The sequence below is a fragment of the Protopterus annectens genome, chromosome 3.part0 (genome assembly GCF_019279795.1).
Source record: "Protopterus annectens isolate FY-2018-M chromosome 3.part0, PAN1.0, whole genome shotgun sequence".
In the NCBI taxonomy this organism is placed as follows: Eukaryota; Metazoa; Chordata; order Ceratodontiformes; family Protopteridae; genus Protopterus; species Protopterus annectens.
In genome coordinates this window covers 849,669,544-849,813,722 of record NC_056731.1, presented here as the reverse complement: position 1 = coordinate 849,813,722, position 144,179 = coordinate 849,669,544, and positions in this window count along the sequence as shown.

The window sequence follows — 144,179 nt, the reverse complement described above, 5'->3', positions numbered from 1 at the left end:
TCAGATGCATTGTGTTGGGCAACTAACCTGGTGTTGTGAATATCCTTGGTGAATATGGACACTCCTCCACCTTTAGTGTTTCGGTCTTGGTTTGGTGGCTGAAAAGTGTGGTAAGAGTTGTAGCCTGGTATTGCAGGGGTGCTCTCTGGACCTTTGAACCAGGTCTTAGTTACTGCACAGATATCGATGCTCTCCATTTTTATCTTTCAGTCCTAATTTTTTCATCTGAGGTATTCTACAGTCTATGTGCAGACAACCTGAAATTGGGTAAACTGATTATATGTGCTACAGATAAGGCATGTCTGCAAAATAACTTGACTAAATTGACCATTTGGGCACAGGAAAATAATATGCTGATAAATACATAAAAAATAGGCATATGAGATTTGGGAGATATAAATTGAAAGGTGAATATTTAATACAGCACACAGTGATTGAAACTGTGGACTCATTTAAGGACCTGGGTATATGGGTAGATTCAAATATGAGTTTTTCTAATCATATCAACCAATTGGTTAATGATAGTTTTAGAACTATAGGTTGTATAAAAATATTTTTAAAGTCTAGGAAATCAAAAAATGATGAATTCATTGTTAGTTAGTTACATTAGACCCAAACTTGCATATGGAATAACAATATGGAAACCCTATAAGAAAACAAGCATGAGTAAACTGGAAAGAGTACAGTGGAAATACACCAAGAGCATCCATAGATGTGAAAATTTAAATTATGAAAGACTAAAATATCTGAACTTGTACAGTGTCGCTTACAGATGTTTAAGAGGAGATCTTATTCAGGTATATATGGCATTTAGAGGCAACTACCTCTGAGAATGTTTGGGGTTATCAAAAAGTACTAGAGAATCATCAGGCAACTTAAGCAGAAGATTCTATAGGAATGAGAAGTGTACTAATTGGTTCTCTGACAGAGTAGCTGATGCATGGAACAGACTACTAAATTACATGAAAGCAAATACTAGTTTAAATATTTTTAAAAACAGCCTGGGCACTTATTATGGGAACAAGTGTTTTGGTATTTTGGCAAGCTAGAAGGGCATTAATGCCCATGGTTGTAGTATTTTTATGTCTGTATATCAACACAAACAACAAAAGGATGGAAAAAATAGAAGACACTTTAAACAGATATCCAAATGAGATGGTAAAGCTGCAAAAATCAGAGGCTGAAATTAAGAAAAAGCTGGTTGAATATGAGATTGATCAGGAAGAGACGTTTCACAAATAATAGAATTAGAGGACAGAGCACATAGTGAAAACCTGAAATTTTCAGCTATACCAGAGAAGCTGGAAGGAACAGACTGCATCAATTTTATAAAAGCACAAATAAGCAACTGGACTGGTATTCCACAGCAGGAGTTGTTAGTTGAAAGGGAACATTGTGTGTATGCTCCAAACCTGGTTATGAGAAAGCAACCTGACCTTTAATAGTAAAGATGCTATCCTCACAGCAGAAGGAGATGATTTTGACAAAACTGTGGTATAAAGACAGAATACAAAAAGTGGGAGACAGCAGAGTGTTTGTGGAAAATGATTACTCATTGAATACCAGGCAGAAGAGGAGTAAAATCATTCCACTATTCAGGGAATGTTGAGATGCAGGTGTGATATTCAAACTGCTGTACCCAGCTGTCTTCAAGGTATTTTCCCCTGAAGGGACAAAATCCTCTTTTGATTAAGTACATGCTAAGGAGGAAATACAAACGTTTGTCCAACAAAAACTGAGCTGTGAATCAGAAAAAGATTCTGCTTCTAGTTCTTCTGGTAATAAAGACCACAGATAGACTGTACCTGTGAAACCTTTTTCACTGTTTCAATGGGAAATGTTGGAGAGAAGGAAGGGACCACGAGAGTTTTCTACAAGACTCGAGAGTACATTGGAACTGAAGCAGAGACAGGATTTGGGAGATGGAGATGAACAGTAATAAAACCAGTAACTTAATGTCAGATTACATTGCAATAATTATATTTGTAAAATATGACAGAACAAGAAAATCTGGAAATACTGGACTTTTTTTGAATTTGTTGGACTTGTGTGACACTCTAAAGTATATGCCCGACTTCATGTCATTAATGTTCAGAAAAATACTTTGGGGAGGGGAACAGAGGGGAGAAAGTCAAGTAAAGAAAACTTTTTTTTAATAGTATTATTTTTGTGGTGTACGGTTTTCTTTGCATGCTTTAAAGTTTCCTCAGTTATTTTTAAGTGTAATGAAGATGTAAATAGGTGCTTCTGTTCCTTTTTTCCTTTCTTTCTCCCTTCTCTTTTTCTTCTTGTTCAGTTTTAAGAAATGTAGGCACTGCAATGTAAAAAACGCCTGGTTAAAAGAGCATGACAAAAGAAAAAATAGTATGCTTCTTCTCATTCTTGCATGGAGGAATAACTAGATTATGGACATTAGACTGATTTAGTAAAAATATTTTTAGAGAAAGCAAGTAAATGAAAAAGAATATTGATTATTATGAGGCTTTTTCTTAAAAATGAATGCATGCTTAGTAGCAATTCTGTATCTGGCCCTCATGTCTCCATAGAAACTATCTGATAGAGATTTATTGTCTGGTCTTCATGTCTCTATGGAGACAATCTGATAATGGAAAATTGGCTGTCTGGTTCTCATATCTCCTTGGAGACACCCTGATAAAGAGACATTTCTTACAGTCTGTGGAAGAATGATTGGCTGGGAGGAAAAAAGAAAAGAGAAACTGGCTATGAGATAATGTTTTCTGAATGCATTCAGGGGTTTTCCCAGCTGGGAGAGTTATAAAGATAAGATAAAACCAGTTAGCACTTAGAAGAAGCACAGGCTGCACCATGCATCTTAGCATGTATAACCTATCTTTTAGGTTAATTCAAGTCTATGAGTGCTGTTGTCAGTTTGGGACATTTCTTCCTATTAGGAGAGTAAAACTTCAATATTTGAAATTGCATATAGCTTTGTGTGTTAATATTAAATGAATAGGTTTTAGGGGGGTATTGTTCTTTTTTTTTAGGGCTTTCGATAAAACAAAAAGTTTTGTAAGATGTGACATAGGCTCAAATGGATATGACAAGAAACAACTATATAAAAGTCCAACCTGCCAAACATTGTATGCATGTAACACAAAAGCCAGAACTAAACATTTAACAAAAAGGTGTTATACAGAAAAGGTGGGAATAATAACTTTTTAATACAATGATGCTTTCTGTAATGCCTTTAAATGTCGGTGGTCTGACAGATCAATACAAAAAAGAAAGAATGATGCACACTATATTAAAAATGTAGAGTGCAAATAACTATGTTACAGGATACACACTGAAAGAAATGAACAGGATGGTTATTCAGTGGAATATCTGTGACAAAGGAAAAGATGTGTACTTATATTAATTGCAACAGGAGCTTCAATTAGGATAGAAGAGGATAAAAAAGATAATAATGACAGATTTGTAGTGCTAAGGGCTACTGGCAAGGAAGGAGGATTACACTGGCATGCATTTACATTCTACCTAAAATTGCTATAATGATGCTTAAGAAAATTCTGGGAGAAATAATCAGTTTTCAGCAAGGAATATTACTTCTAGGTGGAGAATGGAATTTGATTTGCACCAGTGAAGATGTGTCTGGGGGCCCAGAAGGGAAAGTATAACAAAAGAGGGTAGATTTTTGAAGAAATGTATAAAAATATTTGGCATGGAAGATGTGAATTCAGTACTAGGAATTCAGAGTGAATTTACATATTATTCCCCAATACATAAAAGCTAGGCTAGATAGAATTTAAATTTCACAGGAACATGTGCATTTAACAGAAGGTTTTGATATACACCCAATAACTATTTCAGATCATGTGGCAATAATAACTAAAATAAAAATACAGGGTAATGAAACAATAATGAGACACTGGTGCTTTCTTACCTATCTATTGAAAAGAGAGAATAGAAAGAAAGCCAGGAGCTCCAAGGGACTAGATCCAGTTCTTCAATCCACTTTTATTAAGATAATTTAAGAAACAAAAAACACAAAGTATGGTTTAACGCTTTTGTCAAGGAAATTACATCATCGGAATAATACACTAAAATACAGCTGAGCGATTTATAACCCTTATGAAACAGTTACACCTCTTCTATTAGCCGATCAAATATAGTGCAATTAAAATATGCATTTAAAAATATAATGCATATAAAAGCTTAACCCGTACTATCCATAAAACATTTAAAACAAGAAGAGAAGCTTATTTATTTAAACATAAAATAACAGCCCATAATAGTTTAAAGAATTGTTTATACTTTCTGCGATCTATTCTTTAATTCACTAACTATGGAGATCATTTCATTTAGTCCGGGAAAAACTGTTGCATTAAACCTTAACTGCCAAAACATTTCTCTGTTTAATAACTTATTTTTCCAATCACTACAGTAGGCTAAAATTTTTTATTTGCTCCACAATAAAAAAATTTAACCTGTCAAAACCCACACATACTGACGAATTCCTAGCTAATGCACTTTTGTTGTCATTTCCTTTGAATACTATAATTATGTTGATAAATGTGTTTGTTGAATGCATTATTAGTCTTACCAATGTAATAGGCCGGACATTTTGTGCAAACTGCAAAGTATATCACTCTTTCTGAGCAACAATTAAACCTAAATCCCCCAGCATAGTTTTTAATTTTATCAGACAGTCATAGTTGCACTCAATGCAGCTGCTTAAATTTAAGCACCAACATGGTTTTGCATTATTCATTGGACTCACAAGAAATTCAGAAGATAGTTATGAAAAATTGGTTTATTATTAACAATGATGAGGGGTTAAAGAGATTCAGAGAGGTGAAGCCCACATTTAATTTTAAAAGGAACAGTAACTTTAAGAACATCTTAGAAAATAAACCTCATTGTAATAGAGAGAACTTTCCTAAAAATGTAAGATGTGGAAGGTGCAACCAATGCAGCTACATTGAGTGCAACTATGACTGGCTGTTTGATAAAATTAAAAACAATGCTGGGGGGGGTAGGTTTGATTGTTGCTCAGAAAGAGTGCTATACTTTGCAGTTTGCACAAAATGTCCGGCCTATTACATTGATATATAAGGGATCAGAGGTGAAAATTAAAGTGGGTGGTGTCTTCTCTGATAATTTCTCCTTGAGCAGAGGAACCAGGCAGGGGTGTAATTTCCCCTTTATTTGCATTATATTTAGATCCACTGGCAAAGAAAATAAGGGACTCAGAAATTCAAAGATATAATTGTTATAGTAGCCAAGAAAAGCTGGCTCTGTTTGGAGATGATATTAGTTTATACCTGAGAAAACCAGAAAGAGACATTACAGTGTTGTGAAATATTTTGAGACAGTTTCATATCTTTTCAGGATACAAATTTAATGAAGCTAAAACAAAAGCAATAGTGGAAAATTATGTACCGACACATGAATTGGTTCAATGATATCCATATTTATGTGGACATGATAAAATGAAGAATTTAGGAGTATAGATTAAAAATGATTCTGGTGTGGCATCTAAGGATATGTAGAAAAAAACTAAACAAAAAATAAAATGAAAACTGAAGCTTTGTTATATGGATATGGATAGTAAGACAAAAGGAGTTAAACTGTTTTTAGTCGCATTAGTCTTATACACAGATCAGGTATATTTTTATCATATGAGAAGTTGGGGACAGCAATTAATAGAGAGCTAAAGGATTTTATCTGGGAGGGGAAGACAGCAAGAGTCAAGTAGAATAAGTTGATTCTTCCAGTAGAACAGGGAAGATTGGTATTACCCAATTTCAAGGGGTATTTCAGAGCTTCACATTTAAGGCTCCTATACATAGCACAAGCAGAAAGCTATAATTCAAAGTGAAAAGGGATGATGTTGATGAACAAGGGGGCACTCAAGAAACAAGGAGAGACTGGGATTTTGGATGCAGAATAACAATAATCATATAGAATATTATCTTTATAAAGTAGCAAAAGCATCCTAAGAACTAACCCAACCTGGGAATGGAGAAAGGAGATTCTGCTAATAGGGATTACTGCAATTAGAGATATAGACAATAGGCAAGAGGTGGCTGGAATTTATTAGAGAAAATTGGCAAAGGAACCAAGGTATTGGGAGCAAATAACTAGACAGGTAAAGATGATAGAATGGGAAGACGGCAATAATTTATTTGGACTGCAGGCCAGAGATTGCCTTTCCTTTCAAGGATTGATATCAGAGTATAGGCAAAGAGAAACAAACAGGGGGGTCCAAAATAAAGACAAGCACTGGCAGAATTTTTAGTAGAATCTAGAACAGAAGCTGCCATTAAAAAAGGAATAATTAGTAGTGCATATAAAATATTGCATGACAACTATAAGAATCATTCAGAGGAGGGTACAAAGGATTGGGAAGAGAGACTGGATAAGCAATTCACAAAAAAACAATTGGAGGATGTATGTATGTCTCCCACATATGCAACAAAATCTAGAAAATTTAGGATTTTTGCTTGGAAATATTTACATAGATATTTTTATACCCCAAGTATAATCCAGAGAATTTTCCTCAGGTAGACAGCAAATGCTGGAGGTCTGATGGGGAAGAAAGAGGTAAGTGGGAACATATTTTCTGGGAGTGCAGTGAATAAGTGGACTTTAAAGATTCCCTGCAGGATGTACTTTCAGAGATGCTGGGTGGGCAGATTGGTGTGATGAGGAGATGATTTTTCTGAGCTATGATACAGAATCAGAATTGTCTAGACACAGTAAAGCCTTGCTGTCTAATTATGGTGACTGCCAAAAAAGTAACTACTAGAAAATGGAAATCTAAATCTAAATCAACTATACTAGAAGTAGTGAATATACTAACAAAGATAAAAAAATGGAATTGAGATCTTTAGAAAAGGGTAAGAGCACACATAGGAAAAAATGAGAATTGTGGAAACAATACATGCAGGGGAGGAATGAGGTTTAAAAGAAGGCAGGATTTAAACGAGCAATGTAGTGCTTGAAAATGATTGGGTAGATTATAAGTGATGCAACTAGGAGTGTCAGTATGTTTGTGATGTAAAATGCTTGCAACTAGGATTGTGTCGGTATGGATTGTTTTCATTCATATAAATGTATGATTGCCTATGTCAGAAGTGATGGTTTAATAAAGAAGTTTCTTGTTTAAAAAAATAAAAAAGGGGGCAGGACTTGAATAATGTATGTAATGTTGCTTAGGTTATAGGATATATATAGCAATATATGTGAAGTATAATGTTTGTAAATGTAAACTTGTTAATACAGTTTGATTGCTTTTATGTAAATGTAAATTTGTCTATGTCACAAGTGATAATTCAATAAAGGTGCTTAAAAAAAGCTATCTATGTACTGTACTCTTCACTGGAACAGGTATCACACATGCATCTGGTGTAATATCTTGATGTGGTTTCCGCACCATCAAACAGTAATGTTTATGCCACAAAAAGAATACCTAGGTAATAAGATGTTAGACAGCTCACTGTGGCAAAGGTGGTACTTTTCAGTTACACATCATTGGAAAATGTGTAGTGAGCTACATGAAGGGTGCATTGTATTCAGTTATTGGTGTGATGAAGGCTGTGAACTGTGGAGGTATTGTGGCCTCTGATGTGGATGCCCTTCACATAGTAGTTGTGTCACATACAAGGGAGTAGTCATCACTTATGGCCATATGCTGATGTACATTCCACATACCATCTACCCCAGCACACAGGTCATGTGCTTATTGATCGCATTATAGGGTGCAATGTCTACATTATACTGAGGTCATGTGTTTGTTTTCCTGATCTAATAAATCCCACCATCTTTTTGTGTCATTGCAGATGTTGTCATGGTTATAGCAGCAATCTTCGGTGTTTTTGATACTTTTTGTATTATACTAATATCACAGTTGGAGTCAATGATTGTGCACAATCTGTAGTCCTTCAAACAGCTGTTTGGACACAGGATGTGTATGTCACCTGTGATGTCTGTTACTTAAACAATGGACAGGAAAGGACCTAGCAGACAGCCCTGATGTATGGACCCAATTACTGGACCGATAATATAGTTCACTTCATGTTTCAACATATTTCCATGCCATGTATGTGATACAGTGGTCTCCCCACTTGGTGATGTAGGTGTTTATGGCCACATCTGACAGTGATGATTGAATACCTCAGTGTGGATTTGTGTCAAATGTCTTGGATTTGTCAAGTTCAAATGGATGATAATGTTGTCATCATGCATGCCCTCAATGACCTCTTTGAGGCCATCTAACAGATGTAACTAACAGACATGATGTAGCATTAACAAGTCACATGGGTCTGTTGTACACAGCTGGGATATTACTAGTGTCCATTTAGTAAAAAGTACATGATGATATGTTGGTCTACCTCACAGATGAGGAGAGTAAGGATGTGTCTATACACACATGCATCAGGTGCTTCCCCCCTCCCCGTCAAATGACATGGATGCATGTTGATGTATATCCTTCTACAGGAATATAGTCTGTGTGGAGGGTGTGTTGATGTGTGTATTCATCCACATGGAAGGTGTGTTGAAGTGTGTATTTAACCGTGTCAGGAAGGTGTATGTGGTGAGTCACACACTAGATGATCTGTAATGTTGTTACAGCTCATTGATTCTGAAGGTAAGACAGTGCATTACTGGCTTTTTTGTTCTGGCCTAGGGTTTGGACATAATCCCCTATACAGGTATAATTGAGAAACATGTTACTAGATTGGGTAACCAGTTGGATCACTGACAGAACACATACTGTGAGAGTTGGTAAATCAATATGTACCAGTAGAGTTGTCACCATTAGCATACCCCAGGGATCTGTGCTTGGACCTTTACTATTTGGACTCTATTTCTTGATAGTTCAGGCTAAAGTATATGGCCTTTGACTTACCACTTTTACGGATTCTTGCATACTGGGTAAAATCATTGAGTCCACCTATAATGATAACATACTACAGGAAGGGCTAACACAGATAAATGATTGGTGACAAAGCTACATGGTCTACAAATAAATGCAAAAATGTGTCTTTATTTTGTCCTTCTGCAAAGTGGAATTCCCTGCTAATAATAGCATTGACAACAGTCCTGATATACTGAAACACAGTGATGCAAGCACTGGGAACACACATAGATGGCAATCTGAACTTTGACCACCAAGTGTCCACACTGTTATTGAAAGTCTATGTTGTGCACATCATAAGTCATGCTATTATATTCAGATCTGAGGATTATATTACAGCACTGTACTCAAACCCCATCAGAACACTAATAGATTATAATGCTTTGTTATGCACGGACCTTACCAGACACATGCAGCAGCTAGGGAGACCACATGTGTTTCTCACCAAGAAAACACAGGACCTAAAAAACATGTCATGATGTATGTGGATATACTGAAAGCCATGTCCCTGTAATCTGGATTGTATAGGATGAGGTGACTTCTGCCTGGCATCCAGGCCAGTCTCTGACCCTGCCCTGGTGGGAATAGTGCACATTCACAAATCAGATATAGCTGATGACATCAGCAGTATCTGGTGAGGAGAATATGGTAATAACAGTTTCTCACATGCTGGTGTAAAAGGCTGTCTGTAATGTCAAGCAAGAGCACAAACACCAGTTGACTGCAGTGAGAATAGAATCCCTACCTAAGTACAGAGACTACAGAACTCTGTATTTAAGGCAAGTTCCACAGCTCAAGTCTGACTTTTACAAGAATGCAAGTCAACTTATAGTGGATGACATCAGCAGAGCTTGTTACAGAGAAGTGTTGGGAGGCCTGCATAAAATGGATGTGTAAGCATGTGCAAGTATCACAACACTGCCAATCCATGGGAATGGAGTGGGTAACTGTAGGATACACACTTCTGCTCTTTGGGACACGGACACATACACACATACACACACACACACACACACACACACACACACACACACACACACACACACACACACACACACACACACACACACACACTTGACTGCAGTGAGAACAGAACCCCTACCTAAGTACACAGACTCAGTGCTTTACACAAGTGCCACATCATACGTCTGAATTTTACAAGACTGCAGGTCAACTTATAGTGGATGACATCAGCAGGGCATGTTGGAGAGAAGATGTTGGGAGGCCTGCATGAAATGGATGTGTAGGCATGTGCAAGTATCAAAACATTGTCAATCCATGGGATTGGAGCAGTAACTACAGGATACGCACTTCTGCTCTTCAGGCTAGACAGACAGACAGACAGACACACACACACACACACACACACACACACACACACACACACACACACACACACAGCTAACTGCAGTGAGAACAGAATCCCCACCAATCTAAGTATACAGACTACAGAACTCAGTACTTTATGCAAGCACCATGACAGAAGTCTGAGGTTTACAAGACTGCAGGTCAGCTTATGGTGGATGACATCAGCAGAGCATGTTGGAGAGAAGATGTTGGGAGGCCTGCATGAAATGGATATGCAGGCATGTGCAAGTATGAAAACACTGTCAATCCATGGGATTGGAGTGGTAACTGTAGGATACACACTTCTGCTCTTCAGGCTGCACACACACACACACACACACACACACACACACACACACACACACACACACACACACACACACACACACACACACAGTTGATTGCAGTGAGAACATAACCCCTACATATCTAAGTATACAGACTACAGGACTCAGTACTTTATGCAAAGCCATGACACAAGTCTGAGTTTTACAAGACTGTACGTCAACGTATGGTGGATGACATCAGCAGGGCATGTTGGAGAGAAGATGCTGGGAGGCCTGCATGAAAAGGATGTGTAGGCATGTGCAAGTATCAAAATACAGTCAATCCATTGGATTGCCAAGGTAACTGTAGGATACACACTTCTTCTCTTCTGGCTAGACAGACACACACACACACAGTTGAGTGCAGTGAAAACAGAAACCCTACCAATCTAAGTATACAGACTACAGAAGAGAGTACTTTACACAAGCACCGTGGCAGAAATCTGAGGTTTACAAAACTGCAAGTCAGCTTATAGTGGATGACATTAGCAGGGCATGTTGGAGAGAAGATGTTGGGAGGCCTGCGGGAAATGGATATGTATGCATGTGCAAGTATGAAAACACTGTCAATCCATGTGATTGGAGCGGAACTGCAGGATCCACACTTCTGCTCTTTGGGGACACACACTCACACTTGACTGCAGTGAAAACAGAACCCCTACCTATCTAAGGTATACAGACTACAAAACTCAGTATGTTATGCAAATGCCACGGCACAAGTCTGCATTTTACAAGACTGCAGGTCAACGTATTTTGGAAGGCCTACATGAAATGGATGTGTAGGCATGTGCAGGTATCCAAATACAGTCAATGCATGGGATTGCAGAGGTATGCTCCTCTGGGGTAGGTAACTAACTAACTAACTAACTAACTAACTAACGCACACAGACACACACACACACACACACACACACACACACACACACACACACACACACACACACACACACACACACACATGTCTTTAAAACTCACTCGACTGCATACAGAACATGCAGACTCTGCACAGAAGGATCTCCAGCCAAAAATTAAACTAGAGAACCTCTTGCTGTGAGGTGACAATGCTAACCACTGCACCACCATGCCTGACACTGAAACTAGAACATAAAAATTACAAAACAGAAATCACTAATATTGTAATATTGTACAAGGTTGAAAAATGGTTGGTAAATTGAATATAATGTTGGGTGAATACATGCATTGCGACATGAGCATAATTTTCGGACTAGGGACACAAAGTGATTGAAATGTAGATTGCTATCAACATGCATTCCCAAGTCTTGCAACACTGTGTCTGAGCTTAGAGGAGAGCTATGTATATCATAATTAGCAGGGTACGTCATTGCCAAAGAGGACAAAGAGGCATTTTTTTGCTTTAAGGTTCAGTCCGTGAGTTTGGCACCAATTATTTGTCTGTATCAGCCCCTTCTGAAATATGTTAACATAGTTGGGGGACTCTATATGACTGCACCCAGTTGACAGTCATCTGCAAAACTTGGTAAGCAACAAGCCATCTACCTTTGCCTGGACTCCGGAAAAATAGTTTCCAAACAGTTGTGGTCCCAGCACAGATCCTTGTGGTATTTCACTGGTAAGTGGTCTAGTGGTGGAGGTGCAGTCCCCAACTTTGACAGTGTGCATTCTGTTGGTCAGCCTGTTGGCTATCCATCTAGTAATGTATGGGTTAATCCCCAGATTGGAGAGTTTCTCTATGATACCTGAATAAGGGATAGTGTCAAAGGCCTTAGATAAATCAATGTAGCAGCATGTCCTGTTATCCCTCATCCAGGTCAAGTCCACTAGGTTTAATAAGCAATATCTACCCTTGACTAAACCAAAATGTGTCAGGTCAAGGTTGTTGAAGGTCACCTATGTCACTGTGAATAAAGTCCATGCTGAACCTTTCCCTAGCCTTACAGATAAGGCTTTTTAGGCTTATGGGTCAATAGTTATAGTTTTGCATGTCAACAGATTGATGTGCATTGCATGTCACACCTTTGATATTAATTTCTGTGGTGTAAGTGATATATGTGTGAAAAAAGTACTGAGATACTGGGATTGCAGTGCATGTGGGGAGGCAACATGTGGCTGTATTGTAAATATGTGACAAATTGTTAGATAGGGCCTTCAGTTTGTTATGTTTCCACATGTAATTTCATGTCATAGGAAATGGACAGTAAACAGCAGGAATACATAACAATATTTTCTTTTCCATAGTGAGGCAAGCATCTGGTTTGTGCAATAGTTGGCAAAGTATTTCACATGCAGGATATACTTTCCCTGTGTGCACAGAGCTAAGCAGTGGACAAACACAAGCTGCATTGCTAAAATCTGGTAGTTAGTACTGAGTCTATGAAACACACCTGCTGCTTAACTGACTCTGTGGCAGTAGGTATAAATGCATTGATACATTTCTTTTTCAGCCCAGATGATACCAGGTTCAAATCCAGGTATATGTGAGACTTTTAATTACTTTTAAATAATCAGTGCTAATGCAATGACATTAATTTCTTTATAGTACGTTTTGCTGTGTGTTGGCATAGCACAATGGAATTAAGCAAGATTGCATGGAGATAACTGCAGCATTGTACCACTGCTGAATGTTGCTTGGCATTGTTGTACTGTGCAAAACTCCATGCACACATAGAGGCCAAAAAAGTGAAGGGATCAATTGTTTTTTCTGCTACTTAAGAATGCTGTGTGTGATTCTTTTTTTAACCAGATTATAGTTGTTAAAATGGAGTAGATAGGAAAGTGGGTGAAATAGGGAGCAAGCAGGGGGAAGAACAAAGGGAAAGCAATACAGGAATGTGCAGGAGGAAGGTAGGAAAAAAACATAGCTAGCCATTTCTTCAACAGCAAAAACTGATCATATGTGCAGAATATTAGCTGAATTTGGACTGTCACCTCCAGAGAGAGGGCTGACAACAACAGAATCATATTGTATAGCTAAATGGGCTGACTCAAGTGTGTCAAGAAGACACGTGTGTGAAATGGAGAGTTATGTATGGGACAATTATTTTTTTGTGGGACAGGTGCCCAATATTTTTTTTTAAATTTAGTAAGAGAGAACTGCTGGGTAAGGGACTTAGGTATGTCTGAGTAAGGTAAGTTGGGTAGGTGAGGAAGCAAATGCAGACAAACAAGACAAATAAGACAAAAGACAGGTGAACACAAAACGTAGGGGGGACACTATGATTGGGGTGAGGGAGGGGACAACTTAAGCTCATGGACATCAAGCTTGGAGGCAGGGAGAATCAGCTCCTGACCAACTGACTATCATCATTGTCCCCTTACTCCACTGGCAGCTGGAGTACTTGATGTTTTCTCTTCCTACAGACCATGAGGGAGAGCAGCCTGTCCATCTGGTGCAGGCATACACCAGTAGTGTAATACACAATCCTGTGCACCATCCTTGGCATCTCTATGCAGGTGATGAAATCACCATCTCTATCACTGGTCCTGGAGGGGACTACTGCACCAGCTTCTGGTGCAGTACTACCTGAGGCCACAGGTAGTGCAGTGGCACCAGAGGCAGTGCTGTCAGGTGGGCTCCCAGATGTGCTGGGCAAAGGAGCTGGAGCCAGTGGAGCAGGGGTAGTCTGTTCGACTGGGGTTAGTATACAACTCTTTTATCTGAAGTATTACATTTAAATATATGTCCTAACAGATACACACTATACTATAAATTGCTGAAAGTAATCCTTTAAATATGCATATATGCATGTTTCAATTATACAGATTACAGTTAACAGCAGGGCATCTGTGCCACTGGTTTAGAATTTTTAATTTAATGTAAGTATTATGGAAGAAATAACAGTATTGTATAGTTAGGAACTGTGGTATTTGAACCCACAACCTCTGACTACAGATACTCTGATAAAGGCAAATTTAGCTGAGGCGCTAGAGAATAACATTTTTTGGATCTGTTTTATTAAGAACACTACTGAACTACATCATGACTGGCTCGGAGTTTGTGGTCTATTATATTACTGTGCATCGAGAAGTGGTTTATCTAACCTCTGACTACAGTCTAATATTGGACTCTTACAACTGGTTTGTGCTACAGACTAACACATGTATACTTGTTTTACAGTTGGGATATGCATGCTCAATTTGATACAACTGTATAAGACCAAAAAATCTATCTTTAACTTTAAAAGCTACAATAACACTTCTGCTCTGCTGCATACATACCACTTGCTTCCCTTAGTCTCTCCAGCTGACAACATGAGCCTGCCAATTGAACTTATGTTCAGTGGGAGCTGGGGAAAGAACAGAAAAGAACAGAATACCATAATGCAACTAATGGTTGACAGTATTCCTTTTTCACCTGCGTAGGTCATTGAAATTGTGTCTACATTGCTCTACAGTGTGTGGGATACCAGTGACACTGGATACAGTCTAGTCCAAACTATTCCATGCCTCAGACTTGTACTAGAAGCACGAATAGTCACCTTGCAGAAGCATTTGGCCGTGGTGCTTTACCAGGAGTCCAATAAATATCCTGGACTCCTGGACACGCCTCCTCTGCACCCTAAACTTGGCACCTTCCTCCCCAATGCCAGGCATGTCTCCCAGCTGACCTAGAGGAATGGAAACTTATGTTTTCCCACCAATTCCAGTTATTTGATTTACTAGTAGTGTGTAAACCCAAGCAAAGATGCCATCCGCATTTGCCCAATGCTAAATGAAGTGCAGCAGTACCAAGCAGGGAGGAATTAAATAACTGAAATTGGAAGGTTAATCTGATATTTGGCCTTAGTTTGAGTGGTGTCTACTGATGTAGCCTGGAGATATATATCGGAAATTGGAATGTAACTGTTAGGTGAGTAAAGTTTGCAGACATGCACTGGAGGCATACATGTAATGACCTAGGCACATCTTTTTTGTCTTCATATACTAAGTAAAATTGATTTTTACACTGTGGGATTCAAACCTTGGCATAAGGGACAAAACATGTTCTTCCATAGTGTTGATTGTTTATCTTTGTCACAGAAGAAGTGCAGCAGAGACATAATCAGGAATCATACATAAATACAGGTGACACTTTCAGCTGCTACACATGTATGTGTGTGACCTCACAAGGTTATTGGATATAGATCCAGTTGTGTATGTGCCTTAGGTAATTCTGAAGGCCTTGCAAGTCCAGATAGCAGAATTATACTTACAGAAATATAGCAGACAGTCTACTCTCAGTCATACATCTGAAAACACAATAATGGTGTTAAATATTGCATACATATAATTCATACCAGCTCCACTATCTAAAGTGTTATAAGTGAGAATGAATATAATGGGAAGTGGAACAACATTAAAAGTGTATGGAATATCCGGTATTAGAACCTAGGACCATATGTATGGCAGTCCTACACTTACACCTGTTGCCACAAGAATGTTGAAATAACACATATCTATTTTTCAGCTCATTGCTATAAACTGCACTGTCACAACAGTAAAATAAAGGTTGCACAGCCTGTACTACAACACAGGACCAGCTATACTCCAGCCCTACACTTACACCCACTGCCACAGGACTAGTTCCATGGCATTCCCTACTTTCCTAATCATTCTTAAGATCTTCATGTTAACTGTCATGCAACACTGCATAGCAGGTTTGCACGGTGGCTAACAAAATGAATTGAATATATCTGTTTGCAGTTACTGACTGTCTGAGTCCGGTCTGCATGTGTTCAATGGCAGCAGCTGCTGGGGAACCTTGCTAACTGCTTCATAATGCCGCTAAGAGCAGTTGCACAATGAAATACAGCAATTGCAACAACGTATTGTTTTTGACCTTTGCCCTTTTACAGATGCCCTATTTGCAAATGTCCTGTCTGGTTTCTGGGTGGGCAACTAATCTAGTCTGTGCACTGGTGAGTTTTGCACAAATGAGAGAAGCACAGTCAAACCTGACATTCATTTTCTCCATTTCCCTTGTTTGTGCTAAGCCGCGCATTTCGCAAACAATGGCTAACAAAAAACAAGAAAAAAGAAACGAAAAGAAGGGAAAAGTAGGTGAAATGAGTCAAAGCAATCTATGACATAGGCACTACAAAATGTTAGTACACGTGACATATTTTTACATAGGTCTGGATTTGAGCTCTCATTCCAATGAATCTTAAGAACACAGTAAGGGTGCTTTATCCCCTCTTTGCCACACAAAGAGCTTTGCAGCAAGCAATTGAAATCATTCTACATGCAACCAATCACAATATCATCTACAGTAATATGAAACCATCAAATGTTTTTGGATGTAGTCCACTGAGTGATCACATAACCAGTTATGAATATTGCTTGCAAATATGGAGTTTTGTCTTACCTCTCTGTGTTTGTTGGTCATTCTTCTCTTATCTGACCAGTAATCTGAGAAATGCAGTCTGTAAGCCATTCTATATAATTGTCCCTAAAATGTGTGAGGATATTAAATGGCAATAATATAATATGTAGTTGCCAATAAATGAAGGGGAGGTATGATGCTTAATGAGCAGAACCTGTGAAATTTGCGCTGCTTGATTACATTTCCAACCTTGACAAAATTGCCATCTAATACTTTGTAAGTCTAACCTGACATATGTGCTGGATGTAGGGCAGTCTGTATTGCTGTTGTGTTTTCCTTCTCCCTACCAGTAACCATTCACAGTTGCAATCCACTAAAAACAAATACTGAGGGAGTGCCTGCACTATATTTACATCTGCTACAAGGGGCCAAGTATTTGGGATTCAGCAATTCTAATGAGTTCACACCTCATTTGCATCTTCACCGTACTGACAGCCCTGAATCTACACCATAAAAAGGCAACCATATAGCTAGTGGAAACTGAAGGTGAGGAGATTTGTTTAGGTGAAAAAGAGGCTATTATTTTGGAATATATCTACACAGAGGATTACTGAACTTAAGAAGGTATGCTTGCATTTTGTCAGCTACATACTGCATATGTTGTTTTTGATTAGCAAATACTTTTACACTTTTATCAGTATGGATTACTTAGAATTATACTCATGGCATGGGCATGTCTGCCATGACATTTCACAGGTAAACATGATTGGCAATACCTTAACATGGAAAGTTCTGTGTTAAATCTGTAGAAGTTTTCAGGGGCAGTTCATTTGATAGCACTTTTAAAATTTCAGAGATGGTTTGTTAGCAAAATGTATCATTTGCCTGCACAAGCATGGACATGTTGCTATTGTTACTCTCCTTTTTTTGCATCCAGCATGTTGTTTGTATTTCAAATCTCTTGAAAGTTGTATGTTTCTGCACTGGGTAATACTGAAATTCTGCCTTTTCTGTCTTATCTGGGAACAGTTATTTTGTAGTTATGTGATACTTATGTATATTATTTTTCTGTTGTCTTTTCAGAAACCTAGGGCTATGTCACCCAGGTGCCTCAATCTTTGAAAACCACCCTTCACTGACCCTGAGAATCAGGGCATTGTTGAAGTTTTTTGGGCAATGTGGTGCCGTCCTGCTTGTGGGGGGACATGGAGATATGTCAGGCAAAATCCAGATTTGGCAGCAGATCATCACAAACATTAATGCAGTAGGCAGCCACAGCAGGACATATGACCAGGTGCACCATAGGGCCACTGACATGATCTCATCTGCACGGAAGACAGCAGCTGCACTGGGCCATGATCAGATAGGTATGGGGGCTCTGCTACAAAAACACCAATAACAGCAATTGAAGAGTTCCTGTTCACTGTCAGGGATCCAGACAGCTTCCAGAAAAATGCAGAACAGCATGTCATTGACATTGGTGCTACTGTTTCAGGGACAGCAAGCATGTCCCAGGTAGCCTTTTGTATCTCTATTGTTAAATACTGTTGTATAGTAAAACAATTTAAATCAGTATGTTAGTTCTGTTTCACAATAATTTTTTTGGGGGGGATTATTGAAGATTGCTACAGTTAACAACACATTCTGATTGATTACACACCGGCTTAGGTTGGAGTTGTCATCCAAGTTCTTGTTGAAAGCATAGTTAATGGATATATAAAGGGGAAAAAGTATGACCCCCTGTGTTACTGTTAATTGTGATGATGTTGTCCTTACCTTTTGTTTAGCTTCTTCCAGGACCATCTGGCATACAGAGGATACCATCATCTTCACATGGTAAGCCAAACATTTTTATGTTAGTACTAATGAGCAATTAAAAGAAATATTTTAGTGCATGATGTTGTTGTCAGGACTTTTGTGTGTATTGCTGTACTGTGTAATAGTGGCAGCACTGTTACTTTGTTAGCGTATATTGGCCTATAGTAGTGTAGATATTAATTGTTCTTGTGTTTGTTGCTTATTATTACAGGTGATCCTGACAGTGGAAGTGTGGGACTTCTACCACTTGATGTCAGAGTATCAGCAGACTCTGATGATAATGGTGGTCAAACAGAGGCACAGTTGGGTGCAGAAGTTGAATCTGGCACTGAGGTTGACATAGCGCCATCCCTTGAAATTCCATCAGACACAGCCAGTAGGCCTATGTCTACCTATTCCAGTGAGCCCATAGATATTGGACAGGTGGGGGGCAAGACAATCAATCAGGGAAGTATGGTTACTGTGGCTTCAGTGCCTGTGGACTCTGGCCATAGCCAAAGTTTGGGTGAGATGCCATGCAGGAGGGTTGTTAGGAGTGCTTGGAGGAGGCCTATTGTCCATCCTTCACCTGATCCAGATGTCTCTTTCTGTGCCACTCAATGCACGTTTAGGGTATCAGGGAGACACAAGCATGCTCCCATAGGTGTTCAGAGAAATGCTTAGGGTTGCAAATGTGGCACAGGGTGATATGTGTGACTGCTTCCACCATGTTGCTAATTCAAAGGATCGGATGAATGACATGTTATAAACAGTGGTGTCTGTGATGGAACATCTGCTGGGAGGGAATGGCATCCTCGTGGATGTAGATCTGCCACATCATCTGCTATCAGCCAACATGGGCATGCCTGATCATGCTCCCATAGTGGCAGTACTTCAACATCAATGGGTGAGCAACCCACACCCAGATGTGGCACGCCATGGGGTCATGGTCCTGGGCATACTCGTGAGGGAAGCTTATCCAGCAGACATTAGCCATGTTCAGGTAGCAGCAATGCATCTGACCATGGGCATGGATGTGCCAGTGCAACTCCTGGCAGAGACAGTTCTCATGCTCAGGGATGACAACAATGAACTGCCACCTGTACCATGCACATCTCACACCTGTCGGACATACTAAGACATAGCGCTAACACAGAGTTTGGCTGTTTTCATGCAGACACTCACACATCATTTTCACCTGGAGGACCCCTACAGACACACACACACAAGATATACATGGTTCAACTGTTCAGCTTAAAACTTCTTTTGTCTCACTGGCCATTTGTTGCTTTATCCAAATGTCTACTTGCTTCTCTTTCTTACTCACACACACTCACCGACCTTTTATGTCAGCCTAGGCTTCCTGCCCCCCACACAACACCCTCTACAAGTGATGATAACTGTGCCATATCCCTGTTTGCTATCTTTTAGATTTAGGGATACATAAGCTTTGTGTCTGATGCTCAGGGTACATAGCTGATTTGGTGTTCAGTAGATCTGCATTCGTGATGTTGAACTGGTAATTGTAGCTTTGACTTATACTGGTCTTAGAAAATTAAACAGTTGATAGCATCAACATTTTCCAGCTTTATTGTGAATGATCTTGTGAAGGGTTGTGAAGTCTGAAACTGCAATGTGAATCATTACTTTCTAACTTCTCTCTCTAATGATTTTCCAGTCCAAACGTATGGTCCTAAACTGAGGGCATGCAGTGATCATCACTACTTTTGAGAGATATGACTGTGTAAATCTTTGATGCCTGAGGCCTACTACTTAATAATGGACATATACAAGTCAAATAATTCTTTGCTGTCACATGTTAGATAATGTCTGCACAAATCTCCCACATTCTACTTGCTTACACTACTGAGTAACAAAATACAAGGATATGTCAGTCATTCATAGTATTGCACAATACACTCCAGATTCAACACATACCTTATAAATCCAGCAGCGGCAAGAGTTTTGGTTCAGGCCTGACTCTGATACAAGCAGTACACAGCCAATACATGGGGAGGTAAAGATTGTGAGAGTTGCCTGGCATTAATGCTACTATACATATGTGCTTAGGAGGAAGGTTTTAGGCCCTTAGGTGGTGAGTGAGTGTGCTATGTATTGCCTCTTAGCCAATGTGAGGGTATATTGAGCATACCTATGTCTGTCTATACCCACAGCAACTGCTGCTTCCCTGTCTGAATCCTGACCTTTGTGTGGCTGTGGTGACATTGCCATTGGTAGTGAGATGTGTCCTCCTTCTCCTTGTTGATCCTGCTGAAGCAGTTTTCTAGGGATGATGTTGTGTAGCATGGCACATACTGTGAATATTTCAGTATATGTCCCTGGATTGTACTGCAGGGCTCCCCCAGATGTATCTAGGCACCAGAACCATGACTTCAGCATCCCAAATACACTCTCTATGATACTTCTGGTTTGAACATGTGCCTCATTATGGTGTTTATCAGCAGGTGTGTGTGCATTTCTGATGGATGCCATCAGCCATGGTTCCAGTGCATAACCTGCATCCCCCAGTAAATGACCCTGTGGGATATTTCCCCTAGTGAACATCTAATATAGTTGGGAGGTGTGCCAGATATGTGAGTCATGGTAACTGCCAGGGTTGCCAGCACACACATTTAAGATGATTCCCTTGGCATTGCATACACCTTGGCAGTTAATAGAACAACAGCTCTTTCTATTAATGTAGAGCCTTCCCTGTTCACCAGGTGGTGCCTTAATTTCTACATGTATGCAATCTATGACAACCAGTACTTCAGGGTAGTCTGTACAGGGTAGAATTCATGCATATTTCTGGCCCTATCCTCAGGAGTACAGGGAGAATATATGTGGTTACTAGCATGTTGGAGCATAGCATTCAAGAACTGATGCAGGATCATGCATGCTGATGCCTGTGACACCCCCAGCATGTCCCCTATTGGTCTCTTAAAGATATCTGTAGCTAAGATTCTAATTGCTACACATACCTTTGTCTCCACTGGAATGGGTTCCCCTCAGTTTGCCCTGGCTCTGAGTTGAGGATGACAGAGGTTGTAGAGTTCCTGTTGTGTGTCTCTCCCCACCCTGCAGATCTGTACAATTTCCACATCATATAGACTGTGGTAAGGCGCAGGCGGGCGGCGCAGTGGTGCAGCGGTTAATGCTGTTGCCTCACAGCAAGAGGTTCTCCGGTTCGATTCTCGGCTGGGGTGCCTTCTGTGTGGAGTTTGCATGTTCTGCCTGCATTTGCGTGGGTTTCCTCCGGGTACTCCGGTTTCCTCCCACTTTCTAAAGACATGCTTCTGGAGCATTTCTCCCCGGGCCTCCGCTGAAAACAGGATCTGTGGAACCTAGTCGGACTTTCCCGGTCAACAAATGTTAAATAAATAAAAAATAAATAAATAAATAAGTTACCGGGGATCTGAAAACTCTTCTCCTTCTTGGCCTTGGTCTATTAGCAGGAGCAGCAGCATACACTTCGGCCTATTGCACATACACAAGAATTAAAGCAACAGCAGCCCCTAACATTGTTTCTGTGTAGACTCTTTTCCGTGGCTGTATTCTGATAGGTTTTGGAATTTGCAGGGAAAACCAGCACTGAGTCTACATGGTTGCTTTATAACTTGTTGAACAGCTTCTTCATCTTGGATTGGTTGATTAGCATACAATTCAGCTGCTTATGGTCTAATTTACATGCTACAGTGTTTATCTTGTTTGTGCAGCTGTACACACTGTGTAGAGTTGCTTACCGAATCCAAAATGGTGCGCTAATGTAAATAGACAGTGTAGGCCTTATTGAATCTGTCCAACTGTTTGTTTACTATTTATTCTCTACAAGGGTACAAGGTCATACAAAGACTATATAGACGCCAATAATTTTTAGATGCTAATATTATAGAGCCAAATAGTTGACCCAAAGACTGAATATGATGTGTTGCATGATTTTCTAGTAACAGACAGAACAATTCGTGGTACACAGTATGACAAAAATGGGAAAGAGACCTGACCTCATAAAAAGACTGATGTGCAAGGTAAGTAAAATTATTAGCATAAATAATTAGCTGCAAAAAGAGATGTGTATGCAAGATAAAATGTGAATAAAAAATCACAAATTAGATATTCAGGATATGCTGCAAAGGTGGATATGAAAAAGAAAGCTGTGTAAGAAAACAAACATGGAGTCCAGAGAAAACATTGCATATTGAAAATTCAACTTGTATATAATAGCTATTGCTGTAAACATAAGAGGAAGCATAGCCTTGCATTTGATCTGTGCTAATAAGGGATATTCTTTTAGGGTTTGTAAAACTAAAACAATTGTATCCAAAAGAAAATGCATGTTACTAAACATAAAAATGCAAATATGGAAGAGAACATGCCTGATACAGTAAAATCTGAAAATTATTGTCAGACATCTGAAGCACTGAAACAAGAATGCAAAAGCAAATCAGACTTTTGACATGAAGTTCATAGATTCATACTTTCACAGGTGTTTAGTAGGCTAATGATCACTGGTGCCTTGCTAAGCCTAGCCATGCATCCCAAATCGGACAAGTTCTGGTAGCCCTGCTAAGTGTAAGCAGGGGCTTGGGAGATGAAAGAATTACAGACTGCCTATAAACATTAGAGAAATGGGTGTAAAACCATGATGAAATTCCTGTTCCTCATCCAATTGTCTAAGTTACCCTTGAACTGGATTAGAGAGGAACTCTGCTTCATATGGATGGGGAGCCTATTCCAGAGAAGAGGTATTCTCTAGAATATGTCCCTTTCTCTCCAGTAGATCCTATTTATATCACAAACAATGTTTAAGCCTTTAAGATGGGTAATTCAGGTGCTGTCTGTTTTGTAGATATGTAGGAGGTCCATCAGATTGGCGTCTGACAATGCCTTGTATGCCAGGCATAAATGTCCCCTCAGCAGCCTGTAGGAGACAGACTGCAGGGATAGGGCTTTGGGGTGGTCTGCATAGGATAAGTTATTTATGCTCTGTATTTTTTTAATGAGGAACCTCTGCAGACATTCGAATTGTTGGATGTGCCTAGTAGGTACAGCCTAAAGGGGGCATTGCATTCAGTGACAAGCCCAATGAATGCCAAATACAGTGTAATAATAACCTCCTTCGACCTAGATGACATACATTTGTTTATAAGTTGTACAACATAGAATGATTTCTTCACTACAATAGATATATGATGGTCAAAGGCTAGATTACTGTCTGCATGGTTACCTTTCAAATGTACAGATTTTCACAGACTGTTCAGATTTTTGCCACATATTTTTGGTCCATTTTTTCATAAAATTGTGTTTTTTCTGGCAAAATTAGTGGCAAATCATTAAAGACTGAAGTTGAAAAATCAGACTTCATAACCTTCAGAAAATACTTGTTATTCTATCAACTTTCTAAGTTTGTAAGAGCAATATTTAAAAATTGTCACTATTTTGGTCCTTTGTCCCACCTTTATTTATGGCTTTGTCCAGATGTCTTGCTCTAAGAGGTTGAAAGGTATGCTGTATGTGTCCCTAAGTCCCTGACTACTAGGTCAACTCCTAGGGGTGTGTTGTCAATATGATAGTTACCAGGCATGACAGACTTCCTGAAGGATACTATTATGCATTTCTTGGCATTTAGTTTTAGTCATTGGCTACCTATTGATGTTGTGATTGGGTTCCTATCATGTAGTCAAACTTTTACAAGTTCGAACCTCATATGGTCGAGACTATAAGTTAGAATTTGTAAAAGTTCGAGCGTTTCAATGAAAATCTCCATAAGCGTAGGTTTCCATTTTGTTGCAATCTTGGAGTTAGTACATTTAAGTAGCGGGGGGGGTGTCAAGGGCACAGCCCCTCACGTGAGGGGTACAGAGGGGCTTGCCCACCTGATTAAAACAGTTTATTTTGTTTTCCATATATTTTTTTTAATCCATAGTCGAAGTTTTGTAACTTCAAACATAATGGTCCGAACATTACGTGTTCGAAGTTATAAGACTTTGACTATGTGATGTAGGCCCTTGTGATTCCAGCAGGTTGGCTTGTTTATTGAGTTAATTCTGTACTTATTCCTAGTGGGTATAGCTGCCCCTTTGCAGCTACTAACATGCTTCTATAGAGTTTCTGTGAACAATTCTGTGTAGGTAGCAGTATTCCCAGTGTTTGTGGAGAACTGAAATTTTGAAAGATTATCATTTACTACTAGGAAGTTAGCCTCAGAATAGTTTCTAAACATTCCAGGGATAGCTGGGAATCTGGGTTTTATTTTTACTTCAAAGGAGACCATTTTGTGGTCTGACCTTACCAGAGAGGACATTACAAAAGGGGTGTCCAGCACTCTCCCATATTAGTGAAGACCAAATCCGGTATATTTACACCCTGATCAGCATATTGACAATCTGGTAGAGGGAGTTTGTGTTTACAAAATCCAGGAATCTCTGTGTCTGCATATTTGATGTTATATGGGATTCCCAGTTAATAATGGGTAATTAAAGTCACCCATGAATATGGTATTGGGTTGGATGGTGAGTGTTTCCAGTAAGTTTAAATATGTGTTATGGGTTTACTGAGTCAAATAGGGGGACCTGTATTTTGCAAGGAAGAGTTATGGGATTTTACATATGGTCATTTGAACATGGAGAAACTCAAGTGCATTGTCCTGTTTGACCAGCCTTGAGGTATATTTATTTTGATGTAAATCAAGGCACCTCTGCCTTAATTGTCTGTGTAGTAGCTGGTCTAAATGTGTGGAAGGCATTATAGCCTTGCACTGCTGGGGTGCTCTCTGTGGCTTTAAACCATGCCACAGTGACTGCACAAACATCAGCATTCCCAAGTGTAAGGAAAGCTTGTAGTAAGTGGAGTTTCTTGTTTAGCCTCCTTGCATTGAGCAGTAACATGTTTAGATTTTCTTGGTTTTGATTTATTATGTCAGATGTTTTTCAGTTTGACATTGCCTAAAAAAGCCACCATGGGGAAGGACAATATTTTAACTAATATTCAAAAGCCAAGAGAGAACAGATGCTGATGAACCCTGGCAAAGCAGCATGTTCTGTTGGCCATGTCCTTCCATGCTGACAAATACTGTATCTCCTTAGAATGACACCAGAAACTTAGCCAATTATTAAAGTCAGTCATCTTCTGTTGGTATTGTGGCATTATCCTTGGTGAAGACAGAATGCTGCACAGTGCTAGGTTAATACCAGTCTGGGACACACATTCTGAGATCTCCATGATGTCTCTTTTCATATTGTCTAGAGAGGTATGCCTCAATTAATTTACACCCACATGGACTATGACTGAGTCATACTGGTACAAGTGGTCCAATGACCTGAGTGAATGCATAATATGGTGGATCCTGGTAAGTAACTGACCGTGACTTTGTCCTTACTCAGCCTGGTGAGAGGGACATTGGTGTGTCTTACAATGCAGTCTCCAATGACCAGAATGTTAGGTTGTGTGGTGGCTTGCCTTACGGGTTTAGAAGTACAGGCTTCATGAGATGTGACTGTATGTGTTGATGTGGGTGTTGTTTTGGAAAAGTGAATTTGGGTCTGCAGAGGGCATTTGTCATGTGTGCTTCATCTGGAAGCTCTTTGGGGTTTAGGAAGGTTACATTTAATGCACCAGTATATGTGGGTGTCTGTGTCTGCTTCCTAAAGTGTATGATGGATGCAATGTGAGACCTTTGCTTCCAGTGACATTGTGCAAACACAGTTCTCACATACATTATCAGTTTGTTTGCATTAGTGTGCCATATTCACCAAGCTGCTAACAGAGATAGTGGGAAAGTTCATATCCATGGCAACAGACCCTTTTTATTGTTCAGATGGTTGCAGTGAGAATATCAAGTAAAGTCAGGAATATCTGCATGCAGCACTAGAGGCAGTGCTTGTCATTGCACAAACGTGTTGCCTTGAGTGCAACTAGGTATTGGTGAAATTTCAAGGGTGCTTTTACAGGAAAAATGTCAGCTGGCTGTGCTTCATCTATACAGGGCATTCCCAAACACTTGAGGGGAAACTACTAATGAAGACCCTGACAATTTATGGATGAAGTATTTAGGGAGATATTCTGAAATTATGTTAGACAATAGCTAATCAAGCAGCACTTACTAAAAAGAAAGAATTAGCTTTGTCAAGAATGATGGGCGAATAGTGGGGATTCACCTAGTTAGCTTCTACCTGGCTACTGTTAGTGCTAGTCTCATCACAGCTTCACACTGCTGGGATACAATGCCCTTTTGCGTCTTCTTTCACCACAAGCAAAACAGTAGCACAAATCCCAAGATGATCAGCAATCTCATCCCAGATGATGCAGGGGTATGTAGGCTTGTTGTAGTCTTGTCCTGGTAGATACCTTCAACAGCAACCAGACCAGTCAGGAAGGCCTCACAGATACTCACTGTCCAATCAGGACAGACAGGAACAACGACTCTCTGCTCCTTATCTCACCAGGAGCAAAACAGAAGCCAAATTCAAAGTTGGCACCTATGAAGCACGTACCAGGCTTTATGGTTATCATCAGTCTCCAGGAAATAATGTTCCTTTAATCCTTCGCTCATCAAGAGCAAAACAGCAGCATTAATCACAAGATGTCTACTAAGAGGCAGCATGTGGACTCTTCAATGATTGGTGGTCTTGGACCAGATGTTACAAATTTTAAAGGCAAGAAGAAAATGCGTTAATATCCTAAGAGTTTCAATGTTTACTAAGCAGTTAGATATGAAAGAGGAGGTAACTCAAATTTTACCAGTCTAAGGAGAGCCACTCATTTTAAAAGAGCAAGATAGATTGGACAGGGTTGGACATTTAGCATTCTGGTTCGATGGAACATAGTGGGAGGGCTAATAAATTTAAACAGCTGAAGGGGGAGTGGCTTCACAAAATGATAATTTTGTGCTTACTGACAATAGCCAATGAAAGAAGAGAAGGAAGGAATTATGTGGTCAAACTGACATAAAGGGCAGGTGACAGTGTGTTTAAAAACATAACACCACCATGGCGAGATGGTAGGAACATTTTATTTCTGTGTGATTCACAAGCAATACCAGTTTAGTTTCTTTGCTAGATTAAATATGCAATAGAAAATATAATATAATTAAAGCACAGTGTAATGAATACAAAATAGAAGAAAGTAATAAAGCAATACAAATTACAAGAAAGCAAAATAAGGAAATGCAAACTTACCATCCACAGTCTGAGATTTTTCCAGAAAGCAGTGCTGGGAATTAATAGACATAATGTTGAATTTAAACTAGGCACAGGTATACAGTCCTTCAGTATACTTTTAAAGCACTGTGTTGTAGAAATGTTGAACAGATATCTATGTACACATTGGTAACATATTCTGGTTACCAAGTAGGTCAACAAATGCTGACAAGTGAGCACAGCAATCAAATTAGAAAATCCCTTTCAATCTGTAGCACTTAAAGAAGGTGTGGTTATTTGGCTTGTGATAACTGAGGAATTCCAAAACAAATTCAGAGTATAAAAACAAAGAATACATATATACAGACTCAATCACACAGAGAGGCTTATCAGAAGTTTTGCAGAACCACAGAAAATATGTTGTGTATGGCTGTGTTGATTTGTTACCAGGTTTAGGAACATAGCCAAGAGAACATATACAACACCAAACATACAGGCACAGAGATTCCTGGATTTTGGAAACAAACTCCCTGGACCAGACTGTCAATACACTGACTGAAGGTGCAAACATACTGGATCTGGTCCTCACTAATATGGGAGAGTGCTGCACACCCCTTAGTGTAATGTCCCCTCTGGTAAGGTCAGACCACAAAATGGTCTCCTTCAAAGTAAAAAATAAAACCTGGAACCCCAGCTAACACTGGAATATTCAGGAACTGCTCTAAGGCGAACTTCCTACTATTAAGTAATAACCTGGCAGAACGTCAAGCCCCATAATCCCTGAGAACACTGCATGGAAATGTTCATAAAATCCCTATACAAGCATGTTGATAGATGCATAGAAGTAGCTGTAGCCACCAGGAAGAAGTACAGAACTAACTAAAAAAACAAGCCACTCTGACAGAATCACACCATCAATAGACTGTATAATAGAAGGAAGACAATCATGGAAAAGTTAGGAGGTGTAGCACCCAACAGGATAAAAACTTTCTCATCAAACTAAACAAACAACTCAGAGGGCAAATAAAGTCTATCAAAGCCAAATTTGAGGCAAATTTAGCCTCCCAGGCCAAGGACAACCACAGCAAATACTTTAGCTATGTCCAGAACCTCAAGGCAATACCCAATTGTGTGCAGAGATCATTGTTAATGGAGCCACATATACTGAACCAGAAGATATAGCAAACCTAATGGCCAACAAATTCAGCTCCAGCTTTAACCCTCTCTCCCATCAGCCTAACTTCAGGAAATGCCATCAAATATAACTCCCCCTACTAACACTAGGGAACACATCCTTAATGCTCTTTCTAAGTCCAAGTAGACTATATCAATGGGCCCAGACAACATCCCAGGATGCCTTCTAAATAGCATGTAACATGACCTATAAGGGCCCTGGAATTACTATTTAACTGTAGCCTCCAAACAGGCTTCATACCTCATGAATGGAGAACAGCAACAGTAATCCCTCTGCACAAAGGTGGGCCATCTACAGACTCTGGAAACTACAGACCCATAGGGGTCCAGATGGAGAGAGAAAAAGTCAGGAAGCAAAGGGAGTAGTAGTGCTGAAATTGAATTCATCCTCAAGTCTTGGTGAGTACCTTCACGAGGTGGATCCTGTTTTTCACAAAATCTTACCAAGGCGATACTGATATATACAATGTATTTATATAGCATATATCATGGACAGAAGTAAATAAAAAATAAAAAAGATAGCTGGGTGCACAAGACCCAGGATAAAATGTGCCCAATCCTGGTAGGCGCACTGGTGTCAGGACTGGAAAAAATGGCAATGTAGAATCCACAAAATATGGAAATATTCCTACAATGGGACCAGGCCAGGCTCAGGGAGAGGATGGCCCCCCCTGTTGTAGAAGGAAGTATCAGTCCACAAAAAAATCGATAAAAATTGATTGTCCAAAGAAGAGCCAAAAAACGATAGAGTGGACTACTGAGGATAAGAAAGAAATGATGTGTTGTTATTTTTATGTAAAAAGCCCAGAATTTCCAGACACAAGATATACAAAATGATTAAGAGAGAAATTAGAGGAAAGAGAAATACTTCCACAGGTAAAACTGTCAGAAGCTTCAAATAAAAATTTGCGTTCATTAATACAACAGATTTTTGAAAAACAGTATATAGATCAAGAAATTTTGATCTGTTTGGAAAAAGAAGCATCTGAGGAAGTGAGAAAATATAAACAACAAAACCTAGAGATATTTGAAAAATATAAAAACAAGATATGGACATGGGAAAGAAAGAGAGATTTGATATGGTGCAATATTTATGCAAAGGAGAAAGCCAAGTTAACTAATATAGAGAAGGCAGTCGCAAAGATATTCGAAGAGAAATACAGGCAAAGGCATCCAGATATGGAAAATTTCACAATAAAAAGATTAATAGCACAAAGATGTAATGTAGAAAAGACGATTAATAAAGCAGAAGTTAAAGAAAGAGAAGTTGAAGTTATGGAATGCCTGCGAAGTGAAGGATTTAATATAGAAGGTCCCAAACAGATTACATCACAGCATGATGGAGGGAGTCCCTAGAATAAGAAAAAGCAAGAAGATCAGGAGACATGTGAAGAAGAAATATGGACAGGGGAAAGGAAAAGAGATTTAATATGGTGTAATATTTATGCAAATGTGAAAGCAAAACTAACTAATACAAAAAGAGCAGCACCAAATATATTTGAAGAAAAATATAGGCAAAGGAATCTGGATATGGAAAACTTTACAATACAAAACAATAAAAAGACTAAGAGGAAAAGTAGAAAAAGAAATTAGTGAAATAGAAATTGAGGTTATGGAACAGCTGCAAAGAGAAGGATTCAGTGTTGTAAATCAAATACAGAAAGCACCACAACAGGATAGAGCAATGGATATCCAAATTAAGGGGAAACCAGTGGAACAGGAAGCAATTGGCCAGGTGCCATATCAAGATATTTTGGAGCCTTCCACAGGAAACCAGTATAAATGTTCATTTGAAGCTAGACAGCAAGGAAAGGAACAGGAAACTGCGGAAACTCTGGTGCAGTCAATGTTGAGGAGTGATAGGCCAGTGAGTTCCCTATATGACAGAACAACAGATCACACAGGATGAAACTGAAGAGAATGTGCCACAGGAAGATGCTATATAACTTTCTATAGAATCCCCGCAGGAAATGGAAAACAAGGGATTTGCCCTCAGTATGGAAGAAAATGAGTTAAGAGAAAAGTTGCTTGATTTAATAGACAAAGACAGATATATCAAGATCAATGAAAGAAGTAGATGGCAGAAGTTTAATAAAACCCCAAAAGTCAGAAGCTTGATAAACAAATGAACACAGTAATTAGGACTGTCCATAGAGATCCATGTGATATAACAGAGCAAACAGAATATATTACTGTGCTGCTAAATTAATAACTGATAAAGTTCTACCACAGGAACACAGTGTAGTGAGGGAAAAGAGGGGGCAAAAGCGAATACCATCATGGAAATATCAAATAGAGAAAACTATAAAGCAGCTGAGATGAGAAGTGTCACTGCTAGAAGATTGTAAAAGAGGGAATAAATCAACAAAAATACTAAGAAAGATAGTTGTGATAAAAGCAATGCACATTATTAGAACAGACCAGGATCTATTGTGCACTATTGGAGATAACAAACTAGAAATTTCAAAACAGGTGGAAAGACTTAGAAGATACGAAGATAAATATAAGGGAGAAGCACAAAATAAGCAATTTATTGATGACCCAAAAAAGTTTTATAGAGAACTGGGAAATATGGTAAAAGGAATTGAAAGACCACCAAAAAAAAATAGGAAGTAGATACATTCTGGAGAAGTATCGATGAAGATCCTGTGGAACATAACAAAGATGCTAAATGGATAGAAGAAGTAAAAGAAAGAATAAGAAGTTTAAAGGTACATGATATGAAATTGGATGAAATAACAGCCAGAGAGATTGAAAAAAGTTGGGAAAAGCCTCTAACTGGAAAACCTCAGGCCCAGATGCAGTATCTAACTTTTGGCTTAAAGTATTAACTTCTTTGCACAATGATTTAGCCATGAGTAATAACTATTTATATGCGCACCCCAAACACACTCCACACTGGTTAATAACAGGAAAAACAATGCTCTTACTTAAGAGTGAACCTGCAAGCTACCTTAAAAATTATAGGCCAATAACTTGTCTTCCAATGATGTATAAACTATACACAGGAATTGACGCCAACAGAGTGTATAGTCATTTATAAGAAAACTCAATTATGGCAGTAGAACAAAAGGGAATTAAAAGAAAGTCATACGGAACAAAGGATCATTTGTTGTTAAACAAAGTTATAGTGGAGAACTGTAAGAAGGGGAAGAATCCAAGTATGGCATGGATTGACTACAAAAAAAGCATTTGATAGTATCCCACATTCATGAATAAAAGAGTGCTTAAAAATGTACAAGATACACCCTACACTGATTGACTACATTACAATAACCATGAAACAGTGGCAGACCACTTTGCAATTAAGCCATGATAAAGGACAGATTATTATCTCAGGGATAAAAATTCAAAGGTGGATGTCACAGTTGCTATTCTGCCTTGCCATTAATTCAGTAAGATGTTTACTTAACAGCTTAGGCCATGGCTACAATTTGGCTCCTAGAAAAACACAAAGTCTAATGACTTCTCATCTTCTCTTTGTTGGTGATTTAAAACTGTATAGCTCATCAGATGAGGAACTGAAAGTACAGCTGCGGGTTATCAAAACTTTTTCAGATGATATTGAAATGTCATTTGGTCTTGATAAATGTGCAAAAGCAACCTTTAAAAAGGAAAACTGCAGCACCAGGAAAACATCAGTTTGGGACAAGATTTTGTGATATAAAAGAACTTGAGCAAGAGGGAGTGTATAAATACTTGGGAACTGATGAAGGATCAGCAATAAAACATGAACAAATGTGAATATAACTCAGTAAGGAGTACTTTAGAAGACTTAAATTAATCCTAAAAACAGCATTGACATCTACTGACAAGATCCAAGCTATAAATCAAATTGCTCTTCCTCTCCTAACTTATAGTTTTGGAGTGATTGACTGGCCCCAAAAAATGTTGGATATATTGGATATTAAAATAAGAAAGATGCTTCATGCTTAGCAAATGATTTACAAAAATCAGTGTATACCAAGATTATATATTCCCTGTTCCGAAGAAGGGATGAGCCTCCTTGAAATTGATTACATGTATAGATCTGCAATCATGGGACTCCACACATATTTACTGACCTCACAAGATTCAAATGTAGTGAAAGTTTTGAAACATGAGACTAAATCTAAGATGACATATCTGCTTAATTTAGCAGAAGCATATCGACATCAAGCAGGAATGGAAATCAAACCAGAAGTGAATAAAAAACAGGCAGCAACTGAATGTGCCAAAAATCAAAAGAAAGAATATAAGGTGAATGACCAGATGAGAAGGCAAGAAATGTGAAAAAACATAAATATAGTTGCAAGTATAGAAAACTTCTGGAAGAGCCTGATGTTGATCAAGAACGAATGCAGGAATGGTTAAGGAGAGGCAAATTCAAACCAAGAAATGAAAGGTTAGTATTGACAGCCCAAGATAGTGGGCTAAATACACACTGGTTTACAAAGTCCATTGAACATGTGAGAGAAACAGACATATGTAGGTTTTGTAAAACCAAATTGGAAACAGTCACACACCTTATTGCTGGTTGCAACTCACTAATGGCAGAGGGACTGTATACTGAAAGGCATAATAATGTGGCGAGACTGTTACAATGGAGATTGTGCAAACATTATGGTACTGAAGTGGCTGAAAAATACTGGAAACATGAGCAACAAAGAATCATAGAAAATGATGAAGTTTATATCACATAGGATCACCCAATACCAACAGTTCAAAACATAGTTGCTAGTAAACCAGATATAATGGTCCAAGAAAAGAAGACAAAAGTAGCATTGATCATTGAAATCGCCACACCGAATGACTACAGTGTCTTGGGTACAGAGAGACACAAAGTCATAAAATACCTGGATCTGCAGGCAGAAAAAAGAGGTATGTGGAAGAATTTACAATCGTATTTAGATATGTTACCAATTCATGTGACACTGTATGAATTGCAGGAGGAGTCATTACTGGGCACATTGCGGGTGCTGCGAAGAGCACTTTTGGCTGACATCAAAGAGTGAAACAATACTCATTTCATGAACTTTAATCATACTTTGACTTAGGAATGGGGTCCATTCCCGTCATGGTATTAGAAACCCAAAAGACTTGGAGAAATTAAAAACTAAAGACCCATAAGTCTCACTAATCTCATATGCAAAGCCATGGAAAGAATTATTATAGAAATGATCAATAATAACACAGGAAACCTCCAGACAGTGGACCCAACCCAATTTGGTTTCTTCAAGGGCAGGTCATGCCTAATCAACCTGGTAGACTTCTTTGAGAAGGTCACAAAGCAATAGATGAGGGCAAAATGTCTCACACTACATACTCCACTTGGGTATTGTTAACAAACTTAACAGGTTATGTATAAACCTTTATGTCACCCAGAGGATAGCCAGCTGGTTCACAGACAGGACCCAGGAAGTTAGAACTAGGGAGTCCACCTCCCCAAAGAGGCCAGTCACAGGCAGAGTCCCACAGGGATTAGTCCTGGGACTGCTCCTTTTTGGAATCTACTTCTCTGAAATTAAGACCAATGTCAATGGCCTCTGGCTGACTAAATTTGCAGATGATTGCAAATTAGGAGCAGTCAAAGAATTCCCCCACCAACACATATGTTCTCCAGGAAAACACTGACACAGACAAATAGCTGGTGTCAGAGCCATGGACTAAAACTAAATGCTAAGAAATACATAATACTATCCTTTGGGAAGTCATCCATCCCTGGTAACTATCATATTGACAACACACTCCTAAGAAATGACCGAGTAGTCAGGGACTTGGGGACACACACAGACAGTAATCTTGCCTTAGACCATCATGTGTCTGCAGTAGTGAAAAAAATCATTCTATGTTGTGCAACATATAAACAAAGGTATGCCATCTAGGTCCAATGAAGTCATTGTTCCAATGTATTTGACATTCATTAGACCTATCACTGAGTAGAATGCCCCCCCCCTTTGGTAGGTACCTAACCAGGCACATCCAAGAATTGGAATGTCCATAGAGGTTCCTCACTAAAAGAATACAGAGTGTAAGTAACATATCCAATGCTGACTATCTCAAGGCCTTATCCCTGTATTCCGTCTCCTACAGGCTGTTGAGGGGAGCTCTATGCCTGGCATACAAGGCATTGTCAGACCCCATCCTGATAGACCTCCTGCATATCTGTGAAACAAACAGCACCATAATTACCTGTTTTAAAGACTTAAACCTTGCCTGTGATATAAATAGAGCATGCTAGATAGACAGGTATGTATCCCAGAGACTACCCCTTCTCTGGAGCAGGTGCCCCATGCATGTGAAGCAGCGTTCCTCCCTAACTCAGTTTAAAAGTAACTTGGACAATTGGTTGGAGAACAGGAAATATATCCCTGGTTTGGCATCTATGTCTCTAATGGACACAGGCAGCCTGAAAATGTTTCATCTCCCAGGACCCTGCTTGTAAATATTTAATCTCCCAAGCCCCTGCTTACAATTTGCAAGAGCAGCAGACCTGTCAGAGATGTGGGATGCATGGCTAGGCTTAAAAAGGCTCTTGTGGCTGTTAGCCTAGTAAACACATATAAACCTATGAACATGATGTGTGTGTGCAAGCGAGCATGTCTGTAAACCTGATGATATACTAGTGAAACATGCTCTGAGAAAAGTACCAGTAGCTCTCAGGATTACAGCATTATTTGCTGCTTACAGTTGAAGAAGAGTTCTCAAGAGTGCTAGATGCTAAGTTCATTTCAGTACTAGATGCAAACTAGACAAAACTATATGATCAAAGCTACAAACTGTGCACATTTAATAGGGAATTAGGAAGGCACAGATTCTTTACACTTGCCTTTGATATTTTATCAGCATCAGCGGTTATCTAAGGAGATGATATATATGTACCAGAAGGCTTGGAAACTGTTGTAAACACAACTAATGATTTATTAGTGGGTAGTCAAACACAAGAAGAGCAAGACAAGAAACTGATGAAGTAGCAGAATAAGTTAAGACTACACAATATCAGGCTAAATAAGGGTAAATGCAAAGTAAGTGTGATAAGTCTATAATACGTGGGCCTTACTCCAACATGAGTCTGAAACCTGATACAGAAACAGTCAAATAAATAATGCTAATAACAAAGACAGAAGACAAGCAAACATTACAGAAATTTCTGGAAGTTATACAGTACCTAGCAAAGTATGTACATAATATCTGAGACACCTATACCTCTAAGAAAAGTCTTAGAGCAAGATGTAGTCTAGAAATGGTGTTATAAATAGCAAAAGAGTTTTGAAGTGCTCAGACCACCAGTTATAGATGCACCAATCTTAAAATACAAGGATGTGAATGAAGCAGTTGTATTGCAAGCTGAACCCATTCAATATGGCACAGGAGCTGTGATCTTACAAGAAAACAGACTAGTTACGTATGAGTTAAGAACATTTATAGATGCCCAAAAGAAATATGCTCAGACACAAAAGGCACTATTAGTAATAGTGCATGCATTGAAAAAAAATCCATGAATATGTCTATGGTAAAGGTATTTGCATGGAATCCTACCACAAACCCTTACAAAGCATATTTGGAAGTCTTTGTACAGTTCAGTTTTGAGAATACAAAGGATGTTAAATTACCATAACTATAATTTGAAAGTTAAATACAGACTGGCTGAAGGACTACACATAACAGATACGTTGATTAGAGCACATTTACCAGAGACAAATTGTATACAGAACTGCAAGAAGGAGAACTAGAAAATGTTTAAATAATTCTAGGCCTACCACTGACTGAAGAAAGAGTAAGAGAATTTGAGAGATTTACCAATACTGACTTGAAAATGCAGACATTACAATGAAAGAATGAATTGAATGAAAATCCTAAGTAAGGAAAGAAATTCATTACTATTTTTATTTCAAGGAAGAAATAAGTTGTCTCAGGGCTTAATGATTAAAGATGACAAAATTATAGTGCCTGGCCATCTGAGAAAACAAACAATATACAAAATGCAACTGAGAATAGTCAAGGATAAAGAAAGTGCCCATTTCTTTTGATTGTGGGGAACAAAGACAGGAGGAGAGACCTTTCTTAAAGATGAAGAATTTCATGAAAAGAGCAACAGCAAAAGCTATAAAGATTGTCATCTCACTGTTTTGTAATGTAGGAATACTCCATTGCAGGGACCCATGCCAGCATTTTTATACAATATGGACCATGAAGCAGGACCGATATGGAGTAAAGCCAAAGCCCTTTGTGCCTAATAAAGTCACATTCATGGCCTTACTACATTGTGTAGCTACTGTGCTCCATACTCTCAGCATAAATGCAGATTTCCTCCATCAAGATCATATACATTCACAGACACAACTCCAAAGGAATGTGGGCTGGTCCCAGCTACATATGTTATTGGACTATGTTGCATCTCTGGCCATGCCAACCCACTGGCTATGCAGAAATGTTGCTCAACATATAAAGATGAGCAGCATGTCAATGCTACAGTAAAAAAAAAATATTTTACGTGATGGGAAATAAATACTAGAAAAAAGTGCTCCACAACCACACCTTTCTTCACCTCCACGCAGTGTTGTTAGCAAGCTCCCACCAAGAGGAGTATCAATAGCACTAGATCCCTCTTTACCATAATTTGGCGAAAAGACTGGACATGACCACCACAACGTATATAAAATCCAGATTTAATGAATAAAAATGAGCCCTTTCACTTGCTCCACTGGCATGCTTCTTCAGATTTAACATACACTCACTCCAAAAAACATTTAAATAGCAGCAGCTTAATTGAATAATTGATTACGTAATCAATTAATTAAATAGGTGGAGTTTTGTTAAATCTACCACCTTAACATTACTTTTAAACAAAACTGACTTCTCTAAAAAAGAGATAATATATAATTAAAATAGAATAGAATAGAAATATGCATATCCGTATATAAAATATCACCCAATCTACAAACAAACATCACAAAACATTGTTCCTATACAAAACATAAACTTTTAAAACATAATTTCTAAAACATTTATTCTGTAATAAATGCTTGGTCACTATAGGTGAACACTTATTCATATGCTAAAAACATATGTTCCTAATAAGTCAAATATTCTAACCATATCGAAACAACACAACTAACGTATCAAGCACAAATTTAAGACGCTGAAATATTATCTAAAAATGTGTGAGTGTAAAGCTACAAGCTTTTATCAAAGATATAAAAATATATATAGAATAACAAGCTAGCAACCTTTGACATCCAGCCTTCACTTAGAATATAACATAACTAAATAATCCCTATGTGCGTGCTTCAAGTATAGGCTTAATACTAATATACTGGTTAAGTCCTGGATCCACATGAGCTCTTAGCTTAAAGATCCAAGAGAGTTCTATGGATTCTAAATGGTTCATGTTATTACCACCCCTTCCACTCTGGGTTACTATCTGTAACACCCTGAACCTGAATGTGTGGTCAATATATGAACTAACATACCTAGCCAATGCATTTTGCGGATTCCTTTTCCTTATATCATATATGTGGTTATACATTCTATCCTTCAACCTCCTTGTCGTCATACCTACATAGAATCCTGCACATTTTGTGCATGTGGCTAGATAAACTAAGTTCTTACTATCACAAGAAGCATAAAACTTAGGGTTAAATTCATAATCAATGGTAGGGTGAATAAACCGCTGTTCAGCTACAATGAAACTGCACATTTTACATCTCGTGCATCGATACGTACCAGTGACAAGTGGAGTGCCACAGGGTTCAGTCCTGGGACCTCTCCTGTTTGGTATCTACTTCTCTGAAGTACAGGCTAATACAGAAGGCCTCTGGCTAATGAAGTTTGCAGATGACTGCAAACTAGGAGTCATAATCGAGTCCCCAAATGATGTGGACATTCTACAGTAGGGCCTCACTGAGACAGATGCTTGGTGTCAGAAGCATGGCCTCAAGCTCAATGCCAAAAAGTGTATTGCCATCTCCTTTGGTAAAAACTCTGTACCCATGAACTACCACATAAACAGCAGTCTACTTAATGCTGAATGTGTGATAAGAGACCCAGGTGGACAGTAGTCTCTCCTTTGATAATCACATTGTCACAGTTGTCAGGAAATCCTTCTATGTGGCACACCTCATCACAGAAAGGTTCTCATCCAGGAAAAAAGAGGTCATTATTCCCCTCTACTTGGCACTCATTAGACCCATTATAGAGTACAACGGCCTTTTTGGAATGTACCTCACAAGACATCTGCAGCAGCTGGAAAGGCCACAAAAGTACCTCACAAAGAGGATTACTGGCCTCAAACAGATGCCCTACACTGACTGTCTCAAAAAATTCCAGCTTTGCTCTGTAGCATATCACCTACTCCAAAGAGATCTCTGCCTAATATATAAAGGTATGTTAAACCCAGAGCTGTTGGACATGCCACACCTTAAGAAATCCCAATCCCTCCGAGCTACATGCTCTAAGGAACTAAACCTTGTCATCACAATAAACAGGACATGCTGGAGGGGTATATTCCTGTCCCAGAGACTTCCTATACTCTGGAACAAGCTGCCCATCTATCTCAAGCAAAGCTCCTTATTAGCACTCTTCAAGAAAAATCTTAATTAGTGGATGGGAAATAGGAAATACACCCCGGGGGTCACTTCTGTGGCTCTGCTTGACAGGGCCACAGGAAATTAACTTTCTTGGGTGGCATACGCCAGGGAACCTTGTTGGCTAGGCTTACTTAGGCCCTTGGGCCAATAGCCTAGTACCTACCTATGAACCTATGAAACCTTACCATGATAGGGGAGGCCCTTGTGCTGAGCATTTGCAGTGGATTGCAGGAGGAGTCTGAGGAAGATCTGGTGACTGATCTCCTCAGTGAGGCTCAGACTGACACCTCAGTGGAAGGGGTAACAATGTTCCAGCAGCTATATCCTACTGAGGTTCAAGAGGTTGGGGACATGGTCATTGGGAAACCAGGGTGCACCCACCTGGTGCAGCACCAGGTGGATACAGAACCCCAAAGGCCTATTAGGCAGGCCCCTTATAGGGTGCTTGAGAGTCAAACAGACTCTGAGTGAGGAGATACAGGAGATGTTGGAACTAGGGTTAGTTCAAGAGTCTAACAGTCCCTGGGCCTTCCCAGTGGTGCTAGTGCCAAAGAAGGATGGCAGCACCAGGTTCTGTGTGGACTACAGGAAATTAAATAGTCACACACCGAGTCAGATGCTTACCCCACGCCTAGGACAGATGAGGCCCTAGAGCAGCTGGGTGGGGTCTAGTATCTTACAATTATTGATATTATCAAGGGTTACTGGCAGGTGCCCTTGGCTCCCAGTGCTAGAGAGAAGTCAGCCTTTGTGATGCCTCTTGGCTTGTATGAGTTAACAAAGATGCCCCTTGGGATGAAAAATGCCTCAGCAACTTTCCAGAGGCTGGTAGATCATGTCCTAGCAGGAGCAGGAGTGTTTGCCCTTGCTTACCTAGATGATATTGCCATCTACAGCCATTCCTGGCAAGAGCACCTTCAACATGTCAGGAAAGTGCTGGGCAGACTACAGAGGGCAGGGTTGACCATTAAGCCCAGCAAATGTCAGGTGGGTATGGAAGAGGTCTCCTACCTGGGACATAGAGTGGGGAGTGGTAAGATCAGGCCAGAAACTGCCAAAGTAGAAGTCATTCAGGCATGGGCTGCACCTGTTACCAAGAAGCAGGTGAGGGCATTATTATGGACAGCAGAGTACTACAGAAAGTTCGTCCCCAGTTATAGCACCATAGCTGCTCCGCTCACAGACCTGACAAGGAAGAACAGAGCCAGCCAGCAAAATGCCAAGTTGCTAAGATGAAGCCTAGGGTTGCAAGCATATATGTCAGTGCAGCACCACAGTGGGATTAGCAATGCCAATGCAGATGGGTTCTCAAGACAGGGAATGGGGTAAGGTATACTCAGATAGACCTAACCCTCTCAAGTAACATTTCTCAAGGGTCACTTGAAAAACTAGCTTGAGTTCTCAGGGAGGGAGATGTGTGAAGATAGGTGAAGGCTGCCAGCCTAGCCAGGTAGAATTTTGTAGATAATTCTGTCATTTGTAAATATTAATGTAAGCCACAGGTTTGTTCTCTTAAATGTGAAAAGACTGCATTGGATATTGAACTGCAAAAATGTAACAACAGTGCACTCTGCTATAAGAAAGCTAAATCAAGCATTTTATGACTGTCTTTGATGTCAAAATTTGGAGCCAATATATCTAGAGGGAGGTATCCTGCTTATTGTTATAAGACCAGAGTTAACAGCTAGAATTTGCATGTATACATGTCCTTTATTGCTCTGGTTTCTGACCAGGTGTAAACAATGTAAATGTAGTTTCTGTTAGCCTGGGAACACCAGAGAAGTGTAAAGAATGATGTCATGTGAAGCAGCTTTGTGTTATCAATCAGAGAGCTCAGAGCATTTTGTCTTGAGAACTAATATCACCAGCACTGCTTTGCTCTATATGTAAGTTATTTAGAATTGTGTTTTCTCTTAGATATAACTAGGAAATATGAAGATTAGACTAGTTTGTTTTTCTGTGATGTCAGAACTTTTGCTACTGTATTATTTTAAGTATTTCTCTGTGATCTCTGAACTCTTGACTAGCACTGTGTAGTAAGACGTATTGTCTTGTGTTTTTATTATTTATTATTAAATATTTTTAAACCTTTCAACTGTGGCTGTTTTATGTAGAGTTAATTTAACCTCTAGAGTACATTGCATGTATATAGTGATACTGTACCAAGTCACTCTATTAAGCCTTGACTGTTCAGTCAAACTTACCATTTGGATAATAATATTGCACAGTCATAATTGGACACCCTTTCAGAATGGCCTTTGAGTAGCTGATATTAGTGGGTGATGGCAGCTGGTACTACTGTATAGTCTGGGTAAAAGGGGCACAGCTGGAGAACCTGTGCCAGCCTTCACCAGGAGTGTCTGTGTGGTTGTATATAACTCTTATCTCAAAGTGTGTGTGTGTGTGTCAGCTACTTGGGCAGGGACATGAAGCACTGGTTGGACAGAGAGGGTTCTGGAGGTTTGAGCTTGCCCACTAGGCTGAGGTCTGGACCCTATAACTGTGCCAGTGGGGAGTCTTATTGGGGACTTGGGGAAAAACCACCCCCAGAATGACTGTGATCTCTGTATGCTCTTAAGGGAAATTGTATTTTGCTGTGTGTGTATTTATTATCCTTTCCCAATATGAACGCCCCTCACTGGTGTTAGTGGTGAGGATTGAGGTTCCTTGATTGCTGGGCCAGGGCATGGGTGTCACAATAATAAAAAGGGAAGTACATTTTGTTAACCATCTATGGGACTCTTAGACGTAAATGTATGGCAAAAGGACTAATGTATTTAACATCAGGTAATGCTGTTATTAGCATTGCTTCTAATGGCAGCACCCACAATGGTTTTGATAGCATCAACACATCTTGCAAATTGTTCCAGTTCTATTTCCTGGCTGAAGGGTAGAACCAATGAAGCATCTCAGTATTCTGAGAGTCTTCTTCAAGCACAGCAAAGTGGTTAGAAACTTGGAAAGGAATGTTTAAATTTTTCTTTTCCACAGATCTATTCTTGGGGCTGGAGAAGTGAGTTGTTTGCCTGAAGTTTGATGGTTTAGGTCTTTTACCCTCCAGTGGTTGACATTATTTTGCATGGGTCAGGTGGTCTTGATTAAGTGTCTGGAATTTAATCTGACAGATGACATCCTTTAGAGATAGCCAAGCAACTAGCCACAGGCATTTCTGAAGTGGAATCATTTAGGGTCCATTTCTTTGTAAAATTAGTTATCACTGCTTCAACTTTTATTTTTTGGTGACTCGAAGGTACATCCATATAATGGAAAGTAAACATCAGACAACACTTGAGTTGGAAGTGGATGCTCAAGACTCTGAACTGCTCCATTATGGGAGTGAAACTCCTTAATTAATACAGCACAAGTTACTGTAATATACTGACAAAATGGCTACTGACATCAGCCTGATTGGGCTGTTTTCAGGCTTTTTGTAAGATGAGTTCCCTGAAGTATAGTGTATGAGTTTGACAGTAACATTTGTGGCAGATTATTTTTTTTTTTTTATCAAGGACTGATCTGGTGTGCCTGTTCAATACAAGCATAAAGCGAATTTATAAAGTAGCACGCTGCCTGTACATGAACTTCATGCAACAATCACCTTATTTCCCTTCAGGTGCTCTAATGTCTTGCAAATTGTTCCAGTTACTGTAATTCTCCACATCATCACGTCTTTTTCTAAATGTGTCATTTGTGGCTTGAAAGGCATGTGATATTCCAGATGTTGGAGATGCTGGGCTATGGCGTCTTCTTACACATAGACTGCAGTTCCACATTTGTTAACTTTGATTCATGTTTCTTAATGTTCACTTTGGTCTTTAATATGCCCTGTAGGATAGCCATGGAAAGAGAGCCCAAAACTTCTTTAATGTTTCAACTGGCATTCATACCAGTTGCCATAACATATGGCCACAGAGAATAAAGATGAGCCAGGAAACAAAAGTAAACCAGAAAACAAACAGTAACATGGAGCAACTGTATGAAAAAGGCAGTGTTGTAACTGAAGAAGCTAAAAATATTATCTAATGTTCAAAATAATTTGGGGCTGAGCAGAGCATCACAAAGAGTAATGAGTAAAACACTGTCCCCGTGAGTACCCCCTATAGGTGACTTCATTATTACTACACCAGGTATGTATTCTTTGTAGACTGTACTGGAAAAAATAGGTATATTTTAGTGAAGTAACTGCTATCTAATTTGCAGTCATCAACAGATTTGTTTTTGCTAATCCCACCTCCCACTTATATTATCTGTGAAGAATAATCTTAGAAGAAGTGACCCGATACTAAGCCCTGCGGGGTACCAGCAGTAAAGCTCACGGGGGTGGACATGCATCCTCTTAGCTTGACCTTTTGCTTCATGTTGGTTAAGCTGTGCTTTCCCACTGAACTATGTATGAATTGACATTTGATGCATGTACTTTTATTTTCAATTATTCTGTTAGTGGGAATAGTGCTGAATGCCTTAATAAGGTCAAGCTAAGTAGCTTGCACAATCAGTCCTTTATCAAATACTGTGATTACAGCTTCAAAGAATGCTATCAAGTTTAAAAGGAAAGAGATCGTCACGGCAAAAGGCATCTTCTATTTTCACTTCCACAAGCACTTTTACTCACTTGGCTACAAATTGGAGTTTTAGTTCACAAAGTTAATAAAAGCTTAAGTGTTAACTTACTTGATATATATGCTAAAAGCTGATGATAAAATGAAAAATCAAAGTATAAGACCCATCATTGCGTACAATGCCCCTTTCAGCGTGTAGCTGTAGCTCACAAAGCACATGCACCAGATGGAGAAACCACAGAAGTTCCTCACCAGGAAAATCCAGGTCCTCAAACATCTACCCTACACAGATAGGCTAAAGGCCCTGTCCCTCTACTCAGACTCATACGGACTCCTCAGAGGTGACCTCTGTCTGGCATACAAAGCAATCTCATACCCCACTTTGATAGGACTGCTGTATATCCGCAAGTCAAGCTTCACTTGAATAACCCACACGCTCGACCTCAACCTAGTCTGTGACATCAATAGGACTTGCTAGCAGGTCAGATTTGTCTCCCAGAGACTCCCCCTTTTGTGGAATAGACTTCTCCACATCAAGCAAAGTACCACATTAACCCTTTTAAGCGCAACCTGAATAACTAGATAGGGAACAGAAAATGCACTCCTGGGATTCCACCTGTATCCTTGCTGGACAGTGCCATTGGGTGATAACTTGTTGGAACATGGGCTAAATTCTTGGCTAGGCTTGTAATGGCCTCAGGGCCAATAGCTTAGTAAATTCCTATGATCCTAGATTTGCTAAAATGTAGCAAGCATCATTCAGACACTTGGTGTTTACAAATATGGAGGTAGGTGTACTTGAAGAAAGTTGGAATGTGTCTGAGTTTAACAAAGATTACTGGCAAATATAAGAACTTTGCAATTAAAATATTTAACAGTGATAATTTTGACCACATGGATGTCATCCTGATAAGGGAAGAATTAATTAGCCTGAAAATAATGCTAGCTAAGCTTAGTGTCAAGCTAACTGAACAACAGGACAGGGCACAAAAAATCTATGTGATTGGAGTCCTGCAAAAAGAAATGGATAGACTGTGTTTCGTTTATGGAAGACAAGTTGGTGACCTGAGCTATCCTGGAGGTAAATTGCACCAGAATCAAAAAAAGCAAATCTGGTCTGTTGGCCAGGGCCACAGTACCAACTTTGACTTATTTTAGTTTGATCTGAGTCTTGGTATATAAAAAACATGCATTTTTCTCAGGCATGTAAGCCAGACAACGTATGTAAAATAAGAGAGAAAAGAATCTGTTTTGAAAATTATTTTTCAGTGAAGAAACATAGAAAATGTGTCCATTTCTTAATGATCTGCTTTAGGCTTGTTTTATAAATCCTGTCTGTGTCAAGGAGACTTATGCATCTTGTTAGGTCCTGAGAAGCAATTCTTGTGAAGCTGGACACTGACTATGTGCTTCAAAAACACCCTGGAAAGTAACATAATGTAGTGATAATGTCCAGTTTGAAATGGAATCACATATCTTTTTTTATATCACTTAATTACAGATTTGGGATTTCCTATAAAACAAACAAAAAACTTTGTCATGATATTTAAAGGCTCCAATTAAAGAAATATTTCTAGAAGAAAATTTGAAGACACTGAAGAAGAAGAATCTTATATCTGAGAGGAAGACAAATTACTCTGGGTCATATAAAAGTCCTCTGCTTTATTAATAGAATCATAGGAAATGTTTCTTCTTTTTATGATCTTGAACCTTTGGAAGCATCTGTAAATATTTGCTTCACTCTTATTTTTATTATTTAACAACTGATGTTAGTCTGATGAAGGTACCAGCATAGGACAGTGTTGTCTCTCAATTTTTTTTGCACTATATTAAGTTATCCTGTCGCAAAGGCTTTGTAGTCAGAGGAAGGCTGCATGACAACAGAAGCTGAAATAAATAGAGTAATGGTGGCTCTAGGATAGATAATGCTGTTGGAGTACTGAATTCCTTCATAACTATAATCCTTGGATTCCGTACGATCACAGGTAATACCAATGCATCTCCAAATGAAGATGTTACTATGTTCTAATTTATTGACATCACTAGGTTTGGCAAGGAAAGGTTTCATTCTTCTGACAATTACTTCATATCCATTTTTTGAGACTTTGGAATAGTATCCAAGCTCCTCTGTAGTCATTCTGAAACTATTCTTTACCTGTTTCAACAACTACCTTTGTTAACTTTACTGTCCTCGTGATTTTATCTTATTTTTTTTGTCACTGATCTCTCAGAAGGAGATGAAATAATACAAAATATTGTTGCTCTAGTAATAAAAAAGGGTAACCATCTACTACGTTTACATCTCAACACTTTCTTTATCTTACTTTTGATTAAATAGCTTTGAAGAAACAGTAAATGGTTGAGAGACATGAACGGACATTTTTAACACCATGAATGGTAAGAAAAAACAAAGAAAGTTTAAAGTAATACCTGGTTGTATTGGTGCACCTTGTGGACCATGATGAAAGCTCCTGCAGGAGAAAGAAGAAAACATAAATGGGTAAACCCAAATACTACAGTTTACTGTTACAGTGACCAACCCTGCCTGAAAAAGATCAAAAGTGATCAAACTCAGATGAGAACTGTAATATATAATATGGCCCTCTTGACAGTCAAGTATGATAAACATAAAACAACAGTGCACTGTTACAACAGAAAAGGTGAAATGGTATAATCTGTCCAGATGTCTTTCAGTTTTTTTCATTACTGCCACCACTTATCACAGGTAATATAATAAAGATACAGGACAGCCAAATGGGTATATGTGAACACTTTACTGACATGTCAGAGAAATGCCTAAAGATGAGAGTCAAAGTGACATACTGCATTCACTACATTCATATATTATAAGTGTAATGTCACAGTGAATTTACTAACATTATTTCACTCAAACCACCTAAAAAAACATGAGTAGGAAACAATCCTTATATGAAAATTGCCTAACTAGGGTTGCCACCGCTCCTTTTTTTACGGACTATCCGGAAATCAAACTGATTCTCCGGTAGTCCGGAAAACACTGTACAAAAAGGAAACAGACTATCGGAGTTTGTAAATCGTCTCATTTACTATGCTTTATTTACAGGAAAGCATAGTAAATCAGCCGAAAGCAGGCAGCAGGAATAAAAAAAGAGGGCATTCTCCGTCAAGTGATGCCATTGTGATGTCACAAAATGGGTGTAATGTGGGCGGGAGAAGAGATGCGATAGGTGGGGTTATTGGTGATGTGAGGGGTGCGGCTTTACTCTGGTCTGAGACACAAAGGAAGGTGGCAACCCTATGCCTAGCATGTGCCTAGCAAAGAATGAATATGCCCAATGGAGTGAATACAGCAACTGGTCTGTATCTTTCAGCATTCTGTATCCTTAAATAATTGTTAATTTAGTTTGTTTCTGAATAACTGAAGTGTTTATTGCTGCCTCAGTTCTCTAAGTAGCCAATTCCAAACAAATGGGCCTACCCTAGAGAAAGGCCTTTCTCCTGTGCAGGTTTTAAAATGAGATCTGATAAGGGAAATGCAATCTTCTTGGCTGTCTCCAAGTGTGTAGTCTCCATAAATTGTAATTTTCTTTTCAAGGGGACAGTATCCTATTTTCATCAGCTTGTATATTTGACAGCTAAGTAGAAATGTGAACTCTGTCATTTACAAGCAGCAATTTACATCACTGTAGAAGTTGGCAGTGATGAGTTTGGGCTTCTACAAGAAAAAATATGCAAATTTTGTTTACAGTAGTTTGTATTTTACAAGTGCTTGAGTGAAAATGATAGGTCACAAGAAGGAATCCATATTTGATTTTAGGGATAAGCACATGTTTAGCTACAGCATTGCGAGCTGTAGGGGTAAGGAGGTGTGAAGTTCTATAATATAGTTTCATTTGGTGGAGTGTTCATAGGCAGGTACTAGGCTATCAGCCCTGGGGCCTATACAAGCCCAGCCAAAAAGGTACCCTGGCTTTTGCCACCCAAGAAAATTATTTTCCTGTGCCACTGTCAAGCAGAGCCACAGAGGTGATCCCCGGGGTGAATTTCCTATTTCCCATTCAATCATCAAGATTTTTCTTGAAGAGTGTTAATGAGGAGCTTTGTTTGATATAGATAGGTAGTTTATTCCAGAGTATGGGAAGTCTCTGGAACAGGAATCTAACCCTCTGGCATGTTCTGTTTATTGTGGTGACAATGTTTAGGTCCCTAGAGCGTGTAGGTCAGAGGGATTGGGATTTCTTTAAGTGGAGCATGTCCAACAGCTCTGAGTTTGACATAGCTTTGTATGTTAGGTAGAGATCACCTCTAAGTAGGCGACATGCGACGGAGTAAAGCTGGAGTTTTTTGAGATGGTCTGCATAGGGCATCTGTTTGAGACAGGTAATCCTCTTTGTGAGGTATTTCTGCGGCCTTTCCAGTTGTTGTAGATGTCTTGTGAGGTACATACCAAAAGGGGCGTTGTACTCTATAGTGGGTCTAATGAGTGATGAGTAGAGGGGAACAATGACCTCTTTTTTTCTGGATGAGAAACCTTTTGTGATGAGGTGTGCCACGTAGAAGGATTTCCTGACTACTGTGGCGATTTCATTATCAAAGGAGAGACTACTGTCCACCTGTGTCCCAAGGTCTCTTATCACACTTTTGGTGTTAAGAATACTACCGCCTATGTTGTAGTTCATGAGTACAGAGTTTTTACCAAAGGGGATGACAATGCACTTTTTGGCATTGAGCTTGAGGCCATGGCTTTGACACCAGGCATCTGTCTCAGTGAGGCCATTTTGTAGGATGTCCACATCGTTAGGAGTTTCGATTATGGCTCCTAGTTTGCAGTCATCTGCAAACTTTGTTAGTCAAAGACCGCCTGTGTTAGCCTGTCCTTCAGAGAAGTAGATACCAAACAGGAGAGGACCCAGGACTGAACCCTGTGGTACTCCACTTGTCACTGGTCTGAAGTTGGATTTGGAGTCTGCTACTTTCACAGTGTGGGTTCTGTCAGTGATCCAGTTGGCAACCCATCTTGTGACATAGGGATTTATACCTAGTTTAGTGAGTTTATCTATAATTCCAGAGTGGGGGATGATGTCAAAAGCCTTGGCAAGATCTAGACAGGCTGTGTGAACCACCTTACCCTTGTCTACAGCTTTGGTGACTGCTTCAAAGAAGTCTATCAGGTTTAGGAGACATGATCTGCCTTTTACAAACCCGAACTGGGTGGGGTCCAGAGTTTGGAGATTACCAATGTCTTTGTTTATAAGTTCCATGATGATACGTTCCATGGCCTTGCAGACCAGGCTCGTCAGGCTAATGGGGCAGTAGTTCCCGAGGTCCGTGGTGGCTCCCCCCTTGTGGAGTGAGATAACTGTTGCTGTGCGCCATTCAGCAGGCACAAAGCCTGAGGTGAGGCTATGATTGAACATGGTACTTAGGTGGGGTGCCAGTTCATTCTGTAGTTCATGTAGAGTGCAGCCTGGGATGTTGTCTGGTCCCATGGATGCTGTGTTCTTGGCTTTGGAGAGTGTGGTTTTTACTTGTGCAGCCATGATTACAGGAACTTTGCATTCTTCCGGTATAGAGATGGGCTATTTAGGGGGTGAGAGGGGGGTAAAGTTAGCACTGAACCTATCTGCCAGGGTGTTGGCAATATCAGTTGGGTCTGTATATTTAGTGCCATTGTGCTGTAACTCAGAGCAGATCTGAGTGTTGCCATTGAGATTCTTGACATTGCTATAGAATGCTTTGTGGTTGTCTTTAGAATCAGTGGCGATTTTGTTTTCATAACTAGTTTTGAAGGATTTTATCAGGGATCGCAGCTTCTTACTGAGGCTGACCAGGGAGCTCCTCCATTCATGGGATTTTACTCTCTTTTGCAACAGTTTATTCCTTCTGTTGTACAGTTTGTTTATGGCAGGGGACCACCAGATTGGCTTCCTTTTTTTGGAGGATAGCGTCTTGGTTCTGTTTGGGATAGCACGATCCATGCACTCATGTAAGTGCTTATAAAGTGCAATTGTGTAGGATTCAGTAGTCGTAACTGTATTGTCCATCTGCATGGGTGTCATGAAGTTCTCCACTTCTGTCTTAAGAAGCATGAAGTTGGCTTTGGAGAAATTTTTTACCATGGTTTCCTTAATGGGGGGGGGGGGCAGGATGTGGATATATAGGGTAATTAGCTTTTGGTCGGATCGGACCAATGAGGCGTTGACTTCAGGTGTGGAACACTGGTCACTCATATTGGTAATGACTAGTTCTAAGATATTGTTGTCCCTGGTGGGGGTGTGGATAAGTTGATCCAGGGCATTGGAGTTTATGAATTCCAGAAAGCGTTGAGCAAAGGAGTTGGTACTTGAGTAGTTTTCCCAGTTAATGGTGGGGTAGTTGAAGTCGCCCATTATTAGGGTGTTTGGTTGAACCCTAATATTTTCCAGTACATCAAGGAAAGAGGAGTGGGAATCCTGAGGCATGGTGGGTGATCTGTAGCAAGCTACAATTTGGATTGCAGTTTTGCCCAGAGTTAGTTGCACTTGGATAACCTCGGCTGCATTATGCTGAGCAACTAGCCTGGATATCCTTAATGAATATGGACACACCTCCACCTTTGGTGTTCCGGTCCAGGTTACATGGCTGAAAAGTGTGGTATAAGTTATAGCCTGGTAGTGCATGGGTAGTGCATGGGTGCTCTCTGGAGCCTTGAACCAGGTCTCAGTCACTGCACAGATATCGATGTTCTCCATTTTAAGGAGTGCCTCGAGTGAGTGCATTTTGAGATTTAGACTTCTAGTATTGAGTAGCATCACCTTCAGTTTTTGCTTGCCTGTTCCTGTTATGGTGGTGAATTTGTCATTTGAACCTTGCCTAAAAAGGCACTATAGGGGCGGCAAGAACCTTAGCCAGTATCCAGAATCCCAGGGGTGACAGGTGCAGGCCATCTCTGGCAAAGCATCGTGGTCTGTCGACCATGTCATCCTAGGCAGACAAATACTGGATCCCTTTAGAATGGCACCAGAAGCTTAGCCAATTGTTGAAGTCAATCATTTTGTCCTTGTACTGCGGCATCATTCTGGGTATGATGTCAATATGCTTGGTCAATGAAAGTGTACGGACCAAGGTGATCCTTAGGTGCTTCTCTTCTGTTACTAGTGGGAGTGGGTTGCATTAGCCGAGGTGTGTCTGTATATGTAACTTCTCTGTCTCTCAAGTGTTTCTATTGTAAAATAATGATTTCAGATCGACTCATTAGCATTACATTTTCTAACTTCTGCAGTGTGTGTAAATCATATTTACAATATTAAATGTGTGCAAAACTCATTTTCTTACATTACTGTATGGGTCTATAGCTCAGTTCACTATTCTACTTAATAAATGAATAAATAAAAGCAAAGTACAACAAGGAGTTATTACTAGTAATGACGTACTGAGAACATCACAGAGCACATGCATGTGAACTTTTTCTCAGACATTTGAAGTGCTGCTTATATTACACATAAAATAAACTTGAGGCCTCTCTTGTTTTAATTTATATTGCCTTAAAGTATACTCTTTTAAGTTTATTCATAATCTAAACTGGACACAAACTTCCGCTTGAAGTCACGTTAACCCTACGCTGAGTTTTCAGACAAGTACAATTATTTCTAGCTTAAAGGATGTGTACATTCTTGAAAAGGCAACTTGTACTTTAAAACTAGTTCTACCTGGATGTTATTCGTCTCTTGCTCAAAAGTCAATTACAGGGTAAAACTTATAAAGTTATTTTCTCATTAAAACCATAATCTACAAGTTAAAACTGGTTTATTGTGCTGCAGCTTTGGCTAATGTAAAATTTCACAAGGTTATCAAGTGCAAGTTAAGATTTCAAGGACATATAACATGGCATGCTAAAATGTTTCCAAAAGGTATGCCTCTACATTATGGTATTAAACTGGTTAACATGCCGGCCTACAGTGACAGAGGTGTTCTGTAAAATGGTGCTTTACTGTCATCTACTGTTCAGTTTTATAACACCACCATTTTCTGATTATATAATAACAGGCTTCTCAGGCATCTAGCAAAGACAAATATTCAGTTAATCAGTACTGTTTTAGTTAGCTCATTGTTGATTATGATACTCATTTTATAGTCTCTGTCCGCACTTTTAGGACTCAGCCAAAATATTCAGTTAATGACATGATCTTTCTTCACTGGGTATATGCTCTTCCGGTTTGGTGGCAGTTGGCAAAGAGGGTTAAGTGGCAGTTTTTTTCTGCTGCAGCTAATAAAGTTTTATATTTCTGATTTCCTTATTTCAAAAACACTTTATATTACTTTTTAACCTTTGTTGCCACCTCATTTCCAAACTGGAACATATTTTATTTGTGTATTTGTTTCTCACCAAAGCTTTCAGTGAGGTAGAAGGGGCTTGTACCTCAGCTAGTACACAGGAAGTTTCTATTATTAAGGCTGTGAGTTGTAGATCTCGTGGTATAGAGTTTGATTGCCAACATGTGATCCTGTTCAAGTCACTCAACCCGACATTGCTACCGGGTCACCCCATAAAAAAGACTGTGTGTTCAATGAGCCTACACAGCTAGTAAATTGTTGTTATTATTATTAATATTACTATTATTATTATGCTGGTTTATTGTTATAGTGTTAACCCAATAAATAAGGATAGCAACGGTATAAACAACTATTTTAAGTACCTACCATTCAAACAAGATAAAAAGGTCTAACTAAGCCTGTCAAAAAGTGCAAAAACTGATTTCAGAAAATATGAGGAAATATAACAAAAAATGGGACAAGAAAGATTACTTAAAGTAACAGAGAAAAGAAAGCAATGGCATAAACAGGGGACTGAGTGGTTAACAAGGTAACAAAAAAGGATAAAACATTTTAGTTATGCAAGGAAATGGTGAGGTGTAATACCACCTCAAACACAGGGGGCCACACAAAGGTAAAACTTGGTAACTATTAAGTATTTACTATAAACTTCCTTTGAGGGAACAAATATAGTTCTGGTAAAAAGTAACTAGAAAATCAGAGGGGCATACACCCTGTGCAGTAAGACCACGTCATTAACTTTAACTAAATGCTACAATTGTGCAGTAAGACCATGTCATTAACTCTAAGTACTATAACTGTGCAGTAAGACCATGTCATTAACTTTAAATGCTACAATTGTGCAGTAAGACCATGTCATTAACTTTAACTAAGTATTATAATTGTGCAGTAAAACCATTTCATTAATTTTAACTAAGTACTATAACTGTGCAGAAAGAGCAGGGTTGGGAAGGTGGCCTAATGGTTAAGGTGTTTGCCTTACAAACACAAGGTGCAGGGTTTAAGTCTCACAAGGGATAATTAGCTAGGCTTAAAATGGCTTACAAGGGCAGTTAGCTTAGTACTAATCTATGAACCCATGACCATGTCATTAACTTTAATGAAGTACTATAACTGTGCAGTAAGACCATGTCATTAACTTTAACTACTATAACTGTGCAGTAAGACCATGTCATTAACTTTAACTAAGTACTATAACTGTGCAGAAAGACCATGTCATTAACTTTAACTAAATGCTATAACTGTGCAGTAAGACCGCGTTATTAACTTTAACTAAATACTATAACTGTGCAGTAAGACCATGTCATTAACTATAAGTACTATAACTGTACAGTAAGACCATGTCATTAACTTTAACTAAATACTATAACTGTGCACTAAGACCATGTCATTAACTTTAAGTACTATAACTGTACAGTAAGACCATGTCAATAACTCTAAGTACTATAACTGTAACCCTCTACCTGAAAATAACCTGTCGAACCCCTTCATTTCTTGCTTCTCACTTCCTTCCAGTTACAACAACTTCACCCTTTATCATGGCCCCCTCCATCTCTAACTTGCTCTTCTTATCTTATACTGCTATTGGACTTCTAGTACAAATCCCCTCATTCAACTCAAGAGTAATACTCACTAAATATACATACAAAACCAGCTTCCTAAATACCCCATCAGAAAGCTACCCAGACATACACCCTAGGCAGTATTATATAACTCCTCTGCTCTGCTCCAAAATACTTATTCTCCCCACAAACTATTCTACTTTCTACACCTTCTCCCTTCTACTGCATGTCATCAACTCCAAACAGCTCCTCTCATCACTTTTATTGACATTAATTCAATGCAGTGATATTCATCCCAACCCAGGACCTATTGTCACCACTCACCCTACCACAACCAACCCCTCCACCTGCTTTAAATCATTACTCATAACAACAGCAAACCTTCAAAGTATACGCACAAAACTACAGACCTGCATGCCTGGCTACCTCATAATAAAACAGATATCCTTGCCACTACTGAAACTTTGTTAAAACCAAATATAAAGGACACTGAATTCTTCCCTCATAACTACAGTGTAATACGGGCAGATATAACCAGCAAAAATGGAAGAAGCGTTGAGATCCTATTCCCTAGTACATTTAATCTACTCCCATTTACTGGTCACATCCCACAAATCTCTAATGCTGAAATATTAGTCTCCTTCCTGAAAATAAATAACTAACTCTAAAAATCTTTGTATTATACTCTTATATATTCCACCTGGCAATAACATACCAGTTCTGGAAGAAATATTATCCTGCAACTCCCACATCATAAAAAAATGAAACTATAAATAATTGGCGATATGAACATCAACTAGTCAAATGTTAGCTGAAAAACCCCACCCACAACTATTAACCTGTTTCACTATACCCAACTTATCTCCACCCCCATTAGCTATAATAACAGAACCAACAAAGGAGCCATCTTAGATTCAATCCTAGCCTCTGATCCCACAAAAATTTCTTCAGCCAGCATCTTCCCTAACACATTAAGTGATCACCTTCCTGCCTTTGTTACTCCAACTACTCCACCTTCGCAAAAAAGCATTATTTCAAACATGTCAGGAACCTATCTAACTTCAACGCACACATTTATCCATGTCCTAAAAAGCATTAATTGGAATAACCTAAAAACTCTCTCCCTAGATGACACTCTGCATTATTTCAACTCTACCTTTCTAAAAATATTAGACAGCCTTGCTCCCCTGAATCAAAAAACTAAAACCTAGTCATGCTCCATGGTTAAATGAACCTACAAAGGAACTAATGTTAACAAGAGATAAAACCTGTAAGCTTTGGCATAAAGATAAGAACAACTCATATTTATTAAAATTCAAGCAGCTTCATAACCATGTAAAAAAACTTGTATCCAAAGACAAGAAAGAATACTATATAGAACTTCAAAAAAGCCACAAACATAACCCCAAGCAATTCTGGTCCTTCACTGGTACTCTCCTAAACCCAGGCACAAAAAACAACCCTTGCCTACCCTGACAAAACACCAGATCAAATAGCAAGTTTATTTAACTGCTACTTTATTGACATAATAGCTAATATTACATGCAACTTCTCTCAACCTCAACCGTCATCAAACATTCAAGACCAAACCTCTGTCTCACAGCACACACTGTCCCAGTCTCCAGTCCATATTACAAACATTCTAGGTCAGTCCACTCTTCCTACTGACACACAGTCCCAGTCCCCATCATCCTCCCACATAAACTTATCTACAAACAATTCCAAGCCTAAATTCACAGTCTCTATAGTCCCAACCTCAGCCATAAAAAAGTACTTCTAAAACTAAAACCCAGTTCCAATGCAGCAAACAGCATACCCACAAAGTACCTAAAAATTGCTGCAGAAACAATTGCTTGCCCCATTAGCATACTCATTAATAGAGCCATCCAAGAATCCTATATTCCCAACCTTTGGAAAACAACATACATTCCTACCTCTCCACAAAGGGGGCACCTCTACCAATATTTCCAACTTTTTCCCCATAACTATTCTATCCCCCATATCTAAACACTGAAAATGTGTACACATACAACTTCTGCATTTCCTTCTCAACAATCAAATCTTCTCACAAACACAGCATGTTTTCTGACCAGGCCACAGTACTTGTACTGCCCTAATATCCTTTATGGACCTAGTTAATAAAGCTTGTTTCTATTTCTGGACTTATCTAAGCCCTTTGATACTCTCTCTCTCACTCACTCCTTCTTTCTTAGCTTTCTAACGTTGGACTATTTACTCCAGCTCTCAACTGGTTCAGAAGCTACCTGTGTAACAGAGAACATGTTGTAAAATGGCTGGACTCTACCATCCTTATATATATATATATATATATATATATATATATATATATATATATATATATATATATATATATATATATACACATATATATATATATATATATACATATATATATATATACACAACCCCACCAGTGTCCCCCAGGACTCCATATTAAGACCTCTACTGTTTAACATTTTTATCAATAACCTTCACTTATAATTTCATCAAGGATCTCCTGTACAATACCCAATGATGCAACACATCACTCAGTCTGTATTTTCCACCATAGAAACATGGCTCCACAAAAACCCTCTGTCTCTTAACCCCAATAAAACCAAGCTCGTAATATTCACTCCAAAGAAAAATACCCCCATCACTAATTTCAATTCAACATACTCTCCAGAACTACATCAAAATTGAATTAGTTACCCATACCAAACTGCTAGGCATCATAATCGACTAAAACTTAGAATTTGATCTACACATTCAAAATGACATCAGTAAGACTCACAAAAAACTAATACTTTTATACCGACATAAACACTTCCTTTCTCTCCCTACAAAACAAGTACTCACTTGCACCTAGCTACTTCCCTCTGTCATTTATGGTGCCCCATTGCTAACCAACCTCCAATTCTCTCTCATAATTAAATTAGAAATATGTTATAACAAAATAGCTAAATTTGCAACAAACATCTGCCATTTCACCTATCACTGCACACTCCTAAAAACAGTAAACTGGTTTGAATTCCCCCACTACCTCGCCTACCTCCAACTAACCACCACACACAAATTATTTACAAAACTTCAGGATTGCCCTGCCCTAAATTCCTTATTTTTCCACTACAATCCCAGCAGGTCCCTATGATCCAGAAACTAGCACCTCCTTCAAATTCATACAATTAAACTACCTGCTGGCCAACTACTATACTCCTGGGTAATAGCTAAAACCTAGAACAACCATTCTCTGGCCATATGCACCACTCAGAGTACTGATTCCTTCAAAACAGCTCTCCGTAACCACCTTCACTATAACTGGATCTGCAACTGTACTAAGCCTCCTCCTTCCCTAACCTAGTTCATAGTACCCTCCTATTATTCCATACTTTCTACTTCATCTGACATCCCATTTCTCTGCCCTGTTCCAACTTACTACCCACTCCCCCTTTCTTTTCCCTTACTATTTTAGCCACTCTCTCCCTCATCCTCCCCCTCCAGTTCCTTTTCGCTCTCACCCTTTCACCCTTACAGTACTCACTAGCTTTTCCTCACCTCTTGCCCCCAATATCTTTGCCCACTTCTCTTCTCTTACTCTTCTCCTTCTTTAGTCTCACTGCTATTAATCTCTTAATGTATTTGTAGCCTGAACCTCTGCTATAATATGCTTAAGTATTTGATACAGTGTAACCCATACTGCGATGCCGCTATTTATGAACTACTTTGTAATAAGATTATACTCTGTGCTATACATATGCTAAAGGTTCTACCTTGTAATAAGATTACCTCTATAGTTTAACTCTAATTAAGTTTTCTGTGGAGCTTTTCTCCCGAGGCCTTCACTGCAAATGGGCTCTCCTTTGCCCAGTGGAACCTCCCGGTCAACAAACGACAATCAATGAATAAACAAATAACTGTGCAGTAAGACCATGTCATTAACTCTAAGTACTATAACTGTGCAGTAAGACCATGTCATTAACTTTACCTAAGTATTATAACTGTACAATTAACTTTAACTAAGTACTGTAGCTGTGCAGTAAGACCACGTCATTAACTCTAAGTACTGTAACTGTGCAGTAAGACCATGTCATTAACTCTAAGTACTGTAACTGTGCAGTAAGACCACATCATTAACTCTAAGTACTGTAACTGCAGTAAGACCATGTCATTAACTTTACCTAAGTATTACAACTGTGCAATTAACTTTAACTAAGTACTGTAACTGTAAAGTAAGACCACGTCATTAACTCTAAGTACTGTAACTGTGCAGTAAGACCATGTCATTAACTTTACCTAAGTATTATAACTGTGCAATTAACTTTAACTAAGTACTGTAACTGTGCAGTAAGACCACGTCATTAACTCTAAGTACTATAACTGTGCAGTAAGACCATGTCATTAACTCTAAGTACTATAACTGTGCAGTAAGACCACATCATTAAATTTAACTAAGTATTATAACTGCGCAATTAACTTTAACTAAGTACTGTAACTGTGCAGTAAGACCACATCATTAACTCTAAGTACTATAACTGTGCAGTAAGACCATGTCATTAACTCTAAGTACTATAACTGTGCAGTAAGACCATGTCATTAACTCTAAATATTATAACTGTGCAGTAAGACCATATCATTAACTCTAAGTACTGTAACTGTGCAGTAAGACCACGTCATTAACTCTAAGTACTGTAACTGTACAGTAAGACCACGTCATTAACTCTAAGTACTATAACTGTGCAGTCATACCATTCTAGAAATTCAACAAACTCAAGAGTTTACATCTTAGTTTGATAGGCAGTAACACTGATCGGATGTTCATGCTGCTCCATGTGCTTACACGTATACAAGCACAGTTTCATAGCCAACAGCAGTGCTGCCTCAAAGAAACTGTGCAGAGCAACACAAACACAGCAACAGGAAGTATTCAAGTTTGTTTGTGAGCAAATCTGCTTAGCTAAATTGCATGGACATCCACCGCGACTACCAAGGCAGAAAATAATTGCAATAACAGCAGTATTAACACAGTACAGAAAAGTGTGCTGCATGCAATGAACACTACAACAGTGATTTGCAGAATGAAATAATGGAGGGGGTGGGACAAGCAAGTGCACATACAAGGAAATGTACACTGGGCAAGGAAAATGGGTACAGACGTGAATGACAGGAATGAACAAAGAGGAAGACAGCAAAGACAGCATTGTAAATATGGCAGTGTCCCCAAGATGGCATATGTCAATGTACAGTTCCAAGACATGTCAGTAGCATAAAATTAAGCACATATGCAGATAGCACTGTATGCACTGCTGTTTACACCTCCTGTGTATTGTACGTTCATAGGTTGGTACTAGGCTATCAACCCTAGGGCCTATACAATCCTAGCCATAGCAATTCCCTGGATATTTCTTCCCACAATATTTACTTCTCTGGAACCCTGTCTAGCAGGGCGACTGACATGATCCCTGGGGTGAATTTCCTATCTCCCATCCAATCATCAAGGTTCCTTTAGAAGATTGCCAAGGCGGCGCTCTGCTTGACATGTATGGGAAGCCTATTCCAGAGTATGGGGAGTCTCTGGGTCAGAAACCTATCCCTCCAGCATGTTTTGTTCATTGTGATGACAAGGTTTAGATCCCTGGAGCGTATGTCTCTGAGGGATTGGGATTTCTTTAAGTGGAGCATGTCCAACAGCTCAGGGTTTGACACGGCCTTGTATGTTAAGCAGAAATTGCCTCTGAGTAGACTATATGCCACAGAGTATAGCTGGAGTTTTTTTAGACAGTCAGCATGTGGCATCTGCTTTAGGCCTGTGATTCTTTTAGTGAGGTATTTCTGTGGCCTTTCCAGCTGTTGCAGATGTCTTGTGAGGTACATACCAAACAGGGCATTATACCCTATAATGGGTCTAATGAGGGATGAGTACAGTGGGACAATGACCTCCTTTTTTTCTGGATGAAAAGCCCTTAGTGATGAGGTGTGCCACATGGAAGGATTTCTTGACTGTTGTGGTGATGTGGTTATTGAAAGTGAGACCACTGTCCACCTATGTCCCTAAGTCTCTCATCATACATTCGATGTTTAGTGTACTGCCACCTATGTGGTAATTCATGGGTACATGTTTTTTCCAGAGGGGATAACTATACATTTCTTGGCATTAAGCTTGAGTATATTATATCATCACACATGATAGTATATATGTGATGGTCACACAAGGTTACATGTCAATGGAGGTGAATTTAGCAAGGACTGTATATACAATAGGGTATGTATATACTCTGAATGTATACAAATTGACTTGCTTGAATATGACTGACATGTCACCATAGCTCACAACCTATCAGGGACACATAGCAACAGACTTTTGGACAAATGCAGACAGAAGCAGGCACAATCATGGACACTTTTACAATATTATGACCATTAATCTGTGGCATTGACAGAATATGTAAGTGTAACTTATTATACATGTTCGCAGTAACAGATGTGTACAACTGTAATGATTGTCAGTACTCTATAAGAGAAATTCACCACCCGGTCTACAAAAATGACCACTTTTCAGAGGGGTTAAGAAGGACAGTGTTAACTGTGGAGTTAAAATCAGGGCCAATCCCGGGTCTCACCAGCAAAAATCAAACCCATGCCATCAGTTTTGTCACTGAGCTGTGTATTTACTCGGTGCAACAGAGAGACATGTCACACAAGTATCTAGTAGAACACTGTCTAATCCTAACAGGTATGCATCCCAAAGCATAGTTCTTTATGGCCTACCAGATGTGTGGGAGCTCACTGTGTCAAATGTGAAACACTTGACTAAAGCATCCCTGAATGACGCAGGTATTGGCCATACCAAGAACAACACATACAAACACCAGACTATTATGAGTGGATTCTCTATACACAGTTGGGTATTGTGTGCATCTGCCAGGTCATAGCAATGGACATTGTCTGAAGCAACTGCAATTGATGTGTAAATTGAGAAGTGAGTCATTATAATGAATGACACAGCAGTGTGAGAGACTGATGGCAATGCATCAACTATGCCCATGTGCACCGAAACTACAGCAGTACAAAGTCAAGCGTCAGTGATGAAGGAAGTGTCACTGTAATATTGTATACATACCAAAAAATACATGGAGCACCCTCACTAAGTATGTCAAACCTTAACACATGTGCCATACAATCACTGCCCCCCTGACATTACCAGTGAAAATTTTATACTACAAGCTAGAAGGGCATTAATGCCCATGCTTGAAATATTTGTATGTATGTATGTACAGTATGTACAATGAAATCCTAACATACACCCATATGTGCTCATGCAAAGTATCAAGTGGTAATACTGATGTAATGAAGTGGTATGTCTGTGATGCAGTACAGTCACACTACAGCTGTACCTATGCTACAACTGGACTTCAAGCTGTACATCGCATCCAAATAAAACCTTGGGTATGAATCACATATGACACAGTGGGTCTGTTAAAGCAGTCGGTCTTATAAGTCTGTCTATTTCACATCATTACATCATTTGTATGCTAATATGTTTATCAGTGGAAATGTGTGGATCATGGCCCTGACATCTTATATGGACACATTACAACTGAGGTGGATGCAGTTCATGCAGTACAGGTAATGACACAAATATGACAGTCACACAATGCTGATGGGGAACACCTATAAAATCCTTGTGACTAGCAGCACAATAGTGCATACAATTAATTCAACAAGGCTGCAAGTGAATATGAAAATGTCATATGTTTATGCATATAACAGCATTACATGTGGATGAACCCAGTCATATGTGCCCATGTAATCAGTATAACGTAATACTGCTGTATGTCAGATAACATTTCCAGATGCTAGGTATACACATGCACACCTGCGCCATACTGCAGCTGTCACTGTGATGGTTAAATGAGGACTGTGTAGAAAGTTGATATATTCCATTACAAGAACACATGCTTTTCTAAGGCAACAATATACATAGCATCATCCTATGTCAACAGTCCTCAGGAACATATTACTACAGCTGTTATGGAAGGAAAATTTAATCAAATGGCAGCAACGGCCTTCAATACAGTAGCTGAATTTACAGATTGGAATACATTGTTGTAAGGCTATAATACATCCAAACCTCAACACAGCACATGTGGATGACGACAACATTGACATGTGCAATGTTCAGAGGGTCACAGGACATTACTAGGCTAACAGCCTGCAGCACATAAAATCCTAGCTATTATTAAACCATTTAAACCCAAATCACTATCTCTAGGTGAGGGAAGACAGTAAAGGTATGTACATATGTGTATATGTGCTTGATTTTATTACAGACTCCCTCTGTCCATAAGTGACATATGCACCACCACATGACAGAATTAGCAATCATACATCCAGTGGTCTGGAAATGAATTGCAGATGGTAATGGAGGCCCTCTGCTTCACGTTGTGTGTATGCATCTTTGAGATGATGACATCCTCAGTGTTCTGCAGAAAGGATGTTATGTAGACAGAGTGAAACAGGGGACATTGAATTCATGGGACTATATAAAAGCTTCTCCTGAGTGTGTGTCAAAAGAAAGATTCAAAACATCATACAATGACCATAATATACCACCAACCACATACGTATTAGTTGACTGAGGTCAGAGTTGAACACCACACCTATTTAGGTATACAAGCTGGATTCCATGCAATGTAAGAATAGATCCACAACAAACGTTTAGCTTTAACAGTGTCAGAGTGCACTTTAAAGAGGATGACATCATCAGCGTATGCTAAGAAGTTGTTTGGGAGGAGTGTGTGACACAGATGCAGACTCGCATCCTGGTGTAAAATTGTCTCTAGACTGATAGTTGAATGAACACACACACACACACACACATACATGCATGCACGCACGCACACACACACACACATGCGCGTACACACTTACTCAGGTTGACTGCTGTGAGATTAGAACACCTACCTATCTATTTAGACTAGCTGCAGAATACAGTACTTAGCACTAGTGCCAATGCACAAGTCTGTCTTTAACAGTGTCAGAGTGCACTTTATACAGGATGACGTCAGCAGTGTCTGCTGAGAAGAACATGTAGGCAGGAGTGTGGTCATAGATATGGCCTCACATCCTGCTGTAAAAGTGTCTCCATACTGATAGCTGAATGAACACACACACGTACAAGTTAACTGCTGTGAGATTAGAACCCCTACCTATCTAGTTACACAAGCTGCAAACACGGTACTTAATGCAAGGATCACCACACAAGTCTGTCTTTAACACTGTCAGAGCGCACTTTATAGAGGATGACATCATTAAGGTATATTGAGAAGAGGATGTTGGGAGGACTGTATGAAATTGCTGTGGAGTCATGTAGCACTGTAAAAGTATCCTCTAAATGGTACTTGAGAGAGGGCAGCAGGGCCTTGTCTCATGCTCTTCTGACTACACACATATATGTGCACACACACACTCATATAGAGGTTGACTGCTGTGAGATTAGAACCCCTACCTATCTAATTACATGATCTAGAGAAGCAGTACTTAATGCTTGCGCCACAGCAGAAATCTAACTTTAACAGTGCCAGAATGCACTTTAGGATGACACCATCAGTGTATACCAAGAAGAGGATGTTGAGAGAGCTGTATGACATTGCTGTGGAGTCATGTAGCAGTGTAAAAGTATCCTCTGAATGCTACTTGAATGAGGGCAGCAGGACCTGGATTCACGCTGTTCTGACTACACACACACACACACACACACACACACACACACACACACACACACACAGAAGTAGACAGATACACAGAGATTGACTGCTGTGAGATTAGAATCCATACCCATCTAATTACACAAGTTAGAGATCACAGTACTTAATGCTCACACCACCACAGAAATCTGATTTCAACAGTGTCAGAGTGCACTTTACAGAAGATGACATCACCAGTGTATGATGAGAAGAGAATTGCTGTGGAGTCATGTAGCAGTGTAAAGGTATCCTCTGAATGCTACTTAAGTGAGGACAGCATGACCTGGACTGCTGCTTTTCTGACTACACATACACAGACATAGACATACACACAGAGGTTGACTGCTGTGAGATTAGAACCCCTACCCATATAATTACACAAGCTAGAGAACACAGTACTTAATGCTTGTGCCACAGCAGATGCCTGATTTTAACAACGTCAGAGTGCACTTTATAGAGGATGACAGCTTCATAGCATAACAGGTAAGATATACTGTTATGACACATGTTTGCAAAGCCAGTGCTTGTGATATGATAGCGTGAGCGCAAGTTGCAAAAGTACAAATAAATACATCCTGGCAAAATAGGTGAAAGAAGCTGTCATGAATGCATATTGTAGAAGTGAGACAGACATGTACCTTTTTCTCTGGATGTTGTGTAGATGAGGCACACAAACACACATTTTGGAAACACCAGTAATGCAATGATGGTTTTATGTGTCTTCATATTCAGATGAAGGCATGCCCACATTAATACAAATTACTGACAATATCACTGGGATATGGTCATGGATGACCAATGTCCAGTGTCACTATAAACCCATACCAAATGTAACAATGCAGTTATGCTGTGTACTTCTGGGGTATGATAATGGCCGAAGTCCTGATATAACATTTGCAAGTGCATTGCTGCATGACACACATGAATATCAAATAGTATGTGTTTACTGAAGGACACGTCACTGCCTTTTTGTGTATATGAATGCATTTGGAAGTAGTGGAGGATTACAGACCAGTAACCAGTGTTAGACACGCTATACACCTCTTCACAAACTGCATCAAGAAGCTGATTTGCACGGATGATGTCAAAGTATTAGCGCATGTGTCTTCTGAACGTTAGGAATTCAAATTGAACTTCTGAAGTAGCAATGCCCACTAGTGCTCATTGCCAAACTGTGTGTAAATAGGGACATACTGTAACTGATCTGATTGGGGTTAACTGCAGAATATGTGTTTGCTGTTAATGTGTCCTGTGTCAGCCTGGCAAGATATGTTATTGGAGAAACTACTGGCAGCTAGCATGATGTGGATGCTGTAATCTATCTTTGAAATGATGGGGCAAAATGTTATTACATAAATAATTATTGGCCTTGCCTTCCCCATTTGCATGACATTAAGCGCTGAGCAAACCCATTTCTCTGTGTAAGGAAAACAGTGGAAAATTTAATGTAGTATGCCTTCCTTCACGCAAACAGGCTTGGCAGTGATACATGTCCGTCAGCATCTGGACAGTACTGAGTGTGGAAAATACACCTGCTGCCTAGCTTTTTCTGTGCCACAGCTTGTAAGAGTAATGAGCTCCTGAGCAAAGCACAGGTGAGCAAGGGTTCAAATCTAGATTATTCTCTTTTTTACAAATGGTGTCAGGATGTGATTATCTAAGTAAATGTGAACAGGAGTGCAAATGCGACTATCAATGAGTCATTCAAGTGTATGTCTTTCCCAAATTGTATCAGTGATGCCTACCTCAATACACTTGTACAAATAGTAGCTGCTTTGTAGGCCTAACTGCAACTCATAAGTTAATTGTTTGTACAGCTTGCTACAAACTACAAGGTGTGGTACGTCTTTTTAATGATTAGTATGACTCAGCAGATATAACTATTTGTGTAGGGCCAGATATCCTGAAAAGTTTGTGTTTTATGCTTCTTCACAGTAAGGACAGTTTCCACATCATATCAGATGAACATTTCTTCCGTCATCACATGTGCATGACACAAAGGGAATCCTACAGCAGATTTTGAAACCTTGCACACTACAGCACTGATCCCTTATTGAATCAAAGTAACATGTTTATATTCTCCATCAGCAGAGTCATGTCAGTATGCAGAAAGTATGGTACAACCTGTGAATCCATCAGCCTAACAGATACACATCTGTAAAGAGGGGTGGGAATGAAAGGATGCATACAAGGAGAGATGAACATAAACATAACAGTGTTTTGTATAATGTAACATTTCTGAATATGCTTTTGGTCTGTTCTCATTATTAATCTGCCATGCCCTGCAGCATGAAGTGACCAAGGTAAGGGTACAGAAGGGTAGGAGAGGGACAACAGGCTTATGAACATGCTGGATAAATATGTCATAGTTGTGGGGATGGATGTCAATGCAAATATTTTTTTTTTTGGCCAGTATCCAGTATATGTCCATGAGAACTCATAACTGTGGCAAATGTTAAGATGTGGATGATTAAACATATCATAGACATATAGCACTAAGAAATGATGTTAGATGCATTTGGAATCGAACCTGTGATGTTATGGGCAAAAAAATCTCAATCAAGTGATTCATGTCACCACACCACATAGAAAGTTGCAGTTTATTACAAGTAGCAGTCTAAGAACTGTTACAGTAACTGTTTTAAAGTAGGGCCTGTACTCTGTCTTCACTCTGTATTCCTATAGCACTGCATGTTTAAGCACCACCAGACTAGTGCAACCGATGGCAAAAACTTACCAGGTTTTGCCATAGCACATGAACAGCCATTCACCACCACTCAGCATTAGAGTGCAATGCCAAACTCCATGCAAATGCAAAGGACAAAAAGTAAAGTCTATGTTATACGCCAGTTCTGGCCATGTGTGTTGTGTAATTCTATCTTTTGATCAGATTAAATGTGTGAAAATGAGGTTGATAGGAAAGTGGTGAAATGGGGGGGTAATGAAGGAGAAAATTAGAAAAGAAACATAGATTTCCACTTCTTCAACAAAGTAATATGCACATGTAGATAATATTTGATGAATTTAGCCTGTCACCACAACTGGACCAAATAAAGTGTGCCGAGAAGACACATGAAGAAGAGAGCTATTTAAGGGACAATTTTTTTTTTTTTTTTTGAATTTCAAGAAAGAGATAAACATTGGGAAGGAACATAAGAATGTGAGGGTCAGGTAGGTAAGGTAGGTGAGGAAGCAGGTGCAGACAAACTGGACAAACAAGACAGACAAAGGGATGATGACTGACACAAAAGGTTGCGGGCATCATGATTAGGGATAGGTAAGGGACATCGGTGGCACATGCCCTTCAAGCATGGGAACAGTGAAAATCTAGTCCTCACTCTCAGAACTGCCATCACTGTTCCCTCCCTCAGTTCCCTATGAGATTACTTGGTGTGGGAATCTCTTTTCTCTTCTAATGAGCAACCTCTCCATGTGCCTGATGCAGACACCAAGGCCAGTTTTTTTTTAAATTGTTCACCATCCCTGGCAACTCATGATGGGTGACATAATGACTACCTCCATCAATACTACCAGAGGGTACCACTGCACCAAAAGCTGGTGCAATGTTACCTGATGTGGATAGGCCAGGTAGTGCAGGGGCTGTGGAGGCAGTACTGCCAGGATACATCCTAGAGGTGCTGGGCATTAGTGTGGCAGCCAGTGGAGGGTTGGCAAGCCAAGATACATTGGTTGGCCCACTTTTCTATGCAGAATTGCATTTGATTTATTGGCAGAAAAGTATGACATTAGACCAGTGTGCTTCCTGGTAACCCACAAGAAAAAAAAAGAGAGAGAAATAAGGGGTAGGGTGAGACAAAATAGAAAATAGAATATTAGAACCATGAAATGTCCCATTTATGTTTTACTAAAATAAATATGCTTTTGTTATTTTAGTAGCTATAGAGCTTTCACAATCACAAAAATGATTGTGAATTGCTACAAGTAATCCTTGTAATATGCATATATTCCATATATGCTTCCAAACATAGTACAGATTAAATTAACAACATGCCATTAAAGCCAATGTTGCTGCATTTCAAATGTAAAAATAATACTTGCTGAATGTAAATCAATAGGTTATATGTGGGAACTGAATCTATATAATCTGAATGCACTATTACACTTGCCTAATACAATTACCAAGATCTACAGAAGAAAGCATGCATACTTACTGTTACAGTTAAGATATGCAAGCTGAACTTGATACTGATCAATGGAATCACAATATATTTATTACAATCAAGGTTAGTTGTGCTGCAAACATACCCCTTGCGCCTCTGAGTTGCTCCAACCTCTCAACATGTGCCTCCGTTTGCCAGGATTTCCTCTGTAGCTGTAAAATAGAGAGTAAGAGAAAAAGAGACAGGAAAGCACTCCATATACCAGTTTTGGTTGTGAGCAGTATTCCATATCATTTCAAGTTGCTCGATCTGTATACTTACACAACTAGGGAGTGTCATCAGTTCAAAACTCATCCAGTCACTGGTCAGGTTATGCCTGCTTACACCTCTTCAGGGCACTGTAGTGGTGCCTACACTGCTCCTCAGAGCGTGGTATTCCAGTCACACTAGACACAGCCTTGGCAAGGCTGTTCCAAACTTCAGTCTTGTGCTGAGACCCAGAAAAGTCTCCTTCCAGTATCCTACAGCTGTAGTGCTTCACAAGGAGTGCAACAAATATTTTTGACTTCTCCATACATACCCCACCTCTGTGTCTTGAATGTGGCACCAACTTTCCCATCTCCTGCCATATCTGCAAAGGTCCTCCAACAATAGTTGCAATGGTTTCCCACCAATGTTTTATGGCTAGTGTGGAAACATGCATAACCATACCAACCATGTTTTTGTGATAGTAAGCAGAGAGAAATATTGCCAAACAAAGAGGAAGGGAATTTATGAAACGGCAATGATGATGTGACATTAGGCATTGATTTATGGCGTGTGCTACTATACCTGGTCACACATTGCCCAGTGGTCAACATTGAAATGCTAAATGACTTGGCTTTTAAACCATGATTTTGGAGAGATCACCGAGATGACTTGACACACATCTTGTGGGGACTTATAGACTGTTAAAAGTAATTTGTACAATGTGGGATTCAAACCTGTGTAAAAGGGAATGCACACATTTCCACACAAGTTATTATTCCTCATTGCCACAGAAGTGTTTGCCAAACATGGTCATTAAAGATACAATTTAAAGACTGACTGGGACTATACATCATTTAGACCTGTATGTATGTGACAATACAAGGTTCTGGCTTACATATTCTCAGGTGTGATACAGGACTAATGTCTGACAATATACTGGAAATGGATAGACTTGCATGACTTTAGTAATAGAGTTTGGAGTTATGATACATACCTCATAATACATTATGCTTTTCAGTTATACTTGGGTTATGGGAAAGGTGTAGATGATTGTCAGCAAACTACTGTGTCCATCAGAAATACACAACTGCATTTTTTATTACATAATCATCACTGTCATACTGAACCAGTTAAACGGATCTAGGTCATTTGGTCGACAACTCATATGACTGACACTCATTTGGTCGACAGCTCATTTGGTCGACAAACATTCTAGGTGGGGGGCTTCGCCCCCCACACCCCCCACACCCCCCAACTATATATAACAACTCCACGGTCACACAACAGTGGGGAGGGGGGCAAATCTCAGGTTTTTGCCTTGAATACTTTTTGTCAGCCAAATGTGCTGTCGACCAAATGAGTGTCAGTCATATGAGTTGTCAACCAAATGACCTAGATCCAATTACACACACAATACATATAAAACCTACAAAAGTATATGTGTGCAAGCAGTAATAATACCTTTCTGTCAAAAAAACTTTAAAGTCGATCATTTTTCAGAGCTTCCCTGTGCCTGACTTGGACACCTGTAACTACAAGACTTGGATTGCTTCTAAAATCATCTGGACCTACAAAGCTAATACAAGTATTTTTTGTGCAGTTGCTCTTACTGTCTCAGTACTATTTAACACTTCTGTGCTGCATTTACTGATATTGTTGAATTTATCAGTTTTTCAGCCTGCACTTCATAAAGAAACACCATCTGTTACTGTACTGCTCTTAGATTGTTTTAACAGTATTCTCATATTCCTTAACCTCCACCAGTACTGAAAAAGCTGTTCTGAGTTTGCCAAAGTTTTCCTGAGTCTGCCAAAATATTCTCTTATGTTGTGCACTTTTTCTGTATTTTGTTGAACATTTTTCAGGGTTAATGAATTTATTTCCAAGGATTTCTGATACTGAAGGAATTCTGTAAAGCATTTGTTACTACACTTGAGTTCAAAACCAGTTTGTTTTACATTAGGAAGGTTCCCATGCCTTGTATATAAGCAAACCTCTCCAGTTTGAAATCCTCTATAGTAAACTTTCTCCATAGTCTCCCACTGTTTACATCTGCTTGAATTGTTGCCAGTTTGTGCAGAGGGCAGTACCACTGCAGGTCATGTATCGGAGCTACTCAACGTTTGACGACTTTTGCCACAGATATGGAGAGATTCTGCTGAAATCCAAAGCATCCACTGCTAAAATTAAAAAAAAGTACTTTTTGAGTTTTCTTTGCACTTTGTTGACTGTGTTTTATCATTTTGCTGAGTGTTACTGTATTTTTTCTGCACTTTAAAAAAGCTGTTCTTTTGCCTTAAGTAGTTAATACATAGCATGGACTAGATTCAGATCGGCTGAATCTAGACTGTATTGTTACACTTGACATTATTCCAGACATCTTACATTATGAAGGCCCTGTCTTCACCCTTGTGGCAGAAGTGTGTAGTCTGAGCCTCATCTGAGTTGGAGATTACTGGAGGAAAGCTCATTATGTGCTTTCCCATTGGAAGTTTAGCTTAAAAGTGTTTAATTTCACCTGTATTTAAGTCTTGCATTTGCACATAGCTGTGCACCACTCAATAGGGTTCAGCAGTGCCCTGTATAGACACAAATGCCTTGAAAGACAATTTTCTCCTAAACATCTGTTAGTGAACCCTCCCAAACTTCCACGCTGCATTGCAGCAAACTCAGCTGCATTCTGAAAAGGGTTACCATGGTTTTCACCCCTAGCCTTCAGTAGAATAAGCCCCTTTGTTAATCCTTGAGCAAAATCGGGTCAAAGTAGCCCACTCCCTAGTAGTAATTATGATAAAAACCTACCATAATGGACAGTTTCCAACCATTTCTCTGGCCATCCTGATTGACATGGGCATCCTGAGGCACTGCAGTAATTGCCTCATGTATACTGACAACCGCTTACTCCTAAAACAAACAAATACAATATGTGAGAGATGTAATTACACTATGAATTTGGAATCAATTCTTTCACATAAATCGGACATCAAACAGGTTGTGAGCACACACACATCACCTCTCACACTAAACAAGGTCACAACACATAAAGCCACATATGAGGAGGTACGTAACAGAAGCCTACCAAAAAAAATCAGAGACCTCCCAAGGGCAAACCACATACACACTACAAAGCAAACAGAATCCACTACATATAACAACACACACACATACCAGCAAATAAGCTCATAAGGCAAAATACCCCAAAAACAAATGTCCTGGTCATAGGCGACACACAGATAATCCCCACACCAGGCCGGACAAGGAAAAGGTTACAGTCAGCTGCTTGTCAGGTCCCAAGATCCATCAAATCACATATGCACTCAAGTCACTCAACAACAATTACCGCTATGACTCTGTCATACTACATGTTGGGGTGAATGACTTGAGATGTACCTCTCTGAACTATAGGAAGAGAAACATGACTGAACTCTCAGATTGTGTGTCCTAGGCAGGTATGGCCCTAGCCCTATGCAGCATTCGATCTTTACCCATGATAATGCCACAATATAGACAAAAAATGATTGACTTCAACAATTGGCTTAGTTCTGATGTCAGTCCAGGGGATCCAGTATCTGTCAATCCTGGGAAGACATGGTTGACAGATCATGCTGCTTTGCCAGAGATGGTCTTCATCTGTCTCCTCTAGCCTTTCAGATACTGGTAAAGGTGCTTGCCTCCCCCATAGTGTCTTTTTAGGCAATGCCAAAACAACAAAATATCCAACGTAAAAAAAAAATCCACTCGAGACAAACTCAAGGTTATGCTGCTTAATACTAACAGCCTAAACAGGAAACTCTACTTCCTGGAAGCACTCCTCACCATGGAAGATGCTGATATCTGTGCAGTCACTGAGACAGAGTTCAAGACCATGCAAGGCTACAATGCCTGCCACATGTTCAGACCTGAAAATGAGTGTGAAAGAACCAAAGGTGGAGGTGTATTCATCTTCATTAAAGCCAAATACACCTCGAGACTGGTTAAACAGTATGACTCTCTTGAGCTACTCCAGGTCCAACTAACTCTAAGTAAAGCACCCTGCCACATCATTGCTAGCTGCAGGTCCCACCATGAACCAACAAAAGCACACCACTGAAGGCTGAGGCCGAGACGTCAGAGAGACAGAATTGCACACCACTGACCTGGACTTATTAGAGTCACTCACTATACAGCCAAACACTTTGGTTGTGGGTGATTTCAACTATCCGTCCATTGAATGGGTGACATAGATGAGCACAAATTCTGGACTTTCTCAATACAAATGCCCTGGAACAGCTAGTCTGCATCCCCACAAGGGGCTCAAATGTCCTAGACTTAGTACTTACCAACATGGGGGTGTCTGCACTACCCACTGTGCGTTGCTCTCCCTGGTAAGGTCAGACCGTAAATCTGTCTCATTTGAAGTAATGATCAGACTTGACACCCTCACAGCAGCAAAAAAACTGACAAAATTCTCTAAAGCAAACTGCAGCCTACTAGGCAATAATATAAAAAGTTTCAAACGCCCTGCTAACACAGCCAACAATGACTGCTATGCAGAGCAGTACCCAAATGCCCTGTATAATCCCCTAAACAACTGTATAGACTTAGCTGTACCTGACAGGATCAAAATCAGGTCTTCCCAAAAAAAAAACAGGCCACCCTAGTGGACCTCAAGTATAAATAGATTAAATAACAAAAGGAAGAAACTGATGTCTAAGAACAAGAGGGAAGTTACCCAGCAGAAGAAGGATACCCTCCACTGGTTGAAAAGGCAAATCGGATATCTTGTAAAATCCTCTAAAGCTAGTTATGAAGCTAAATTAGCATCCCTAGCTAAGGATAATCATAAGGCATTCTTTAGCTACGTCCAAAATTTAAAAGGGAACACCCAACTATGTGCTAAATTTATAGTGGCCAGTATCTCTCATACTGAAACTGAGGAAATTGCTAACCTGCTAACTGATAGATTTGGTGGAAACTTCACCCCCTGTCTTCACCAGCCATGCTCCAAAGCATACCTGACACCAGTCCTCTACCTAGCATCTCCAAAGAGTAGGTCATATCTGTGCTCTCCAAGGCCAGAAACATGGCCTCTATGGGACCAGATAACATCCCAGACTGCTTACTAAACAATCTAAAACAAGACCTAGTAAAACCACTATTCTCTCTAACCTCATCCTGAGCACTGGCTTTGCTCCAGCAGAATGGAGAACAGCAACAGTAATCCCCTTGCAAAAAAGGTGTCCATCAACCAACCCTGGGAACTATAGACCCATAAGCCTAACCTACTTTACCTGCAATGCCATGGAAAAAATCATCATGGACCTTACCAACAAGGATATAGGTGACCTTCAAACTCTTGACTTTTGGTTTTGTTAAGGGTAGATTGTGTTTATTGAACCTGGTGGACTTCTTCAAGAATGTCACCAAAGACTTGGATAAAGGAAAAACAGTACATACTGCCTATAGCCAAGGCTTTTGACACAATCCCCCACTCAGGTTTCCTTGAGAAACTCTCCCAGCTGAAGATTAACCTATAAGTCACTAGATGGGCAGCCAACTGGCTCACCAACAGAACACATACTGTCAAAGTTGGGGATTCTACCTCTACTAGAAAACCAGTTACCAGTGGCATACCACAAGGATCTGTGCTGGGATCTCTACTGTTTGGAATCTATTTCTCAGAAATACAGGTGAAAGTAGATGGCCTATGGCTTACCAAGTCTGCTGATGACTGCAAACTGGATGCAATCATTGAGTCCCCAAATAGTTAACAAAGATTAAACAATTAGACACCTCTGGATTTGAACCATCAGACTATTGCACTTACACAACACTTTTGTAGTGGGTTATCTCTCTTTGCCACAGACAGCTCTGCATTACCAATCAAATAATGTGCATACAAGCAATTCACATTTCATCTCCAGTATTAAACAGCTCATACAGATGGACATTCTCAATTGATTGTAAATGTGTGCATAATATATTTAATGGAATGAGTGAACACAAAATATTTATGAATATGTTTGCAAAACTGCAGCTCTGCCTTCTCTTTGCATTCTGGAAATAATTCCCTTATCTCTACTTTACTATCACACATGCCATCTCTAGTACATATTCTCCGACAACTCTTTCAAGGTTCATAGGTTGGTACTAGGCTATCGGCCGTAGTGTCTATACAAGCCTAGCCATAAGAATCCCCTCGCTATTTCTTCTCAGAATATTTACTTCCATGCATGGGCAGTCTATTCCAGAGTATGGGGAATCTCTGGGTCAGGAACCTATCCCTCCAGCATGTTTTGTTCATTGTGCTGACCAAGTTTAGATCCCTGGAGTGTGTGGCTCTGAGCGATTGGGATTTCTTTAAGTGTAGCATGTTCAAAAGCACTGGGTTTGACATGGCCTTGTATGTTAAGCAGAGATTGCCTCTGAGTAGGCGATAATTGACAGAGTATAGCTGGAGTTTTTTTAGATGGTCAGCATAGGGCATCTGCTTTAGGCCTATGATTCTTTTAGTGAGGTATTTCTGTGGCTTTTCCAGTTGTTGTAGATGTCTTGTGAGGTACATACCAAATGGGGCATTGTATTCTATAATGGGTCTAATGAGGGGTGAGTACAGTGGGACAATAACCTCCTTCTTTCTGGATGAAAAGTCCTTAGTGATGAGGTGTGCCACATAGACGGATTTCCTGATTGTTGTGGCTATGTGGTTATCGAAGGTGAGACCACTGTCCACCTGTGTCCCTAAGTCCCTTATCACACTTTCGGTGTTTAGTGTTCTGCCACTTATGTGGTAATTCATGAGTACATGGTTTTTCCCAAAGGGGATAACTACACATTTCTTGGCACTGAGTGTGAGCCCATGACTCTAGCACCAAGCATCTGTTTCTGTAAGGCCCTTTTGTAGAATATCCACATCATTTGGGGATTCAGTAATGGCTCCCAGTTTGCAGTCATCTGCAAACTTTGTTAGCCAGAGTCCCTTATTGCTGGCCTGTACTTCAGAGAAGTAGACGCCAAACAAGAGCGGTCCCAGGACTGAACCCTGAGGTACTCCGAGGTGTGATATAAATACATGACAATCAACAACAGTTTTCAGCAAAGGCAGGAAATCATGCTAATATGTCAAGGAAATATACATGTGGGGTATTTGGTTTTGTTTAAAAGCTCACAGCAGTTAGTTCCACACTTTGTGTTTCCCCACTGACACACCCATTTCAAGGAAGGGTGTCTGTGCATTGCTATGTTTTGCTTCTGTAAAAATCATCCTTCACAGTTGCAAGCCATTAGTACCCAACAGTGGTGTAGAGGCTACACTATGTTTACATCTGATACATGAAGTTAAAGGTTTGGTATTCAGCAGTTCTAAGGAGTTCACACCTCATTTGCATCTTCAGAGTGCTCAAAGGGCTGAATATACACTGAAAGGTAACTGTGTAGCTAGAGAATTTGAAGGGGAGAAAATAGCCTTCAATCATGCTTATTACTCCACTTGTGAGAGTGTAGGGATAAGTACACTTTTTGGAATGTTTTTCTACAGTAGGCATTTCATTTAAATGGGCCAGGTTATTTGGTAAACTGCATATGCATATATTACAGATGTCAGTTATGTCAGATATTGATGGCATTTCTGGACAACTCACGCATATTCTACTTAGCTACATTTACAGGTACCACTTAGGCAGGCATCTACCATTCAATCAAGTTCCTACACATTTATTTTTATAGTACAGATTCAACACTTAACATATTAGTCCTGCAGTTGTAGGTGTTGTGATTTAAGGCTGACTCTGTCTGATGATAGTAGTACACAACCATTACATGAGTAAGTAAAGGTTGTGAGCATTGCCTGGCATCAATTTTACTCTATGTATGTGCATAGGATGAAGGGTATACCCTTTAGGTGGTGAGCATGTGCACAGTCCATTGTCTCTTGGCCAGGAGAAGGGCATATTGTGCACACCTACATCAGCCTACAGCCACAGCAGCTGAGGGTTCCCCCTTTGACTCCTCACCTGCATGTGGATGTGGTAACCCTGTTAGTGGTGGTGGAACATTTGCTTGTAGCCTTTGGTGTTTCTGCTGTAGCTGTTTTCACAGGATGGTACTGTGCAGGATAGTCCAGACTGTGATAAGTTCTGTACAAGTACTGGGATTGTACTCCCAAGCCCTGCCTGATATATCTAGGTATCAAAACAGTGATTTCAACAGCCCAAACACACACACTACGATATTTCTTGTTTGAGCATGTGCCGCATTGTAGCCTTCCGCTGTGGGTGTGTGTGCATTTCTGATGGGCATCATTAGCCATGGTTCGAGTGCATATCCTGCATTCCCCCTGCAAATGACCTTGTGGGACATCACCCCTGGAAAACCTCTGGTAGAGCTATGAGGTGTGCCAGATATGGGAGTTGTGGTAACTGAAAAGGTTACCAGCACACACATTCAAGATGATTCTTCCAGCATTACACATAACCTGGCAGTTAATGGAGTAGAACCCATTTCTGCTGATGTAGGCCCTTCCCTTTTCCCTGGGTGGTGCTTTGATCTCAATGTGAGTGTAGGCTATAGCACCCAAGACTTTGGGAAAATGTGCTATGGGGAAGAACTCCCGCATAGTTCTAGTTCTGTCCTCAGAGGTACGAGGTAACTATATACAGTCACTGGCATGCTGTAGCATAACATTCAGGAACTGGTGTAGGATCCTGGATGCTGATACCTGTAACACCCCCAGAATGTCCCCTGTGAGTCACTGAAAGGTTCCTGTAGCTAACATTCTAAGTACTACACAAACCTTGGTCTCCATATCTCCACAGGAATTGGATCTTCTCAGTTTGCCCTTGTTCTCAGGTAAGGATGACAGAGGTTGCAGAGTTCCTGGAGTATGTCTCTATTCACCCTGTAGCCCTCTACTATTTCCACCTCATGCAGACCATGAAAAGTTAAACAGGGTCTAAGTACCCTTCTAATACTTGCCCAAGGTTTATCAACAGCACCAGCTGCATAAATTGCAGCCTATTAAATAGACACATGTAGAAGAGCAGCAGCCCCTAACATTATTTCTTTGCTATGTAGTTTCTGTGGCTGTATTCCAATTGGCTTTAGAATACAAGGCAGAAGACTACCGTAAGTGTACACAATTGCTTTATAGTTTGTTGAATAGCTCTGTTGTCTTGGATTTGTTGATTCACAGGAGGTTACTAGGCTAATGGCCCTAAGGTCTTTATAAACCTAGCCATGTAAACAACTAATGTACCCTAAATGGCCACTGTTAGCAGAGCAATTGTATGGTCAATATCGACTAATGCAGTAATTAGCATGCCATGACGTTTACTGTGTTTGCATGGCTCTAGTTGCTTACTGAATACAAATCGGCACATTATTGTGTGTTTTTCATAACAAGCATACAATTTCAGCAAGCCATGTAGGGTTTATTGAATTTTCCCCATGTCTTTAACTTTAACTAATTACAATAACTGTGTAGTAAGACCATGTAATTAACTTTACCTAAATGCTAGAACTGTGCAGTGAGATCATGTCATTAACTCTAAGTACTATAATTGTGCAGTAAAATCATGTCATTAACTACAGTTGTGCAGTAAGACTGTGCCATTAATTTTAACTAAATGCTATAGCTGTGCAGTATGACCATGTCATTAACTCTAACTAATTACTATAATTGTGCAGTAAGACCTTGTCATTAACTTTAACTAAATACTATAAATGAGCCATGTTAAGTGCTGGATAAAGTGGGCATCACTTATCCTGTCTTTAGATCTTGACCCAGCCCAGAAAACAGGTGCGTAAGAAAACTGGAGGTGGGCGATAGCAAAGTCGAATAGGTGAATGAGAGGTTTACTGAGATAATACATAGAGAGGATTGTGGTAAGAGCTGAGTTACCCTCACAAGGATCGGTGATGGGTGAAGTACAAGCAACTTCCATATTGGAATTTGTTCTCTTGTTTGTCTCAGATAATACTAAATGCATATCAAGTTTGGTAGGCCTTACCACAGCTTAGGTAAATTTAAGTATGCATTAAACTACTATTTTCATATGCATATAAATTGGCAGTACAGTAGGCTACCTCTTATCTGGCATCTCTTTAACCAGCTATCAAATTTCTACTGTAGCTCTAGTAAAAGACAACAGATAAGAGCAATACTTCTGCCTCCTCTGGGCTAAATAATGACAGACACTTGAGTTTTAGACTTCATATTCATTAGAAAAATGCATACTAACACACATCCTGTTATTCTAGCTGATTTATAACCGATGAATGCTATTCTATATGCTTTTTCTGATTAATCAGACATTAATTTATCCAGCCTAAGGTCCAGTCCCAGCAGGACCAGATAAGAGGGAGTCTACTGTATTAAATAAACTAACTTATAGTAAAGGCTGTGCTGGCCAAAGTGCCAGGGTTATTATTTTACAGTTTCAAAAATAAAACTCTTCTTGGAGAATAAATCTGTGAATATAAGCACAGCAATGCAGAACAGGTAGATGCAGAAACTTTTTTTTAATGCAGGGTTAGCTAAGTCTGCAAGGATAACTGAGTAGGAAAAGAATGCGAGAGTACTGAAGACAGCAATATTAACCAGGACCTAATATGGAGGGGCAGAAAAGGTGCTAGACAGTGCCGAATGACACTGTGGATCATACTGAGGAAGAAGTGAGTGATTTAGCTCTTTATAGGCCTTAATTTACACTACTGTACATAGGTTTTGGATCTTACCTGAGGAAATATATCAAATGTCTGGAAAGGTACAATATGTGGCAAAAGAGGATGCAAACAACAGACAGGAAAAATGTCAAGAACAAGTCCAAAGACTTAAATGTCAACACTCGGTAAGGAAGTGATAAGAAACATGATTGCAGATTATCAAATATGTGAAGCAGATAAATGGGAGAGGGTATAGAATATAGGTGAGTATAGATTCAGTATATCAATAGTAACTATATGGTTAGTTACCCTTAGAAAGGAATTGGTGAGACAAAAAATGTACAAGCCAGGGAAAATTAGACAGTATGAAGAAAGGTCAGGTTATTGGAGTGTGGGGACAAGCTGCATACTTATACCTCTCAACTGTCAGTATTTTCACAGAATGTCTAGATTTTTGCTTCATATTCTTGGTCAGTTCCGCATAACATTTTGGTTTTCTGACAAATCATTGCCAAATTATTGAGGAGTGAAGTCAGAAAATAATAACAGACATTTAAGTTTCAGACTTCATAGCCTTCTTAAAATTAATGCTAATGCAAACATTGATATTCTATCAACTTTCTAAGTTTGTAAGAGCAATATTTAAAATGTGTCCTTATTTTTGGGCCTTTGCCCCCAGATTATTTATGGTTTTGTCCAGATTTCTTGCTCTACGATGTTGAGAGGTATGTTAGATATGCTAGTTGCAAACTCCAGCAAATAGAAACTGATAATAAAGTCGATTCTTTTGGCTAAATATTTCTATTTATTTATTTATTTGACATTTGTTAACCAGGTTGGTCCAACTGGGCCAGAAGCCCATTTTCAGTGGAGACCTGAAGTGAAAAGCTCCAGAGTATTTACATAAATAAATTCACAGTAAAATAGAATGATATATTTTAAGTTATACATAGTAGTTAGAGTGAAATAGTACAACAAGGAAATATACAAGAACAAAAAGGACTGGGTACAAAAAAATACAGTTTCAAAAAAATTAAAATTGACAGGAAGTGGCATCATTGACTGTGTACAGTAAGTATTTACAACTGATGTCTAGGAAAGAGCAAAAATAGAGTTTGAAGGAGTCAATGTCTTCTAAGAGTTTCAGTAATAACAAAAATATAATAGAATACAATGCATACATACACAATTACATTGTTAAAAAATGCAGTGGATACTGAGATGTGACATTACCAGTATAGAGAAACTACAGTATAAAGGGAGTTAGAATGGAAAAAATAGCTGTGAGGTTGATCATAGAGGGAGAGAAGTGAGTTGAAAGATATGAGGTAAGGTCAGAAGGATGGGAGTGGTTAGGTAGGATCCTGGCAAGGACAGGTACTTGAGCTTAAGAGGAAGAGTTTTAGTTGCTTTTTGAATTGAGTACAATGTGAGGTTTTCTAATGGAGTTAAGAAGCTTGTTCCAGGCTAAAGACACATTGTAGTTGTAGAGAAGTTTACCTATATTTCTGCTGGGTTTGTGTACATCAAGGAGTTGTTTCTCAAAGCTTCCGAGCGATCTCGTGGGGGTGTAGAAGGAGACTAGACTAGAGAGGGAGGGGCAAGCAGTAGGATTGTATAGGATGCAGTGGGTGATTTGTAGTTGTGCTATAAGAAGTTGGTGGGGGAATTCAGGCCATTGCAGTTGTTTTCATACAATGCAATGGTCAGATCTGTAAGGCTGGTTTGTTGCAAATCTGACAATTTTATTATAGGTTTGTTCTAGTTGTGAGATTAATGTGGATTGTAAGTTTCTGAGTATGGGAGTGGTATAAAGGAGGCCTGGTAGTTGAAATGCTCTAGCTAAGGACAGTTTAGCTTCAGGGGTAAGGATTTCTTTTGTTTTAATACAATAATCCTAATTTTTGATGTGTCTTTTTGATACACTGGTGAATATGCTGGCCAAATTTAAGATGGTCATCTATTATGGTGCCAAGGAGTTTTGTATGAGGGTCAGCTCTGATGATAGTGTTATCTAGTGAGGAGATGGAAAAGGAAGATTTATGGCCAGAGAGTGAATTTTGTAGGAAGAGGAAGAGTTTTTTTTGGGTTTAGGATAAGCTGGTTTTCATTAAGCCATTTTTCGATGGAGTTAAATGTGTTTTGAGTATGGGAAAGGAGATGAGATATGTTATTAGAGGAGGTGATGAGGGTGGAGTCATCTGCGCACTGGATAAGAGTAGAGTGGTTACAGGCAGACTGGAGATTGTTGGTAAAGATATTGAATAGAAGGGGGCCTAGGATAGAACTGTGGGGACTCCTGTTTTTAGAGGCAAGAAGCAGGAGCAAGTAGTGAGCCATCAGACAGATTGTAGTCTGTTAGAAAGGTAGCTGGAGAACCACTGCACATTACATTATTATTTTGTATTGTATTATTATTGTGTATTGTATCATTGTAATAGTTTATATACAAATATTATATTTGTATATAAAAAAGCAGATGAAATGATAGCCTTAAAGATGAAGATTAGGAATACATTGTCAGCCATATTTCTCCAAAAGTCTTAACTGAATCTTTAAGCATCCATTAATCTGCAAACCCTAAGTGCTTAAGCATTCATCTCACTGATTACCGTTATCCTTTGAACCAGCTTTCCAATGCCCCACACCTATAGCATCACTATATTTCTTTCAATATATCACTTTTTGTGTTATTGTTTTCCTTACTGCTCAGTTTTCTAAATTCTTACAATCATTAGTCTGTAATATATCTACATCAATCCTACATCCAAATTGTTGAAACTAAAGTTTCCAAACTGTCTTACTTGAACCCTTTAGCTGGTACCTTATTGATTTCTACATATTATCTAACATCTTACTCTATAAATATACTTAATTGCTTATTCATATTATAATATGATAAATCAAGTTATTATAACAAGGTAATAACTTTCAGTGTCTTCCAAACTCCGTGCTTCCCTGAGCCACACCCCAGATAATCAAATTTAACCTCTGTTCCACACCCACAATTTTCTCATTATCCTCTTAAAGCCACACAACACATTCAAACACTTATCCTTCACTCAGACATTCTACTAACTTTTACACTCCACTCATGGCACACAAAATCAAGTCGAGGTGCATTCACACACCTCTGAACATCACCCGCTGACCCACTACTATAATATTTTCCACCTAAGCCTTGGTCTAATGCTCATTCTCATATACTACATTCTAAAACTGTCACTCTTCCTAACTCACATGCCACTAGTATGACAACATTAAAACTTATGCCTCTGGCAATATTACATATTTTCTCATTCTTACCTCATTTACTTCTTGCATTTCTATTCTATCAACTCCCCATTTTTCTCCCTTCCTCATCAATGACATCAACTCTAAACACCTCTCAGCTTCACAAGCCTACACATACTCCAAAGTCAGGCCCTCTGTCATGTGTACTTCTTAATGCTAAAAGCATTAGAAACAAGACTGACAGCATAACCTCTTTTCTGAGCTCACACTCTCCTTACCTCCTTAAGTCTTGGCTAAATAATAGCCATCACCATATAAATCATGTCTTTCCTGGCGATATTTATGCATTTCATGCTTACCAGGCAACAGACCTGCTGATGGTGTTATGCTACTGCACAAATTCGCTAACCCTTTCCCCTATCACTCTCCCTCTGAAACTGCAGACTAACTCAACAAACACTTCATAGACAGCATCTCTAAACTCCTACCCTCTGGTAACTCTGCTCATCCCAACTCTTCTGTGTCACCCTCACCTCCCCCTAAACCTCTAAGCTCCTCTGTCTCTCAGTCTTTTACCTTGCAACCTGTTTCTACTAAATAGATCAAATCACTGCTTCTTAAACTAAAACCATGTTCTCCCTCCACTGATAAACTCCCCCCTCAAGTTCTGAAAATTGTTATTGACTCTATTTCATACCCTGTATCTATCTTAATCAACCGCTTCATTCAGGAATCTACCATACCAGAAATATGGAAATCCTTCTACACCACTCCTCTGCACAAAGGTGGCAACTGTTGAACTCTCTAACTACAGACCAATCGCTATTCTCTCACCGCTCTCTAAGATCCTTGAAAAATGTATACATACTCAACTACTGACCTATTTCATTCACAAAAATCTCCTCACCCCCTCGAAACATGGCTTCCACCCTAAACACAGTACTTTGACTGCCTTACTACCCTTTACTCAAAACAACTTCCTCATCTCCTATTTCTTGATTTCTCTAAAGTCTTCGACACTGTCTCTCATCCCATCCTTCTTAACAAACTTTCAGACCTAAATCTCTCTCCTTCTACTCTTGGCTGGGTCCAATCCTACCTTACTGGCAGAAAATAAGCTGTGTTAGATGGCAGCAGGCTTTCTCACCCTTCCTTGCTGTTCAAACAGGCGTACCCCAAGGCTCCATACTTGGACTGCTCCTTTTCAACATTTTAACAACAACCTATATTCATCCTGCAGTTTCTGCAGTCTCTTATCTGTAATACAATATGCAGATTACTCTACTGTCTTATCTACCTCCAATATGATCTCTGAACTACACACACTAACAGGGTTCCTTTATCTCTGTTGAAAAATGGCTCAGAAACAATCAACTAATCCTTAACCCTAAGAAAACTCAATTCCTTCTCTTCCTACCTCAGACACCCTCTCACCTTAAATCCAATTTTTCTCTTTCCTCCCTAAACGGCACCACTATCTCCCCTGCCTCATACACCAAACTCCTTGGGATAATAACTGATGACCGACTAAAATTTGACTTGCACATACAACAGGCCATCAAAAAAAACCCACCAAAAACTTGGACTACTTTATAAGAACAAAAAATTCCTCACTACTGCCACTAAACGCACTCTTGCACGGGCATTTCTCTTACCTAGTCTTCTATACGCTCCCCCCAGCCTTACCAATATCCAAACTACCTCAGTGCAGAAACTGGAACAAACATACAACAAAATTGCCAGATTTATTCTAAACCAACCACTCTCTTCACATCACTGCCTCTCACTAAACAAATTTCAGTGGCTGGAATTTCTGCACCTTCTCCTACAATCGCAACTCCACACTACCTTTTCCATACTCAACAACGCCTCTGCCTGCCCTTCTCTCTCCTCCCATGTTACTCCCCCATCCCCGGCCTCTAAGGAGTGCTGATCAGCATCTTCTCTCAGTTTATAAACCCAAAAGGAATATTGGCAAACTACTTTACAAACACTCTGTCTCACTGAATTGGAACAAACTCCCTCTCCATATTAGATCCAACCTTTCCTTTCCCTGTTTTAAAAAGGAGCTTAAATTCCACCTACTAAACTTGAAATTATGCCGTTGCCTTGATCATGTGTAGTCTTAGTCTGACCTACTGTATAACCTGTTGCATCTCCTAACTTTCTTTCTCTGTTAGTAACTTCTGCTGAAACTAACCTCCTAAACCCTCGGCTCTACTACTATAGCCCAACTGTGGCCCCCTCCTTCCTATCCCCCCCCCCCATTCTCCATACTATTTATCTTTTTTTCTCCCACTTCCTATAAATGTCTGTACATTGTTCTTCTTTTGAACAACGATTATCTTTTTGTTTTTACTCTCATATGTAGTACATTTTGACCACTGCTATCAGCGCAACCCTTAATGTTTATAATTTTTTTTCTTTTGTTTTTCTCTTTATAATTAATTTCGTATTTGCATTGTTATTTTTAATAGTTTTTGTCCTGTATGTTTACCTTTGCTGATGATTGCTGGGGCTCTTTCCCCTTGGGTCTCCACTGAAAATGGGTTGCTTACTATCAATGCAATGCAAATAGCTAATTACCTTTTCTTTTTACAATTATTTTGTATTGTGATATTTGTATATTGTCACTTTATCTTTACTTCTGTTTGCTGGGGCCTTTCCCCTCAGGTCTCCACTGAAAATGGGTTTAGTTACAAACTCAGTTGGACTAATCCGGAAATAAATAAATAAATAATATCTCAGTTAATTCCCATGCCAATACACCCATTGACTCCAACCTCAACTAGTGTATAACTAAATTTCCAGTCAAGTCTTCACAGCATCTATAGCTGGCCATTGCCTATCTCATACCTCCTGCTTCACTGCACAGATAAAAAAAAAATACTTTTGTTCATACTTTCTGACATCAAACCAAATACACTCATTATCCAGGGCAACTTTAACCTAAACCTTCTAAGCTCAATTAAGTATGTTTTAACTGAATATCTTGCAGATCTTAGCCTACTCCAACTAGTAGATATCCCATCTAGACCCAACCCAAAATCTAAGCATAGTTCACTTCTTGACTTCCCTATTACAACCCATCTCAACAATATCTCCTCTGTCTCCATTCACCATACCACTTTTATTGATCATTGTCTCACTACTTTCTCCCTATAAAAATCTACAACTTAAATACCTCCCAGCCTAATATCTTTCAGCCCTAAACCCCTGCACCCCTCATAAAATACCCATTCTACACTCAGCACTTGTACTATTCCTTGGTCTCACCGATACTCTCCCTTTTTGATATTCCGTTTGCCACCTGTAAACTAACAGACTTACTATTCTGACTTAAAGACACCCACTTTCCAGTGATCTCAAGGCTACTGAAAGACCCCCCAAACTAAATGACTCACCAAATAAGCTTTAATCTGTAATGAAACTATGTGATGAAACTTGGAAGATGTGAAAACAAGACACCACTCCCAACAACCTTGACCATTACAAAACTTTGGGGAACTTGACCAAACCAGCCACCCACAGACTCAAAAACAAACAACTAAAATCTAACAAAACCTCCCTTTTTCACTTCCCTAAACAATTCTTGCAAGAAGTCAACTAACAGGAAGAACCCCAAATGAATTATCCAATCTAGGAATCATACCCTGCCCATTTGCTAATGTTACACCTTCTGACTTCCTCAGATAATTCTCAAGTCTTCCCATACCCTCACCTAATCCTCAATGCAGCCACACAAAACAGACAGCCTAACTTCCCCCAAAACTATAATTCCACCTTTTTTACTTCTCAAGAATCACCTCTAGGCAAATTTTACCCATAACTGAACAGACTCCTATGGACTCATCACATGGACCTAACAATACTTGCCCTTAGTTCTTGTACCACTGCAGAAATTACATCACCAGATGTCTTAAGCACATTTACCACCTTTGTCTTAACACTAATACTATGTTAAATATTGAGAAATCCTCTTTTGTCACACCAATACCAAAAGAAGCCAAACCCTCTTCTTGCAATCATTTCCGCCTCATCTCCATTCTACCTACCATTTGTAACATTCTTGAAAAAATCATATGTAACTTATTCATCACTTACCTGCAACCACTTGCTCTCCTTCAAACAGCATGGATTCTGGGATGATAGGAGCAGAGACAGGACCCTGATTGTTAACGTTTTAATTAACATGGATAAAGAAAATCTTAATGGAGCTCTGGCTTTAACATGGCCAAATACCCAATTCCACTCCTCCATCTGCAAGACATTGAAATCCACACTAATGTCACTGTATGGTTTAAAGATTTTGTATCCACCCATTCATTCCAAGCAAAGATAGGACCAACTCTTTCCAACAGTTCCCTCATTCACAATGCAGTGCCACAGAATTCCATTCTAATACCTCTTCTGTTCTCAGACTTCAACAACAAACTTCCACTATACCTCTTCATTTACAATTATTTCTTTATGCAGATGTTATGGTAATCTATAGGTCTGATCTCTCACATTGCATAATTAAAACTCATTCTCAAAAGGACCTTCTTCAGCTACATCATTAGCTAAACTCCTGTTTAATGCAAAAAAAGCCTTCCTGAAGACACTGGAGGGTATAAATGTATCACCAAACACCATCATATTGGGTGACTTCAACTATCCGAATATAGACTGGGAACATTACTCAAGCCCAAACTTTCTAGCCCAAAGGTTCCTGGAGTTCATAAATTCAAATGCCATGGAACAACTAGTCACCGTCCCCACAAGAGGAGAAAATATACTAGATCTCATCATCACGAACATGGGGACAAAATGCTCCACACCGGAAGTATATCCCTCATTGGTGAGATCAGATCATAAACTAATCTCACTAGAAATCCACATCCCGCCCCCACCCCAAACAAAAAAGACCACAGTGAAGAACTTCTCTAAAGCAAACTTCACACTACTCAAGACGGGTGTGGTATCCTTCAAGGCCACCGAGCCAATGGAAACCACAACCCAAGCTGCGGAAGCCCTTACAAATGCCTTCTATGAACACCTTCAGGACTGCATGGATCAGGCAATCCCAAATAAAACCAAGACTCTTTCCACCAAGGGCAAGCACATTTACAACCTTTGTCTTAACACTAATACTATGTTAAATATTGAGAAATCCTCTTTTGTCAGACCAATACCAAAAGAAGCCAAACCCTCTTCTTGCAATCATTTCCACCTCATCTCCATTCTACCTACCATTTGTAACATTCTTGAAAAAATCATATGTAACTTATTCATCACTTACCTGCAACCACTTGCTCTCCTTCAAACAGCATGGATTCTGGGATGATAGGAGCAGTGTCAACTCTATGGACCCTGATTGTTAACATCTCAATTAACATGGATAAAGAAAATCTTAATGGAGCTCTGGCTTTAACATGGCCAAATACCCAATTCCACTCCTCCATCTGCAAGACATTGAAATCCACACTAATGTCACTGTATGGTTTAAAGATTTTGTATCCAACCATTCATTCCAAGCAAAGATAGGACCTACTCTTTCCTACAGTTCCCTCATTCACAATGCAGTGCCACAGAATTCCATTCTAATACCTCTTCTGTTCTCAGACTTCATCAACAAACTTCCACTATACCTCTTCATTTACAATTATTTCTTTATGCAGATGTTATGATAATCTATAGGTCTGATCTCTCACATTGCATAATTAAAACTCATTCTCAAAAGGACCTTCTTCAGCTACATCATTAGCTAAACTCCTGTTTAATGCAAAAAAAGCCTTCCTGAAGACACTGGAGGGTATAAATGTATCACCAAACACCATCATATTGGGTGACTTCAACTACCCGAATATAGACTGGGAACATTACTCAAGCCCAAACTTTCTAGCCCAAAGGTTCCTGGAGTTCATAAATTCAAATGCCATGGAACAACTAGTCACCATCCCCACAAGAGGAGAAAATATACTAGATCTCATCATCATGAACATGGGGACAAAATGCTCCACACCGGAAGTATATCCCTCATTGGTGAGATCAGATCATAAACTAATCTCACTAGAAATCCACATCCCGCCCCCACCCCAAACAAAAAAGACCACAGTGAAGAACTTCTCTAAAGCAAACTTCACACTACTCAAGACAGGTGTGGTATCCTTCAAGGCCACCGAGCCAATGGAAACCACAACCCAAGCTGCGGAAGCCCTTACAAATGCCTTCTATGAACGCCTTCAGGACTGCATGGATCAGGCAATCCCAAATAAAACCAAGACTCTTTCCACCAAGGGCAAACGTCCAGTCTGGTGGACCCCAGCCATAAACAAACTTTACAATAAGAGAAGAAAGCTATTACATGATAGAGCAAAATCCCAAAAAGGGAAGGCATCTTTGATCAGCACTAGCAAGAAACTACGATCCCTCATAAAATCATCCAAGGCCAACTTTGAGAGAAAAATTGCCATAGATTCAAAAGACAATCATAAGGCCTTCTTCAGCTATGTCAGAAACCTGGGTGGAAACTCCCAGATATGCTCAGAATTAGTCCAAAATGATACAAAAATCACTGAACCCACAGACATTGCCAACATACTGGCAGACAGGTTCAGCGCAAACTTCACCCCCCCCCTCTCCCCTCCAAAAGGAGAGATAACTATCCCAACTGAGAGTAGCCTCCCAGACATCTCAAATGCGCAGGTGAAAGCTGCTCTCTCTAAAGCTAAAAACACAGCATCAATGGGACCGGATGGGGTCCCCGGCTGTGTGCTACATGAACTCAATGAAGAACAAAAACCCGCACATAAGGCAGCTGTTTAATCTTAGCCTCACCACAGGATATGTGCCCAAGGAGTGGCGTACGGCAACTGTGGTCCCACTCCACAAAGGCGGTGCCTCTACGGACCCTGGTAATTACTGCCCCATAAGCTTAACAAGCCTGGTCTGCAAAGCTATGGAGAGGATCATAATGGAACTCATAAACACATAGGGGACTTGCAGACCTTAGACCCAACCCACTTTGGCTTTGTCAAGGGCAGATCTTGCCTTTTGAACTTGGTCGACTTCTTCGAAACAGTCACCAAGGCCATTGATGAGGGAAAGGCAGTCCATACAGCCTACCTTGACCTTGCAAAAGCTTTCGACACAATACCCCACTCGGGTATTATAGAGAAACTTACCAGCTTAAATGTAAACCCATATGTCACAAGATGGGTTGCAAACTGGCTAAAGGACAGAACCCACAGGGTTAGAGTTGCTGGAGCCATGTCAGACTCCAAGCCGGTTACAAGTGGAGTCCCACAGGGCTCAGTCCTTGGCCCCCTATTGTTCGGCATCTACTTCTCAGAAGTACAGGCAAACATAGGAGGACTATGGCTGACAAAGTTTGCGGATGACTGCAAACTGGGTGCCATAGTGGATAGTACATCGGACACAGACATCCTTCAGAGGGGTCTCACGGAAAAGTACAGTTTTGTACCTACCATAAATGTAGATGTTCGAGGATTCCATTGCTGCAGTCCTGACTATTGGGTATAGTCCGCGTCCCAGTCGGCCCGAATACCAGTGTATAAGGCTGACGTCGGTCATGGCGCCTTAGACTGACGTCAGTACGTCAGGGTACTAATGCGCATGACCGACGTCATTTCCTCAGTCTTTTCTTGCCTCAGATGTCAGAAGACCCAAAAAGACAAGTCCCAAAAAACCTGCACCAAAAAACATGTACAATATATACAACAATATATACAAAAAATATAAGCATGTAACTCACCTACACAACCACCCCTAAACACAGAGGGGAAGGAGGGAGGGTAAATTGGACTGCAGCAATGGAATCCTCGAACATCTACATTTATGGTAGGTACAAAACTGTACTATGTTCTTCGTCTTCCATTGCTGCAGTCCTGACTATTGGGTAGAATCCCAAAGCAGAGGAAAGGGAGGCTGGCAAATTATAAGGAAGTAGGAGCTGATAACATGCCTTGCAAAACAGCAGTGGCAAAACCAGCCCTATACTTAGAGTAGATAGGAAGATGATAATGCTTAGAGAAAGTATGCACTGAACTCCAAGTAGCTGCTTCCAAAATATCCTTAGTTGCCACCCCCCTTAGAAATGCTGTTGAAGTGGCAGTAGCCCTAGTGGAATGAGGCCTAATCCCAGCTGGAATCTCCTTGCCATGATGGGAATAACAAAATGCAATGCAAAAGCCAATCCACCGAAATAGTTTGTTTTGACACAGGCTTGCCCTGTGAACTCAAGGCAAAAGAAACAAACAACTGCTGAGACTGCCTAAAATCCTTAGTCCTGCTTAAATAGTATCTCAATTGCCTGTGTACATCTAAAGTGTGCAAAATCTTTTCCCCTTTATTTTGGGGATCTGCATAAAAAGTAGGCAAATGAATAGTTTGGTTTAAAGCCACACTAGAAACCACCTTAGGCATAAAGGAAGGATTAGTACGTAATGATACCCTATCCTTATGGAAAATCAAAAGGGCTCTACTGCCATAAGGGCCTGCAACTCAGACACCCTTCTTGCAGAAGTAATGGCCAACAGAAAAGCAGTCTTCCATGACAAGTATTTCAACTCAGCAGTAGCCGCAGGCTCAAAAGGTTGTAGAGTAAGTTTTTCCAACACAAAATTGAGATCCCAAGCAGGAGTAGGAGCTCTACGTGGGGGTCTTATATTCTTTGCCCTCTAAGAAACTGCTTGAACAAAGGATGCGAAAACAAAGGTGGGTCACAATCATAATGAGCTGAAATTGCTGCAGCATGAATCTTAATGGAAGAGAAGGACAAACCTTTGTCCAATAACTCAGTAAGATATTGAAGAGCCACACTCAAATTAGGCTCAGAAATCTCCAAATTCTTTGCTGTACTCCAAAATAAAAATCTCTTCCATTTGTCTGCGTACACCTTCCTTGTACTAGGTCTTCTAGCTTCCATAATCACATTTAAAACTTGTTGAGGAAGTTGAGACCTGCTGTGCTTCAAGAGAGAATATGCCAGGCTGTTAGATGAAGAGAGTGAAGCTTGACATTGAGCAGATGACCATCCTTCTGAGATAACAGATGAGGAATCAGAGGTAAAGGCCATGGAGGCTTCCTTACCAGACTCCGTAGTAGTGGATACCAGTGTTGCCGAGGCCAATCTGGAGCTATCAAAATCATCCTTGGCCTGTCTTGTCTGACCTTTAATAATACCTTTGGAAGAAGAGGCAGAGGTGGAAAGGCATAGACATGAAGGTTTTTCCAACTGAACGACAGAGCATCCACTTTCCAAGCTGTGTGATGAAACCCCTTTGTGCAATACTTTGGCAGCTGGTGGTTTAGTGGAGAAGCGAACAGATCTATGTCTGGAGTTCCCCATGACACTGTCAATTTCTGAAATACATGAAGATCCAGTTTCCACTCGTGGGGATCCATGATTTGTCTGCTTAACACATCTGCTAGGAGTTCTGTGCTCCTGGCAGAAACCTTGCCTGAAGAGTTAGTTGCAGGCTTAACGCAGTCTCCCATAAAATCATTGCTTGCCTGCATAGAGGATAAGAATGTGTTCCCCTTGCTTGTTGATGTACCACATGACAGTTGTGTTGTCTGTTAGAATCAACACCTGCCCTGGAAGAAGTAACTCCTTGAAAGCCATCAATGCAAACTGGACTGCTAACATCTCCTTCATGTTGATATGTAGATGCTGTAGTCTGGCAGGCCACTTGTCTTGTATCCACTTTCCATTTAGATGAGCTCCCAAGCAGTGTCCGAGGCATCTGTCGTTAAAATCTGACTCGCCTCTGGCCGGGTCACAGAGAGTCCCTTGTTTAGGTGACATTCCTGAGCCCACCACAAGAATTCCTTTTGAAGGCAAGGTATTATTTGAATGACAGTGTCCAAATCCTGGCAGTGCTGTGTCCATACATTTTTGAGATACCATTGCAGCTTCCTCATATGCAGTTTGGCATTGGGAAGCACCAGAATACAAGATGCCATGAACCCTAATGCTTGAAGGACTGTCCTTGCAGTCAGCACGGACTGATGAGATAGTTGATGGAAGTAAAGTGACAGACTCTTTTGTTTGTCCGGGGTTAAAAAGGCCATCTGGGCTGCTGTATTCAGTCTCACACCCAGAAAGCACATGTCTTGAGAGGGTACTAGACTGGACTTTATTTCGTTCACAGAATACCCCAGGCATCTTAGCACTGCTATGACATATTCCAGATGCTGTAGAAGGTCTTCCTTTTCTTGAGCCAGAATCAGGCAGTCGTCCAAGTAAGGATAGATTTGAATGCCTTGAAGCCTGAAGTAAGCTATCACTGGAGCCAGAACCTTTGTGAATACTCTGGGCGCAGTAGATAAGCCAAAGGGCAATGCAGAGAACTGATAATGAAAATCTCCAGTTCGAAACCGCAGATACTTTCTGCAACCTAGCCTTATAGGCACATGAAGGTAAGCTTCCTTGAGATCTAAAGTTACCATCCAGTGATCTTTGCCCAGCAGAGGTAACAGTTGTTGTAACGTCAACATCTTGAACTTGGGAATGTCCAGATAAGTGTTGAGGATAGATAAATCCAAAATTGGTCTCCACGTGTTCCCCTTCTTTGGTACTAGGAACAGGCGAGAATAAAATCCAAGCCCCTTTCTGATACAGGGACTGGCTGAATGGCCCCTATCTGGAGTAACTGAGAAACTTGCTTGTGAGCCTCTTTTCTTTGTGAAGGAGGAACATCTGGCATGCCTTTGAAAGGGGGCATTGTGTGGAAATAAAATCTGTAACCGTGATGAATGATATCCAGCACCCATCTGTCTTGAGTGATTAAATCCCAATTTTCTTTGAAAAGAGACAGTCTTCCTCCCAAAGGAGCTGCCAGACGAGAATCCACTGGCAGCTGAAAAGGCAGGTCATTGGGTCTGCTTACGAAAGGACTGACCCCTGCCCTCACCAGAAGTCTGAGCAGGTGAACTCTCTGATCTAGGCCTAAACGAACCTTGAGCCCTGCCCCTACCACGTCTAGACCTACCCCTAGACTGAGAACCATAAGCAGGGTATGTCCACCCCTTAGCAGGCCAATTTCTACTAAACTTCGGAGGCTGCACCTGCAAAAAATCTTTAACAGTCTGCATAGACTTAGCTTTGTCCTCCATTTTCTTTAAAACTGCTTCCACAGGCGGTCCAAACAACACATCAGACTGTAAAGGAGCATCCAAAATCCTGGTCTTAACATGCTCAGCTAAATTCTGATCCTTCAACCAGGCATGTCTGCGAAGAACAGAACTAGTAGCAGCCACCCTCGAGGAGGCCTGAACAGCATCAAAACCACACTGCAAAGAATGCTTACCCACTTGTTCAGACACATGAACCAAATCCAGCAATTCTTTACACTCAATACCTTCCGCCAAAGCATCCACCTTAGATTTCAATTGTGAAAGGAGATAATTCTGATATTTTAGCATGTGAAACTGACAATTCAACGCCCTCATGGCTAGAGTGGAAGAAGTATACACTTTCTTACCCCACCTATCCAAAGCCCTTGCCTCTTTATCAGAGGGTACAGGATTTTTAACCACAGAAGCTTTAACACCTTTAGGCCCCTGAGAAACAGTGTCTGGGTCCGCCCTAGGACTCTTAAACAAATACTTATGAGCTTCGGGCACCCTATAATACCTATCAGGCTTAACAGGAGCAGGAGGCAAGGAGTCAGGGTTCAGGGAAGCCTCTGCAAAAACATCCTCCACCACAGTCAACACAGGAGGAATAGCTAAGGGCCTATGCTGGGGTAAAAACAAGGATTCCCTATGCCTTTTCCTGGGATCAGAGTAATCCTGGCCTTCCCATTTAAAGTGCTCCCTCATGGAGTGAAGAGTCTCTGAAAATGAAAAATCCTCAGGAGGAGAAGCTGTAGGAGTGGAATCATCCACATCAGAATCAGAATAAGTAGGAAACTCTTGTAAGTCTTCCACAGAAGACTCTGAAGCCTGTGTACACTGTTCAAAACTATCAAACTCCTGTTCCACCCTAGGCCTCTTATCAGGCGGGGGCATAGAACCTCTAATCAGAGTAATCAAATCTTCTGCCATTTTAAGCATATGTTTCTTAGGCACAGAGCCCGAAATGCTAGGAGAAGCCCCCACAGAAGCTGAACTTGGCCTACCTCTTAAAGAAGCTTTGGCAACAGAAGGAGAGGCCCTAACTACCTTGGGAAGAGAGGGAAGAACAGTTACCTGAGAAGCCCCCTCAGCCTGGCCTACCTCCTGAGAGGGCACATCCTGTAACAATAAAGTATCTGCCTGAGACTCCACGGAGACTCCTGGCAAAACCTCTGGCTCCACTGAGCCTACTAAAGAACCGACGTCCGGGACTGCCGGTTCCTCACCCCTAGGCTTCACTGTTTTATCCTTGCGCTTCTTGGATGAAGCGGGCGGAGCATCCGACGGCATATTATAATTGCAACGCTTCCCAAACACTAACCTAGCACAATCTAGCCTCCTCTTAATAATGCGCTTGTTAAATCTAGCACAAGAGCGGCAACCAACAACGTCGTGCTCAGGCCCTAAACAAGGTATACACAATGTATGATAATCCCTATGCGGTATCTGCTTCCCACAAGAAATACAGTTATTCACTTTTTCTGACATCCGTTAAATACTGAGGCAAGAAAAACCAAAATGTTCCCCAACGGGTTACTTAGCCAACTCTGTTTCGGTCTGAAACTCCGGTTTCGAAAATCTCAGAACGCCAACCTGCACTCGCAAAATTGCTTCTGCATCGGACCATGCGGCAAAAGACTGAGGAAATGACGCCGGTCATGCGATTAGTACCCTGACGCACTGACGCCAGTCTAAGGCCATGACCGACGTCAGCCTTATACTCTGGTATTCGGGCCGACTGGGACGCGGACTATACCCAATAGTCAGGACTGCAGCAATGGAAGACGAAGAACATCTGATAGCTGGTGCCAGAGCCATGGCCTGAAGTTAAATGCAAAAAAGTGTATAGTCATCCCTTCGGGAAAAACAAGGTAACCCCAAGCTACCATATAGGTGGCAACCCACTAAGCACAGAAGAGGTTATCAGGGACCTGGGGACCCAGGTTGACAGTGGCCTCTCGTTTGACGCCACGCTGCTAAAGTGGTTCAAAGACCTTCTACATTGCCCACCTGATCATGAAGGGATTCACATCCAGATCAAGTGAGGTCATTGTTCCCCTGTACCCTTCACTTATCAGACCAATGATCGAGTACAATGCCCCATTCGGGATGTATCTCACCTGACACCTGCAGCAATTGGAGAGACCCCAAAAGTTCCTCACCAAAAGGATAAAGGGACTCCAAAACCTGTCATATGCTGCCAGACTGAAGAAACTCCAACTCTATTCAGTTGCATACCATCTGCTCAGAGGTGACCTGTGCCTGCCATACAATGCCATGACCAACCCGGAATTAATGGACATGCTCCACCTCAAAAAATCCAAATCCACCAAAACCACTAGAGCAAGAGACTTAAACCTTAGCACGGATATAAATAGGACATGCTGGAGGGATAGATTTATCACCCAGAGACTCCCCATGCTGTGGAATAAAATCCCAGTCCATGTGGGGCAGAGCACCTCGCTGGCTCTGTTCAAGAGAAATCTTGACCGGTGGATGGGAGATCGTAGGTTTACCCCGGGAATCATCTCTGTGTCACTACTGGACAGAGGCACAACAAACTAATGGGCACAGTATTTCTAACATAAGGGGCGGCGTAAGCCACATAACTTTGGGCTAGGCTTATAAATGCCCTAGGGCAGTTAGCCTAGTATAAACCTATGAACCTATAACCTATGAACCTATGCTTTTCGACATCCATAAAGGATTATCCAAATCCACTCAATATTTCCATACCCTTTGTGACACCCATGTCCTGGCCAAGCAATCAAGGAGCCTCAATCCTCACCACTAACACCAGTGAGGTGCATCTCATGTAGGAGGAAAGAATAACAAATATAGACAGTAAAGTGCAATTTCCCTTAAGAGCACACAGAGATCACAGTCAGTCCGGGACTGGTCATTCCCTTGCTCTCCAGGTCCCGAATAAGACTCCCCACTGGTACAGCTATAGGGTCCAGATCTCAGCCTAGTGGGCAAGCTAAAACATCCAGCACCCTCTCTGTCCAACCAGTGCTTTGTGTCCCTACCCAAGTAGCTGACACACACATACTTTGAGATAAGACTTTATAAAACCACACATACACTCCTGGGGAAGGCTGGCACAGGTTCTCCAGCTGTGCCCCTTTTCTGCCCAGTCTAAAATATAGTACCCATTTGCCACCACCCACTAATATTTATCAGCTTCTCAAAGGCCCTTAAAAGGGTATCCAATTATTACGGTGCAATATTATTATCCAATTGGTAGTATAGCCCATGGCTAAAGCTATTGAAGTGGCTTTGTACAATTTTACCAAAGGCATGCAGGTACTCTGAAGAGCTTAAATTATCTCTACAAAAACATCCACAGTTGAAAGGGTTTAAAAATATTTAATAACAAATAGTCAAAATACAAAACAATACGTTTTACTACACAGTGCTAGTCAAGAGTTCAGAGATCACAGAGAAATACTTAAAATAATTCAGTAGTACAGTTCTGACATCACAGAAAACCACAGTCTAATCTTTATAGTTTCTATCTATTTCTAAGAGAAAACACAAATCTAAGATAAACTTACATGTAGAGCAAGGCAGTACTGAGTTGGATGGTCAAGACAAAAATGCTTAATGCTCTCTGATTCTCTCTGTTTTTAAAATCACATTCCTGGTTCACATTACATCATTCGTCACACTTCCCTGGGTTCCCAGGCTAACAGGCTGCATTCGTTGGTAAGTTCACACCAGGTCAAGAAGCAAAGCCATTAAGGACATTTATGCATGCAAATTCTGGCCATTACTCTGGCCTTAAAACAATAGCAAGAATTCCTTCATCTAGATAGGCTGGAACCAACTTTAAAGATCAAAGACAGACATAAAATGCTTGACTTAGCTTCCTTACAGCAGAGTGCACTGTTGTTACATTTTTGCAGTTCCACATGTAACACTATTTTTACCATTTAAGACAACAAGCATGTGGTTTACATTAATATTTACAAATGACAGAATTATCTATAAAACTATCTCTGGCTAGGCTGGCAGCCTTCATCTATCTTCACATATCTCCCACCAGAGAACTCAAGCTAGTTTTTCAAGTGATCCTTGAGAAACGTTGCTTGAGAGGGTTAGGTCAATCTGAGTATACCTTTCCCAATTCCCTGCCTTGACAGCCCATCTGCATTGACATTGCTAATCCCACTGCGGTGCTGCATGGATATATCATATGCTTGCAACCCCAGGCATCATCTTAACTATTTGGCATTTTGCTGGCTCTGTTTAACCATGTTAGGGGGTTGTGATCTGTCATAACAGTGAATTTCCTTCCATACAGATAGGGCTGAAGTTTCTGCACTGCCCACAGTATGGCTAGACATTCCTGTTCTACAGCTGCATAGCATTCCTCCCTGGGTTGGAGCCTACGACTGAGATAAACCACTAGGTGCTCTTCTCCATCTGAAGAAATCTGGCTAAGTACAGCCCCCATCCCATGGTTCAAAGCATCCACCTGCACAACAAATTCTTTGCTGTATTCTGGACTGGCTAACACAGGGGGTCCTCCCAAAGCTTCTTTAAGCATCTGGAATGCCTGCTCACATGCTGGGGTCCACACTACCTTATCTGGCCTGTTCTTCCTTATCAGGTCTGTGAGGGGAGCAGCTATGGTACTGTAACTGGGGATGAACTTTCTGTAATACTCTGCTGTCCCTAAAAATGCCCTCACCTGATTTTTAGTAACAAGTGCTGGCCATGCCTGAATAACTTCTACTTTGGCAGGTTCTGGCCATATCTTACCACTCCCCACTCTATGTCCTAGGTAGGAGACCTCTGCCATAGCCACCTGACATTTGCTTGGCGTAATGGTCAACCCTGCCCCCTGTAGTCTGCCCAGCACCTCCCTGACATGCTGAAGGTGCTCTGGCCAGGAATGGCTGTAGATGGCAATATCATCTAGGTAAGCAAGGGCAAACTCTCCTGCTAGGATATGATCTACCAGTCTCTGGAAAGTCACTGGGGCATTCATTCCAAAGGGTATCTTTGTGAACTCATACAAGCCAAAAGAAGTCACAAAGGCTGACTTCTCTCTTGCACTGGGAGTCAAGGGCACCTACCATTAACCCTTGGTGAGATAAATGGTTGTAAGACACTTAGCCCCACCCAGCTGCTCTAGGGCCTCATCTGTCCTAGGCATGGGGTAAGCATCTGACTCTGCGTGACTATTTAAATTCCTGTAGTCCACACAGTACCTGGTGCTGCCATCCTTCTCTGGCACCAGCACCACTGGGGAGGCCCAGGGACTGTTGGACTCTTGAATCACCTCTAGTTCCAACATCTCCTGTACCTCTTCCCTCAGAGTCTGTTGGACACTCTCAGACACTCTGTAAGGGGCCTGCCTAATAGGCCTTTGGGGTCCTGTATCCACCTGGTGCTGCCCCAGGTGGGTGCACCCTGGTTTCCCAGTGAACATGTCCCCAAATTCCTGCAACACTGCTCAGATTTCTCAAACTTGGGTAGGAGGTAACTGCTAGGACATTGCTACCCATTCCACTGAGGTGTCAGCCTGAGCCTCACTGAGGACATCATTCCCCAGATCTGATTCCTGCAATCCACTGCAAATGCTCAGCACAAGGGCCTCCCTATCATGGTAAGATTTCATCATGTTAACATGGTACAATTTCCACCCCTGCCATCTGCCCAGCAGTCCCACCATGTAGTTATCATTACTTACCTTTCTTGCCACCTTGTAGGGTCTCTCCCCAGCTGCTTGCAGTTTGTTGTGTCTGACAGCAATGAGAACCATTCCCTGCTGCCACACAGCACACTCTCTAGCTCGAGCATTCCTGTCATACCACACCTTTTTCTTTGTTGGGCTTCTGCCAGGTTCCCCTGGGCCAAGCCCATGAGTTCCCTGAGCCATGTCCTGAGGTTTAGGACATATGCCATAACAGACTCCTTGTGAGACTCACACTCACCTTCCCACTCATCTCAAATTAAATCTAGAGGTCTCCTCACCCTATACCCATACAGCAACTCAAAGGGTGTAAAACCTATGGATTCCTGGGGTACTTCTCTGTAAGCAAACAACAGATGGGGCAAATATTTGTCCCACTCCCTCTGAAACTGATCTGCAAATGCCCATAGCATGGACTTGATTGTAGAGTTTAACCTCTCAACAAGATCATAAGTCTGGGGATGGTAGGGGGTGGTCTTCATGTGCTTCACCCCACAGGACTTCCACAGACAATCCAACAGGTCTAACATGAAATTGGCTTCTCTGTTAGTCAGTATTTACTTTGGGAAACCTACCCTGCTGAAAATCTCTAACAAAGCATTTGCCACCTTCTCTGCCTCAATGGAGGACAAAGTCACTGCCTCAGGGTATCGTGTAGCATAATCCACTACCACTAGGATGTTCTTTTCCCCTGTGGAACTTGGGGTACTCGGAGGACCCACAATATCCATAGCTACCCTCTGAAATGGCTCCTCAATCACAGGCAAAGGCATTAAAGGAGCTCTCACCTTGTCTCCCGCCTTCTCTACTTTTTAGCACTGCTCACAGGTCCTGCAGTACCCTGTTACATCTCTGAAAATTCCAGGCCAATAGAAATTCTGCATAATATGCCTCTTTGTATGTTTTATGCCCATATGACCTGCAAAGGGAATATCATGAGCTATGGCTAGAAGTGCCAGATGGTAGGCTCTAGGCACTACCAACTGCTGTACTCTCTCACCTTCTAGCCCTCCCTCAGGGGTCCACTCTCTGTACAGTAACCCTTTGTCTCAGTATACAGATTCCCCCTTTCCTTGAGAATCAGGTGCCTCCTGCCTCAGGCCTTGCAATGTGGGGTCTTAGAAGTGAGCCTGACTCAACTCTCTCCTTGTAACCCTTCCCAGCTCCCCTTCAACAGGAAGTCTGGCATCCACTGACAGTGGTGCCTCACTGTCAGCCTGGGTACTCCTACTCACCTCTACCTTTGCAGTCACTTTGTCCAAGGAAACATCAGTACCCACAAGCAGCTGTGGCTCACATTCAGTCTCACTGTTACAGAGTAGCTCCCTCCCTGAAGTAAACACCTCACCAGTCCTGGCTGCAGGTATGCAGTCTGTCTGGGTCTCCCCCAGTCTACCAGACCCACATGCTTGTCTCCTAGTCTGGCTGCGTGTAACTGCATAAGCACATGGTACTGCCTCATCCAAATCCTTCCCTATCAGGACATCTGCAGGATAGAAGTTCGGTATCCCTGTTGTCTCAAGACAACCTACTATTGGCATTTTGTCTTTCCCACTTACTGGCTCACTCACCTTTTGTTCCTCACCTTGCCTCCGTGGACATCTGTATGTCACATGGCCCCACTGGTTGCATTCAAAACAATTAACCCCAGCTCCTGGATGTGTACCTGGACTAGTGGCTTCCCCTGCTACTGGCAGATTCTGTTGGGGCAGTCTGTGCTGCCCACTATGGGTTCCTTTAGACCCATGAGCAGTACTTGGGGTCCCTTTCCTGTGCAGAGCTGCTCTGCTTGCCAGGTATAGGTCTCCCTTCTTCCCCAACTCATCTGAAGTAGCACATTGTCTATCAGCTAACCAGATCCTCATGTCCTCAGGAAAAGTGCTAAGGGCTTGTTCCCTCACCAAAAGGTCTGCCAGCCCTTCAAAAGTGGTGACCTGACATCCACTCACCCACCTATGGAAATAAGTGCCCAGTTCAGCAACATATTCACACACAATTTCATCTGCCTTGCATCTATGCTCACAAAACGTTTTCCAATATGTTTCAGGTGCTAGCTTAAACAATTCTAACTAGTGATTTTTGACAGCAGTATAATCAAAACATGCAACATCAGACATTTTTGACAAAACAGTTACAGCTTTACCATGGAGTAAGGGGGTCAGGAACCGTACCCAGAGCCTTTGGTCAAAACCATACTGTTTGTACCCTCTCAAACATATGAATGAAACTATCAAAATTACCCCCCTCTTTAAACTGCGGAATAAATTTACTGACCTGTTGTGCTTCTTGGGTCCATTTACTCCCTTCCCCATTACGTCCATGACTGGTGAAGAGTTAGCATATACTTCTCATGCTGCCTTTGTCTCACCTTTTCCTCAGCTTCCAGGTGTAGCAGTTTCTCCTTCTCCTCAGCCTGCAAACATTGCAGTTTCTCATTGTCCTCACTCTCTAGATGCCTCAGTCTCTCAGTTGCTTTTATTTCCACACACCTGGCCTCCAACTCAAGTCTCTTTAGCTCCAGATGGATTTTTAAGTCCTCTGCAGAAAGGTTGAGCTGTCCATTCTCCGAGGGTATTATATTTCCACCGCCAGTCTGATTGTCCTCCTGGTTGCTGTTTTCTGATGCAGCTGTAACCAAGGCTGCAATCAGGCCTACCTTAGTCAGATTTCCATGCACCAGTCCCCTAGCCTGGCACATCTCTGCCAACTGGCTCCTTGTCAGCTTTCCATACTCCTCTGCTGACATGCTGCCTGCTCACCCTGACTAACTAAGCTAACAAAAGAAATAAAACAATTGTGATCCGAACTGCGTGGCTGATTTAGAGTACAAAACACCTTCAAAGCTCACTGTACACAAGTGACAGGAATTTACTCTACCCATACCACTACAAGCTAATAAGTATTTGCCAACCAATTAATATATGGTGTGGATATCCCACCACTACCAAACAATTAATATGTGATGCCCATGCCCTGGCCCAGCAATCAAGGAGCCTCAAGCCTCACCACTAACACCAGTGAGGGGTGTCTCATATAGGAGGAAAGGATAACAAATACACACAGTAAAGTGCAATTTCCCTTAAGACCACACAGAGATCACAGTCAGTCCTGGGCTAGTTGCTCCCTTGCTCTCCAAGTCCCCAATAAGACTCCACACTGGCACAGCTATAGGGTCCAGATCTCAGCCTAGTGGGCAAGCTAAAACCTCCAGCACCCTTTCTGTCCAACCAGTGCTTCATGTCCCTGTCCAAGTAGCTGACACACACACACACACACACACACACACACACACACACACACACACACACACACACACACACACACACTTACAGTTTGAGATAAGAGTTTATACAACCACACAGACACTCCTGGGGAAGGCTGGCACAGGTTCTCCAGCTGTGCCCCTTTTCTGCCCAGTCTAAAAGGTAGTACCACTTGCCACCACCCACTAATATTTATCAGCTACTCAAAGGCCCTTAAAAGGGTGTCCAGTTATTACTGTGCAATAACTTGGAGTGATTAAGTATCATTTTCTGCATTTTCTTGCTGCCTTTAGTTAATTCCATCTAAAACGCCAATTTTCTAGAGTTTCTGTGATTTAAAAAGCTTGTTTCAGCTACATATTGTACTTATTTTACTGCCTGCACTTTAAGAAAGTCGTTTTTTGTGTTTAAATTACCTCTTTAACTGTTGTAGGCTACACACTCAAGTGTGATAGCCATTTGTGCATTTAAAGTGTTTTTTTGATTGCATCTGCTTTATTTTCTGAAAAAAAAAATACTTGTTTTGCCACCTTTCTAAGCTAGTATAGTCCAGTTTTCAGGTTAGTGCTGAATTCAGGGCTATGTTACAAGTTTCTGTGTTTGCCTATACCTTACTTGGATAGAAGGAAGTTTCTCTGTTCACTGTGAGAGAGGGAGCTTTGAGCAGCCTATCTGTCCCTGGAGGAGTGGTTTCTGCCCAGAAATTAGTAGTTTATTGGCCATTTTGGGCTAATTTCTCTGTCTTTCATTTCCCTGCTATAAAACCTGCATTTGCGAGGTTTTTGCACTAGTATACAGCTCAGCAAGCTCCTGCCTGGTGCCCTGCAGAGTTCTACAGCAGCAGAGACAAAAGAGAGACTTTGGAGTGATTAAGTATCATTTTTCTGCATTTTCTTGCTGCCTTTAGCTAATTCTGCCTAAAATGCCAATTTTTTTAGAGTTTCTGTGATTTAAAAAGCTTGCTTCAGCTACATATTGTACTTATTTTACTGCCTGCACTTTAACAAAGTCATTTTTGTGTTTAAATTACCTGTTTAACTGTTGTAGGCTACACACTCAAGTGTGATAGCCATTTCTGTGTATTTAAAGTGTTTTTTTGATTGCATCTGCTTTATTTTCTGAAAATAACAAAAAAAAAAACCACTTGTTTTCCCGTCTTTCTAAGCTAGTATAGTCCAGTTTTCAGGTTAGTGCTGAATTCAGGGCTGTGTTACAAGTTTCAGTGTTTGCCCATACCTTACTTGGATAGAAGGATGTTTCTATGTTCACTGAGAGAGAGGGAGCTTTGAGCAGCCTATCTGTCCCTGGAGGAGTGGTTTCAGCCCAGAAATTAGTAGTTTATTGGCCTTTTTGGGCTAATTTCTCTCTCTTTCATTTCCCTGCTATAAAACCCGCATTTGCGCTGTATTGTTGGCCGGGCAGCACCGGTTAGCTGGGGTATAACTATTTCCAGCTCCACAAAGTCTACTCTTCAATTTTTCCCTTGGAACTAGACAAACTTTTAACTTAAGCACTCAAACCATTCACTTCTCATCCCAGCACTTGCTCAAAACTCATAGCAAGCAGTAATAAACCTTAGCACTAGACCCCCCTATACTGTTAGAGAAGGACAAGGCTCTTTATTCGACCTTACCAGCCAATTAGTAAAACAGTTTACTGTACCTATCCAAGCATGTCCAAAGGGCAGTTTGAGGTATACTCTCTGGTCCAAGTGGTGAATCTGAACATTTTGAGACAATGTTACAATTGCCTCATGTACATAGACAACCCTGTCCTCCATCCATCAAACACTATTACATGCGAGAGATGCGATTATATAGCCAAACTGGAGGCTAAGCTCTCTCAACCCAAGACTGGACCAGGCAGTCAAGAGGAGAAGGGAATTACTTGCATCACACCACCAGTCTCACATAAGACCTATGAAACCAGCACCAGCAAAAAACACACATAAATACACGAAAACATACACGGAGGCTATAAATAAAAATCTGCAAAAGCAACAGAGACCTCCAAAGCAGACATCCAAGCAACCTCCACCCCCCAACACAAACCATGAAACACGTACTTTACAAAAACAGTGTGCCACGCAATCACAGCTCTCAAGGCAAAATAACATACCCAACACACTAGTAATAGGTGACTCTATAATCAGGCACACTGACATCCCACTCACTAGGCTGAACAAGGATAAGGTTACTGTTAGCTGCCTGTCGGGTGCCAGGATCTGCCACATAACACAAGCACTCAGGTCACTCCAGAACAAGTACAAATATGATTCTGTCATTGTCCATGTTGGTGTGAATGACCTGAGCTGTACCTCCCTGGACTACATGAAAAGAGACATGGAGGAGCTCTCTGATCATGTATCCCAGGCCGGTATGACCTTGACCCTGAGTAGCATCCTGCCCTCACCAAGAACGATACCACAGTATAGAGAAAAATTATTAATTTCAACAAATGGCTAAGCTTCTGGTGTCATTCAAAGGGGATCCAGTGTCTGTCATCCTGGGATAACATACTCGACAAGCCATGCTGCTTTGCTAGAGATGGCTTGCACCGGTCACCCTTAGGCTTTTGAATACTGGCCAAGGCTCTTGCCACCCCCATAGTGCCTTTTTTAGGCAAGGCACAAAAGACAAACCCACTGCCGTAAATAGCACAAGTAACAAAAAAACTGAGGGTAATGCTACTCAACGCCAGAAGTCTAAACTTCAAAATGCATGCACTCGAGGCACTCCTCAGTATGGAGAAAATTGATATATGTACAGTAACAGAAACCTGGTTTAAGGCTCCAGAGAGCACCCCAGCACTACCAGGCTACAACTCATACCATACATTTCGGCCACAAAACCCGGACCAGAATATAAAAGGCGGGGTGTATCCATATTCATCAAGGATACCCACACCTCCAGGTTAGTGGCACAGCATGATGCTTCAGAGATCATCCACGTGCAACTAACAATGGGAAAAACTGCTATTCAAATTATAGCTTGCTACAGATCACCCACCATGTCCCAGGACCCCCACTCTGCATTCCTGGTAACACTGGGAAACATAAAGGTCCTACCAAACACCCTGATATTGGGTTATTTCAATTACCCAAACATTAACTGGGAGAACTACTCAAGTACAAACTACCTTGCCCAACATTTCCTAGAATTTATAAACTCAAATGCCCTAGATCAACTGGTCAACACCCCACCAGAGGTGACAACATATTGGACCTGGTCATCACCAACATGGGCGACGGGTGTTCCACATTGGATGTCAACCCCTCTTTGGTTAGATCTGACCATAAACTAATCACTCTGGATATCCACATTCAGCCTCCACCCCCGGTCAAAGAAACCACTGTGAAAAACTTTTTAAAAGCAAAGTTCACGTTACTTAAGACTGAGGTGGGAAGTTTCAAAGCCCCCATGCTAAAGGATAACGCTGTCCAAGCTGCAAACTCTTTTACTAATCCACTCTACGGGCACCTACAAGAATGCATGAATCATGCTATCCCAAATAAAACTAAGACTCACTCCTCCAAGAAAAGGAAACCAGTCTGGTGGACCCCTGCCATAAACAAGCTATACAATAGAAGGAGAAAACTAGTACAGAAAAGAGTAAAATCCCAAGAAGGGAAGACATCCCTTATCAGTATCAGCAAGAAACTACATTCCCTCATTAAATCATCCAAGGCTAGCTTCGAAAGAAAAATTGCCATGGACTCCAAAGATAACCACAAGGCATTCTTTAGTTATGTCAAGAATCTAAGTGTCAATTCTCAGATCTGCTCGGAGTTAGTGCAGAATGGCACAAAATTCACTGAACCGACTGATATAGCCAACATCCTGGCAGACAGGTTCAATGCAAACTTCACCACCCTCTCACCACCAAAAGGGCCCATAACTATACCAGAAGAATGTAGTGCCCTTGAATTTGTTACATTTTCTCACAGTTTAGCAGAGTTTCAAAGCTGAACTGTTTCTGCTGCTGCTATAGTACTTAATTACATTGTGTCTGCTAGTTTTACAGGACTATAGTATCTAAATTGTGTGGTTTCCCTGCACTTGAGTTATAAAACCAGCAGTTTTACATTAAGAAGGTATTTTGACTGCACTCTTGTGTCAGAAGTGTGCTGTAGCAAACCTGGGTGAGCTGGGGCTGCTGGCTGAAAGTTTATTATGTGTTTTTTTCTGACTGGTCTACAGGCCTTGCTATTGCAAAACTTGTTTTTTCTGATTCTATATAAGCCCAGTGTTTGTGCTAGGCTGCTCTCTACACAACAGCAGTTAGTGCCATGTATAGATGTAAATGCTTTCAAGTTAAAATTTCCCTTAAAATAACTCTCTCTGCAACCTTTCCCAGTCCCCTGGCTGCTGTAGTAGCATCTGAGTTGCATGCAGAACAGCATTGCCTTGTTGTAAAGCTGCAGTTCACACTGAGTATAGCACCCATTCTTCATTCGTGTGGTTTCATCCCAGTCCAGTTAAACATATCCACTTTTCTCCCTGATTAAACCCATACTAAAAAATTGAAACCATGGATAAGCACTTTCCTGCTATCTCTATGGCCAGCCTGGTGGCAATGCAACAATTATTTCATGTATACTGGCAACCACTTAATCCTGAAACACAAACACAGTATGTGAGAGATTTAGTTACACTATGAAAATTGAGACATGACTCTCACATACTGACAAATCAAATGATAAACAGGTTGACAGCAGATGTACATCATTTCACACACTAAATAAGGTCTCAACTTATAAACCCACATATGCAGATGTGCTCACAAGTAACTTACCAAAACCTCAGTGGCCTCCTGTACACTGCCCTCAGACACCACATGCAAACAAAACCAAGTCAACACCAACCACTACACATAAAAATACACATTGCAGTGTCTCCACAAGCAAGCCCCTAAAATGAACCACCACACATTCAAACATCTTGGTCATAGGAGACTCCATCATGAGACACATGGACTCCCTCCTCACCAGGTTGGATAAAGAGAGGGTTACAGTCGGTTGCCTGTCAGGGGCCAAGATTTGCCAGATCACATACCACTCAGGTCACTCAATTACAAGTACCAGTATGACTCAGTCATAGTCCATGTGGGTGTGAATGACCCGAGACATACCTACTATACGAAGAGACACATAATGGATCTCTCTGAGTACGTGTCACAGGCTGGTATGAGCCTTGCATTGAACAGCATTCTACTCTCACCAAGAATGACACCACAATACAAACAGAAAATGATTGACTTCTATAATTGGCTTAGTTACTAGTGTCAGTCCAAGGGGATCCAGTATTTGTCAGCCTGGGACAACATGATCGACAGGCTACACTGCTTTGCCAGAGCTAGTTTGCACCTGACCTGTTGCTGCTAAGTTTTCAAAGGGTCTATATTATATAAACAAATGTTTATAATTTTGAATGCTCTAAAGACCAAAAATGCCAGACCTTGAAGTGCTTCTTGTGGGATTGCAGTACAGTGAAGGTCAGAATAGTTGCCCTTTCCTCACTGTAGTGCAATCTTGGAGTTGGTATATATATTTAGCAGGGGGTGAGGGAGGTGCAGCCCCCCCACAATAATGAGCTTGAGGTCTGGCATTTTCGCTCTTTAGAGCATTCGTTCATATAATATAGACCCGTTTTCAGATACTGGCAAAGACATTTGCCACACCCATATTGCTTTTTTAGACAATGCTAAACCAACTTACCTACCAATGTAACAAATTCTTCTAATGCCAAGCTGAAGGTGCTATTGCTTAATGCTAGGAGTCTTAACAAGAAGCTGCACACCCTGGAAGCTCTCCTCACCCTGGAGAATGCTGATGTCTGTGCAGTTACAGAGACATGGTTCAAGGCTGCCTGAAGCACCCTGGCAGTGCAAGGTTACAGTGCCTATCACACATTCAGACTACCCTCTGAAAAGGAAAAAACAAAAAGAAGAGGTGTTTCTATTTACACAAAAAGCAATCACACCTCATCTCATCAAGATGACTCACTTGAGCTACTCCAGGTCCGGTTGACCACAGACAAAAAAATCCCCCACCATATCACTGCTATCTACAGATCCCCATCCACGAACCATGAAAATCACTCAACATACCTCAAGTTACTAGAATCACTTACCATTCAGCTCAGCACACTATTAATGGGTGAGTTTAACTACTCTTCCATAAAATGGCATTTATTTCTCAGATGTTAAAGCAAACATGGGAGGCTGTGGCTGACAAAGTTTGCAGATGACTGCAAACTAGGCGCCATAGTCGATACACCAGCAGACACACACAACCTACAAAAAGGCCTCACAGAAATGGACAACTGGTGCCAGAGTCACGGCCTTAAACTAAATGCCAAAAAATGTATAGTCATCCCCTTTGGGAAAAACAAAGTACCCACAAATTATCACATAGACAGCAACCCACTGAGTACGGAAACAGTAATCAGAGACCTAGGGACCCAAGTCGACAGCGACCTCTCATTTGACACCCACGTTGCCAAAGTGGTTAGAAAAACATTCTACCTTGCACACCTCATCATGAAGGGATTCACATCCAGATCCAAGGATGTCATTGTACCCCTATATTCCTCCCTCATCAGACCCATGATTGAGTACAATGCCCCATTTGGTATGTACCTCACCCGGCATTTGCAACAGCTGGAGAGACCACAAAAGTACCTCACCAAGAGGATCAAGGGTCTCCAACATATGTCTTACTCTGCCAGACTAAAGAAACTTCAGCTCTGTTCAGTAGCATACCACCTGCTCAGAGGTGATCTCTGCCTGACGTACAAGGCCATGTCCAATCAGGATCTGATGGACATGCTCCACCTCAAAAAATCCAAATCCATCAGGACCACGAGAGCTAAAGACTTAAACCTCGGCACAAGTATGAATAGGACATGCTGGAGGGATAGATTCATAACCCAGAGGCTTCCCATGCTTTGGAACAAGATCCCAGTTCGTATTAGGCAGAGCCCCTCACTGACTCTCTTCAAGAGAAATCTTGATGAGTGGATGGGAGATCGTAGGTTTACCCCAGGGGTCACATCTGTGTCACTGCTAGACAGGGGCACAGTAAACTAATTCTATTATATAAGGGGACCTTCATTGTGTCACTACAAGACAGAGGCACAGTATTCTACATTTATTCTGTACATTTTTTGTACCATTTCATGGGGTGGCAAAAGCCACATCACTATGGCTAGGCTTACAAATGCCCCAGGGCAGATAGCCTAGTACTATACTATGAAACTATGAAACTACTAACATGCAGGTTCATAGAGGTTCATAGGTTCATAGATTAGTACTAAGCTAACTGCCTTTGAAAGCCATTTTAAGCCTAGCCAATTATCCCTTGTGAGACTCAAACCTTGCACCTTGTGTTTGTAAGGCAAACACCTTAACCATTAGGCCACCCTGCCAGCCCCAGTTCAGAGATTCCTGGACTTTGTCAATGCAAATGCTCTGGAATAGCTGGTCTGCACTCCCTCTAGAGACTCAAATATCCCTAACATAGTATTCACAAACATGTGTAAGCATTACCCCCCACCCCATGTAATGTCCTCATTGGTAAGATCAGATGATAAATCGGTCTGTTTTGAAATAAATGTAATGATAGGACCCCCCATCAAACCATAAAACCACAAAGAATTTTTTCAAGGCAAATTATCTTCTATTAAGTGACAGCATGTAATTTTAAAGCTCCCCACCCTGAAAACATGGAGGTCTATACAGAATTCTACACAAATATCATGTACAATCACTTAAACAACTGCATAGAAACTGCAGTATCTCACCAAACTAAACCCAGGTCCAGCCAGTAAAACAAGTCACCCTGATGGCCCCCTGGAAGAAATAGATTATTCAATACAAGGAAGAAATTCCTGTCTTGAAGTAAGAGAGAAAAAATCCTTCATTAATCTCAACAGGCAAATCAGGGAATTAATCAAGTCTTCAAAAGCAAAATATGAGACTAAAATAGCCTTCCAAGCAAAGGATAACCACAAAGCATTTTTTTTAATTATGTCCCAAATCTTAAGGGAAACACTCAACAATGTGCTGAGTTGGCTGTAGATGGCACTATCTATACTCTGCCAGAAGAAATAACAAACCTGCTGGCTGATCAATTCAGCTCAAATTTCACCCCTTCATCACCTCTGGTCACTCTCCATGGTATACCCTCTACTATTCCTTTGCCTGTTATCACAAAAGAACAGGTCATCACTGCATTCTCTAAAGCTAGTAACACGGCATCAATGGTTCCTGATGGAATATCAGGGTGCCTATTAAATAGCTTGAAATGTGACCTAGCAGACCTACTCAGATCTCTATTTAACCACGGTCTCCAGACAGGCTTTATCACAGTAGAGTGGGGGACATGAACAGCCATCCTTCTGTACAAAGGGGACCATCAATGGAGTCAGGAAACTACCAACCCATAGGTCTGACTAGCCTCATATGCAAGGCTATGGAGAGGATAATCATGGACCTGATTAAAAATGACATAGTAAATCTCCAGACTCTATACCCAACCCAGTTTGGCTTCAAGTACAGGTCCTGCCTGCTCTGTCTGATGGACTTCTTTAAGAAGGTCAGTAAGACCATGGATGAGGGTAAGAGTGCATACCACCTACCTTGACCTGGACAAGGCATTTGACACAAAACCCAACTTGACTATTACAGATAAACTCACAAAACTGAGCAGAAACCTCTATGTCACCAGATGGATAGCCAAATGGCTCACAAATAGGGCACATGTTATTAGAATGGGGAATCCACATCCAGCAAGAGGCCAGTCACCAGTGGAGTACCACACAGCTCAGTGCTGGACCTGTTTGGAATATACCTCTTAGATGTCAAGGCAAATGTAGATGACCTTTGGCTGACCAGGTTTGCTGATGTCTGCAAGTTGGGGGCAATCACTGACTCCCCAAATGAAGATGATATTCAGCATAAAGGACCAATGAAGATTAATGACTGGTGTCAAAGCCAGGGACTCAAACTAAATCCAAAGGCATGCATAATGCCATTCAGGAAATCAAATACCCCCTGAACAATTACATTGTAGCACCCCCTAAGAGTAGACCCAGTGGTGAGAGATCTGGATGCTCAGATGGATAGCAATCTGAATCTTGAGCAGCATGTGTCCATGGTGGGAAGAAATCCTTCTATATGGCTCAGGTTATAAGTAAGGGCATGGCATCCATATCTAAGGATGTCATAGTACCACTGTACTCAGCCCTCATCAGACCAATAACTGAGTATAATGCACCTTTTGGCATGTACCTCACCACGCACCTGCAACAGTTGGAGCATCCTCAAAAGTTTCTCACCAAAAAAATGCAAGGTATAACCAACATGTCATATGAGAACCGATTAAAAGCCCTATCAATATATTCACTTCTCTACCGATTACTGAGGAGTGATCTTTGCCTGACTTACAAGTCAGTCTTTGACCCAGCACTGATGGAAATGTTGCATATTCACAAAACTGCATGAGGGTAACCCACTTCAAGGATCTAAACCTTCTCTCTGACATGAACAGATCATGCTGGAGATACAGATATGTGCCCCAGAGATTGTCCCTCCTCTGTAAAAGGCTTCCTAGTCACATAAAACAGAGCCTCTGCCTGACCATCTTCAAGTGCAATCTGGACTAATGGATGAGAAATCACAAATTCAATCCTGGGGTGGTGCCCATTCCCTTATGGATACTACAGGCAGTCTATAAAAAGTGTCAAAACCCCACTTGCTGACCCTTGTTATCTTTTCCCTAGGGATAGAAAATTGGGTAAAATGTAGATAAAACTGACTGGCTAGGCTTGTAAGGGCTTCTGAGCCATTAACCTAGTAATCTCCTATGAACCTAATCATAAGCCAAAAGCAGAAGTAAAACAGTGTATGTTAATGATGGGGAGGTAAACCAAAAACAAAACAAATAAAAGGGAAATTTTAAAGGAAAATACAATAACTGTAACAAAAATGGACAAATGCCTAAATCTTTTGGGTACATGGTGGGGACCTTGCTGGACAGAGACCTAATTTAAAGAAGAGAAAAAAAAAGGAAAAAAAATAAAAAAAGGTAAAGAGAACACAAAAGAAAAAATACGAAAAAGCATGGGAAACTCAGTACCAATAACTAAAATTAAAAGTAAGTTTTAACATTTGTTAAATCATTGAACATGTGTATAAATAATAACTAGCTGTTTGAGTAAGAGGGAATTGATAATGGGGCCAGTAACTAAGTTATTATTCATTACTGAGGCCTTGAGCAAATATAGTATAAAGGATCCAGGACAATATGACTTGAGTGACTTACTGAAAACACCTAATCAAGAACTGGCCTAGCTGATGCATTATCTCAACATTTTTGCTAAACATAGATATGATTGTGAGCAGGTCCCTAACTTTATTCTCAAAGTAAGAGGCGATCCTAAAAAGCATAAAGCAATATCCAATCAAGAACGAGACAGAGCAGGCAATATTAAACACTGTAAAAACTTTAGAACCTCAATGAACTGTAAGAAAAAACAATTCACCAGCTAACAGCCCTTACTGGCCTATACAAAAGTCAGATGGAATTTATCATCTTACCATCGGAAGTGCCATCCCCTCCAATTAATAGGTAGCATGCCTGAACTCAACTTGCTTTTTCTATAGAAAATCAACAATATAATTGGACAAGTATGCTTCAGGACTTTCATAATGCTCCAAAAGTTTTCCATCAGGTAATACAGAAAATATTGAAACGACTAAAATGTAGATCCTCTATCATTCAATATCTAGATTATATCATTGCAGGTACAGAGACAGACCAACAGCACTTGAATACCCTGGAAGAAATATTCCAGGCAATAAGACAAGTAAATTAAAACTGAACCCTACAGAGTCAGCTCATGAAGACTGCTGTTACTTTTATTTGGGAGTAACAGTATCAGCATGACAAAGGAATATTAGTGAGAACTCAAAGGATTAAGGCAAGGGCTATGACTATTTGGATTCTCAAGGGAATAAATACTGGATTGCACAGGTAAAACAAAACTTCTGACTGATATGCTTAAGGAAAGCAAAAAGGGAGGTAAGCACCTCAGCTGAAATGATAAAATGGTATAAATGCTATCAGTCTTCTCTACAATCAAGGAAGAGCTTATTCTTGCACCTGCCCTGAGTATTCCAGGAATTAATCATACAGTTCAGTAACAATAGAAAAAATATGATGGCTATTGTGCTACCAAAAGAAAGGGATCTTGGTATCAGGTCCTGGATTATTACTCACAAGCCCTGAGTCCAGTTAAAAAAGGAACAATGAAATATGAGAAGGAAACCATTGTAACAGAATAGTCCACTCAAGTGACACCACGTGATTCAGTGCTCTCCAACAGTTCTTCATTCAAACATACACCAGTTCAATGCATCCTAGAAGGAAATCCTAAAGGCATGAACAATGCATGACTTGGTAAAATTACTGCAAGTTTTGCAAACCAGGCAGGAGAGATGAGAGTAGTGGCCATTCAGATTAACAAGAGCTCAGCCCTAGTGGTTGGCAATGGAAGAAATCAACCCTAAGTGGATTCCAGATGGCTGATGTCTTTCCTATCCAGGGGAACCTCATAAGTGTCCTGACCTGAAACATGATGAGAAGCACCTACAGGTTGCCATTCAGGGAATACCAAATTGATACACAGATGGTTCCAGATATTACAGCCCTGAAAGGGGATGTTTTTAACAGGATAGACAAGGCACAATGCTGCTTTCCTTCATTACTTAGTCAGACTCCTGATACTTTTTTTTCAGCTCTTGCCTCCTAGGTAGGGCTCTACCCACTCCACTCCCCTACCCTACCCCCATTACCACCCACCCCAGCTCATTTCCCTTATACCTAACCTTACCACACCCACACCAAACCCCCATCCCTCAGCCAATCACACTACCACCATCACCCCTCCCCCTTCTTTGCTCTCGTGTTTCACACTCTATGCATAGTACTTCCCCACTCACAAAGTTGCTGCAGTCCATCCTATTAATATACTATCAGGACCCCTACATATTCCACAGAGTTATCTCTATACACTCCTACTATGTCTAACAAACCAAATGTACGCCCATCAAATAATTCTAACACCAGCACTCAACCTCACAGCCCATCTAACTTCACCCTACTTCAACAACATTACAATTCCCAACATAAGTCACCCCACCTCAACCTCACTTCTAACATTCACTAACTACCCCTTACTCATCTCACCCTTGCTCTTTAACCACACCACCTATGACCTACACCCCTACAAACTCCTTCATTATCAAACCAAATCTAGCGTATCCATACAATGTGACTTAGCCTTCTCTTACATACCTACAAACCATAATAAACACTGCCTCACACCTACTATGCAGTGGCAATATCAACTCCATCCCAGGTCCAATAACAAGTCCAACAAATCACCAAAATCAGGCTGGAACCAATACTAACCTACATAAGAAAACATCCAATAGTCTAATAATAAATCATACCCTTAACAAAACCATTGAGCTCCATGCAACCATGGCATTATACTTACCTGACATCATCTTCCTCACAGAAACATGGCTTAAACCACACATTGAAAATGAAGAAATACTTTCCCCTAGTTATAGCATACTATGAAAAGACCATACAGCTAAAAGAGGAGGTGGAGTCGCTCTCCTATATCAGAACATCAGTGTTGAACAATTTAACATAGAAATTCCTGCATTTAATAATGCAGCGATCCTACTTGCTAAGGTAAAACTAAATACACAAAAGCAGCTAAATATCCTAGGATCATATATCCCTCCAGGAGATAACATCAAAACTCTAGAATCTCTTTTCCACTGGACATTAGAAACCCTCCCCCACAAAACCATTATACTAGGCGACTTCAAAACTGATTTGACCTCACAAATCACCCCACCCTTCAAATCATATTAACCTTTATGGCTACTCACAGCTTATACAAACCCCTACTAGGGTAGAGAAAACCTCAAAAAAAGAATCAATACTAGACTGGACTCTCACCAATCGCCCATCTTTCATCCATAATTTTGGTGCACTACCTGACACTCTAAGCGACCACCTCCCAACCTTCTTCATCAGAGACCAAACTAAACTCACTAGACCTAGCTCTCTTAAACACATCAGATATACTAAAAAGTTCAGGGCTGATGACCTTAATATAGCCCTTAAAACTGGTCCCCCCTTTTAACACTTCTTTTAGATGAAGCAGTTGAGTATTTCAACACTATCTTCTTAGGTCTTCTCAACCAACTTGCCCCACCAAGACAGATCTGTGCTAAAACCATCTATGCCCCATGGCTTCCCAAGACCACTAGGCAACTTAAGAAACAAAGGGACAAAGCATGGGACACCTGGTGCAAAAACAAAACTACTCCTAATAGGCAAACATTCTTAGAACTGAGAAACACTAAAAAAAAAAATCAGACTAGACAAAAATACTATAGTGAAATTCAAACTAAGCACAATACCAACTCACAACCATTCTGGGCCACTATAAACAGTATTCTCCAACCAGGTAAATCACCATCTCCTCAACCAAGCATGGACACCACCTCTATAATCACAGCCACTCAATTCAACAATTTCTTTACCAACTCTATACTAAAGCTGTCAACAGACCCACCCTCCTCAACCCCCACTATACTATACTATATAACCCATCATATAATGCCAATTCCTTCAACCTGTACCAATTTACACCATCTACATACATCTAACCAAACTCATACCCACCACCCTACCAGTAGACAAACTACCTGCTAAATTCCTACAAATAGCCACCAAAGCCCTACAAATAGCCACCAAAGCCATTTCCTACCCAATCTATCTAATCATTAACATATCAATCTCAGAACAAAAGGTGTAATTTCTCTGGAAAATTTCCTATATTATACTAATACACAAAGGGGGCACCTCCACTGACCAAACAAACTACTGCCCTCTAGCTATACTTTCCCCACTGGCTAAAATACTGGAAAAATGTATCTACACCCAGATCCTAATGCATCTCCTCACCAACAATCTTTTTGCCGAAACTCAGCATCAATTCCACCCCAACCATAGCACTACTACTCCACTCGTCCATTTTAGTAACCTAGTAAATATGCAGCACAACAGCCAACTAGTGTCTGCAGTTTTCCTTGACTTATCACAGGCATTTGATAAGTCTCCCATAGAAAACTTCTAACATCACTCTCAGAATTAATACTAACTACCCCCACTCTATTATGGTTTCAAGAGTCTCTCCCAATGCCAACAAGCTGTTCAGTGGAAAAACTTCCTTTCCCCCTACAGCCTGTAAAACTAGGAGTACCCCAAGGATAAATCCTAGGACCCCTACTTTTCACTATATTTACAAATAATCTTCACAAAGCCACCCCTCTAGCAAATCTGGTATAATATGCTGATGACTCCACCTTAGTATGCTCTGCCCCCACCCACCAACTTCACATCAAGACCCAAGAAGCCTTTACGTCCATCAAAACCTGGCTAACAAACTCCCAGCTAATACTAAATCCTAAAAAGATCCAACTTATGCTCTTTCATCCTTCCAAAGCAGCAGTACCTAATCCTCCATTTTCTATTTCTGCTTCAGATAATACCCCCATCTCCCCATCACACAAACCAAATTACCAGGGGTCATTATTGACAATAATATGAAATTTGACAAATACATAGCTCATACAATAACCAAAGTCAACAAAAAACTAGGTACTATTTACAGATGTAAAATCTTCCTAACCACAACAGTAAAGTTACCCTAGCTCGTACCCATCTTCTCTCAACCTTACTGTATGCCTGTCCTGTCCTAATTAATCAAAATAAGAGTGATTTAAACAAGTTATCAGTATGCTACAACAAAATACCAAAATTTGCCATAAACTCCTCCTACCGCACCCACCACTGTCAAGCCCTAAAACAGCTTTCCTGGCTGGAACTCCCTAACACCTTAGCTCTAAACCAACTTCTTCTATCTCACCAAATACTGTACCAACCTGACAAAACTCCAGCCTTACAGGACCTGATCACCCTCTACTCCAATAACTGAGAACTTAGATCCACTAACAAGGCACTAATTGCATCTCCAAAAGCCATTACAGCTCTGGTGACTCCCTGTATTCTAGCACCATTGCCAAAACTTGGAACTCCCTACCACTACAAATCAGGGTACAACCTAACAAAATGTGCTTCAAAAAAAACAGCTTATTTCCCACCTAAACAATTGCTGGACATGCAACTGCCTAGCACCTGGCTGAATATTCTAACACCTTTCCTCTACCCACTATCCAACCTTTTCTTTAAAACTCCCACAGGTGAACCTATATTTATTATGACATACTACTTACCAACTCACTGCTGCCTACTCCCCACTGTACCATCTATACCCAGTAACTCTCCCCTAGACTAAGTTGAAAAGCTTTCCCTTAAAATCTCAATGAACCTCATATGAACTTGTCTATATTCTCCTCCTTTGACAAACTGGTTAGTATTTTTAGTTTTTTTGTTCTTCTCCTATCTTCATTACATCTTCATGATTATCTCTACTAAACATACTGTATGAACAACAATCATATGTTACTACCTGCTATACTTTTAATTGTATGTCTAAACCACTATGCTTATGTAAATATCTTATGCAATCATATGTTATCTGCTATATTTTATAACTGTATGTGTAAACCACAACGTTCATGTAAATATCTTATGCATAGTATGTTAGCAATTGTTTCTGGAGCTTTTCTCCCTGGGCCTCCACTGAAAATGGACAGCGTTTTCCAATCGGACCTCCCAGGTAATCAAATGTAAAATAAATAAAAATAAAATAAAATTTACAACCCAGAAATAAAGGAAGAAAAAAGGGAAGTGTCCTGGGGGGTGTTCAACACAAAGAGCTGAACTAGAAAGTTCTACTACTGCTCAGACCCGTAGAGATGTATATACAGACAGTGAGTATGTCATCCAGATCTTAACCTCATTCTTTCCCATTTGGGCATGAAGAGGCTTGATTCCAGTGAATGGTAAACAAATTAGCCATCAGGAAGTGTTAACAGAAATATGGAGCCTGAGAAAAGATTATAATCCTTCTACAGTAAGTATAAACAAGGTCAAAGCATATACCCAAGGTGAAATCCAAAGTGCATGGTGAGGACAACCAAACAGTAGATCAGCTAACAGAAAAGGGGGGGTTGTCAGTGCTAAACAAACATATTCAATTACAGAAGGCTCCACAGTACTGGGCATTGGAAGTAAGCATCATGGAAGAAAAAGAGACAAGAGGAATGGTGTAGAAGATTTTGAGTTAGTGCCAAATACAAATAAACTTACCTATGAATCCTTTACCTTTACAATGTACACCTTACTTTTGTAAAGAACAGTACATGAGTACAAGGTGGATAAAGTCACCCAGATTCAGTATGATGGGATCATTATAGGATCTAGTCTATGTGTGTATACTAATAGTTTTAGGCACAGTTGAAATGAGACCATTACAGGGACCAGAATTTGAACAAAATGCCCACATGACTCTACATGCAAAAAACACATAATTATAGTAAACAGGAACCTTGGTAAAAATTCTGATAGAAAAAAAAAACAGTCAACATCAAGGAAGACAGAATTGAGGAGTTTGAGGCCATGCAAAAGGCTGAATAGATATAGGTTGTATTCCCAGAACTTTGGTCAGTATAAAGAAAATTCTAAAAAAATGGTCGTCTGCATAGAGTAAAATTAATTGAACCTGAAAAAGGAAAAATATTACTTACCTACTACCATAATTTCCTATGCGATCCAGGAAGAGAAAAGCTACAAGAAATTGTAAATTCCAAATTTCTATGCACAGGTGAGACAGTTGTGCATGCACAATGTAGGAAAGCATAACAGGAGAAGTCCAAAAAAAAGGAAGATGCGAATTTGGTAGTTAAAAATAAGTGAAAGAATCATTCTAACACTGGGTGTATCTTAGGAGATACAGAGTGATCAGGGAGCCCACTTCACTGGAACACTAACAAAACAAATGTGTTAAACTCAAAGCTCTGGATTAGTTTGAATTGAAAGGGCTAATAGAACCTCAACAGAAGGATTAAAGCAGATAAGAAATGAAGATATTGTAAGAAGCAGAGAGATGAAGGAGGGAACAAAAACAGAAGTTTGATTCTCAGGGAGACCCATTCTAGAAATTGGAGGTGGAAGAATTGTGAATCCTCACCTGAGTACAGTGACTTAGAGGTGACATCCACACTGCTGATGGTGTGAGTCTCCTCTTTCTCAAGTTTACTAAAGTATTCCTAGGAATAATGCAGGCCTAGAGAATGGTAATGGAAGAAATCAGACCCTAAGGGCCTTCTAAACAACTGACAGGGTGAGGTCTTTCCTAGAGCATTAAGAATTTTGTTCTCCATTAATAAAGAACTTAACATTACGGGACCAGCTTCAAGACCAAATCAGTTGAACAAAAGTGGAGAGTCTAGAAAGCTAGATAAGCCTATGGCTTAGAATTTTACAAATAAAATGAAAATTTGGGAAAAGAGGGAGGTACACTTGGAGCAAGTAAATCTTGTAATTCTCCACCAGTTTGGCAATACAAGCAAATTGGGCCTAAATTGAGAAAGACCCGACATTATTACAAAAGTAAAGCTACCAGCAAGTGAAAGATTCATAGGTTCATAGGTTCATACTAGGCTATCTGCCCGAGGGCATTTACAAGCCTAGCCCATAGTTTTGTGGCTTACGCCACCCCTTTAGTATGGGGAACTATACCCATTATTTTGCTGTGCCTCTGTTGAGCAGTGACACTGAGGTAATCCATCCATTGGTCAAGATTTCTCTTGAACAAGGCCAGCGAGGTGCTCTGCCTCACATATACCGGGATTTTATTCCACAGCATAGGGAGTCTTTGGGTGATATTAACTGTATAATATCAACTGTCAAGAAGTGGTGAAGCCCACAAACATATAAAACTTCAAAATGGAGGGAAAATAATTAACTTGTTTTCTTTTACACAGGGGACTGTTGTCAGATACAACTACTAAGAACATGATTCTCACTCTTTTCAGATAATCCTGAGAGAAGAAGGTCTTGATGATCATCACAGTCATAACAACAGATGCAACTATATTCAAGAGTCTTTTGACGTTTGCCAGTTTTGCACCTAAGTGGAAATACCTCAAAATGTTATGAGTGACATTTTTGCTTCCAAAGATGTTCAATAGATGTTTAGCCTTACAGCTTCAAAGACTGACTATTAAGGAAATGGACACAACATCATTTTTTAACACCTGTGCACAAAAATCTGACATTTGCCTATGAGAAGAAGGAAGAGGAAATAACTGCCAGTTCATCAGAAATATAAGACTGTTAATATATTTGAACAATGTTATGAACATTTTAGTAATGATACCTGTACTGCATTTAGAAAAAAACTAAAACTAAACATTGGCTGAAATGAATGATTCCAGTTTGGCAGGTATTACATATGTAAGAAAAAAGCATATAAATGGCTCTTGAGGTTTGGAAGGGACTGTGTTATTTAGGAAATGTAATTCCATCAATTGCCTACTCATAACATTAGAAATGTTAGATTTAAAAGACACATTGACACATTAACATAAAAACTGAATGCAGGATATGATGTATTATTAGAAGCATCAATGTTCCCTTTTGTTGAGCAGAGAAAGTAATTTGGGAAAGTTCAAAAGTTAATACTGCTGATAGAGAAACTAAGTAGTGTTACATTGTTAATATACTTTTGCTAGTAGATATGGTACTTGCAAATTGGTGAGAGAGGAATGCTGTACTTCTATTCCTGACAATGAACCCGAGAGCAAGAGTTACCTTGGGCTAATTGAGGGGAATTGCTCAAAAAGCACAAATAGCAAAACAAACATGGTTCGCTTGGCTGAGAGGTGGGTGTATCAGTGGCTGGAGAGGAAAAACTAATGCAACTTATCCTGGTGATAGTTGGCATTCTGGGTTGTGTGAGTGTAGTAAATGCTGCCAGTCAAATGTAGAAAGGAATGTGTAAAGCATCAAGCAGTGCTAATTTGGACAGTAGATCAACTGCATTAGGTCCAATATATTTATGAAGTGCAGTGAACCACTGAAGTCTGAATACTGATAAAGGCATTCATTGGACAAGAACAACAAACATGGGTCCTAATGTTTGTTCAGGGGAAACCATTACAGTATTGGGTCTTAAAAGTAGATACTCGCTTACAAAATCTTCCCTAGATAGGATGTCTGAATAATCTTTTATATAAATGTCAGTGGTAGCTGGAAACATGTCAGGAATTAATAAAACAATAAAAAGCTGCAAGAAAATGTGTTGCCTGGCTAAAAGGGCCTCAGCCAAGACAGATTACAGATTATAAATCAGAGCTGATATAAAAATTCCTGTCCCTATCAAAGCATATCAATATAAATGAACATTGAACTGATTGGATTAATTCCTCTAAAAGACAGATTTAAATGAGTTATGAGAAGTAACTCTCAGAATGCACATGGTCAGCTTATTACCAGGATAAAATTAGCATGAAAATCTGTTAGTTAAGGGTGAGCAGAATGGAATAAAAGGTCACCCACTGATCCCATTGACTCACATGCATGCATGCTGACACACAATATTCGGCTATAGCACAGTGAATATTCTGGTAAACTGTAAATTTCTTTCAAAAATAATCTTAAACGTGACTATATATATGTGTGTGTGTGTGTGTATACACACACACACACACACACACATATATATATATATATATATATATATATATATATATATATATATATATAGGACAATATATATATTTTCTTTTTACTCTTATATACTGTCCAAATGTGAAGAACAGAAACACATTATGTCTCACTATTGCCTGCTGCCTAAAATGCATGATAGTATTCTACAGATTAACTGATCTGATTATATTTGAGCTCCACATAAGCTGTTATTACTGTTACCTTTGTATGTTGCAAATTCATTTTCCTTAATTCCCAATTATTACATAGCACAGCCATACAGATATCAAATGTAGTAAGAATGATTCCTTTTTTTCTCACAAATTAACAAAATGAGTAATCGTCATACTAAAGCTGAATAAATAAGAAATGCTAATAGTAGCAATATCATGTTTAAAAATAAAATGCTTCGGGCAGCATTTCTAACGCTAGCTCTGTGAAACAGCACACTTTAGAAGGATAATATCTAAATTCTAATTTTGGATTAAATGCATGATTGTTTCCTCTGAATTTGTGTAAAAGCTGACACACACAGCTTCAGTTTTTGTCAAGTCTAATATCAGGTAATAAACTGTACTGACCCAACTGTAGTGCTTTGCTTGTTACTGAACCACTTTTTTGCCTCAGAGATTAAATTCTGATTCTTTTTCATTGACTATGATAACAATAGCATTGAAACCAACACCTCTTTTATATATTTGGGATTTAGCTAGACCAATCACTCGAATGATTACTTGGAGAAGCTAGAACTCGAAAGGCAGATTAGGCTCAATGCCAGCAGATCCCCTGAATTGAACTCTCACATATCCATAACCAGCGTAGTTAACCTAAGGAAGCTTCACCATCACACCCATTACTGAGAGTAAAAGGGATTGTTTTACCCGATTATTCATTGAAATTTTGTTTATCACTCCCAAAGACAGTCAATGTCTCACCGTCGTTAGAAGTTAGGTCTGACTAAGCAATCTGCGAAAGCGCATGGACTTTTACTATTGAAATAATGCTAATTTTTATGTCTTTATTTTTATTTTTATACAAACATGTATTTTCTGACCATAATCTTCAATTCAGCCTTTTACACCCTCAGGGGGTGGGGGTCTAATAACAGGGATAGAGTATATGAAATCTGCATATCAAGCACAGGATGTCTTTAATGGGGGTCCATTTGCATATATCCCATAAGCCTTTAGCACAAGCCCTATAGCACCTCATTATGTATTACATCATAGGGGATGGTAGTTCTCTAAAAGGCAGTATTTTAGATAAAGTAGTAGGTTACAATAGTTTTGAAATGAAAAATAAATTATTGTATAAGGAAACAATATTTATTTTAAAATACAGTACTTTGGTACCTACTGGTTTAAATTTAGAATGTAACTGGAAAGTGCTGTTGTAGTTTAATAAATTAGTTTTGAATTTTTATTGGATGTGTGTTTAATTGTTTAACTTAATTGTTAATTGATGTTAATATATAAAGGTTATTTTTTAAGTTTTTTATCTCTTCAAAGGCCTATTGGCTGAGATGCTAGAGAGTGAGAATGAAATCTTTTGATTTATTTAGAAGTACGGTGGTTTTTTTTTTTTGGTTGTGTTCTAATCTCCATTACTCCCTTTTTAGTCAACATTTTGCCCAGTAAGTCCAACTGATTTTGTCACACTAAAAATAAAAAAAAAAAGTTTACACACCTAAAATCAGGGGGTCTATATTAGAACATCGAAGTTTCAAAACTTCGAATGTTCTAATATCGACCCCTATTCAGCAAAAGCTGAAAATACCAAAGCAACAGAAAATGGAATTTTTTCCTAGGGAAAGAATTTGGTTGTCCGTTTCTGTTGCTTCGGTATTTTCAACGCTGTGGTGGAAAGTTATGGGTCAGGTTCAGATAAGTGTGCGATTGAGTGCGAGTTAGGTTAGTTAGGGTTAGGATGCGGGTTAGGTATGTGTGCAATTGTGTGGACGTGAGGGTTAGGGCGGGTTAGGTGAGTTAGGGTTAGGTATGTGTGCGATTGTGTAGACGTGAGGGTTAGGGCGCAGGTCAGGTAAGTGTGCAATTGTGTGGATGTGAGGGTTAGGGCGGGGTAGGTGAGTTAGGGTTAGGGCGCAGATGAGGTGAGTGTGTGATAGTGACGGACGTTAGGGTTAGGGTTTGGGTTAAGGTAAGTGGATAGTTAATGGTTTGTGTATAGTTTAGTGTAGGTTAGGTGTAAATTATTAGGTGTATGTGTGTGGATTGCTGTTTGTTTGGTTTGCTTATGTTGCGTGTATGTGTTTTGGAACAGCAAATTATTTTCCCTAGGAAAAAAAATTGCTGTTCTGTATGTTCGATGTTTTCAGCTTTCGCTGAATAGGGGTCGATATTAGAACATTCGAAGTTTTGAAACTTCGATGTTCTAATATAGACCCAAATCAGGTGTGTCACACTTTTTCCATTTACACTACTCTCTGGTGACAGTCACCCTAATGCAGAGCTAACTTTCAAAAAAAACACATGCTTTGGAAAAGTGACTAAGGTATCAATAAAGAATAAACCACACAACATTCACAGCAGGTTTGCCTTTTATTAACCAGACATGCTGTCAGTCTCTGAGGTGAGACTTGCAATAAAGTCTGATAAGACTATCCCTCCACCTGGTTATGCCATATGTAGGAATAATAGACCATTCAGAGGTGCTGATAGGGTAGCCCTGCTATACAAAGACAACCTCTTCTGTCATCTCCCTACTGCAAATACTCAATAACATCAAAACCATCGATATTAAGATCCTGACAATTGTCTGTGTCTACATACCCTCCAACAGAGAAGATTCTATGACTGAAGAAGCCTTGTAATGGCAGATGTCAAACCTTAACTCTGAGGTCTTAATCCTTGTTATCAGACGGAACCTTGCTAATGGCTCGTCATCTCATCCATCACTCCATCTCTTGGACTGTCACAATATAACAGGAAAATATACATTATTGGTCAAATACTCAGAAATTCTGACATCATCACTAATCACATTTATTTTATCTAGAATCCAAGTCCCCCCCACCAAAAAATAAATAAATAAAACATTTATTTTTTTCTCATAACATTAGTAAGTGCATTTTTTTCTGTTATCTATGCATTTGGCAATACCGTACGTGGAACAAGCATCTTACTTCAGTATGATTTTTCTTAGTATCCTAAATAAAGTTACACTCTTATAGAAGAAACACTCCTGAAATCAAAATGTTAATGCATGATAGACAACACTTATGAGACATTGCTTACCATAAAATTCAACTTACTGATAATTTTAATATATTTTCTTCTGCATAATATATATTTAAAATACAATTCTGGAAAATAGAAATCCTACTTTCACAGCTAACAATAATAACATATAGATAATCCAAAACAACTTTGGAACTCGGTTGACTGGTTTCTTCACGTAGATGATAAATGATAACTGAAATATCTGCTCCTCATTTCCATGACTCATGTAAAAATACACGACAAATCTCTCTAGTTATTATCCTACTCCTCTCTCTTCTCACAGCCAGACAGCACATACCTCTAAAATTTGCAGACTGCTACACTTCAACCTGACTATCTGGAAATGGCAAGCATACTCCCCGAATTCTCCTTGATCCACCTATTCTTATCTACTATTACAATGGTCGTAAAGAATTCCATCAAGGGAGGTCAGGTCCTGCATTGCTGGAAACAATCACTTGTTGCACCTTTGCATAAATGTCATTGCCTTACTACCTCGTATGTCAAAAATCTTGGAAAAAATTAATGAATCTTCATCTAGTCACTCATTGCATAAGCTATCTAATATCTAATTCTCAGTATGGATTTCAGATCATTCATGAAACAACTGCAGCTCCTCTTGACCTGCTCATATACACTCAGGAAGAACTTCATTTTAGTAACTTCGTCAATACAATCTTACTGGACTTACCTAAAGTATTTGTCACAGAACTGCAATGGAGCTACTTCCATACTGCGCGATACTCCTAAAAACATTGGTTTCATTCTCAGTGCTCTTAAGACAGATACCCAGGACAACTAAAATGATAGAACATAACATACAGATGACACCTGGATGAAGTCTAAAACCTCACAGTGTATCAGAATCAGAGAAACAATTAGTAGGACAATAATTTCAACAGATGCTCACATTAGGGGGTAATAAAGAGTCAGAGTGAATGAAGAAGCCCAATAGTATGTATCCCTAAACCTTTTAGAAGTAACAGATTCTGTAATGATTTTAAAATATTAAATATTTCATAATTTGATAACCCCATGCCTGGTAACGAGGAGCTGATAGAGAAGCTAGAAAAATCAAAATACTTAACATTAGACATGACAAAGGGATATTAGCAGATCCCACTTCCCCTTTCTGTTAAAGAAAAAAAAAACAGACTTTGAAACTCCGTTAAGGTTTACTGCAATACAAAGTACTGTCATTTGGATGACATGGAGCTCCAACCACTGTTCAGAGAATGATGGATAAAATTCTGAAGCTCCACTCTTTCTGCAAAACCAGGGATACTTGAGACTTTCTATGCCCTTGCATATGCACACCTACATATACAATTCACAAATACACATGCACACTTGCATAGCTAGATAAAATAATATAAATAACCTTCAGAGAACAAATGAACAGGCTGTTATAATTGCCATACAGGAATCTTCTCTGCTCCCTGCTGTCAGAAAACAGTGTGCAACCCACTGCAACTCTCCCTCCTCACATATCTCTCAACCTTTTAACTCAAGAATCATTGACAAAGCTAAAATATAATGGGAAACAAAGACTCCAAATCGGGGACAGATACTGCCTTATATCCTTAGAAACTTGCTAAAATAACAGAACTTGCATTAGCATGCTTTCATGAAGGCTACAAAGTTTGAAATTCAAATGTCTACCATTATTTAGTGACTGTAGTCTTCACTTATTTCCAGAAAACCAAGCACTTAATTTCATGAGATACAGACCAAAACATAAGTAAAATTAGGGACAGTTGAGAGATTCTATGCCCCCTATATATATATATATATATATATATATATATATATATATATATACACATACATACAGACACACACACATGTGTGTGTGTGTGTGTGTGTGTGTGTATGTATATATATATATATATATATATATATATATATATATACATATACATGGTTTAACTGTGTATGATCAAACTAATTTACTGTCAGATTGAAAACATTGACAAAAAAGTTTGAAAATACATCAATAATCCCCCTTTTCCCCACTTTCTACACAGGGTCAGTGTGTCATTTTAACTGTCACCTCTCTCAGTTCAATGCCATACTCCTGCCTTCTTTGACACTTATGCCTGTCGCAGATTTTCTGCCACACAAACCATCCACCTCTTTGCTGGATGGCCTCATTTCCTCTTACCTTCTGTCTCCCTATCCTAAATCTTTTTCACCAGATTATCTCCTGTTTTCTGCACATGTGCCCAAACCACTGTAATCTGTTTTCTTTGATCCTTTCTTCAGTTGGAGCTACTTTGGCTTCTGCTCTTATGTCCTTATTTATTCATTCATCTATCCCACATTGTGCATCCTACCACCTGTCTCAAACACTTAATTTCAGTAATCTTTAGATTCCTCATCTGCTCTGCCTTTACTGATCAGGTTTTTGTACCATACAGTAGTACTGGTCACACCACTGTTTTGTATACCTTACTTTTCAGCTTCTTTGCATTGTTCTGTCATACACTACACCTGACTCTCTGTGCCAGTTGGCTGCAGCCCGTATGATTCTAGCTTTGACTTCTTCATTCAGACTACCCTTCTTCTCGACCACCTTCCCAGATACTTGAAACTGTTAACCTGTTCCACTACCCTACTTCTATCTCATTCTTAGCTTCTTCTTATTTCCCCAGTTTGCTGCCATTATCACTGTGTTATCTGTACTTAGTTTCTTCTTACGTGCTTCAGTTTTTCATTCCATTCCCCTTTCCTTTGCTGAAGTTCTTGCTCAGAGTCTGTCTGTAATACCACATCACCTTCATACAGCAACTTTATGAATCTGTCGACACCAACTTTTTTAATAATGTAAACCATCACCAGTATGAACAGCAAGTGGGCTCAGAGCTGAACCCTGATGCACAACCACTCCCACTGGGAACCCATCTGCAAGAATGAACATTGTTTGTACTTGAGTTATTGGATCTTTGTACATGACCTGCATTAATTCTATCAATGCTTCTGGGGCTTTGAACCACCACAGGACTTCCCAAATCAGCTTTCTTGTCATATGCTTGCTTTCTCCAAGCCCAGGAGTGCCCAATTGGACTCTTTCCACATCTCTAGCTTCTTCTCAACTATCTGTCTCACTGCAAACACTGGGTCAGTTGTGCTGGATCCTGATCTGAATTTGAACTGCTCATATCCCATCTTACTTTCTACTACTCTGAGTACCCATTTATCAATCACCCTCTCCAGAACTTTCAATCAATGTAACATGAGTGTAATACCACTGTACTGCCCATTGCTCTTGTACACTGGCATGAGTATGCTTGTTCTCCAGTCATCTGGGATATGCCTTTCTCTCCACACTGCTATGAGTACCCTCAGGAGCCATTTCTTCCCTATTTGACCCAGCATCTTTATCATATCTGCTATGACCCCATCTCAGCCTGCTGCTTTCCCTGACTTAATTTTCCTTAGTGCTATTCTTACTTCTTCTAAGGTGGGCTCCTCTTCTTCTCTCATCATAGGCTGTGTCTAGGGCAGTACAGCTTCTGTAGGGTTTTCTTCATTCAGAAGCTGCTGGAAGTATTCTTTCTATCTGCTTTTGATGTCCTGTGGACTGATGATCAGGTTGTTGTATCCCTTATAAAGGATGTCTATCTTCTCAGATTACAGACCAGTTGGCATAATAGTTAAAGTCTTCATCTCAACAAGGTTTGATCCTATCCTCTGGCCAATGCCTGTTTTGAGTTTGCATCTTCTCCCTGTGTCTCTGTGGGTTCCTCCTCCCACATTCAAAAACCATACTGAGTGTTTCCATCTCAAACTCACCAATGAAATGCATAAATTCAGCCAAATTTAAAATGTATTTACAACAGGAACAATTATAATAGGGAAGGGTTCCTTTTTTCCTACTAGAAATTAGATTTTTTCATCTGGTTGAGAAAGAGTCTTGTAGACTTAAAAGCTTTGCTGTTGTGCTATATTTTGGAATTCTTTTTTGGTATCCGAGATGAGTGGAGTATTGTTTTTATTTTGTTTAAATTTATAAAATCCACACCATATTTTGCTTTTAAGAATTGTTAAAATTTGAAACAGAAACTTTGTTATAAGGAGATGAACCAGATGAAAGATCTGAATTCTAGTAGGAAAAAAGAACCTTTCCCTGTTATAATTGCTCCTGCTCTAAACACATTTTAAATTTGGTTGAATTTATGCATCTGATTATGCAGAAAATATTTAATTTTGCTTCTTATGCGAATTGTAACATTGACAATAAAATTTGTTTGGCTATCTGTATTGTAAGTCCAAGTTTTTTTATGTGGGGAAAAGTAATAGAAAATTTAAGCAGAGAATAACAGAACATTTATCATATATAAAGAGAAATGTTGCTTCAAATTCACATGGTAAACATGTTAGTGAGAAAGGCTCACAATATAGCTTTAAATGCAGGGTCATACAAACAAAAATTAAAAGGAATAGAGGTGGGGACCTTAGAAACATTACTGAGACAGAAGAATTTAATTTAATTCTAAGACTTAGCGCTGATAAGCCACTGGGCTTAAATGCTGCTGTAAGTATTAAATATATTTTGAGACACAAAGATATAACATTTTTATGATTTAATAATTTATTTTCTAGATAATGCTTTTATATAATATTTATAGTGTAACATATTTAAAATGTTTTAGGATTTTTTATATATGCTATGTTTTTAAATTAGATTGGAATCTGTTTTGTCATTTAAATTACTGCTTAATTTTGATTTTTTTTTATCATGTGATGAATATAAATGATGTTGTGTTTAAATATATTGTATACACTGTGACAAAGGAAGAATTCCCGAAAGCTTTGTGTGAATACATTTTCTATTTTTTAAAATTAAACAGATCTTTAGTTTTCTGGTGTTGAGCTCTGACATTTTTTTGTGTGGTTTCTGGAAATGAAAGTTATAAATGATAGAGATATTAGTTCAAAAAATGAAGGATTTGAGATAGGAAAATAGAGGACAAAGGCACAGACCTGAAAGAGAGGCCTTTAATGACATCAGATATACATAGAAATAAGTGTTTTAGTTGTAAACATTGTTTTCATAATACTGTCATAAAAGAAAGACATCAGTAAGAGGGGATAGAAAAAGGTCATAAACAGAGAACAATAAATTAAATCTTTGATTGGGTTAGCATCACTGACTGAGTAAATGTCAGAAAGAATCAAGAAAAACTTCCTAAACAGATAGGGAACATAGTTGAAAAAAATGTAAAGAGAAGATAAAAAAGAAAATAAGGAGAGTAATGAGAATATTAATGCCATAATCAATGGTACTGGAACGATAACCATGAATCCAATTCTATTAGTATACATGGAATACATTCTTTGTCATCAACATTTTATGAAGAAGAAGTAGTTGACAGTAATATTCAATTGCAAGGGAAAAAAGTAAATCATCATCTTCTTTCAGTTTATCCCGGTTAGGGGTCACCACAGAGGAACAACAGTCCACAGAACGATTGACAGTGGAGTTTTATGGTGTCGAGTTGCCAGTCTGGCACCCAACCTTCCACAGAAGGCACACACACACACCTAGGGCCAATTTAGAGTATTTAACTCACCTACAGCATGTCTTTGGGATGTGGGAGGAAACCAGAGCACCCGGAGGAAACCCACACGACCACAGGGAGGACATGCAGACTCTGCACAGAAGGCACCCCAGCTGAGAATCGAATGGGAGAACCTCTTGCTGTGCGGGGGCAATACTAACATCTGCACCAGCATGGCCACCCATGCAAGGGAAAACAGGAAATAATCATAAGAAAATCTTTATGGAATGAAAGAAAGTACATTACTTTCAGAGCAGTTGCTAGTGGATTCAGAAGACAATGAGCAAGCAAAAATGAAATATGAACAACTGATTAACTACTGAGAACTTAAGATGTGGGCTGGTTAGAACTTTAGAAGAAATGAAGACAATGAAAAATTCAAAAATTGGGAAAATGGTCTGTAAAGAAGACAGTACATATATACAGCAAGGTGTGGAAGAGCAAAAAGGAAATCAAAAATAAGAAGGAAAAAAACAGAGAAGACAGAGAAAGGGTAAATTCAGAGACAGGTGATGATAAATATAAATGACACGTAGAGAAGGGAAAATTTATCAGTAAATGATTAAAGTATAAGGGATATTAAGAGAATATATTTCCAGAAGAGAAGAAAATGACATAGAAATTAAAGCTAGAAATATAATAATAAAAGTGAAGTTCAACTAGGAAGGACAGATACACAGGAAAATGAAGATTGGAGATTTAGAACAGATGTAAACTCTATGAAAATGGAAAACTAAAGGAGTTCAAATTAAATGAAGCTCAGAATAATACTTAAAATATAGTAGGTGAAATCATAAAAGAGAAAACAAAAAATAGAAATAATGCAAGTGAAATAGGGTGAAATGAACAAAATTGGAAAGATGAGACAGTATATAAATTATTCCCACAGCTGAGGCAAGAGGATTTTTTCACCAAATATGTTATCCACATACAAAGAATGATCCATAAGTTTATTTTTTTGAAAGTATAATATATTTAGTGCTAGGGAATGTAATCATCATATCATCTTACATCTTGTTAAGATTCAAAGAGAAAGGAAAGACATCCGACACGCAGAGTAATAATGCATTCAGGAGATTTGGCTAAATATATTGTTGACAATAGTCATTAAACTATATGGATGAGAAGTAAAGGCTGAAAATTATGTTGAATTCAGGTTAAGTAAAAGTAGGATTAAAGTTCAAATGAGACATGATAATGGCAAATCTATATTAACTCAACAGGAGCAATCAATATCATATGTGAAAAAAGGAAGGAATGGAAGATATGAGAATTGAAGATGTGGCTGTTATAGGAAACATTGGGAGTAGCCTAATAACTATTTACAATGTTTCAACATGAAAAAAGGAGATACCTTTGAAGTTGAAAAATTAATTACAGTTTCTTTTTGAAAGAATATTGAGGGAATACATAAATGTAAGAGATGTAAAGTGGGCTGATTGAACTTTAACAATGAAAAATAGATACGTGGTGTCATAAAAAACTAGAAAACATGATATACGAGAATATAAGGCAATCTGATGAGGTATAGTGTACTCATAGCAAATATGAATGAAAGAGATGTAGATAATTTATTTACTGACAAAGAAGGTTCTCTGAAGATATTTTGCAACATAGCAAGAATAAAGATAAACATACAAAAAAGAAGTTATGTACTCACCATAATGTTCCATGTGTGTTGTCCATCTCGCCTTCATTCTTAGCAGGTTGGGTTCAGAACCGATCCTCGGTCCTGACTCGGACTTATACAAAGCTCGAGGTCTTCCACTAGCTCGTGGCTAAAACCCTATCCTGTGATGCACTATGAGAGCTCCCCAGATCTTGTTTACAAAATGTTTTGCTAAATAAAGGTAATTAAATACATAACAGAGCAATGAAGAAGGTCAGATGACATTAATAGCCAATTGCATCACCTCGGTCTTCCAGGATTGAAAGGCTGGGGGAAGAAGGGTGGGATGCAAGAATGAAGACAAGATGGACAACATTCATGGAACGTTATGGTGAGTACATAACTTCTTTATGTGTTGTCCTATCTCGCCTTCATTCTTAGCAGGTTCGGACAGCATCCCTAGCACCATCTTTCTTGGGTGGCTCAAGGGAGAATATTCTTCAGATCAGTGGACCCAAAGGAGGCCCTGTTCTATAAGGCCAAATCAACTTTGTAATGAGTGATAAAGGTATGAGACCTTGCCCATGTGGCTGCAGCAGAAATGGTGGCAATAGGTAGTTACACCCAAAAGGCAGAAGAGGTTACAATGGCTCTTGTAGAATGACCTTTTACTTTATGGGAAAGTTCTTTGTTTTGAGATTGGTAAGCAAAGGTAATATAGCTACCTTGAAAGTGTGATTTTTGACACAGGAACACTCTTCTTTGAGTCTGAAAAGGATACAAATAATTGGTCTGATTTTCTGAAAACTTTTGTCGATGTAAGTAGAGATGTAATTGTCTAAGTACATCCAATTGGTGCATCATATATTCTGCCTTGTTGCCATAACTGGGGAAAATGGCAGTTCTATGGACTGATTCAGGTTAAATTATGAGCATACTTTGGGTAAGAAGGATGGGTTTGAGTGTAGAGATAATCTATTTTTGTGTAAGATGCATGTAGAGGGCTTTATTGATAATGCTTGCAGCTCTGAAATTCTTCTAGCAGAAGTAATAGCTATCAAAAGAATCATTTTCCAAGTCAGATATTTGAGATCACAGGATGATACAGGCTCAAAAGGGGGAAGAATCAAATGTGATGAGAAAATTTAAGTCTCATAACAGTGGGGGGACCTTAATAGGTGGTCTTAATAAAGAGTACCTTTAGGAAAGGCTTTGCAAAGTCTGTGGGGCATCACATTAGGGCCTGATTATCCTAAGTGGAAATTAGATATGGCAGCTAACTGGACCCAAATAGTAGCTTCAACTGCCCCTTCATTAAACAGCTTTGCTAGGAATTCAAGAATAGAAACTATTGGGGCAGAGAAGGGATCAATGTGATTATTCAAGGCCCATGAAGAAAATCTCTTCTGTTTGCTTCTATATAACCTTCTTGCCAAAGCCTTATGAGATGAGATCAGGATATGTTTTACTTACATAGAAAGGTTAGGGACCAGAGGAGCCAAGCTGTCAGTTTGGGGGTTTGAAGAGAGGGGTAGAGCATCCATGACACATGAGTCAGAAGTCTGGAACTGGGTCCAGAATCCACGGCTCCTCTTGGAGATGAGCCCACAGGAAGGGGAACCAGATTTGATGAGGCCAGTATAGGGAGACAAGTATAAAGTTCCTTCCCAAGTGACTGACTTTCTGAAGAACTTTTGGTATCAAAAGAAAGGAAGGAAAGGCGTAGAGGAGGCAGACCTGAGAGCCAATCGTGAACAGTGCTTCCCTTGGTGACTCCCCTGTAGGGCAAAGTAGCTCTTGCATTTGGCATTTATAGATGTGGCAAAAAGGTTACAGCAAGGCTGGCCCCATTTGTGGAAAATCTTTTCCGCCACTTCCTGTTTTAGGGGCCACTCGTAAGGCATCAGAATCACTCTGCTGAGTTTGTCTGTAATCACTTTGGATTTCCCTGGGATGTGCATTGCTATCAGAAAACATTGGGAGGAGGTTGCCCAGTGCCATACTCTCAGGGCCTCCCAACAAAGGGGGTAAGATCCGATTCCTCCTTGTTTATGTACCATACAACTGACATATTGTCCGACTATATTGCAATAGCTCCTAGCAGAAGAGAATCTCCTGGAATGTTTGCAACGCTAAAAGCACTGCTCTCATCTCTAGGACATTGATATGCAAATGGGCCTCATGGTCTTGCCAAATGCCTTGAACTGCTCTTCACAGATAATGCTCCCCCCCCCACCCTATCTGGGAAGCATCTGTGGTTACTGTGGCTAATGGCTGGGGAAGAACAAAGGGACAACCTAATGTCACGAGTGGAGTAAAGCCACCAACAAATGTCTTTCCTGCAGGATTCCATTATCAAAATTTGGTGGGACATGGGTAATTCCTGCATGGACCACTGAGTGAATAGCAGCCACTGTTGTATCCTCATGTGCAGACATGTTAATGGAATCAAGGTTATTGCAGCTGTCATGGTTCCCCAATACTTTGAGGACTGTTCTTGCTTGTACCTTTTTCTTAGAAAGAAGGTTCAGGACCTGACATCGTGGGACTTGAACCCTTTTGGAGGGAAGTTTTGCCATCATGTTTGTTGTATCTAGATCTGCTCCTATAAAAATGATACACTGAAATAGCAACAAGGCAGATTTTTTTGTAGTTTATTGTGATTCGTAGGTGAGAGCAGAGATGTAAAGTGGTGTCTCTCACTTTGGATAGTAGATGCTCGGTGGTGGTGGTGGTTAGGAGCCAGTCGTCTAGGTACAGAAACACTCAGAATCCTAGGCATCTCAAGTGAGATGCTACTACTGCCATACACTTGGTGAACACTCTGGGGGCTGTAGTGAGGCCAAAGGGCAGAGCTCGGAACTGGTAGTGACTGGCTCCCAGCCAAAAGTGCAAATGAGTCCTGGATCGCCTGTCCATTTTTATGCGGTTGTACACATCCCGGAGGTCTATAGAGCGCATACAATCATCTTGTCCCAGAAAAGGGAGCATTGCCTGCAGTATTACCATCCAGAACTTTGATTTCCTTACTGATTTGTTTAATTTTCTGAGGTCCAGGATGGGTTTCCAGTCCCCTGTTTTCTTTGGAACTAAAAAGAACCTTGAGTAAGTTCCGGATCTTATTTGGTCTGCAGGGACTGCTTAAATGACACTCTTGTCTAGCAACTTTTATATTTCTAGAGTTGCTTGATATCTTTGATTGGGTGGAATGTCCGGGATGTTTTTTGTGTTTGGGATGGGGAAGGAAAAGGGTATGGAATAACCTCTGGATACAATAATTTGTACCTATTTGTCTTTTGTTATTGCTAGCCAGGCTCCTAGGTACAAAGATAAATGGCCCCTGACTGCCTCCAGAGATGGACAGGTGGGCCTTCTTTCAGGAGCACTGAAAGGGCTTACCAAGGAAAGATTCCCTGTAGCCCTGGTTTTCCAGACCCCCTCTGCCAAGTGGTCAGCATCTTCCATTAGCACTTCCCCCTCTGCCCCTGGGGGAAGAATCACCATATGTGTCTTGGAAAGCTGTCTGGGATTTTCAAAACCATATTTTTCCTTCTTTCTGACCCTTTGGGTAAGGTCTGGTAGGTAGAGAAAAATGGACTCCAATGGCAGAGTGTGTCCTTCCTTCTTGTTCACACCTGGTTAGTGTGTCTTTGACTTTTGGCCCGAACAAAGATGAACCATCAAAAGGGCCGTTAAATGATTTAAAGGGCTCTGCAAAGTCACACAAGCACATCCAGGAATGTCTCCTCAGGGAAATGCCTGAACCCACTGCCCTGCTCACTCCACCTGCTACATAAGAAATGAGCCTCATGGAGGAGTTGACCACTGAGGTTAATGTGGAGAGCTGAGAGGAAACCTTGTCTGATACCCCTTCAGCTACTGAACCTTGGAGGGTATCTCCTAGCTCTTTCAGATCATCTCTCTGAAGCCTAGTAAAGTGAGTCAGATAATTCAGTGATCTGAGCACAAAAGTTGCTGAAGAGAAGATGCACTTTCCATATCTGTCCATCGTACTAGACTCTTTGGCAAATGGACAGAAGAGATTCTCTCAAAGTTCATTTTTGGTGGCTGCTGCCACCACCATAACATCTACTGGGAACTCCCTTGGTAAGAAATTCCTTGTCTGAAGATGAGGTGATGAATTTGTTTGGCCGCAGAGGAACAGGTTCTACTGAGTCTGGAGACTCCCACATCTTTTGACAAATGAATTGCATCAGCTTGTTGAAGGGCAGAGACACCCAAGTGATGGAAGGGTGAGACCCAAAAGCCTTCAGGTATACAGACCCCTCAGAAGGGTTGATGGGCTTCCAGTTGCCTCTCTGTTTTAGTATTTCCAGGATGTCTGCAAAGGAGATATCCTCAGAGGGCGACTGTGGGAATTCTTCCACATCATCAAGGTATGAATCCAAAGTGATGGACTCCTCTGGGGAGTCTAAATGCTTCCTCTTACATAGCCTCTTCCAAGGGATGTCTTCAGAAAGGTATTCTGGAGAGTTTTTTAGAAGAGAGGGGGTCAACTGATGGGGCATCCTGAAGCCTAGGATCTCTGTGGATGCAATGGTACTGAGACAGACACCAGTGCCTTTGGGGGAAGAATGTCCCGACCCGAGAGTGGACTTGTCTGTGGAGACAGCACTCTCATCACCTCGAAATCCCCCCATCCCTGGTTCTGAAGAGACTCCCTGCTCCAAAGAACCAGAACAAATCCCCAGAACCAAGGTGATTGGCTCTGAGGCTGAGGTAGGGGTGGAGCTCACCCAAGCTGATGCCCTGAGAGGCAAGTTTGGATCCAACAACTGTCCGATCTGACTCCCCTCCCCAGACCCAACTGGATAAAGTAAGCTCCTAGACTCCTTGGGTTCAGATGGAACCAAGGACATCAGAGCAATGGTCGAAACCGAAGATCCTGTGATAGGTCTCAGTTCCGACTGTTCCTCTACAATCAGTTCTGGACATTCTGGCTCCAAGGTCAAATCAGAGGAGGAATCAATGGTGAAAAGGCAGGTTTTGTTGGTTCCAAAGCCCTGTGGGATGGGTCAGACAAGAGTTTGGTGAGTGCCAGTGTCCTCAATAGCCTCTGCACCAATCCACATCATCAGTAGACAGGATCCTGGAAGATTGAATGGAGGGAGCTGGAAGACTGTAATAAAGGAGACCTTAAAGTAGGAGATACCAGTTCCAATTCTGGGGAACAGGTCCATAATTGAAATTCCAAAGGCTCCAAAATTGAAGGAGCTGAGGTAGAAGGCTTCTCTGGCCCAACAGTCTTTAGTTCCAAAGAACAGACCTTTTGTAACTTTTTTGATGGCTCAGACTGAGCATCTGAGGAAGAGGACCTTTTCCCCGACTTGTCTGATTTTGAAGAGGGGAATGGCCTGACTTTGAAGAACCCTGATTTTCTTCAATAGTTTTAGAGAAAGGGGTCTTCACTAAGCCTCTCAGAATCAGTTTATTCTTTCGCTCTAGTAGAACCCTATGAATAAGAGAGTGACATATGGTACAAGACTCTTGAAGGTGTACCGCTCCCAGACAGTACACACAAAAGGTATGTCCATCAGTAACAGAGATTTTCTGACTGCACTTAGCACATTTCTTAAACCCTGAGGGTTTAATTTCCTTAGACTGCTTGGAAGACATTGTAGTAATCAGCAGCAACATCAGGAAAGCTAATAAACTACAGAAAAAATGTAACTATATATAAACTACTACTACAAATTTTTTTTTGTTTTGTTTTATGAACAAGAATCATGCCAAAAAACACTAAGGGAAAAAGCCCTCTAATTTAAATGGGCAAAGGCAGCCCTCTAATTTAAATGAGTTAGCCTGGTAATTTAAGAGGAAAACAAGGGGAACAAACTTCAAAGTCAAAACAGCTCTCTAATTTAAACAAGTCTGCCTATATAGTTAAAGGGAAAGGAAAGCCCTCTAAAACAGTCTTGAGAAATACATTTTAAGCCAGGATAGGTTAAGAAAGGCCTTGCGAATAAAACAACAGCCAACAGGAATACAACAGAAGGTGAAGGCACACACAATTTACTTAACAGACACTAGCTAGAATATAATAGAAAAAACTGACAATTATTCAAAATATGTAAAGAACAAAATTCCACTTAGCTAGAGACAGTGGGAAGCACCCGATATTGTTTAGTGGCAAACAAGAGCTGGGGAGCTCTCATAGTGCATCATGGGATAGGGTTTTATCCATGAGCTAGTGGAAGACCTCAAACTTTGTATAAGGCCGACTCAGAACCGAGGATCAGTTCTGAACCCAACCTGCTAAGAATAAAGGGAAGATAGGGCAACATCACATTAAAGGCTTCAGAGAATACATTAAACAACTTGAAATTATACATTTTCAGGAAACATAGATTCCGATTGAAAATTAAGTTACTGTTAATGGGTATGAAGTGTACAAAACTGAGAGAAAGGAAAGATAATTTCTGGCAAAGCTAAAGGTGGCTTGATGATCTCTGTAATCATATTTTTTAGGACTCAAACTTATCTATAAATCAGGGGTAACTATATTGGTACATGTTGAGCATGAAAACAAGTATAATCTGATTAATATATATTTCTTGTGTGAGAAAAAAGTAGATGAAAAATATGGGAAGATAAAGAAAATATTTTAATAAATCTTCAAAGATAAAATCAGCAAATGGTCTGTTGTGATTTCAGTACAAAAATAGGACAATATAAAGTACTGATTACTTAGAAAAGAAAGAAGGCATTCACAAGACATAGGTAAATTAATATAAGAAATTTACAAGAAAATTTGTTTTCTAAATTCTCAGTACAGTAATGAATTAAATGTAAAATATACATTTATAAAAGGTCTTGGCAAATCTGTAATAGCCTACATTGTAACAGATTCAAATGATTTATATAGATTACATGAGGAATGCAGAACTGAAAATGATCACGTATTTATATGAAACAGATGAGTGTTTTTAATTTTGAAATGGTAACAGAAAGGGTGACAGAAATCATCATAAATGTCAGTCAAAGATTATAGGATTTTCCTAAAATGGTTTGATAAAGAATGTAAAGAAAAGAATATTAGTAGTATAATGAGATGAGTAACAATCCAAAGAGGCTAAAGAGTTTATATCATGTCAACAAGAAAAAAACAATTATAAAGAGATGATAAACAGAACAAAATTAATTAGAAAACTGGGGAGTTATTGTTATAGGCTATAATGAGTAATGATGTAAAATGTATTGGATTTAATTTCTGCTGATATAAGGATAAACGGATCAGTAGGAGACTGGTATATTCATGAAGAAATATAAATTCAAGAGAAAAGAGGACATGCAGTAGACATGGCAAATGAAGGGAACACTAAACAGGCATATTTAACAGCAAAAAAATAGAAGTAATACTAAAGTTGAAAAAACATCCCCAGGCCCAGATGAAACTAAATGAAATGTTTAAGCACTCATCAGGAAAATGGTATGAAGTTAGAATTAGATTTTAACTAATATATAGCACAGTTTTTTTTCACCTCGTGGAAATAAAGCCCAATAGTTCCTATCCATAAAAGGGGTAGAGTAAACTAGATCCAAATAATTAATGTCTTATAACATTAGTAGATTTGTCAGTTAAAACTTTATGCATCTGAAAGAAATTAGTAAGACATGGTTTCTTTAAAATCAGTTTGCATATGTTAATCAAAATCAGCAACTCAGTGTTATTTATTAAATCACTGAAGTATTTAAGCTTGGAAATCAAGCATTGTTTATAGCTTTGGTGGATTTAGAAATGGCTTTTGATAACATGAACAGAAACATTTTATAGGAAGTAATGAGAAAGAGAGGCTTCTTTCCAGTTTTAATAGTTGTAATAAAAAAGCTATATGATATAAATATTGCCTGTTTAGGAATATCTGAAACATGACAACTCTCATATCAATTTGAGATCAAAAGGGGAGTAAGACAAAGATGTCTGTTGGCATCATGGCCTTTGTAATATACACTGATGCTAGTTTAGAAACAGGCTATAAAGAAGAGGTAGATATACCAAATACTATGATTACAAGTCCAGTAATCTGTTATACAGATGACATTATATTGACCCCTAAATGGAGAAAATTAGAGATTCAAACTGACAGGTTGGATGAAAATTTGAAGGTAAATGTATTTAACAATTACCTAAAAGAAATGTAAATATATGAATTTTAATACAAGAAAGTGAAATGCTGCATTTATATAAAAGTACAAGAGTATAATGTACTTGCAAATATTTTTGTTGAGACAGGTAAATGAAATTTACAACTTAAAATATAAAGAGAAATATATAATTTACACAGACACATAAGAAACTAGATGGAAAGTATTAAATTCAATGTCTAGAATAAGATGTCAGTTTTACTCTGTAATATAATGTGATGCAGAAACATTGGGGGCAAGGGTAAGAGACAAGAGAAACAACTATACAGTAAATATATTTTAACCTGACATCATTTCAAGAGATGTATATTTATGAGGAATTTGTTGGAACATGTACAGAGAAGAACTGTGCAAATGACAATTCTGACTGACTGGTAAGGATTATGAAATCTCCAATACAACATATGGTGAGACAAGCTTGAGCAGAGAAAGATAAATGGAAGCTGGAGTGTAGGTATAATTCAGATAGAAGTAAGTTGATTAAAGAAATACAGACAACATATGAACTATCTTATCTGCAAAAATATTTTAAAAATGGTATTGAAATACATCCTCTATTACCTACCTAAGAAAAGAAAAGTAATTATAAAAGAATGGATATTAAAAGAGAACAAATAAAGCAAACTAGATATTCTGATTTTTTTGGAAGATAGTTAATTTCAGAAAATAATACTAAATATTTAGATGGAATTGAGAATAGAAGCACTTAAATATTTGTTTAAAATATGTTTCAATTAAAAGATATTACAGAGAAAACATATTTCAGCCTTGTAAGTATGGCATGTTAGTAAAATAAAATTTAGTGCATTCCCTTTCTTTTTGTGACGTTAACGATGAAATTAAGGAGAAAGCTTAATGAAAATACTAGGTTCAGGTTATTAAAACATGGGGTGGTGAAATGAAAGATACATATCAAATTCTGTGTATGACATTACACCACTACCCTATCATTGGGGTGCAGAAAAAGAAAAGCAAATATTATTAAGAGTCAGTAAGGCAAGACTAGTGGTGTTTATAAAATATTATTAATTTTTTTATATATATTTGCATGTCTTCTTAAACATTCTTAGGTCTACTCTAAACAATGAAAATTATTATTACAACCAGTAGTGCAACTGAAAACTTCTCAAACCTCAGTCCCAATCTCCATAAATGTATTGCTGAAACAGAAAAGTTAATGAAAATAGTATTTAAATGAAAAAAAAAACTAAAATAACTAATATACAATTTTCCAATAAAGGGTTGCTGTCCAGTAGCCAACCCAACAAGCTGCCCCTGGTTAAAATCTATAGCACTGGCAGACTTGATTGTAAATGCTGAAAAAAGTAAACTGGGCATGTTGGTGGCCAAATGTTTAGGATACTTTATAGGAAGAAGGGTGATAAACCATAACTAGTAAAAAAGCAGGGTGCTACAAAAACTGGCCTACACCCTTCACTAAAAAAAGATGATGGTTTTCCTTGGACTTGCTGAATATCATAGAAAATGTGCATTTTTGCAGCTATTGAGTGTCTTTTGAAAGACCTCATATCAAAGGAACTGAAAAAAATGCAAAGGTCTCTTGAGGCAATGTAGTCATAGAACTGAATGAAAACACTATTATGTTCTGAATCAGTATTAGTAATGCCTGATTTTACAAAGGAATCTAGCTTCTAGACTGAAACAACAGAAGTAGGTTTGTAAGCAGTATTATCCCAGGGTATTCAAGGTGAGGAGCGCCCATTGGGCTATATCAGTCAATAATTAAGTAATATTGAGAAAAAGAGCTCAGCCCTTGAAAAGGAATGTTTGGCTGTGAAGTTGGAAATCTATTGCTAAAAATGATTATATGTTAGACAGAAACCTTAAACTAGTGATAGATCATGCCCCATTACAATAACTGAATAATCAGCAGGTTGGCAATACAAAGTAATACACCCAAATACTAGACGGGCTGACAGAGATTTCTGATGGATTGTCTAGGCCTTACAACATATGTGATCATCCAAATCTGATAGATTTGTGCTGGGAGGGGAAGAAATTGTGACATCATGTCTACATGAAATGTGGAATATGTCTTTAAATGTGTGTAAACTGTAATTTGTGCTTTTAAAATTTGCACAGTAGTTAGTGAGGTAATCAATCGTATTAGGGAAATGAAACAATATCTGCATATTAGTGCTGTATAAAAGACTGTAGCATGGAAGGAGGAAATAAGGAAGTTAGTTCTTCAAGTAGATGGATTACCATGGGTTGATGCAGGGGTTCTGCTTAAAGATTCACAATTCCTGGAGTTTGATTGTCCATTTGGGTCTATGCTGACTGTGGCCTGAAGAGCTGGAATATATATATATATATATATATATATATATATATATATATAATATATATATATATATATAGGCTCCATTCATTTGAGCGAGCTGAATGCTTGTACTGCTAGCATTTAAAAACAAAAGCATATAATCTGGAAAAATGCCAGTAGCAGTTTTTTTTAAGGATATGAAGTTTATGATTGAAATTTTTGCTATTATGTTTTATTTTATGTTGTGCAGTTTTGCAAGAAAATCAGACATTTTATGAGGAGCAAATAGTATCCATAACTGATCAAATATGTGTGTGTTTAATTTAATTGAGAGTACAGTAGCCTACAGATACAAGGTTATGGTGTTTTTCCACCTGATAAATTGTTAAGAAATGACTTACAGCTTCACAGCAGTTCTTGATCAATTTTGATTGTTTTTCTTAAACACAAACTTGTCTTTGCCTGGATCTTGGCTCATTAACAGCGGTACAAAAGAACTCCCAGCCCACACACTTGCTTCCCCCCTCCCCTTCCCTGTTTATTACCTTAAGCCAATCCCAAAGTTAATAAATATTATCTGTGGCAGGCACCATTTTAGATTTTACACAGCCGGACTGGTTTTGAAGCAGTAATAGCTCCCTTCCAATCAATATCTTAGAAAACCTTTATTACCTGATTTGGCTTACTAAGTCCCTTACTACCCATTACACAATACCTCAGTGGAAAACTGCTCAAGAAAGCTTAATGCTTTATGTTTGAGCTCTTGAACGCTAAGTGTCTTAGGGCATAAAAGTGAAATTTACTCTCATAGCCATAAAACTATAAAATGTAACAAACGCAACTCTTTAGAGAAATTGATATAAAAAAGGAGGAGTGGAACCTAATAGAAAGTAAGAAAGAACCTACTTTTACCTCCAGTGAACTCGTGCAGTATACACAGACCCTTACTACCTTGTGGTCTGGTTTGGCCCTCACTGCGCTTGGGCTTGCTCTGCACCTCATCCTGCCCCCAAATTCCACCCACCCTTAGTGGTACTAAATATATAGTGCTACAACCAATCACACCCTTTCTTCAACCGATCAGCTATATCCAAGTCATCAATAGGCTTTCCAGTACTTAACCTTTCTATCCTATCTTAAAAGTTTAAACTGGGGACAAGTCAACCTCAATAATCCCAATGTTACTTGCAATGAAACCACTTAAAATACTACCACTGTACTCTCTGCTATCCTTTCTGCTTGCCCCATATCTTCTTACTGCCTATGTATTTAATACATACCCAGGTTTCCAGTACCCAAAAGGCCAAACCTCCACTTTTATAGCTCCACACAAGCTTGAACACTTAATACACCCCCTCCCATCTAACTCCTTACTTACTAGGTATCAGCATCCCATTAGAACAAGATATGCAAACCCTAAAACCAAAAGATACCAAAGTCTAGTAATTAAAACCTGGAAGCTTACAATCAGATTACAATGCAACTTGACAGTGGATAGAGATATCCACCCAAATCCCGGCCCATCCTCAT